The sequence below is a fragment of the Urocitellus parryii genome, chromosome 6 (assembly GCF_045843805.1).
Source record: "Urocitellus parryii isolate mUroPar1 chromosome 6, mUroPar1.hap1, whole genome shotgun sequence".
NCBI classification, from domain to species: domain Eukaryota; kingdom Metazoa; phylum Chordata; class Mammalia; order Rodentia; family Sciuridae; genus Urocitellus; species Urocitellus parryii.
In genome coordinates this window covers 174478427-174604749 of record NC_135536.1, presented here as the reverse complement: position 1 = coordinate 174604749, position 126323 = coordinate 174478427, and the positions used below count along the sequence as shown (strand labels likewise).

Here is a 126323-nt window from a genome sequence, read left to right as displayed (position 1 = left end):
GCAACCAAAGCTCAACCCTGGGGCTGGGAGTGAGCTCAGTGGTAGACAGCTTGCCTAGCAAGATTGAGGCCCTGGGTTGGATTTCCTGCACAATGATAGCAGTAACAACAAGCTTGATCCCATGAGGAAATGCTGGGAAATAATAGTTATTCTACCTGGGAAGGGAGCTGAGAGTCACTAATAGAGGACTGCTCCCCAGGCCCTTAACTCCTACCTACTCTCAGCCTCCTGGGAACCCCTGCAACTGAGGCTTTTTGCGGTTTCCAGAAATATAAGCCCTCAGGCATAGTGATGCAAAAATGTCAGCAGAAAGCCCAGTCCACTCTAAGGGATAGGAGCACATGCCACACCCTCTGATGTCAAAGTCTGGAGGAGGACTGTCCAGGCTGGTATGCTACCCTAAAACATCCTCAGGGGTCTAGGCTCTATCCAACTTGTCATTTTCCTCAGGGTCTAAATTGGCAGCTAGAGCTCCAGCCTTCACACACACTTTCTAGGCAGCAAGGCAGAGGAAGAGATGAGAAATGAGGGCAAAGAGCCTATACCAGTTGTCTCTTAAGAAAGGTTCCTGGAGAGCTGTGGATGTGGCTCAGTGGTAGGGCACTTAGCTAGCATGAGTGAAGCTCTGAGTTCAATCCCTAGTACAAAAAAAAAAAAAATCCTGGAATCTTCTATAACATACTTAAACTTATAACCATAATTATCAGAACTTAATGATGGGGTCATGTTTTGCTGCAAAAAGGGATTGGAAAATGTAGCTTTCATTCTAGGAGGTTATGCTCTCATGAAATAATTTTATTTCCTGCTGGGTGTGATGGCCCACACCTGTAATCCCAGTGATTTGGGAGGCTGAGGCAGGGGGATTGAAAGCTCAAGGCTAGCCTCAGCAATTTAGTGATACCTAGTCTCAAAATTAAAAAAAAAAAGGTTGGGGGTGTAGCTCAGTGGTAGAGCTCTCTGGGTTCAGTCCCCAGTAACACACACACACACACACACACACACACACACACACACACACACCTCTTCCGTTTCTCTAGAAGGAGAAACGTGGATATGAAGATGACAAGCAGTCACTGCCATCGACTAAAAGGGAAGGAATGCAGATAGAGTGCAAATTGCTAAGAGCCTATGTCAGAATATACCATAATGGGGACAGATATGTGACAAAAATTAAGGGCCCACGTAGGGGACTAAGGAGGCAGTTGTATTCCAGACCACAGGAGAAGGTTGAAACAGAATGCTGAAGCTCAGTGCCAAGCAGGCCGTTTTGGCCTCAGATTGGAGCATCTTACTTGCCTTTCCTAGCCACCATCCGGGGGAGGATTCCATGCAGTTTTCCCTCAGAACAAGTAACATAAAAAGTATTCCCATGTGTTTTGTGTAATTGTCAGACTTAATTTTTTAAGAGCAGTGCCATGGTTTGAATGTGTTCTCCAAAGTTCGTGTGTTGAATTAGTCCTCAATCCCATAGTGTTGAGAGGTGGGACTTAAGAGTCAATTTGGCCATGAAGGTTCTGCACTCACGCGTGGAGGAGAGGGGTGAGTTCTCATGAGACTTTGCTCCTGATACAGATGATACAGATACTCCACCCCTCCCCACACAGTGCTCGGTTCCCCTTCTGCCTTCTGCCATGGGATGATGCACCAAGAAGGCCCTGGCCAGATGAGGGACCCTCAGCCTTGGTCTTCTCAGCTTTTAGAACCATAAGAAATAAATCTATGTTCTTTACATTTACCCAGTCTCAGGTATTCTGTTACAGCAGCAGAAAGGGAGTAAATAGTTTCAAGTACACAGAAAAATGAGTGGAAATTACAGTTCTAAAATAGCCCTTCATTTGCCCCCGATTTCCATTATTATTAACATCTTGTGTTAGTGTGGTGTGTTTGTGACAACTGACGAACCAGTGTTGACATACTACTAAAGTTCATATTTTACAATAGGGTTCACTCTTTACGTCCTATATTTTGTATGGGTTTGGACAGCTGTATGATGATATGTAAGCACCATGGTAATATCATACAGAAAGGTTTCACAGCCCTCCAAATGCCCTGTGTTTCACCCATCCATTCCTCCCTCCGTTTCTCCACACTCCTGGCAACCCTTAATCTCATTACAGCCTACATGGTGTTACTTTTTAAGAATGTCATATAGTTGGAATCTACAGCAAATGACCTTTTAAATTTGGTTCCTTTTACCTAGCAACATGCATTTAAAATTTATCCATCTCTTTTCATAACTCATTTCTTTTTAACACTGAATAAAATTCCATTATATGGATGTATCCATTTGCCTATGAAAGGAAATCTTTTTTCTTTCTTTTTGCTGTTACATCTCAGTCCTTTTTTTTTTTTTAATATTTATTTTTTAGTTCTCGGCGGACACAACATCTTTGTTGGTATGTGGTGCTGAGGATCGAACCCGGGCCGCACGCATGCCAGGCGAGCGCACTACCACTTGAGCCACATCCCCAGCCCCTCGCTTTTTTTTTTTAATTGTTGAGTTTTGAGAGTACTTTGTATATTTTGGATATTAGTCTTCCATCGGTTATGTTTTGCGAATGTTTTCTCCAAACTTGGGGCTTCTTTTCATTTTTTAAACAATGCACTTTGCAGAGCAGAGTTTTCAATTTTAATGAAGTCCAGTTTACCTTTTTTTTGAGACAGGGTCTTGCTTTGTTGCCCAGGCTGGCCTCTAATTCCTGGATATAAGTGATCCTTTTGATTCAGGTTAACTTTTTCTTTTCTTTTTTTTGGTACCAAGGGTTGAATCAGAGGATGCTTACGGACTGAGCCACATCCCAAGCCCTTTTTTATTTTTGAGAAAAGATCTGCTAAATTGCTTAAGGACTCACTAAGTTGCTGAGGCTAGCATTGGAATCCTCCTGCCTCAGCCTCCAGAGTCTCTGGAATCACATGTGTGTGCCATCGCATCCAGTTCAGGTTAACTTTTTCTTTCATGGATCATGCTTTTGGTGTTGTATCTATACCCATATTTTTGTTTGTTTTTCCTGAAACCAGAGGAATAACTCAGTGTTGGCTGAAGGAGTAGGAGGACAGGAGCTGACTCCTTAGCCTTGTCCCTACAGTCACAGGCTCCAACTCCTGAGATCATGTCTCAGTCAGCTATTGCTATAACAATTCTACATAACAAAGCAACCATAGAATTCAAATGCATATGATAATAAGCATTTCATTCTTGTCCACTTGTCCACAGGTCAGCTGGGGTTCCGCTGATCTGGGCTGGGCTCAGCTAAGTTTAGTGGCCCCCTGCAGGCGGAGTCCCACCCTGTTCCAAATGTCACTCATCTTCCTTAGGCCATGTTCTTTTTAGGGCAAAAGGTTGGAGCACCCCAGGCCCGCAAACATATTTCAAGCCTCTAACATCCCATTGGCCAAAACAAGTCTCATGGCCAAGCTCGCCATCCATGGGGCAGGATGTGTACTCCTCCCATGGATTCCCCAACAGGAATCCCGTGTACCTCCAATCAGGAGGGCAAATTCCCATTGCAAGACCATGGGTTTTGCTTTTGGATACCTGTCAGGATGGCCTTAGGCCTGAGCCTAAGCAACTCCGTTTTAAAAACTCCAGTTTGAAACCTGCAAGTCTCACCAGGTGCGCCTAACGGAGCCCTCCAGTGTGGTCCTCAGGCACCAACAAGTCACTTCTCCCAACCCTGATAAACTCGGAGTGAAGCCCCTGGCAGGCTGTCCTCACCAGATAAGAGGGAAAGGTGAGAAGATCAGGGTGTAAATGACGTCACTGAGAGACCCGGGGCAGCTGATAAGGATTGAAAGAGGAGTCAGAAGCCCCCAAATTTGGTATAAATAATAGAGCAAATGAACAGACATTCAGCCAGTGACAGTAATGCCCTCACGCTGAGAGCCTGAGGACCTGGACTGAAGTCACCACACCTTTCATCATTTGCTGACCCTCTGCGCTGTTCTCACTGCCCTCAAACTCCGCAGCCACTTCTTGACCCTGGTGAGAGCGGCAGCTTCTCCCTAGGACCGCCTCCCCAGCCACTCATCACCTCCACCCCAGGAGAAGCCTGCCTTGGTTCCTGACCTGATCACCGACGTCTGAGTGGGCATCTGCTGAACCGAGAGCCTAAGGCTTGAGACTTCTGATCTGACACTTGAGCTTAGCACGCAGAGGGAATGTCTGTCGTGAGCCTGTCATGATTAAGCGTTTGCAGTGCTTAGAATCAATCTAGAATTGTTTGCTGTGAATTGATGATGTCTGTTGCAGTGTCCAGCATTGAGCATTGTCATTTTCTTGATTAAGAACGTAGAGTGAAATTGTATTGAGTGATCTGAGTGAATAAAGCATTGACTAGGACAGAAGCGCGTGGACATCTTTATTTCTCCCCTTGGACTGCATAAGTCACACCTTTTGTTCCTCACGACAATACCCAAGCCACCACCCAAACCAAAAAGCAAGAGAGAAATGAAATGACCAACTAGGCAGGTTATGATATTATGCTGTGTTTATTTTGGGTTTCTTCCATGGTTCCTGGCTCATGACTCCCTCCATAAGGTGGACCATAAAAACGGAACTTTCTCTAAGGTGGGTCCCAGAAACTAATCTTCCCTTGCCTTTTTGTCTAAGAGGTAGCCGTACAGAAATTCTCTGACCTCCTCTTGTTCTGCAGTAGGTGATAAGACCCCTCCTTACTGCAGCTGGGTCCTGCCCCAAACCCTGGAGGAAGGACAGCCACAGAGAGAGGCAGGAAAAAAAATCTGAATACTTAGACCTTGCTGGGTTCCCCACCCAGTCTGTCAGCAAAATGCCTATGCAATAAAGCGCTCATAAAACCCCCAAAGGACAGGGTTCACAGAGCTCCTGGGCAGCTGAACACTTGGAGATTTCCAGAGGGTGGCAGGTCCGGACAGGACATGGACATGTCATGCATCTTCCCCCACACCTCACCCTCTGCACCATTTCCTGTGTATCCTATATAATGTCCTTTATGATAAACCATTAAAACCTAAGTGCTTCCCTGAGTTCTCTGAGCCACTTGAATCAATGTATTGAACCCAAGGAGGGGTTTGTGAGAACCCCAACTTGTGACAGTGGGTCAGAAACACAGATGAAACAGCTGAGGTTGTGACTGACAGCTGAGGTCAGATGTCAGGGGCAGTGTTGGGGACTAGACCCTCAACCTGTGGGATCTGATGCTTTCTAAGTGAATAGTGCTATAAACCGAATTGGATTAGAGGTCACCCCTTCGTGTCCATTATGGTAGAACTGTTTCCTGGATGGTAGGGGGAAATCCCACACCTTTTAGAGTCACAGAAATCTGTGTTGATTGTGGTGTGAAAACAGGAAAAACAGACACTTTGGACACTTTTGATTTTTTTCCTAGACATATATAAGTTAAAACATGTTGGGGCTGGGGATGTGGCTCAAGCAGTAGCGCGCTGGCCTGGCATGCGAGGGGCTCTGGGTTCGTTCCTCAGCACCACATAAAATAAAGATGTTGTGTCCACCAAAAACTGAAAAATAAATAGGAAAAAATTCTCTCTCTCTCTCTCTCTCTCTCTCTTCTTTCTCAAAAAAAAAAAAACACGTCTAGGAAAAAACCCAAAGTGCTTGTTTTAGCTAGCTTAACTCTCCACTGTTTTTCTTATACCCAGTCTTTTTTTTTTTTTGGTACCAGGGATTGAACCCAGGGGTACTTAACCACTGCACTGAGCCACATCCTAGCCTATTTTTATTTGTTATTTTGAGACGGTCTCGCTAATTTGATGAGGCTGGCTTTGACCTTGTGATCCTCCTGAACCCCTGGGATAACAGGCATGTGCCACCACTCCCACCCTTTATACCTAGTTTCTAAGGTTAGTACCGCTGACAGGTGCACGGTAGATTCAACAGATATAGATTTCTGTGTGACCCTGGGGGTTTGTGTTAGTTAGCTTTCCATTCCTGTGACAGTATACCTGAGAAAATCATCTTAAAACAGGGCAAGAGTTATCTTGGCTCATAGTTTCAGAGGTTTCAGTTCATGGTCACTTGGCCCTGTCACTTTAGTCCTGTGGGAGGCAGAACATCACGGTGGAAGCACAGGACAAAAGAAACTGTGCTGTACATGATCAGGAAGCAGAGAGAGGGAGGAGACAGAGAAGCTGGGATTTCCATATACCTTTCAAGGTCATGCACCCAAAGGCCGACTTCCTCCAACTTGGCCGGCCCTCCTAACATTTCTGCCACCTTTCTGTAGCCTGGTAAGCTATGAATCCATAAATGGATAAATCCATTCATGAGATCAGAGTCCTTGTGATTCTGTCACCCCTCTCCTAATGTTCTGACCCTGAATATTGTTGCTTTATACACCAAACCTTCAACATATCACCTTATGAGGGACCAAACCATACCAGGGTGCTGAGATACAGATCCTTCAGGGGATGCAATAATATTGAAAAGTGTCATCGCACCCTATCCCATTATCTACGTCTTCTTATCTTTCCCCCATGTCCAAAGCTAACTGCCATGCCGGGCACTGTGGCGCACGCCTATAACTTCAGGGGCTCGGGAGGTTGAGGCAGGAAGATCCCGAGTTCCAGCCTCAGCAAAAATGAGTCATTAAGCAACTCAGTGAGACCCTGTCTCTAAATAAAATACAAAATAGGGCTGGGGATGTGGCTCAGTGGTCAAGTGCTCCTGAGTTCAAACCTTGGTAACCTCCCCCCACCCAAAAAACCAAAAAAGCTAACTGTCAGAAAGGTTCAGTTTTTCACCTGTGGGAAGCACCCCCTGCTTTCTTGTCTCCTCTGCTTCCTGTTAAGTCTCCCTCCCCGGCCCATCGAGAGCTTTCCAAGCACGGTACGAGGTACCTCTCAGCTGCCCCATTTCTAGACTCCAGGATTCCTGCAACAATGAATACCATCTTAACAATCACGATGGCCATGTGGCCATAGGAGCTGCCAGGGCTTCAGGTAGCACCCACCCTGGGGGAGATCTAGACCAACTAGCTCAGCTAGAAACATGGCTTGGCAGGACAGTCAGATCATGAGAAATCATTCCTAGCATCTGGCAGTACCTGGTCCTGGGAGGCAACACTCATCCAGCATCTGGATGCCAGTGTGATAGGCAGAATAACGGCCCCTCCAGGATGTTCATGACCTAACCCCCAGAGACAGTGACAAGGTTACCTTACTTACACAGCAAAAGGGACTTTCCACATACGATTAAGGATCTTGAGATGGAAAAAGTGTTCTGTATTTTTTGGGCAAGTCCAGTGTAATTCCAGGGATCCTTACACGCTGAAGAGGGAAACAGGAGACTCAGAATTGGTATAGGGGAAGCGATGATGGAAACAGAGTTCAGAATGATGTACAGAGGCAACCATGAGCCAAGGCAGGTGTGGCCTCTTGAAGCCAGAAAAGACAAGGAAACAATTTTTCCCCTGGGTCCTCCAGAAGGAAGGCAGCCCTGACAACCCATTTCAAACTCTGATTTCTGGAACCATAAGACAATAAATTTGCATTGTTTGAAGTCACCATACTTGTTACAGCAGCAATAAGAAACTAATACAGCCAGCAATTGTTTTAGGGCAGTTGGAAAACTTTGAGCATTGAATGTCACTTTTCTTTACACTTCTGCTCTCTAGGAATGTCCTTCCGCCTGCAGCAAGAAGGCAAATAGGTATTCTGGAACTGGAAGGACAGGAGGGCAGAACTTCCAGTAAAGGCCTTGGCATTCATATCTTTTATTCAATAGCTTTTATTTAAATACTTATTTTATAATTTTAAACATTTCTAAATCACAGCTGTAATTGGAATTCAATCATCCCAGGCAATAGAAATATCAACTTGGGAGACTCCTGAGAATGGCACAGTGTGGATTGGTAGAGTAAAAAAGAGACTGTCCAGTCCACCCATCCACTTGGCAGATGAGGAGACTGTGGCTGCAGCGAGGGTGGGTGTCTGGGAATGGGAAGGATGAATGGGCTCCAGTGGCTGGTGTTGGAGACACCTCCTGGGCACCTCCTGGCCCCAGCCTGGTCCTGCCCATCAAGGCTGTTGTTGGTACTGGCTCTCGGTGGCCGTGTAGAAATCATCCAGCACACTCTGGATATATTCGAAGGTGGGCCGCTCTTCCGGGCGGTTTTTCCAGCAGCGGGTCATGATGTTGTAGAGCTCCTCGGGGCAGTGCTCGGGTCGAGGCATCCGGTACCCGTGCTCCAGCGCCCTGATCACCTCTGGGTTTGACATTCCTGGGAAGGAGCCAGGGAATTAGAAAGGGAGGGATTGGGAAGTGGGAGCCCAGGGTGGACAGATACTGTGGCCACCCCAACAACCACGGCTCCCCATCTCCCCTTGCAGGCTGAGCCCCTCCCACTGAGAAAGCCAGACGCTCCCTTTGCCAGCTTTCCTTGTGGCTAGGGCCTGGGACCCAGGAAAGGACAAGGGGAGCTGAGGGGGACGTCCGTTGGTAATTTCCAGGAGATGTTCTCCTTCCTGATTGAGTGAGGCAAGGCACACACCCCTTCCTTTCTTCCTTTGGACACTGGGAGATGACGCAATACTTGGAGCTGTAGCAACGAACTTACCCACATGGGGAATACCATCAACTAACTCAGCGTCCTGACAGCTGTTCGGCTGCTGAACTAACTGGCCACCATGGCCTGACTTCTTTCAATGGGGAATAATGACTTGCCTCTTGTTTCAGAAACACTTTGTCTACTATTTTTGTTATTTGCTGCCTAATGCATTCAAATGGATACAGGGCTCTGTAACCCATTGCCTGGATAACTAGTGTTCTCACAAAACAAAAGTCAAATGACCAGATTCAAGGTCATCTTATGAGTGGGACGATTTCCTTGTTCAATTTAGGTTTACATTAGTTACATATTAGAACAACTGTTAAATGCCTGTGATTCCCTGATTTTATTTATTTTTTTTGGTCCTGGGGATTGAACCCAGGTGTACTTTATCATTGCTACATCCTCAGCCCTTTTTATTTTTTAATTTTGAGGCAGGATCTTGGTGAGTTGCTGAGGCTGGCCTCAAACTTGCAATCCCCCTGCCTCAGCCTCTGGAGCTGCTGGGGTTACAAGTGTGCGCCACTGTACCTGGCTTCCAATTTTATACTCTCAATCTTGAACTTTAAACTCATGGATTCGAGGGTTCCCTTAGACATCTTTACTTGAATGTCTATATGTCACCTCCAATTTAACAAGGCTAAAACAACTCTTGAATTTCTACTGTTCCATTAAAGCCAGGATAATCATTCTCTATTCTCCTTCCCTGACCTCTCCATCGGCAAGTTATCTTTTCTTCTTTTGAAAAGTAGCATCACTCCATTAGTTTGTCTTAGTTGATGGGGATAGGATTTAAATTCAGTGCTGTATGTGTGAAAAGTCAGGGACTCTTTATATCCATCTTGATCCTCCCCAGTGTTCTAGTTACAGACACCCCAAGTATTCCCCGAGTCCCAGGCAATCTACATGCATCTACATTCAATCTACATGCAATCTACTTGGTATACATCTTTGTATACCGAGTGTTGGGCACTTTCCTTAGGCAGGGGGATATATTGATCCATTTGACAAGTCATTACTAAGCCCACTATAGGTCAAGCACAGAGGTGGGCACTGGAGTCACTGGTAAGGAATACAGCCAGGGGCTGGGATTGTGGCTTAATGGTAGAGCACTTGCCTAGCATGTGCAGGGCCCTGGGTTCAATCCTCAGCACCACATAAAAATAAATGAATGGAATAAAGGTATTGTGTCCAACTACAACTAAAAAAATTATATATATATATTTTTAAATTATATATATATTTTTTATATATATTTATATATATTATATATAAATATTATATATATTTATATATATATTTTATATATAATTATATATATATATTTATATATAATTATATATATATATATATATATATATATTTTTTTTTTTTAAAGGAGTACAGCCACGATTTCTGGCCTTATGGTCTTAGAATCTGATGGAGAAAATATTAAGCAAATACCTGGTTATCAATTAGGATGGACGCCATGGATGAATATAGCATAGAATATTATGAAAGGAAATCACAGGGGAGACATGCTATACTTTAGATGACTGGGGGGAGGGACAGCAGGAAGCTGGAGAGGGAGGCAGAGGCCAGATCATGTGGCGCCTGGCCAGGTGAGGCGTTAGGAGGGTTTGTATTAATTATAATGGAGACCGTTAAAGAATTAGGGATGGAGAAGGCACGAGATCTGATTTGCAGTTTAGAGAAATCTTTTTGGTCGCAGTTGAAGAACAGTCTATAAGCGAGAGAGGGGAGAAACAGCAGGACAGATTGGGAGGCCACGGTGGTGAGCAAGGTGACATGGCCTGGGAGCAGGTAAGGCTGTTAGAGGTGGGCAAACGTGGGACGTGTTTCTGGTTGAATGGCCAGGACCCTGTGACTGCTTGGATATGATAAGGGGTGAGAGAGGAGAGGGCCGAGGAAGCCCCTAGACTGTAAGCTTAGGAAATTGGGCAGATGGTGGTGCTTTAGCAGAGATGGGAAAGGCAAGGGAAGGTGGAGGGTAAGGATCAAGGACTGGGAATGAATATGCCAGTGAGATGGACCCGGTGCCTGGCCAGGTCCCAAGCCGATGCCCCCTTCCCTACCTGGGTAAGGGATCCGGCCATAGGTGACAATTTCCATCAGTAGGATTCCAAAGGACCAGACGTCTGACTTGATGGTGAAGGAGCCGAAGTTGATGGCCTCAGGAGCTGTCCACTTGATGGGGAACTTGGCCCCTGCAGGGGTGGACAGAGCAGAGTCAGGGGCCTCTGGAGAGCAGTTGGGGCTGAGTCTCTGCTAGGGCGAGGGAACAAATAGGACAGGGCAATAGCTGCTCCCCGCAGGGCTGTGGAAGCAGGGGACATCCATCTGCAGGACAGATGGCAGAGGAGAGTGGACACCTTGTTGATTCAAATGATATCCCAGTGAACTATAGCTCAGAAGAATGGAGTCCTAGAGGGCACAGAGTGTGGGGACAGAGACTTCAAGGGGCCTTGGTCCCCTCAGCCCTGGAAATGGGGGAGGGGAGGACATTGGCTCAAGTCTCTGAGGTCACAGGGTATCTCCTCCCTGCTCCCCACTTCCTTCCACCTGCCCTGGGAGGGGCTCAGTCAGCCTTTTGTTAGCGTTTCTCTTAACTAAGTTAGGTGTGGTGACACGGATGGTAGGATGCAGATGCTTCTGACTCAGGATGAGCTTACACCCTGATAAAGCCATCGTGAAGGTGAAAATCCCATAATAAAAGTGCATTGAATCCACCCCACCTCCTGACCCTCTTAGCTCAGTCGTGTGGGCACACGGCAGAGGCTCGGTTGTTCCCCGGGCTCAGTGGCTCAGTGCCGCAGCCCAGCGTGGTGAGAGAGGGCCCTACTGCATATCACTAGTCTGGAGAAGAGATCAGAATTCAAAGCATGCTTCTGCTGGATGTGGATTGCTTTTGCCCCATTGCAAAGTTGAAAAATCATAAGTTGAACCATCACAAATTGGGAGCCATCTGCATGTTCTTTGGATCTGATGAGACCAGCATTTTGACTGAGGATTGGAGTGCCCTTGGGGCTGGGACTGTAGCTCAGTGGTGGAGCACTTGCCTCGCACGGAGGAGGCACTGGTTTCAATCTTCAGCATCACATAAAAAGTAAATAAATCAAATAAAGGTATTGTGTCCATCTACTACTAAAAAAATATTAAAAAAAAAAGAAAAAAAGAAACTGCTCTGTGTGTGTGTGTTTCTCCTTCCCTTTCTTCCTTTAGATTTAGAGAGTTTTTATTTCCTGCTTATCCTCTCCTGGTTTAGAAATTACACATTCTACTTTTCTTTTTTTAAAAATAAAATTTAACTTTTTAATTTTATTTTTTATTTTTTAGTATTGGAGTGCTTAACCACTGAGCAAAATCCCCAGCCTTTTCTTTTTTTTTTTTTTTTTTATTTTGAGACAGGGTCTCACTAAAGTTACTGAGGCTGGCTTTGGACTGGCCATCCTCTTGCCTCAGCCTCCAGATCTGCTGGGATTACAGGTGTGTGTCACCACGCTTGACTGGTTTAAACATTTTTATTAAGTCATAACAAACATAAGATTAAAGCGTACAAACTCTAAGGTACAACTTGATGCATTTATATGTATATAAATGCATTTTTACATATAATGCATATTTATACATAAATGCATTTCACTTATATATATAAATATTATTATAACAATATTATTATACATACATATAATAAATACACACATTTGTAATCACCATCAGATTAGGGTATAGAACTCTTTAAGCATTAGAAGGCTCCCCTGCTCCTTCCTAATCACTACTTCCCTACTCCAGGTAGCCGCTATTCTGACCTCTGTTACTAGAAATGAATTTTGCCTGTTTTTTTCTTTAACAGTTTTTTTTTTTTTTTTTTTTTTTTGTACCTGGGATAGAACCCAGGGGCGCTTAACCACTGAGCCACATCCCCATCCCTTTCTTATATTTCATTTAGTAACAAGATCTTGCTGAGTTGCTTAGGGCCTCACTAAGTTGCTGAGGCTGGCTTTGAACTCATGATCCTCCTGCCTTAGCCTCCTAAACCATTTCTTTAACAGCTTTATTGACATACAATTCGCAGACACAGCCTCCATGCATTTAAAATATACAGCTTAATAACTTTTAGAATATTCACTTTTAGAATATTTTCATCACACTTCCCCTGAAATTCCATAATACTCATTCCTCATTTTTTCCCAACTCTCCACCCCAGCCCTAGGCAGCCACAAAGTCACTTTCTGTGTTTATGACTGCACCTGTTCTGGACATTTCATATGAGATGCATCTGTGTGCCTGGCTTTCACTTAATATGTTGTTTCCAAGGTTCACCTATATCGCAGCATCTTTCAATCCTTCATTCCACTGTATGGTCAAATAACATTCCATTGAATGAACGGGCCACATTTTGTTTATCTGCTAATCAGTTGATCAACATTAATTAAGGCTGTTTCCATTTTTGGCAACTATGATAATGCTGCTATGAACTTTATTATGAGTTTCTTTTTATTTATTTATTTTTTATTTCGTATGGACAGAAGCATTCAGCATCAACACTTTTTTGGGGGGTCTGATTTATTTCAATTTGATATCGTTCTGTAAGAATCATCCATTTGGTTGCCCATGGTGTTGGAATGTGCTTTGCATTGCTGCCTGGTATTATATTATATTATGTGAATATTTCACAACTTATGTGTCCATCCTACTGTTCATGGACATTGGGAGACTTCCTTTTTGTCTATTGTGCACAAAGTTGCCTTTTGTTTGGTTTGGTTTGGTTTGGTACCAGGGATTGAACCCAGGGGTGCTTTCCCACTGAGCCACATCCTCAGTCCTTTTTTAATATTTTATCCAGAGACAGGATCTCTTTATGTTTTCTTAGGGCCTTGCTAATTTGCTGGGGCTGGCTTTGAATTAGGAGTTCTCTTGCCTCAGCCTCCCAAGCTGCTGGGATTATAGGCATGCACCACTATACCCAGCCAGCAAGTTGCTCTTAACCCTGAACTTCAACATGCACTTGCCTCACTAAGTCTAGAACTGATCAGTGCTTCTCAATCTGCTCTGAAATTTCCCTCTCGAAGTCACTGGGAGAGATTCAAGTCCAAGACCTCACCAGCTTCGTAACACAGAGGTAATATTGGGTATATGGACATTTGCCCCTTGCCGTCACTCTCGCAGGCATCTCCTCTTGGCACTCACAGCCCATCCGAGAGGGCACGTGGGGCTGCAGGTGGCATTCCCTACCTTCCCGAGCCGTGTACTCGTTGTCCTCGATGATCCGTGCCAGGCCAAAGTCAGCAATCTTACACACCAGGGATGCAGAGACCAGGATGTTGGCGGCTCGGAGGTCCCGATGGATGTAGTTTCTCTGCTCGATGAAGGCCATGCCTTCTGCAATCTGCATCCAAAATGGAGACACTCTCACCCTTGGATCTGGCCCAGCCCAAGAGGTTCTCCCCCCTAAACCAGAGCAGGGGGGAAGGACTAACCAAGTGGGAGAAAAGTGAAGAACATCTGAGCCAGCACCCCCCTCTTGTCAGAAGGGTTCTGGGCTCAGACTGGCATTTCTCTGCATATCCACCCAGGCTGGGGGATGCTTAAGGCCTGCTCAATTTGGGGGATTTCTCTAGAATCACAAAACTTCCAGAGAGCATTTGAAATGTCCTCAAGGAAAAAGCAATGCGATGATTTCTCCAGGAGAAGATTCATTTATTCATTCAACAACAATCTACGGAGTGTCTTATGGGTGCCAGACGGTAAGTTGGGCAAAGCTCCTGAGGATGGTGATAAGTACCAGAAGGGACAGAGAAGACAGGGTCACAGGACAGGAAGTATTGAGGGCTTGTTGGGTGGTCAGGAAAGTTGGTTGGAGGAGGTGAATTTTTAGCAAAGATCAGAATGATGACAATAAAAAAAAAGTGTGTCAAATAAGAATATTCCAGGCAGAAATACCAGGTGCAAAGGCCTGGAGGCAGGGATGAGCTGGGTGTTGGTGGAACAGTGGAAGAGCACAGAGGCCAGGGAGGATGAGCCGAAGATTGGGAGAACTGAAGTTGAAAGGAGACCACCAGTTTCGAACAGCCTTTAGTCCAGGAGAGGAAGTTGGATTTTATTCTGATGGCGAAGGGAGATATTAGACTTTGAGCAGCAGTGTGCATGATTTTTTTCATTTTTTTAAATTGGTGTATTATAGTTGTGGATAATGACAGGATCTGTTGTTACATATTGGCACATGCACACAATGTTACAATATAATTTGGCCAATATAGTTGCATGATTTGACACACATTTTTTTTTTGTGTGTGTGTGTGTCATAGATTGAACCCAGGGGCACTTAACCACTGAGCCACATCCTCAGCCCTTTCAAATTTCATTTTGAGACAGGGTCTCGCTAAATTGTTTAGGGCCTCACTAAATTGCTGAAGCTGGCTTTGAACTCGCCATCCTCCTGCCTTTGCCTCCTGAGCACTGGGATTACAGGCCTGCACCACCGCACCCACCTTGATGCAGATTTTTAGACTGTTGTAGCTGCCCAGCGAATAACAGACCATGTGGAGGGTGCATTCACGGTAGGTGCCCAGGAAGCCTCTGATAGACACACGTTTGTGTCTTAAAGACATTTTTCCTCTAAGAGTTTGGATAGAAAATACTTAAGATTAATCCTCAGATACCCAGGAAATAACACAGTTTACAAACTGGCCTCTGGTCCCTTCAAGCTGGGAATCACCATGATCCCTGTTTTACAGAGGGGACACCCAGTAGGAAAATACTGAATGTCAGCCTCAAACCCAGGTTAAAGAATCCTAATCTACTGCCCCTAAAATACACTGCCTCTAAATAACCCTAGAAAACCGGAGCTCTGGAGGGCTGCATGAGTACAATTCGATGAGGCCCTTTGGGAAGGTAGAGGGCGAAGGGTTTGACCAGACAGACCAAGGCCAGGCCAGGGGCTCAAGGGCTGAGGTGAGCGGGTGGTGCACCTGCACGACATGGACAGCAGGGGGCACCCGAGGCAGCGGGAACTGAGGTCTGGATTTGGGAACAAAAACTTGAGGGTTTCTGATTTTCTTTGGAGTGGGAGGTGTGGGGAATGGGGAGTGGGGGAATTTCTAAGAAGACGAACCATCAGCAAGAGTTATTAGGCTAATGGCAGGTATTAGGCGGGCTCAGAGTCCTCCTCATTGACTCCACCTGACCTTTTGGTCTAGTACTTTCTATGGTGCAGTCAAAAGGCTGGTAGTCTCCATTTTTTAGTACCCACTGGCTGACATCACTTCATTCTTCTGCCTCACTTTTCTATAAAGGGAGACAATAACAGTACCTGCCTCCAGGAGGTCATGTGAAGGTTAATTCTCTAAGCCTACATTCAAGGGCTTAGGATCGTGTCTGCCAGACTCTTCTCTTTGACCATGGCTATCCATGCTCCCAGTTCTCAGAGAGGTTAAGCACCTTGCTCAAAGCTGCACAGGCAGAGGTGGGATCAAGGGGATCAATGCAAAACCCTAAGCCCATTTGCTTACAGATCATTTCTTCGAGGCACTGGCATTGGGTTTGCTTCCAAGAGCATCAGGGAGTCACAGAATTGGAGCTGGACCAATTGGAAAGGATATGCTAGCCTGGGGCTCTTCAAGCTGAATCCTAGGATACCTCCAGGTTGTCTGGGGATCAGGGGAGGAGAGAAGGGCCACGTATGAGGCTCCTCCCTGCTTGCTTCCACCAGAGCAGCGCTTTTTTGCCTTATAATTTTATATATTTAACTACTGTATAGAACTTCATTTGACTACGCTGGGTGCAGTGGCGCACACCTGTAATCCCAGCCACTCAGGAAGCTGAGGCAGGAGGATCACAGATTTAGAGCCAACCTCAGGAACTTAGTGAGGTCCTAAGCAATTTAGCAAGACCCTGTCTCTAAAGAAAAAATTAAAAGGGCTGGGGATGTGGCTCAGCGGTAAAGTGCCCCTGGGTTCCATCCCTGGTACCAAACCAAACCAAACGAAAACTTCATTCCACTAACAGAGCTGTGGCTAAACAATGTTATCAAACTTGGCAACCACCGTTGTGGTCCAATTCCCTTATGGGACAAAGGAAAAACTGAGACCCAGAGTTGTTCCTAGTTCAACAGCCAGTTGTAATGGGACGGGGCACCCTCCTGCTGCAGCGTCTGCTTCTCTAGGTCTGGAGGTAAAAACCAGGTCCCCAGGAAGGCTCTTTCCTGTCCCTGGGCTCAGAGTCACCTCTGCTTCTGGAAGTACTGAGGCCTAGAACCTCTTTCCCCACTTTGCTTTGTTTTCCCATCTGTGAAACGGGGAGAGTAGCTTTTGTCAGTCTGTGCCCTACCCAGCAAGGTTTCTGCTACTTGATGGTTATAATTTAGCAACAGACCAACTATTGTTTCCCAGATGTTAAGGGCATCCCAGTGAAAATACCAGGCCTTGATTTCCATATACCCTTGGTTTCCAGGCTCTGAAAACAGAGCCTTTTGTTAGACCTTGTCAGTGCACTTGGGGTCCTTGATATTTGCATATGCAAATGAGTTCTGCCCTGGGAAGTCTCCAGAAAGCCCAGCCCCAGGTCCAGCTGCTCCTTTGTTTCCCCTTTGGGTGTTTGTTTCCTCTGTCTAGAACACCCTGCCCTTCCTCTGCCTCGGTAGAACTTGTCTTTCACAACAGCCTCCAGGCTGCTTCCTCTGGGAAGCCCTCTCTGATTGCTCCTGGACCAGGCTGACTGCTTGGCTGTGCAATCCCCCAGCCCCTTGTCCTCCTGGTTTTCCCACAGATAGCAAAGACCATGGGACAAGGTAGAAGTGACAAACACCCAGGCTGGGGAAGATGCACACATACCTTTATTTTGTTTATTTATTTTTATGTGGTGCTGAGGATCGGACCCAGTGCCTTCCACCTGCGAGGTGAGCACTCTACCACTGAGCCACAACCCCAGCCCCTGAAGGTGGATTGTTTTTTTTATACTGGGCAGTTAATAACTATTACTTTTTTTTTTTTTTGTATCAGGGATTGAACTCAGGGGTGCTTAAGCACTGAGCCAAATCTCCAGCCTTTTAAAAAATATATTTTATTTAGAGCCAGGGTCTCACTGAGTTGCTTAGGGCCTTACAAAGTTGTTGAGGCTGGCTTTGAATTTGAGATCCTCCTGCCCCAGCCTCCTGAGCCACTGGGATTACAGGGGCGCGCCACCACAGTTGCTAACCATTGCGTTTTGTTCACGCTCTGATCACAGTATGTGTTCAATAACTACTTATTGAATCAATAACTGTATTCCTGTCCCTTTCCTCACAGCCTCACCATGAAGCTCTTACCTGGGCTGAGAAGTCGATGAGTTTTGGCAAGGGCTGCTTGCTGCCTTCTCCACTTTTCAAAAAGTCCAGCAGGCTTCCTGCATTGGGGAGGGAAGAGGGACATTTACTATTCTTACTATTTAGTGGATGGTTAAAATATTTTTATTGCAATGGATTTTTTTTTTTTTTTTTTTTTTTGGTGGAGCTACCAGGGATTGAACTCAGGGGCACTCAATCCCTGAGCCACCTCCCCAGCCCTATTTTGAATTTTATTTAGACACAAGGTCTCACTGAGTTGCTTAGCGCCTCGCTTTAGCTGAGGCTGGCTTTGAACTCACAATCCTCCTGCCTCAGCCTCCTGAGCCACTGGGATTATAGACGTGAGCTACCACGCCCGTTTTTTTTTTTTTTTTTTTTTTTAACTGGGACTCACTGTGTTGCCCAGACTGGTTTGGAATTCCTGGGCTAAGTGCTCTTCCTGCCCCAGCCTCTTGAGCAGCTGGGACTAGAGATGCTCATCACCATGTCTGGCCACAGCCATGGGCTTATGTATTTATTTGCGGTACTTGCGATTGAACCCAGGGTCTTGCACACCTGGGCAGGCGCCCTACCCCTGAGCCCCAGCCTCAGCCGGAGCATGGATTTTATAAACGCACTTGCTTACCACGCCTCTCCTTTGAGGACTAGAACCTGAGTTTTTCTGAAAGGACTTTCTGGTTGCCAGAGGGGCCCTCTGGTTGAGACGACCCTCGGAGCCTGGGCACCTGGGGTCGAGTTTGATAAACAAACTGGCATAATTGAATATTTAGAAAGTGGAGTTTTGTGATTTCAAAGCACAAACAGGTTGTGTAAAACGTTTCTGTTGGGCTGGGGCTGGGGCTCAAGTGGTAGTGCGCTTGCCTGGCATGCATGAGGCACTGGGTTTGATCCTTGGCACCACATAAAAAGTAAAATAAAGATATTGTGTCCACCTAAAACTAAAAAATAAATATTAAAAAAAATTAAAAAAAAGTTTTTGTTGATCCTCAAATGGGCAGGGATGGAAAATGGTCAGGAAATGGCGACCTAAGAAACAGCCCTGGGAAATGCTGAATTGTCACAAGGTGGGGTGGCCTCCAGCTGGTTTTGTTCTGCTCTTTTCTGCACAGCACCGGGGGCCCAGCGACAGGGGCTGAGGAAGAAAGGAGTCACCCTGGTCTCTGAGGCCCCCCGGTGAGCCCACCAGGGACCCACGTGCCTCTCGCCTCATTGCTCAGGGAATTCCGGCCACATCCCTCTCCCGGTGGCCCAGGTTCTCCCTTTCCCAAGGTGACCCCATGATCCAGGAGGGCTGGCTGGCTGGTGCCCGCTGGGTGCTTGTTGTCAGGACTCCTGGCCAGACGTGCGGCCACCTTCGCCTCTGCGGTTCCCAGAATGGGCGGCAGCTGGCAGCCCCGCCCCCGGCCCCAGCAGGCGCACCTTTGGCCATGAACTCCGTGACGATGAAGATGGGCTCCTGGGTGACCACCGCGTGCAGCTTCACCAGCTTGTCATGCTGCAGCGTCTTCATCAGGTTGGCCTCGGCCAGGAAGGCCTCCACCGACATACTCCCCGGCTTCATCGTCTTCACTGCCACCTTGGTGTGCTTGTTGTAGGTGGCTGAAGGGGGACACGGAGCAGGGAAGGTGGTTGGAACCCACAGGCCTTCCCTCATCCTGGGTAGACCAACTGCAGACCAGCCTCCTCCAGAAAGTCTTTCCTGCCCTCCCAGCCCTTAGACAGGGAGGGAGGGCACAGCTTTGGGCTCAGACAGGTATGGGCTAGAAGGCTGGTTTGCTGCTTCCCTGCTGTGTGTACTGGAGCAAGTCACTTAACCTCTCTGAGCTATGGTTTCCTCATCTGCAAAGTGGAAATGATAACCATTCTTTCTGAGGGTCTGTCACAAGGTTAAAAAATGATCCTCAAACACCACTTAAATTACCACACCCCGCCATACATCTCACCTCAATCTTAACACTGTTCTTGAAATAAACTGCAGACTCATTATGCACCTGATGTGGCGGGCCCACCTCTCCAGCCTCGTCCTCTACCACACTTACTCTGGCTGCCTATACATGAATCACCCCGAGTGCCACTCAGTCCCTTGGGCACCGCCCCTATCCCACCCCAGGGACTCAGACCCTGCTTGTTGACTTCCTGATCGCTTTGGTCTCCTCTAGGCCTTGGCTTCAGGAAGCTCTAGCGCAGATCTGGGGCCTCCTAGAGGGAGGTCTGGGGCCGCTCTACTCTGATCCGTCCCACGTTCCTCTCCGTATTTCCCTTTTGCCTCATTCTTCTGATTCAGTGCCTGGAATACGCTCAATCAATGTTCTTGAAGTGTGTGGCTCTTCCGCTCACAGCACCCGGAGGAACCGATGGCCTCTCCACGGCTGTCTGCACCCCTGCGGTGGAGAATCCGCACAGTGGGGCGCACGGGGCGCACGGGGCGCTGGGCCAAAAGTCGGCCCACAGTGGGGCGGAAGGTGCCTTTCCGCGCACACAATGTCTGCCGAGCTGCTGGGCACAGGACAGGGGCTCAGAACAGCTTGTCCTTGGTGCCAGCCCTGAGCTCACCTGGAAGGTCCAAGCTCGGTTCCCCACTGTTCCCCTTCACCATCCCCAGGGCCTCTGGGTCCGTGAACCCAAATGGCAGACCGTCTCCACCAGGGGACTCCTCATCTAGGACTCCCACTTCCCTGAGGGAAGCTTCCGATCCCAGCAGGCTGGACGTCAGAGGCAGACCAGCGCGTGGACCGTGTGGACCGCAGGGGCATTTGGTTCGCTATCAGAGGAATCCCCCTGATGACTCTTGTTCAAATCCCGGTCCCTGGGCGGGGGAGTTCCTGGAAGCCGTACTGTCCCCTCTGGCCCTCCCTCTGGAGCTGTGGTCTCTGGGTCCTTACCCATCCAGACTTCCCCGAACTGCCCAGCGCCCAGCTTCTTCTCCAGCTGGAGGGACTCCCGAGGGATCTCCCAGGCGTCTTTCTCCCACGGCTTCTGGGGCTTGGGGGACACACAGGGCACTGACAGCTTCTGGCAGAGCCCGTCCTTCCCCTCTGGAATAGAGTCCCCCGGTCAGTCGAGGACAGCAAGCTCCGAGCCTGCAGTAGCTTCCCCTCAGAGCCCTCCTGGCAGTGTTCTGGCCGATGTCCCACCTGCCTGTCACCAACAGGGATGTCCCCCAGAGAGCAGAGCAGGGCAGGATGCCACTTTTACACCTCTCCCACCCGCTTGCCCAACACGCCCAAGGCTTCAGGAGAATCCAAAGCAACCTTTTGTCTGGGGAGGGTCAGAAAGTGCACCCAGAGGTTGGGATTCCGGGGACAGGCCCATCGTGGTGGGACGTCTGAAGGCTGGGGGTGCAGCTCAGAGGCAGAGCATCTGCCCAGCGTGAGTGAGGCCCAGACTTCCACCCCCAGCCCCACAAAGCAAAACTAATAAAACAGAAGTGTTGCGGGCGCGGTGGTGCACGCCTGTCATCCCAGCAGCTCAGGAGGCTGAGGCAGGAGGATCTCCAGTTCAAAGCCAGCCTCAGCAAAAGCGAGGAGCTAAGCAACTCAGTGAGACCCTGTCTCTAAATAAAATACAAAATAGGGCTGGGGCTCAGTGGTCGAGGTCCCTGGGTTCCATCCCCAGTACCCCTTCCCCCAAAAAAGACCACAAAGATGTTGAAAACTAAAGACCAAGGGGTGTGGGCTCTGCAGGGTAGCCTGTGGCCCGAGGCCTGACTCACTCTTATAGTGGGCCACCAGATCCTGCAGGTTGCTGAAGGTGCTCCTCGGGGAAATGTAGAAGCCCCCATTGTCCAGGGTCCGGATCTTATAGTGCTTCACCGTGTCTCCTTGGTGGGGCTCGTAGTCTCGCACCGACAGAGAGTAGCTCCCTGCGATGGCCAGAGAGAAACCCCTCAGGACGGCACCTCCGGGACCTGCCATCTCCAGTCTGCACCCGACACCTCCGAAAAGCTGCTACTGACTCCACCCTGGCACCCGGGCAGGAGCACAAGAGGGCAGAGTGGGCTGTGGCATCATGCTTCCGGGTTCTCACCCTGGTTCTGCCATGTCCAGCCGTGACACTTTGGGCACGAGGAGACTGTATCGACTCTCTGTGCCTCAGTTTCCTCAGTTGTGAAATGGGAACACACCTCCCTCCCTCATCGCACTGCCTGGCCATCAAAAGAAGTGATGCTTGTAAAGTACTCAGAACAAACACTCCATAAATGGTCCCTGTCATCATCACCCTCAGTATTTATGGTATTTATGTACCACTTACATCAATCTATGAAACAAAAAGTCAAGGCGTGCCGGGTACAGTAGTGCACCCCAGGAAACCCAGCAGCTCGGGAGGCTGAGGCAGGAGGATCGTGAGTTCAAAGCCAGTCTCAGCAACTTAGCAAGACCATAAGCAACTCAGTGAGACCCTAACTCTAAATAAAATATTAAAAAGGCTAAGGAGTGTGGCTCGGTGGTTAAGTGCCACTGGATTCAATCCCTGGTACCAAAAAACAAAAAACAACAAGCCAGACTATGCAGAAACAAACAGATAAAAGGACAAATCACACAGAAGATCCGATTACTGACATGTGACCACATGGTGGCAGGCTAGGCTGAGCAGGGGTCCCCAAGATGTTCATACCTGGAACCTGGGAACGGGCCACCTTACATGGTATAGGGGACTTTACACTCAGGATCTGGAGCAAGGGCCATTATCCTGGACTATCCAGGGAGCCCCAGGGTAAACACAGGTCCCGAGCAGGGGACGCTGAGAAGGTCAAGGTCAGCAGCAGGAGGTGTAAAGGTGGAAATAACGGGTTGGAGAGACGTCAGGAAGGGCCAAGAACCAGGGAATGCTGATGGCTTCCAGAGCCAGGCAGGGAGAGCCTCCAGGAGGGACCAGCCTGCTGACGCCGTGTCCTGAATCCAGTGAGGTCAGACTTCTGACCCTGGGAACTGTAACAAGTTTACGAGGGTCTGAGCCACTGAGTCTGTAACAGCAACATGGGAACCTGCTGCACTGTGATCACCTGGACCAGAAACACACAAGTCTCGGAGTCCATGACCACAGTCTGCCATCTGCGAGCTGGTGCCCTCGTCTTCCACCTTCCTCATAGGATTGGGGGAAGTTTGTTTTGGATCGATCTTTACTTTTGGAGGTGTTGGGGATCGAAACCAGTGCCTTGTGCATGCTAAGGCAGGCACCTGCCACTGAGCCCAGCCCAGCTAAACTGTTGAATGACTAACTGCTGACCGTACATGCCGGGAGCTGTTCTAAGTGCCCTGTACAAATAAACGATGAATGAAAAGGAATAATATGTATTATAATGAATTATAATTATATTAATGACATTATTTACAATCATGAATAACCCCAGGAGGTAGAGGTTTTATAATATTACCAGCCTTGATTTATAGATGAAGAGATTGGGGCCCAGAGGGGTGAAGTAACTCCCCTAAAGCCACACAGCTGGTAAGTGGCATGGCTAGGATTCAAACCCAAGCAACTGGCTCCCTCTTAGTCACTCTGTCCCAGTCCAGATGAGGCTGGCTTGACTCATGCCCCACAGGGTGGGAAGAATCCCCAAAGCCAGCAGAATGGTATTCAGGGGCCTCCTGCTGCAAAGTTTTGTTATGGTGGCTCAGCTGTCATGCCCCTGCCATGGAGGCTGTGAGGGCTGGACAAGGGTTGCGCTCCTGCCCCCACTGGCCTGTGAGACTCTGTTTGATTGCTCTGTCCCTGACTGCAGCATGGACCAGCCCAGTCCCCAAGCTGTCCTGGGCACACCAGAGAGGAGAGCTGCTGGGCGACAGGAAGCCTGGTCTTTCTTTTGGTCTCTGTTCATTTCCCCCTGGGGCCTCGAAAGGGGCTTATTGGGTGGGAGACAATAAACAATCTCTGACCTGAAACACTGACCGTGAGTGACACTGTCCGAGTCACAGTTGGCCACAATGATGCTTTGATCAATGTTCCCAGAAGGGTTTGCTTTAGGGTCCCGTGAGGTCCCACTTTCTACAACTTGCTTGGTTTATGTGAATCAGCAGCACGGAAACCACACTACAGAGGCTTAACGTAAAGTCGCCCATCCCCCAGGGAAAGTAGCCTGTGAGGCCAGGTTGTCACACAAGGTTTTCAGGCATTGTTCCCGCCCTCCCATCACCACTGAGCAAGATGTCGCCTTCAGGGTACAGGGACTTCAGGAGGCTGCTCCAGGCAACAGAACCTCCAAACATCTCCTCCCAGGAGCATTTCAGGCAGAGTCCAGAGGAGGCCCGCTTGGGTCTTCCCACGGCCTCACCCTACCCGGTTTCCTTATAGAGGGAGAAATTAGGCTTCTGGACGAGGTATATGGTGATTTACAAAATAATAATAAAAGCCAAGTTGGGCACAAAGGCACACGCCTGTAATCCCAGCAACCCGGGAGGCTGAGGCAGGAGGATTGGAAGTTCAAAGCCAGCCTCAGCAACTTAGCAAGGCCCTAAATAACCTAGTGAGACCTTGTCTCTAAGAAATATAAAAAGGGCTGAGGACAGAGCTCCGTGGTGAAGCACCTCTGGGTTCAATCCCTGGCACAAATAAATAAATTAACAAATAAAAGCTAGTAGCAGGATGTGATCGTTCACACCTATACTCCCAGTCTGTCGGGAGGGTGAGGCAGGAGGATCTCAAGTTCAAGACCAGCCAGGACAACCTAGAGGAATGTCTCAAAATGAAAATTAGAGAGGGCTGGGGTGTGGCTCAGGGTAGAGGCCCCTGGGTTCTTCCAGGTACAGGGGGGAATACAAGCTAGCGAAGACCAGTTTCCAGGTGTTGGCTGGATGGATCTGGAGCGTGTTGGCTGGATGGATCCGGAGCCACACGGCTGCCTCCCGAGCTGAGCTGGGGGCCTGGCCTCCTGGGCCAACCGGGCACAGAGCTTGGACCTGCCGGGTTCAGAGCGGCAGAGGGCAGGAGAGAACCGGCTGCCTGGCCACCTGGGTGGGTCGCTCCACCCTCCACGGAGCGCGCTCGGAGGGTGGGGTGGAGGCATCGCGCCTGAAGCACGGGACAAGGTGGGGAGGGCTGGCGTCACCTTTTGTGGTCTCGCTGTCCCGGATCATGAAGGAGCCCAGCACGTTCCCGGGAGCCAGGAGGTGGCGCTCTGCGTCCTTCCGGCTGATGCCCTTGAAGAACCACCTGAGGGAAAGGGAGGTGGTGAGCGGGGCGCGGTCTGTCCAGCTCACGCAGAGCCCCGGGGGCCCGCGGGGCTCAGTGGAGGACCACGGGGAGGCTGCAGGCTGGCTTCCTGCAGCATCATTTGACTCTGAGATTTTGGAGAAAACAATCACCTTTTGATGTCCAAACAGATGTTTTGCCAGAGGCAAATCCAGATTGCTGAGATTGAAGCCTAGGGGACTTGGGGGAGGGACTTCAAAAAATAAAGCCGTGTTACAAATGCAAAATGGTCTTTCCAGGGCCACTCAGTCGGAAAGACCGGGAGATGGATAGGAGGACCCAAATAGGGACAACTGTCCTAGCCAGCTGTGGACAAGCATCTTAATTTTGCAATTTCACAAGCACAGGTGACCCCGGGAGGCTCCCTCTCAGGGCCCCGGGGTCTGTGGAGTGAGGGCTTGAACCGCCCTGGCTTTCCTGCCAATCTTCCTCTGCATTCCTGAAAATACAGTTGGTATGAATCCCTAGGCTTGAACGTGAGATTGAAAAGAATTTTATAATTGGGATCATATCCTAGGAACTTTTCTTCATTCTTCCTGAATATTTGGAACGTTGGGTAGAAAAGTTCAAGTAGCCCCAGTTGAATCCATCCCCACCCTCACAGGGATGATAGGAAAAGCCGCGCACAGTGGCGCAGGCCTGTAATCCCAGCAACGTGGGAGGCTGAGGGAGGAGGAGAGTGAGTTCAAAGCCAGCCCCAGCAATTTAGCCAGGCCCTAAGCAACTCAGTGAGACCCTGTCTCTAAATAAAATGCAAAATAGGGCTGGGGATGTGGCTCAGTGGTTAGGCACCCTGGTTCAATCCCCGGTACCAAAAGAAAAAGAAAAAAAAAAGCCTCAGAACAGATGTCAGGTGGCCTTGGCCCTGCCACAAACCCTGTGTGACTTTAAGCCAGTTGTTTTCCTTCTCTGGGCCACTGTTTCCTCTGTTATCAGCCGGGGAGAAAGATAGCTAGTATTCATTGAGTTCTTCTTATCCACCCAACAACTCTATGGAATTATCACCTTTCTTATTCTGATTTTATAGGTGAGGAAACTAAAAAACAGAGGGGCAGGCAACTTGTCTGGGGTCTCAAAACTTGGAAATTGTAGAGGGGGTGTTCAAATCCCAGCAGTCTAACTCGAGAGCACAGTGCCAGCGCTTATCCTTGCAGGGAAGGTGCACGATGCACAGGTGAATAACCAAAGAAATGAGATCAGTTTTCTGCTAGCAGGAGGTGTTCTGTGGGGGTAAAACAGGCTCACAGGAGTGAGAGTTGCAGAGCGGACCAGCCTTAGATGGGTGGCCAGCCAAAGGCTCCCTGAGATCTGAAGGGTGGGAAGCCAGCCCAGCCAGGAGCCTGGGGAGAGCGTGCCAACAGGAGACAGTGTGTGCAAAGGGCCTGAGGCCATCGCACTCCCTTCTGGAAGCAAGAAATGGGATACTTACTCCTCCGTCTCCAGGGAATTCACGCGGGCCACATAGTTGCTTGGGATGTAGCCCTCTTTCCTGGTGGCCAGAGATCGCGCCCTCCACCACTCCCCAGCCCTGAGGGACAAGAAAGACGGGGGGAGTCAGGGAGCAGAGGGACCTTTCTCCAGGCCCTTCAGGTCACCCCAACTTGGCCTAGAGAGTCCCCCAGCCCCAGGAGGTCAATCCGATGAAGAGGGCTGAGCCAAGATTGTCCTGAGCAACACAACGCCATATGGACTCAGTCCCCACTGAGCGCGAGGCTCAAGCCTGTCCCTGACCTGTGGACTGGGTCTTTGCCCTGCTCGCCCTCACTGGCCCTGTAGCTGGCCCAAGGCAGGGCCTGGTGCCCATGGGGACTCACAGGGGCTCTGCTGGGCCCAGAGGGTGTGGCTGAGCAAGCCCTGCTCCCCCATGGGCCCAGCACTGGCTGGTGCTCTCCCCACAGCTGAAGGGGATGGAGCCAGGGAACTCAGAGACCTCTGCCTGCTCCCCTCTGCCTGGGCTGTGCCATTGCTAGGTCCCCTTTATAGTGGCCCCCATCGGGGTGACAGCCACCCCTTCTGTCTCCTCTGTTGGGACCACAGCCATCTACTCCTGAGCCAGCCTATCGGGCCTTCCCTGAAGACAAGGGTCGAATGCAGTACTGAGGTGGGCGAGCTGGGCACAGGGTGGGCACTCACTCCTCCAGGACCACCATCTGGTCCCCCTTCTGGAAGCTGAGGTCTTCACGGTGAATGGCCTCGTAATCGTACAGGGCGACCACAACAGTGTCCTCAGAGCCTGCTGGAGGGAGAGGCGCAGGAAGGTGAGGCGCGGGGGTCCGGCCCCGGCCCTGGACCGCGGCTCTGCTGTCCCAGCAGGAGCAGGCTCCTGCCACGCGGCAGGGTTCCGGGGTGGAGAGGGAACAGTGTTTTGCTCGTGTCCCTGGACAGTGTGACAGGAGCGCCAGGGCCTGGGCCAGAGTCTTAGGGCGCTTCAGGGGGTGTTCCAGGATGTTTTTGACCTCTGGGATTTTTGACTCAAACTGGACTGAGAACTTGACCTAACCCTCTCCATAGCACCCCACTCCACTGACCCTGGTTGCCAGATACTCACCCTCCACAAACCCTGGGGGGTTGCCATTGTAGTTAGGCCCCTGGAAGGAAGAAGAGAGAGAGGAAAATGAATCTGAGAATGTGCAAGAAGCCATGAAAGTTGTGTGTTTTAAAGAGGCTGGGTGTAGCTCAGGGGTACGGCACTTGCCTAGAATGCATGGGGCCCTGGGTTCCATCCCCAGCTCCACAGGGGGGAAAAATGGATACCCATCCTATCCTGAGTCCTATGTGTTATGGGAGGAGGCCCAGAGAGGTCAGAGAACATGCCCAAGACCACACAGCACATCAGAGGCAGAGTCAACACAAAGAATCAGGTTTTTTGAGTTTAGGGCCTCTGCTTTGGACATACTTGGGTTGACACTTCCTCTCCATGTACATGAGGGAAGTTGGTCCAGATCAGTGTTTTCCAATGTTTGAAGAAATTGTAGGTCCACAAATATTTCCCATGAACAAAAGACTCCATTATGTGTGTGAAAAAAAATCCAAGTGTCCGTTCAAAGGGGATCTGCCGCTCAGATGGTGGTGCTTTAAGCATCTCTTAGAAGAGGAAGGTCAAGATTCATAGAACTTGACCTCAGAGACACATCATTGGATTAAAAAAAAAGCTAGTTCTACAGAATGATAAGTACAATACATATCCTCAATATTTTCCATGGCCTCACACTAGACCTGTGAGTGTAAATTTATGCTAAAAGTTTTGCAAGGGTCCACTCCACACTGACAACCTCGGATTCCTCTGGGGGCTGGGGCATTTCAAGCGGGGTGGGGGGGAGCATGGGGCAGTGGGTGCTGTGGCTCTAGCTGTCATCTGTGATTCTCTGTTTTCAAGGAGAGTATATTTGTCTGTCACATGTGTCATTAAACATTCGATTGAAGAAATTAGGGAACACTGTGGAAGACACGATTTTGAGGAGGGTGGAGATTCACAAAGTTCATTACAAACATTCCCCACGGCTCTGAGAAGACCTGCAGGGAAGGGCCCGTTTCTCCCTGTGTGTCCCAAACTGGTTTGACCTGGGAACCCACACGGCCCCCTGTAGCGGAGGAACAAGGAACCGCTGATAACTACCGTCCTTAAATCTGATGTTCAGAGAGGACCACCAGACACTGGCGGGAGAAACCCTTTGCTTTTTGCTGGTGACAACTCAGAGGGTCTCTGAGAACCTGGGAATTGGAAGCCTTCAGCCCAGAAATGGCCCAGCGCCACACAGGTTAGAAGAGGAGCAGACCCTGGGGTGCCTTCGGGTTTGTGATCTGCGGTCGTTCAGGGCATCACTAGCATCAGAAGCTCATATCATCTCAGGCTGTGTTAATAGAGGTCAAAGGTCAAAGAGAGAGGAGACTTCCATGAGTCTCCCTTTTCTAGAATCAATCCTGTTGGAGGCATCTTGCTGAGGAAGGGCAGCAGGATGGGGAGAGGCCAGGAACTCGTGTCCTGAAGGGATTTGGAAGCCACGGCTGGTTGTTTTCAATTTCTATGGGCTGTCCAGGGGCAAAGGCTAAGGTTTGGGATCAAGAAGTAAGGGTTCGGCTGGGGCTGGGGCTCAGTGGTAGAGCCCTTGCCTCACACGCATGAGGCCCTGGGTTCTATCCTCAGCGTCCCATAAAAATAAAGATATTGTGTCCGTCTACAACTAAAAAAAATATTAAAATAAAAAAAAGAAGAAGTAAGGGTTAATGGGAGCTGGGCGTGGTGGCGCACACCTGTAATCCCAGCAGCTCAGGAGGCTGAGGCAGGAGGATCACGAGTTCAAAGCCAGCCTCAGCAACTTAGTGAAGCGCTAAGCAACTCAGTGAGACCCTTCTCTAAATAAAATACAAAAAAAGGGCTGGGGATGTGGCTCAGTGGTCGAGTGTCCCTGAGTTTAATCCCTGGTAAACCCCCCCCCCAAAGAAGTAAGGGTTATGGGGTAACAGGCCTCCGTTCAATGTGAGGAAGAACTGCCTGAGGGGCCACCCAGGAGGGCCCCCCACCTAGCTGGGCTTCCAGCTGCTGCCGAGTCCCCAGCCAACCTCAGCTGAGGACAGATAGAGGGTCACTGAGCGGAGAGAACCCCAGGTCTGGGGTTAGAAAGACGTGGCTGAACGTTTCCCTGCTGCTTGGCCCTCTCGAGCCATTGAACTTCTTTGAGCCTTGGTCACCCTGGCTGTGACACGGCCTAACTGCTGTCTCCGGGCTTTCCGTGAAGAATCACGACATGGAGGCCGCTTACCTGAGCGCCCAGGCCCTGGCAGGTGCTCAACGAACAGGAACAATTAGATTATCACACCCATGACCCCTGCCGCGAGCCCAGCCACTGCCATCACAGCGTTAGTGTCTCACCACCGCTACGACTCTAATGACCCTTTTCACCACCATCGCGGTCACCACTAGTATGGCTGCCACCGCTGTCCATCAACCGCACTGTCACCACCATGAGGAGCATCCCCTTCTTTAGCATGGCTTCACCTAGGAACCTACTCGGTGCAGACCAGTCCTGCCCCACCCCTAGGGGAGGCCCTAGGTGAGCTGGCTGATCTCTGCGCCCAGCTGTAATGGGCAGGTACCGATGGTCACCTACAGCAGGCCTGTTGTGAGAACTCAGCGCGTTAATTCTGTAAAGCGCACAGGACAGCCTGGTCCACCGAGACTGGACAGCAGGGAGTAGGCACCCCCTGCCAGCTTGGCTGCGCCTCTTATTCACCGTTGTGCCTGCTACTGCCACTGCTGCCACTGCTGCTGCCGCACGCCCACCACCAGGCGTACTACGACTGCTACTGTATTCTTGCATGACACAGATGCTACGGTGACTGCCGCCACCACCGCTGCTCTAGGACTGGTCTGGTGGGGGTCACTGCTTTGCAGCCTCCAGGCTGGTGCGCCTCGGCTGGTTGTTGGAGTCACGCTGGTGGGCAAGGTGCTCTGCAGGACAGGGAGGGACGTCCTTGCCTGGGAAGTATCCGGAGAGGTATTCTGGAGAGCATGGGCACCGCCGATGGCTAGGCAGTGCCACCCCGTCCCCACCACACCCTGCACAGCCTGGGGAAGAGATGCTGTCGGGCCCCCGCCACTACTCACCAACTTGATCGGGGTCGTGGGATCTGGCATGTACACAGGGCTCTGCACGTTGGTGCTGGACTCAGACTTGGAGGCCTTGCCTCTATTCCGGAGGAACTTGGACTTCATGCACCCCATCCTGCAGGCAGAAGGGAGCCCGGGTTGTCCAGAGCCCAGCAGGGGAGTCTGCTGATGCTGCCTGACCTGGTCGAGGACCAGCAGGCTGTGGAGTGGACTCAGAGGATAAGTCAGGGGGACAATGGGAACACCACCGTGCCGGGCAGCGGGGCGGGCAGTGGGTGGCGGGCGCTGCGGCTCCTGGTCAGCGCGCCCAAGCTGACCCTCGGCACCTGGCTTCACTCACACCCACCTGTCACTCTCCTGTGACCCAAGCCAGTCTCAGCTCTTCGCCAGCAAAATGGGGATAACAATAAAATCTGCTGGCAGGGGGTGGGAAGGACACGAAGACACACGGACAGAGAAACAGCAGCCTTGGACTGAGGGACTAGAGTCAAGTAAAACTGGACCATTATTGTGCAATAAATCACAAAGGTGAGGTCACATAACGTGGCCCCAATGATCCAGCTAAGCAGTAACCAAGGGATCATATCCCTGTGTCATTCTCTATTTGGTTTAGGACCCTCCCTCCCGCCTTCTCCCTCCCTGGCTCCTCTCCTCCCTCTCTCTCTCTCTCTCTGTCTCTGTCTCTCTCTCTCTGACTTAATTTTTCATTCATTCATTTACTCAATAAACATTTACTGAGTACTTTTCTAAGCCCTAAACAAATTGGGCAAATCCACATTCTTATGGAACTCAACTGAAGAACAGGAGACACAGTTAATAAACAAGTCAACAGTGAAAATAACACCATATTTAGTTGGTGGAATGAGAAGTAAAAAGAGAGCATGTCAGAGGGAACAACTGGACAGGGTCCTGTAGACAGTGTGGTCAGGGAAGGCCCCTCTTAGGAGGTGATATTGGACCTGGGGTCGGAATGACCCAGGAGCTAGTCATATGACACTCTTAGGGAATAGTGTTCCAGGCAGAGAGAATAGCAAGCAAGTGCAAAGGCCCTGGGGCTGGAATGTGTTTGGAAGAAGGCGGCTGTGAAAGCAGGTCAGTGCAGCTACATCTCCAGGGCAGGGGAAAGGAGGCTCCGTGACAAGGCTGCCACATCTTCGGGTGGCCATGAGGAGTTTGGATTTTATTCAAAGGAAGGTGGGAAATGATGGCAGGTTTCTGGCAGGACAACTCTGGGGTACAATTTTTGCTTCAAATCTTCCCACTGATTGCTGGGTGAAGTATGGACTGGAGGGAGCCCCGTCGAAGACTGTGGTGGTCGACCAGCCCCGAGATGATGGCAGCGTGGTGCAGGGGGTGGCTTTAAAAGGGGTAGGAAGTGGAAGGATTTAGGGAATGTTTTAGAAGTAGAGCTCACAGAAAATCTTTGCCCCCTGCATCTCAGATACAGCATTAATCTCCAGGATATAAAGAACTCAAAAAACTTAACCCCCCAAAAACAAAGATCCCAATCGAAAAATGGGCAAAGGAACCAAACAGACACTTCACAGAAGAAGACATATGATCAGTCAACAAATATATTTTAAAAATGTTCAACATCAATAGCAATTACAGAAATGCAACTTAAAACCACAAATTAAAACTACAGAGATTTCATCTCACTCCAATTAGAATGGCAATTATCAAGAATACAAGCAAGAACAAATATTGGCGAGGATGTGGGGGAAAGGTTCACTCTCACATTGCTGGTGGGACTGCAAGTTGGTGCAACTACTTTGGAAAGCAGTATGGAGATTCCTCAGGAAACTTGGAGCGGAACCCCCATTTGACTCAGTCTCCCCACTCCTCGGTCTATATCCAAAGGACTTAAAAACAGCATACTACAGTGACATAGCCACATCAGGTGTTTATAGCAGCTCAATTCAAAATAGCTAAGCTAGGGAACTAACCTACAGCCCCTTCAACAGATGAATGGATAAAGAAAATGTGGTACATGTACACAATGGAATATCACTCAGCCTTCAAGAAGAATGAAATTATGGCATTTGCTGGTAAATGGATGGAGCTGGAGACTATGTTAAGTGAAATAAACTAATCCCCCAAAACCAAAGGTCGAATGTTCTCTGAGATGCGATGCTAACACACTGGCGGGGCGGGTAAGAAGTCCACAGGATTAGACAAAGGGGAGTGAAGGGAAGGGAGGGGGGATGGGAGTAGGAAAGACAGTGGAATGAACCAGACCTAACGTTCCTAGGGTCATATAGGAACACATGACCAGGGCAACTCCACAGCAAGTACAACCACCAGAATGGGAAGTTACACTCCATGTGTGTATGCTATGTCCAAAGACATTTCACTGTCATGTATAACTAAAAAGAACAAATCAAAAATTTTTAAAAAGAAGTAGAGCTCACAGACTTTGCTGCCGTGTTAATTTAAGGATGCTCAAAGAAAACACATTTGCCTGACTGGATTCAAAACTTACTGTAACAGTGGAGGGGCATTTCATTATTTTTTTCTCAAAATGGGTGCGCGTATCTGCTGAGAAGCCAGCCTAGGAGAACCATAAGAGGAAGCTCTGCTTTCCCCATCTCTGCAAAACGGCAATGTCTTCTAAAGCAGCTAGAACTCGGTTGTCTATATCTTGTTAAAGTAAACACGGGTGCTGGGCGCGGTGGTGCAGGCCTGTAATCCCAGTGGCTCAGGAGGCTGAGGCAGGAGGATCGCCAGTTCAAAGCCAGCCTCAGCAACGTCGAGGCACCAATCAACTCAGTGAGACCCTGTCTCTAAATAAAATCCAAAATAGGGCTGGGGATGTGTCAGGATGTGATTTCTTTCTTTCTTTTTAAAAATATAACATCTGCTCATTTAAAAAAATACTTATGCAGTGCTGAGGATCAAACCCAGTGATGGAGTCCCCCTGGGATCAATCCCTGGTACCAGAAAAAAAAAATTTTAAAAACACATGTTTGTAGCTTAAGAAAGAAAAATATCTGAATGTCCACACCTAGGGAAATCACTGTAAAAAAATAAATAAATAAAAAGGAAAGATCCCTCTTTATTTCCCAGGATTTGTCTGGTGGGAAGTGGGAACGGTTTACCACTTAAGAGACATGAGCAGTTTTGGCTTCGTTTGGTGAATCAAAAACGAACACATTCTGATTCCCGGAATGCTGGATCACTAATTTGAAAAATTATCCCAATTAATCACCATTTTATAAGGTACCTGAGTGCACTTAGAACGGAAACCAACCTCTCTGTTTGATTTGTGACAAATAGGCATTGCAGTCCTGGGAGATGAAATAACATTCTTGTGTGGTTTATCACGGCATAAAATCATATCACATTTATTTCATCTGTTTTCCTCGACCTCAGGGGATTCTGGGAAGAGCACTGCTGTGTGACGCGGGGCCGGCTCCTCCCCCTCTCTGAGCGCCCACTGATCTGCCTCTGTGACATCAAGAGTCCAACCCACACATAACGAAAGCTTAACCCATGTCATTTTAGGGTACAGATTTACATAGTCATGATGGCCACAGGGTCCTGAGGGATGGTCTCTCTGAAGGGCTGGTTTTCATCCACACCAAGGCCAACTCGGAGAAGGATGGTGGTTTCGGGGCTCAGGGGCTGGTGAGCACTGAATTGAGAAACCTTGGAAAGTCCCCACGCACAGTGGCACTAGAGACGCTTGCTCACCACGACCCCGTCTGCTGGCAGCCACCCACCGTGGCTTTGTGGGAGCTCGAAGCACACACAGCTCTCGGCTCCTCTGGCCCAGAGACTCCCAGGGGCTGAGGCACATCGGGCTGATTTTTGTAAAAAAGTGATATGATGCCAGGAGACAGATCTGTGTAAAATGTGACCGTCCCCCGAACCAGGAGAAACACGTCCACTGCCTGGTGTTCGGTGGGCATCAGAAACGTCCATTACCACGTCCCCCAGAAAAGCAGCGTGAGTCTCGTTTAGAATTCAGTGCTCCCCAGAGCCGTTCCTTTATGTAGGTCTGTATGTATTTATTCATGTATTAATTTTTGTGGCACTGGGGACTGAACCCCAGGAGACTCTACCATGAGATACATCCCAGCCCTTTTTATTTTGAAACAGGGTCTCGCTAAGTGGCCCAGGCTGACCTTGAACTTGGGAACCTCCTGCCTCCATCTCCCAAGGTAGGATTACAGGCGTGTGCCACTGTACCTGGCTTTTACATTTTTTATTCTCTCTTTATTTTTTGCCACATTGGGGGTTGAACCCAGGGCCTCACACATGCTATAGGCAAGTGCTGTCCCACTGAGCTACAGCCATATTTTTAAAAGTAAAAAGAAACAAGTTAGTTCATCTAAAAATGTATTTATTTTACACAATGTCTAAAATTTATTAGCATGCAATAAATTTAAAAATTATCAACGAGATATTTTATGTTGCTGTGGGTCTCACTATGTTGTCCAGGCTGGCCTTGAACCACCAGGCTCAAGCAATCCTCCTGCTTCAGCCTCCTGAGTAGCTGCAATTACAGGCCTATCACACTGACCCACATTCTTCTTTTGCACAAAGTGTTTTTTTTGGGGGGGTGGGGGGGTAAATAGGGATTGAACCCAGAGGCACTCTACCACGGAGCCAGCTCTTATTATTCTTTGTTTTTGAGACAGGGTCTCACAAAGTTTCTGAGGCTGGCCTCAAACTCACCATCCTCCTGCCTCAGCCTCCTGAGCCACAGGGATTACAGGCATGCACGACCTGGCCCAGTTTTGTACTGTCTTTAAATCCTAGTTCGAGTGTTACATTCGGTTATGCATTGGTACTTTTTAGGTGCTCTGTCACCATGGTCGGCTCAGGTCCGAGGTGGTGCAGGTACGGGCCATTCCCATCATTGCTGCACAGTCAGGGCTGACCTCCCTCTCATCTGGGTCCCTGAGTGCTGAGCTCAGCTTCCGCCTGGCACTGGCACACAGGGAACCAATACACGCCCAGAGCACCGTGCCCTTTGCAATGGATAGTAAAAGTGTCAGGATGTGATTTCTTTCTTTCTTTTTAAAAATATAACATCTGCTCATTTAAAAAAATACTTATGCAGTGCTGAGGATCAAACCCAGTGCCTCACATGTGCTAGGCGAACGCTTCACCACTGAGCCACGACCCCAGTCCCCTGCCAGGATGTGATTTCTGTTGGGAAGAAAAGAGTGGATACACGGCGCTACACTCCAAAGCCACGTGTGAAGAAGCTGTTAGCAGAGTCAGAAAATAGAATGGTGGTCACCGGGGGCTAGGCCTGGGGCAGCGGGAGGGGGATGAGATGAGATGAAAACTTGCGGGGGTGGATGATGGCGATGTTTGCACAACGTTGTGAATCCACTTAATGCCACAGAAGGTACCTTTAAAATGGTTTAGATGATAAATTTTATATTATATGTTTTTTAACCACAATAAAAAAGGGTGGGTCCTGGAGATGTAGCTCAGTGGTAGAGCACTGGCCCAGCATGCACGAGGCTCTGGGTTCAAGCCCCAGTACAGAGGGGGGGCCTATAATAGACACTATAATAGGGAGTGGCAAAGATATGCATGCTGTTAGTACACTCATGCACATGGCCAAAGTTGTTAATATACTTATTAGGTGATAAATACAATCTGCAAAACATATAATATAAACTCTTTGATAACATGAATATATGTGTATATTAGCATGTTAATAGAAAAAAAAACAATCTGGGGTTTTGAAGAACAGGGAGGTTTTGAATAGATAAAGATCTGGGGAAAGTCAAGAATGTGCAAAAAATAAAAAAACAACTTCCAAAAGGGATTTGAAAAAGCTTAAAATATTAACCCATATACAGAGCAATTCAAGACTCAAAGGAAACCAAGATGGTAGCACACGCCTGTAATCCCAGCAGCTGGGGAGGCTGAGACAGGAGGATCTCGAATTCAAAACCAGCCTCTGCAAAATCGAGGTTCCAAGCAATTCAGTGAGACCCTGTCTCTACTGTCTCTAAATAAAATGTAAAGTAGGGCTGGGGATGTGGCTCATTGGTTAAGTGCCCCTGGGTTCAACCCCTGGTATTAAAGGAAGGAAAAAAAAAAAAAACAAACTCAAAGGAACAATCATTGAACCGGAATCCTACACTTATCTCAGAGTTCCTTAGTAGCCAAGAAAAAAAAAAAATGGAACTCTCTGTATCATCACCTTAAGATCCTGGAAGCGCAGGAACTTAGCAGAACAAATATCTTTTGAGCACTAAATTCAAAAGAACATTTATCATGTCATGCTCACATAAAGGCCATTAAAGGGGAGACGGACACTCTCTCCCAGTGTGATTTGGCAGCAGAGTCTAATACTTGCTGACGAGGATTTCCCCAGCATATGCCATTGACATTCAGGGGGGTCTGGGAACCATGGAAGGGGCGGGGTGGGGAGAGGATGATGGAAGAGGTTCACGCAGCTCAGGACCTCTGGCAGGGTGCCTTGTGACAGAAGAGCTTAGAAATGTCATAGAGCCTGGCCCCGGGGTGTGGCCATGTGAAACCAGCAGTGTCTACCTCCCGAGGGAGATTAGAAATGCAGAGCTCAGGCCCCACCTCCCAAACAGAGTGTCCCCCTCAGTCCCCAGTGACCTATGTGCACATTCTGGCTGGGAACGACGGCCTAGTGAGCATCTTTGGCTCTGCGTCCTCATCGTTCGCACTGGGGATTGAACCCAGGGGCACTCAGCCACTGAGCCACATCCCCAGCCCTTTTTATATTTTATTTAGAGACAGGGCCTCACTAAGTTGCTGAGGCTGGCTCCAAACCTGTGATCCTCCTGCCTCAGCCTCCCGAGCTGCTGGGATTAAAGGTGAATTTGGCATTCATCCCTCTCCTAATAGTGCCTGGATTTTTCTCTGGGAAAACAACCTTCTCCTTCTCAGGATAGGAGATGTGGCGGGACTAACCCCACTCTGGTCTTTAGGATCAGAGAACCCTGTATCCCCTGGCCTTAGCAATTGATCTACAGACAAATCTGTGATCCTTACGGAGGCATTCAGAGTCTACCCTGGGCATTTTGCTGAAAAATTAGGAAAAAGGCAGTCTTTGTAAATCATGATGTAGGAACTTGGGGCTCTTGGGAATCATCTTGATATCATGAAGAGAGAAGTTGCTTTAAAGTGAAACAACTACAGAGGACAACAGAACTGAGGGACAGAGACAGTGATTCCTGATGGTAAGCTTGAGCACCTGGATACAGCTATACCTGAAGGTTATAAACCCCAGGATTTTTCTTCTTCATGAGCAAATTAAATTCTCATTTTTGCCTAAACCCATTTGATTCGGGTTTCTGCCACATGCACTCAAATAGTCTTCACTGATTCTTGCCTCTTCCTGGGTTACATGCTAGATTAAACCAACCAGGAGTGAAGCCTAGAAGATGTATGGTGCTGCTGCAAATTCTTTTTGCATGATAAAATTTGATACCCATCAAGATAGTGGAATGGAGGCTGAACCAGGTGTGGATCATGGTTCTGCCACCAACTGACTGAGAGACCTTGGTCCCATCACTTCTTCTCCGGAGCCTCAGTTTTAAAAAGAAAGGAGGCATTTGTTCCTCAGGCTTGGCCTGAGGTTGTGTGCGACAAGGGTGGTGAGAAACCTTTAAAACCTCCCCATGCACACGTGTCTCTCCCCGTGTGGTTCCTGACCAAGCTCTCAGAGCAGAAGCAGTCCCTGGCCCCACACTAGCCCAGAACCATGGACGCCTGGCTCAGACACTTCCTCAGGCCACTGCCCACCCTGGAACCCCAAACCTGCTCCTGTCCCTCAGTTTCTGCAGGCCCTGTGTGGAAGGGAAATGAGAAGAGTCGGCCTGCTTGCCCTGGCTGCTTCCCACGGTCACCACGCAGGGTGGGAGGCCTCTCCCGCACTCAGAGCTGAGCCCAGGGAGGAAAGGCCAGGGACCACCCGGGCACCCCCGGAGTGGACCGGAGATGGCTCTCTGGGAGTGTCTGTGCACAGCAGAGGTCTGCAAAGGCTGCGGGTGTGAAGCCCCGGAGATGTCCCTTCTCTGTCAAAAGCTCACTGGGCGGCCTTAGACAAGTCTCAATTTTTCTCTGGGCCTCAGTTTCTCCTAATGGGGCCTGAGAAGATGGACCAGTAGTTCTCCAAAAGGGACGGCTGCAGTTCTTTCCTGCACGATCTCTGCTCTCCCTTCCTTCCTCCCTGTCTCCCTCGACCCCTGCAGTAGTCTGCTAGAGGCCATGACTGCTCCGGCCAGTCAGAGTTGATGCCATAGAAGCAGAAATGGGCACAGGACTGAATCCTGGTCAAGAAGCGTCAGCCTGAGCCTTTTGGCTAGAAAACAGGTGTGTAGCAGCTAAATAGAGTCCAAAATAGATAAATCCAGATTCCCAAGCTCGGACCTAGCTCTGCTTGAAGCTGATACCTCGTGGACTTTCTAATGACCTCCCTCTTCTGCTTGAGCCAGTTTGAGTTGGAGTTTTTGTTTCCTTTAACACCAAAGAATACTGTCCAGGAAAGAGGACATTCTGACAAGGAATTGCAATCCACACTCAAGTGTAAATGACTGATGGAAAGACTTCTCTGTTAGCAGTTTTGATAGAAGAGAAACTAAGATGATACTAGACCCATAGAGTGGGCGAGCATGGGTGGAACAGGGACCCCATGGAACTGACGAAGTAGGGCCTACAAAGCACCTGGCCGATCATAGGCCCTCCATATTCCTTGGTGGAGTGGATGGATGGTGTTCTGCTCTCCACGGGCTTCACCGCACGTGACTGAAGTCAGAGGAGCAGAACTGCGAACCCAGATCCCAGACAGGAAAAGGTCTCCCTGCTGCTGAGCAAGAGGGTCTCCCAGCTGGTCAGTGACAGGTGGCACTGGTCCTCGGCTCTGCTGCATTCCCCATTCACTGGGGTCAGCCCAGAGGCGGCAGGCCATGAGGGAAGAGGCCAATGAGGAACCCAAACAGAAAGCTCAGGAAGGTGACAGATGAGGAACTTCCTTTTCTCGGAACAGTGCGGTCATGGGGGCAGGGAGGGACATCTTCCCCAAACAGGGACCAATTCCTTGAGCTTCAAGGTGCTGCCCCTGGGGCTCCTATTTCTCAGATTCTCTGTCTCTCAAATGAGCCATCCTTGTCCCCAAGTGACTGTGTCCCTAATGGACACTCGGGGGCCACCCCTGGCCTCTCATCTGTGCCCCTCTCTGAGAGAGCTCAAGAGCTTGATTGGCAGACGGGAAGGGACCTGGGAGGTCACTGTCTTCATCCCACGGGTGGAGAAGCCACCCTAGACAAGGGCTGGTGTTGGGCCCTGGGTCACACCAAGGCAAGGGACAGACGACACTCAGAAGGATTCGAGGTCATGGTCATTCACTTGGTCCGGCCAGAGTGTTGGCTTCTGAGAGGCCCGTGTTCCACCCTCCTGCTGGAACCACAGACTGAATTCCTAGCATGCTCCACGGTGCCCTTGGCCTTGGGCCGCTTGCTGAAGCCCAGAATCCCAGGGCCACCGTGGGCCTCCCTGGGATCATTTTATTTCTAAGGTAGGCAGGGGCGAGGCACTTTGGGAAATCGAGGATGAGATCTGAAGTCAGGGCCCGCTTTGGATTCTCATTCTGCCTCTTCCAAAGAAGCCGGCCACTCAACACTTGAGTCCGCCCCCAGCCTCTTCTGCTCCAGGCCTCCCAGGCTCCCTTCCCACTCCGTGAAAGCCCCGCCCCGTCCAGGTGGGGAGACCTCAGGGCCTGAGCTTCCCTCACCTGCAGACCCGCCTCCTGCTGGGTACCGGGCCTCTCCATCTCTCCCCGTCCACCCCACCCTGCTCGTCAACTCACCAACTGCGCTTCCCTCTGGGGGTCATGGCAACCTGCTGCTTTCTGGAACGTTCTTCACCCAGAAAGCCTCCTGCACTTCATCCGGGTCTCTTCAAAGATCTTGGCTTCTCAGAGAGGCCCTCCCCCATGGCACTGGCTAAAACACAAACCCTTGCCCCAACCTCCTAGGTCCCACAGTCTTCAAGGCTGTGACCACCCCTTCCCAGGGCGACCCCAAGGGAGCAGAGAGCTCAGTGGGTCGACAGCCCCAACGCTGTGCTTTGAAGGCCTCTCGGGCCCCATGGGCTGCTCCCAGTCAGTGCCAGATGTGGCAGGGAGACACAGGCCCGGGAGACCTCCTTCCTTAGGACTGCACAGGGGACCCGCTTCTCTCCTCCTTTGTTAGGGGTCAGACCCGCCTGGCCATCTCAGGGATCCTCTGGTCCCTCCTGGTTTCTCCCCACAGGCGTCTCTGCTGTCAAATTGCCTGCACATTTACTCCTGTGGAGCTGCTTCGCCACAGACTTAACAATAGCCCACCCGTGGACCTCATGACGCACGTCGTCCCCCAGAATGAAGGCGCGGCGAGGACCCTGTTCTCTTCGGTGCTGCTCCCCCGCACGAAAAACTGGGACACAGTATGTGCTCAGTGAAACTCCTGTTGAATAGCTGAATGAAGTTGCTGTCAGCTTCCCCGATGCCCCAGATTTCCCATCTACCTGAAAATTATGAGTGTGGTTTAAAGCAGGAAGGGTAATCTGTGTTTGCTCACTCCTGCTTGGGGCCTGGAGGGGAGTGCCCCCGTCAGAGAGGACACAGTGGCCTGCTGGCCCCAGGGGCGACTTTTCACTCCTCCTGCCTGGCTGCTCCAAGTTCAGCTGCCCCTCCCCCCCCAATCCCCACCAATAGGGTCCTCACGGCCACAGTAACAAGTTCTGTTGCTTTTTCAGTTTTTGTTTGTTTGTTTGTTTTAAGTTGAGAGTTCCAGGCCTCAGTTTCTCTTATATTTTGGAGTGTGTCATTTTTGATTCAAAAATGACCTTTCAGGCGTGGTGCAGTGGCCCACACCTATAATCCCAGCGGCTCAGGAGGCTGAGACAAGAGAATCATGAGTTCAAAGCCAGCCTCAGCAATGGCGAGGCACTCAGCAACTCAGTGAGACCCTGCCTCTAAATAAAATACAAAACAGGGCTGGGGATGGGGCTCAGTGGTCGAGTGCCCCTGAGTTCAATCAAAAAAAAAAAAAAAAAAGATCTTTCATCACCAGGTAAATCGTACGAATGTTCATTCTTTTTGTTAAACTTTTAAGCTTTACAGATATACCTAAGGTCCCCTTGGATCGCTGCTTCTATGCATCCTCCAAGACCACCTCTCCTCCCCTTCTCTGTGGCTTCTGCCAACGTCTGGCCTCTGCGTTTATACACATGTATACGGAAGCAGGTGCCGTTGGTGCCCTGTCCGTCGACCTGGCAACCACCGTGGGACATTCTGGCTGGCCTCCAATTGCCAGCATCTATGTCTCTGCCCAAGAGGTTTCTCTGCAGCTATGGGTACTTGCTCTGCCCACAGACTTGGCAAACTAGAGAAGTGCTACAGAATCTTCATGCCTGGGGAGCAGCCTTTGGCCAAGGGCTGACAGGCACAAATGTCCCATTGCCTTCACCTCGAGCGCGCTCGGCACTGGTCCCCAGCGCCCACAGTATGACCGGCCTGATAACTCACCTTTCCTTTTACCTCCTCTTTCCCACTCTCCTGCCATGGTTTCTGGAATTGGTTCCCAGATAAACTCTTCAAATTTGGAACCTTGTCTGGGGTCTGCTTCTGAGGAAACGCAAATTAAGACCCATATTTGATTCTGAAGTGTGACTGTTGTTTCGTGGGTGTGTTAGTATAATGGGAATTGTATTGAACAACCGTATGAAGCAATCCATCTTATTCCCATGTTCCAGATGAGGAAACTGAGACTTGGAGAGTGAAGAAATCTGCCCACCGCACCACAGCTTGTCTGAGACCGAGCAGGCACTCAAATTCAGGTGGGTTTGCTGTGCTCTATTGTCCTTCGTTTCTCTGGCGGAGAGGAGGGCGAGACTCTGTGCTCTCGGTGGCATCTATATCTCCTGGGTCCAAGGGGCATGCTGGGAGTGCAGGCAGGTGACTTTAGGGGAGCACTAGGCATAAACGTCCCAGGGCAGTGCCATCCAGAGGATGCAGTGCCAAGCAGGGTGCAGCATATGTGGCCCCAGCCACTGGCCAAGGGCAAAGGCACATTTCGTCCTTGAGCGAGGGTTTCCTACATCATTACCAACTCTACTCCCAGCCTGGAGAAGTGGGTTGGGGACCAAAATGCTGTGGGGATTTGTTTAGAAAGATGGAGACCGAGAGAGATTGTACCACTAACTTGCTATTGGACTTTGGGAAAGCAACTTCCCCTCTCTGGGCTTTATATTCCTTTTCTATAAAAAGGGAAGCCTCACCTTATATTTGGAGAGCCAGGCTTGAAAACTCCAACAGCTACAAGAGTTAGCAGCCGCGTCCTGGCCAGTCCCTCAATGCCACTCCCTTCTCTTCACCCTCTGGGGCAAGGACCCCCAGAATGCAGTCTGCGAGGGATAGAGTAAGACTCATGCTTTGGGGGCTGGGACTGTCGCTCAGTGGTAGAGCATCTGCCCAACGTGCATGAGGCCATGGGTTCAATCCGCAGCACAGGGGGAAGACATTATGCATTCCACGCCCAGTAGGATGCAAGAAAAATCATAATAGTTATATTATAGTGAGAATATGGGGGAAACTGGAGCCCCTGTACATTGCTGGGAGGAACCTAAGGTGAGGGGAAACAGTTTGGCAATTCCTCAGAAAGTTAAAACATAGAATGATTATATGACCTAGCAATTCCACGCCAGGTATAAACCCAAGAAACTGAAAAGAGGCACTTAAGCCAATTCAGGCCACCACGGCACCGTAGCCCAAAGGTGGAAACAACTGAAACCTGGTGTGCAGACATCCGGAGAAACAGACTGCCGTCTATCCATACAATGAGTCACCCCTAAGTGGAAGGAAGTACCAACACTCGTTAGCATGTAAATGAACCTCGGACACATGATCCTAAATCAAAGAAGCCAGACACTGGTGCACACCTGTAATCCCAGTGATGTGGGAGTCTGAGGCAGGAGGATTGCACGTTCTAGGCCAGCCTCAGCAATTTAGCAAGGCCCTCAGCAATTTAGCGAGACCCTGTCTCAAAATAAAAAATAAAAAGGGCGGGGGATGTGGTTCCGTGGTTAAGTGCTCCTGGGTTCAATCCCCAGTACCAAAAGGAAAAAAAAAAAAAAGCCAGATACAACAGGCCACATATTGTATGATTATATTTATATGAAATGCCTGGAAGAATAATTTAATCCAGAGACAAAATGCAAATCGGTGGTGGTGGTTGCCAGGGAATGGCGGGCTGGGGAATGGGAACAGCAACTTAATGGGAGCAACCACCTTTGGAGTGTTAAAGATGTTTTGAAACTACCTGGATGGGCTGGGGATGTGGCTCAAGCGGTAGCGCGCTCGTCTGGCATGCGTGTGGCCCGGGTTCGATCCTCAGCACCACATACAAACAAAGATGTTGTGTCTGCCGAGAACTGAAAAATAAATGTTAAAAAAAAAAAAAAGCTACCTGGAGATGGTGGATGCACAACAGTGTGAATGTCATAGATGTCACTCAGTTGTTTACTTCAAAATTTTGCCTGGTGTGGTGGTGCATCCTGTAATCCCAGTGGCTCAAGAGACTGAGGCTAGAGGATCTTGAGTTCAAAGCCAGCCTCAGCAAAAGTGAGATGCTAAGCAACTCCGTGAGACCCTGTCTCTAAATAAAATATAAAATAGGACTGGGGAATGTGGCTCAGTGGCCTAGCGCCCCTGAGTTCAATCCCCGATACCCGCCCCCCCAAAAAAGTTGATTTTATAAAGCTATGTGCACATCAGCTCAATTTAAATTTTTTTAAAATTGCAAACTCCATAAGAGCACTTGTCTAGAAATAAATTATGCTGATCAAACAGAATGGTATATGGCTGTTAAAAATTCAAGGACATTTTAATGATGTGGGGAAATATTTACAATATAACACTATTTACAATAAAACACTAATGGAATGAAAATTGTCTATGCAACACTATGCCAATTATGTTAAATTAAAGGTGCACAGAAGAATATATAAAAAATACTAAAATGTTTGTAATTAAAAGATTCTTACTTTCACTAAGTACCTGCTAAGCACTGTGCACAGGAGCCAGGTGAATGGGACTCCTGGGGCAGAAGCCTCGGGGTCTGGGAGATTGGCCTTGGTCTAGAGAGAGAGGCGAGGTCAGCGCAGCTGGGTTCTTCTCTCTCCTCTGCACCAGTCTCCCTGGGCGGCCCACCCAGGGCTAAGCACTCCTCTCACAAAGGGTATGGTGACAGAGCGCCTTCTGAGTCTGCCAGCTCTCAGTGTTTTCCACAGGAGACACCTACCTACGTGCCCAAGGCCATCCATCCCCAAAGATCCCAGCGATGTTGTTTTAGTGAGCACTGGGACCACCCCATGTCCATCATCAGGGAAGGAGAAAAAATGCAGGAAGGTCCTCTGATGGCACCAGGCAGTTAGAAGAAACGAACTGGACCTCTGTTTCCCATCCTGGAGAGACCCTGACGATTTAATGACCAATCAAGGGGAAAGAAAAGGAAATTGCAGACTCTCACAGTTTATAGTACTTACGTTCAATAGTTCCCCCTTACCCACAATTTAGTTTTCTACAGTTTCAGTTACCTGCACCAACAACAATCTGAAAATATTATTTTTTTTTAAAGAGAGAGTGAGAGAGGAGAGAAAGAGAGAGAGAATTTTTTTTTTTAATATTTATTTTTTAGTTCTCGGCGGACACATCTTGGTTTGTATGTGGTGCTGAGGATCGAACCCGGGCCGCACGCATGCCAGGCGAGCGCGCTACCGCTTGAGCCACATCCCCAGCCCAATCTGAAAATATTAAATGGAAAAATTCTAGAAATAAACAATTCTTTTTTTGGTACCAAGAATTGAACCCAGGGGCACTCGACCACTGAGCCACACCCCCAGCCCTCTTTTGTATTTTATTTAGAGACAGGGTCTCACTGAGTTGCTAAGCACCTTGCCATTGAGGCTGGCTTTGAACTCACGATCCTCCTATCTCAGCCTTCTGAGCCGCTGGGATTACAAGCATGTGCCACCAGGCCTGGCTAGAAATAAACAATTCTTAACTTTCAAATGGTGTTCACGTTTGAATAGCATGATGAAATCTACACTACCTACCTCCCTGCATCCATGAGGGAAAGTGAATGATTCAATTCCTTTGTCCAGTGTATTCCTGCTATATATACTACCCACCCATTAGTCATTTCGTGTTTTTTTTTTTTTTTTTTGTACCAGGTATTGAACCCAGGGGTGCTTTACCCCTAAGCCACATCCCTAACATTTTTTATTTTTTTATTTTGAGAAGGGGTCTCACTAAGTTGCCTACAACTTTGGTAAATTGCTGAGGCTGGCTTCAAATCTGCAATCCTCCTGCTTCAGGCTCCTGAGCCAATGGGATTATAGGTGTGCACCTTGAGCCTGGCTTCTTTAGTGTTTTTTTTTTGGTTTTTTTTTTTTTTTTTTGATCAAACCCAGGGCCTTGTGCATGCAAGGCAAGCACTCTACCAACTGAGCTATATCCCCAGCCCGCTTCTTTGGTTTTGATTATTGTCAGATCAACTGTGATGGTGCCACAGTACTTGTGTTGAAGTAACTTTTTTTTTTTTTTGTACTGAAGAGTAAACCCAGGGACACTTTACCATTGAACCACATCTCCAGCCCCCTTTCTAAAGATTTTTAAATTTTGAGACAGGGTCTTGCTAAATTGCTGAGGAACTAAGTTTCTGAGACTGGCCTAGAGCTTGTGATCCTCCTGCCTCAGCCTCCTGTGTCACTGGAATTACAATCACGCACCGGGATACCTGTCAAGTAACTCTTATTTTACTTAAATGCCCCCAAAGCAGCAGAATACAGATGCTGGCAATTCAGATATGCCCAAGAGAAGTCATAAATTAATGAATCTGTAGGGTTCAGTATTATCCACTGTTCCAGGCATCTACTGAGGGTCTTGGAATGCATCCCTTGTGGATTAAGGAGCGGAGCGCTGCTGTAGGTCTCCAAAACAGAAACAACTCTATGCATTCTTCTGTGTTCCTACAGGTGCAATAAATCTTAAAGCAAAAACCAGAAGGACTGCAATCCACAGCACTGGTTGCCTCCGGGGATGGAAACAGGACTGAGGGACGCAGGGTGGGGGCTTAAATTGTATGTTTAGTGATTTTATTTTTTAAAAATACAAAGCATACAGGACAAAATGCTGACATCTGTTAATTCTGGGTGATGGATTCCTGGGGTAGTTACTGTATCACCCCCCTTTGCTTTTCTGTGTTTTAACACCATGCAACCACACCCCTGCCCACACTCCCCCAAAAAAAGGAGAAGGAAGGAAAAAAAAAACATGAAATAAGGTAACATCTCTACTGTGGTCCTTCTGTGCCAGCCAAGTGGTTCTGAAAGTGGGGTCCCTGGGCAGCATCAGCATCCCCTGCAAATGAAAATTCTCAGTGTCTTGGACCAGATCTCCTGAATCAGAATCTCTCGTGTCAGGGCTGGCATTGAGGGTTTTTTTTTTTTTTATATATATATTTTTTTAGTTGGACAGTTATTTTATTTATTCACTTATATATGGTGCTGAGAATTGAACCCAGTGCCTCACCTGTGCTAGGCAAGTGCTCTACCACGGAGCCACAACCGCAGCATGATGATGAATGAGGACCCAAGTTTGAGAACCATTGGGCCAGACCTATGAGCAATCCATGGGACAATACCCCACATACACTAAACCCGTGCTCGGAGAGCTTTTCCTTCAGTACTTAATTTGGCCTTCACAGTGACCTCAGGAAGGAGCATTCCCAATCCAAAATCTGAAACTTTTTGAGCACTGACCCGACACCATAAATGGAGAATTCCACAAATGGCCTCAGGGGACCCGATCACCATCAAAACCTGGGTGCACTCAAAATATTGTACCAATTCCCTTCAGGCTATGTGTTCATGAAACATACATGAATTTCACTTGTAGACTTGGGCCTCCTCCTCCCCCAGGGTATCTCATCCCTTATTTGCAAATAGTCAAAAATCTGGAAATATCTGAAATCCAAAACACTTCTGGATTTTCAGATAAAGGATACTCAGGCTTGTATTATTATTACCATCCCCACCAGATGGTTATGGAAACTGAGGCACAGAAAATGCAAATACCTTGCCCAGGGTCCAATAGACAATTTGCTCCGGAGTCCCCTCCCCTGCCCACTACACTGTCTCCCATACTTCACCTCGCAGATACTCGAGCTGCCTTGAAAGGAAGACAAAATAGCCCATTTTACAGGCGAGGAAATTGGAATTTAGAGAGGAGGAGAGTGACTTGCCCAAGGTCTCACAGAATTGATCGAGGAGGCAGGTTGTGGGCCTTGACCTAGAGGCCTGCTGGGGGTTGGAGGAGGAGGACTGAGCTTAGAGATCCAGCTGCAGCCCCGCCTGGGTGTGTCTCTCACGCCACGCCTGTGCCCAGCTGCCCCAGTCCCCACGCTGGCTGCCAACCCAGCATAACCCACCCCCCCTGGGAACCGTCAGGGCCTTCCCCTCGGGGCTTCTCTTTTTCTTTTTCTTTTGCAGAAGGGGAACCTGGACGGTCCAGAGAAATAGCAGCTCCAGCAAAAAGTCACTCCACAGTCCAAACTTCCCGTTTCTCTGACGATCCCAGGTTCGCAGCTAGGCGGCGGCGTTCCACCCTCACCTGGTCACCGACACTGGCCGGCGACCCCTCCTCCCAAGACCTCTCGGCCGCTCCCCTGACGTTCCCTTCTCCCCTCACTGCCCCCAGCTGCACCCCTCGAGAGCCTAGCCCGCAACCCCAGGCTCCCCGCGCCCAGCCAAGACCCAGCGGAGCTCACGGTCCAAGTGGCCCCCAGCCCCGGTCGCAGCACTCACCTGGGCGCCCGCTCCTCTTCTCGCGGGCAGCCCGGATCCTCGCAGCTCGAGCGCCCCCCCAGCTCAGCAGCTCCCGGGGCCCGGGGCACCCGAGCCCAGAAGAAGATGAGCTGACGGTGGAGATCCAGAGGCTGGGGCCACTCCGGGGGCGGCGGCTTCGGCCTCGCGGGTTCTCTTGGGCTCTCCCAGCGCTGGGCTGTCCGGTCCCACTCGCCTCTAAACCGACTCTGCGCCCCCGGGCTGGAACCAAGAACCCGGTGGCGCCCACAGGCCATCTGGAAGCCTTAGCCGCGCCCTGAGCGATGCAAACCCCGCCCCCAAAGTGTCCTGCCACCACCCTCTAAGATTAACCCCAGCCCAGGGACCACAACCAGTTCCCCAAGGTTCCTAACCTGCCTCCTGCTCCCAGCGTCCTTATCTCACCTCCAGTGATCTTTTTAAAAACCCCACCCATCGGAGACTTCTAACTGCCCCCAAGGACGTTAACCCCGTCCCTGGGGGACCCTAAGCGCCGCAGACCCCGAACCCAACTCCCACCCTCCTCTTTCCCAGTTTCCAACGCTTCCCCTTTTATATATTCCCTTCCCCGGATTTTCCAAACCCAGCCTCCAGTGATTTCTAACCCGCTGGTCCAAGAACCCCAGGACCCGGTCTCCTCCTCCTAAAATCCTAATCCTGCCCCCCCCCAAAGGATTTTTTTGCTTTCACATCTACATCTGAAGGATTTTTAACTGCCCCTTTCCCCAAAGATTCTAATCCAGCCAACCAAGAATCCTAGCCCCTGTCTTCAAAGGATTCTAACTAAGTCCAGTGCCCTGGCACACACCTGAAATCGCTACCACTGGAGAGGCTGAGGCAGGAGGATCTCAAATTTGAGGCCAGTCTGGGCGATTTAGCAAGGCCTTGTCTAAAAAATAATCCAACAAATAAAACAAAAGGACTGTGGGTGTAGGAGAGACTGTTTCAATCCCTGGTCTGAAAACAACACAAACACCAACCAACCAAACAAAAGCCCCCCAAACTAACCCTGTTCTCAAGATTTATAACCCTAACCTCGAGGACTTTTTTGGGGGGTGAGGTGGGGGGCATGGGCATTGAACCCAGGGACGCTTAACAACTAAGCAACATCTCCAGCTTTTTTATTTTTTATTATTTTTTTTTAGACAGGGTCTCCATAGATTGCTCAGTGGCTGGCTAAGTCGCTGAGGCTGGCCTTGAATTCACCATCCTCCTGCCGCAGCCCCCCACCCCCACCCCCAGCTGCTGGGATTACAGGCCTTCCTCCCAGCCCAGGTTACTGACCTGGGGACTCTAATTGCTCCTGGCTGATTCTCCAATTCCTTCTGTTCCAAGAGTTTTATTGAATCTCCAGGATTCTAACCCTCACCACCCCCAAATCTCAACCTGGCCCAGCTGTAGGGATTCTGACCTCTCCTGTTGAAGGATTCCTAGCCTCTCTTCCTCTACGGCCTCCTCACTGTTAGAGGAGTCTAACTGCCCCACTCCCAAATTTTCTGTTCTGTTTCGCGCATTCCAATCCCTCCCTTCTCACCTGGCCCCTCCCCCACTGTGTGGTTAGCAGCCCCTCCCCCCTCGGAGCGCTATTCAAATGCCATGCAAAGTCCTGCCCACAGGGACCTCCTGGGGTCCTCCTGGCCAAGGTTCGGGACAACTCAAGGACTTCCCAAATTGACCGGGGAGAGAGGGCTTGACTGCAGGTGCCGGAATCCCCAAGGGGATTAGATGTGCCCAGCTCCCGGAAAGATAAGGACTGTGTCACCCATGGAACACACCTCCCAAGCCTACAGGAGTCCTCCCGCGTCTGTCTCTGTGTTTCCACTGCTGTCGGCCCACCCAGGTCACCACGGTCTCTCCTTCATGCGCTGAAGATGCGTCCATTCGGTGCTGGGCTCTGCTCCGGAGGCTGGTCTGCAGGGCTTCTCAGACTCAGGTCCGTGGACATTTGGCTGCATAATTCATTATCGGGACCGTCCTGAGCGGAGTGGGATGTTTAATAGCTCTCCTGGGCTGTGCTCACCAGGAGCCAGTAGCACCCCTTTCCCCATTTGTGACAACCAAAGACGTATCCATACATGCCAAATGTCCCCTGAGTTGGCAGAACCATGCAAAAGAAAGACAAGCCCTTTTATGAGTTCCGTAAATGAGCTTGACTATATGTACAGGTACATTATATATGTGTGTATGTATGCATAGAGGCCCTTTTAAAAATAGGCAATGTTGTGAATGTGTGTTCAGTTTACTTGAGTGGGACTTACTCAACTTGTTCTTCTCACTCGTCACAGTTGCTGATATGTAGCCAGCTGTGGATGGGACCTCGGTGGAGTCCTCGTTTACACTCTCCCCATTTTTTTTCCTTCATTTTCTGGGTCACGGACACCCAGACTGCACACCATGTCTAATTACTGTAAATGATGCCACAGGGACATTCTCACACGCATCCCCTGAGGGACTCAGGTGAGAATTTTGCAAAGACTTGTTCCCAAAGCTCCTATCAACTTTATTGTAGCAGAATTCTTTTCCTGTTTTTGTTTTGTTTTTCCTTTTGTACCAGGGATTGAACCCAGAGGCACTCTACCACGGAGCCCCATCCCCATCCCTTTTTATTTTTTATTTGAGACAGAGTCTCCGTAAGTTGCTTAGGGCCTTGCTAAGTTGCTGAGACTGGTTTTCTGGTCTTCCTGCCTCAGCTTCCTGAGTCACTAGGATTACAGGCGTGTGCTACTGTGCCTGACCAGCATAATTAAATTTTTTTTTGTAGTTGTATATGGACAGAATGCCGTTATTTTATTTCACGTTTTTAATGTGGTGCTAAGGATCAAACCCAGTGCCTCACATAGGTGAGGCAGGCGCTCTGCCACTGAGCTATAGCCCCAGCCCTAGCATAATTTTTATAAATAAAAAGTACCATAATAAATATTCAGCTTGATGAGTTTTGACAAATATATACCTCTGTAACTAATCACCACCCCAGTCAAGATATAGAACATTTCCATTATCCAGAAACAGTCCCTTACAGTCTATTACAGTCAACTTGTCCCACCCTTAGGTGGCCTGAGGTAACAGGGCATTGATTGGCCTTTTTGTCATTATAGATTAACCTTGTCCTGTCTAGAATTTTACATAAAAGCATTCCTACGTATTTATTTAATATTTATCTTCTTTCACTTGCTTTTGAGGTTTTCTAAATTGTCTCACTTTCCACTAGTTTGTTCCTTTTCAGGGCTGAGTAGTATTCCATTGTATAGATGTGCCACTGTCAGTTTATTCATTTACTTGTTGATGGGCCTTTGGGTTGTCTTTGGTTTTTGTTGTGTAAATAAAGCTGCTATGTATAAGTCTTTGTATGGATGTATTTTTATTTCTATTGAGTAAATACTTAGAATTGTTGGATCATAGAGTAAGTGTATGTTAATAAAATTCATAATAAAATCCATAACTAATGTGCAAGTTTATAATAAACTGTGCATGTTTAACTTCACAATAGACTGTTTTCAAAGAGGTTATATCACTCTGTGTTTCCATTAGCAATGTGTGATTTCCAGTTGTTCCACACCCTTGCCAACATTTGATATTGTCATTCCTTTCTAAAAATTTTTTTTCTAGTTGTAGATGGACACAACACCTTTATTTCATTTATTTAAATCTATGTGGTGCTGAGGGTGGAACCCAGTGCCTCACATGTGCCAGGTGAGCGCTCTACCACTGAGCCACAACCCCAGCCCCTGTTATTCTTTTTAATGAAAAAAAATTTCTCTTCTAACTTTGATATTTGCTTCAAAGGACATTTGTATGATTATGGATTTTATTCTAAAACACTGGTCTTTGGAGTGACAAACATTTTTTTCTATTCATTCATTCATTTCTTGTCCTAGGATATATAGCTGGTCACAGAGGTGGAGCTCAACACTGCATCCTGAGTCAGACTGGAGTTCACACCTTGGCTTGCCATCTGCCACCTGGATGATAGTGTGCAACCCAGGTCACCTCTCCGAGCTTGTTGCTTCATCTGTCAGAGGGAATAAAATCAATGCTTACCCTAGAAGGTCATTGCAAAAATCCAATGTAAGTGAAAAGTGCTTAAGCACAGTATGTGTAGCCAATTTCCTTTTGTTGTTGTTTGTTTGTTTTGTTGGCAGAGAACTCAGGAGCACTTAACCACTGAACCACATCCCCAGCCATTTATTTCTTTATTTGGTATTTTTATTTAGGGGCAGAGTCTCATTAAGTGGCTTATGGCCTCACTAAGTACCTGAGGCTGGCTTTGAGTTGTCCTGCCTCAGCCTCAGGAGCCGCTGCGATGACAGGGAAGTGCCACGTGCCTGGCTAGATAGGCAGTGTCTTCAGTGGAACCTCTGACTATGTCATTAAGTTTTATACTGCTGCTTGGACGTTGACTCCAGCACACTTTGGAAGTCACCTCTGGTGCAACCTGCCTTGTTCCAAAGAAGAAATAGATATTTTTTTAAAGTATTTTCCTTCAGATAATGGATCCTTTTGACCAGGGATACAAAGAACCCTGGAATGACTTTAGCTGGGCCTGAAGTCAGGTGATCTCAGTGGGTCCCAGGGCAGGACTCTCGTCCCCCTTCCCCGCATTTGCAGCCTGAGCATGGCATTTGGTGACTCTGATTCTCTCAGTCAACAAACATTTATCGAGCACCTTCTGAGTCTGGGTGTCTGAATGGTGTCGGGGAAACAGAGGACGAGGCAGCCGCCATCCCTGGCCCCGGGGGGTTTCACCTTCACGCTGGGCATTAAACCTGTGCTTCCAAGAATAAGGGCAGGTTAGAACTGTGACAGTGCCATCGAGGGGTGGGGATCCATACAGGAGCTTTGAGGGGTCGGCAGGGGAAGGTAGGGAGGGCTTCCTGGAGGAGGCAGCATCTGCGCAGATACCAGAGGATGAACAGGAGCCGGCGAGGCAGAGAACCAAGGCAAAGGAGCCTTGGTGGTTGGCGCCCATCTCCGATGGCCTCTCAGTGTTCACTCGGCCGGGCACTCGGCCCCTCCTACTCTGAGTCCAGTGAGTCGGGGCCACCTGCCTGGTTTCCGCAGTTCGGGATGGTGGAAAACAGGGAGCCTGGCTGCTGAGGCTGGTTCCTAAGAGACACTGTGACTCTCTCCCCGTCACTCCCTCTGTGAGGACACTCAGCAGTTTGAGGAGGATGTGACAGGAGGTGAGGCCTCCTTCCAAGGACCAGCACTGACCCTCCAGCCCTCAGCCACGTGTGTGGCCACCTGGAAATGGATCCTCCGGTCAAGCTTTGAAAGGACCAAAGCCTAGGCTGACGTCCTGGCCGGGCCCCAAGGAAGACCCGAGCCAGATCCCCAGTGACAGCTGCACCCAGGTTCCTGGAGTACACAACGGGGAAGTGCTACATGCTTACTGGTTTAAGCTGTTACATTTTGGGGTGACTTTGTGCCATGTGGACAACTAATTCAAGATGCAAAGGCCTCAAGGTGGGAGGGGGCCTTGTAGGTCTCAAGAACCCTCAGAGACCTGGGGCGAGGTCCACGAGGCTGGCCAGGTCACTCAGGCCCTTGTTGTCCTCTGTAAGGAGTGTGGATTTGATTCTAAGATTCATGGGAAGCCACTGGATGGCGATGGACGGGGAGTTGGCCTGGCCGGCCTTATATTCAATTTTTCTTTTTTTTTGGTAGCAGGGATTGAACTCAGGGGCGCTTGACCACTGAGCCACATCCCCAGCCCTATTTCATATTTTATTTAGAGACAGGGTCTCACTGAGTTGCTGAGGGCCTGGCTGAATGGCTGCAGCTGGCTTTGAACTCCAGATCCTCCTGCCTCAGCCTCCCAAGCCACTAAGATTACAGGCGTGGGCCACCGTGCCTGGCTTACAGTCAAATGCTGGTGGAGTCCCTACTATGGGCCACACTCTACTCCTAATGCTAAGGAAATAATAGCGAATTAGAAGTTGCTTTTGCTAAAAGCACTGACTCTTCCTTTGGGCCTGTAGATGCCCAATGGGGAACTAAAAGCAGGATAAAGCTGATTTCATTTTGAATCTGTCTTCAGATTCCTGCTCAGCTCTGTGTGCAGGCAGGTTAGTCATTTGAGGACTGTTCATTTAAAAACTGGTAACACAAGGTGTATTAGGCTTCTATTTACCTAATCTACCTCATCCTCCTTCAAGACTGGTGACACCAAGGGGCATTTGACACCAGCTTCTCGTGTCCTGTTCCAGACCCCAGAGTGGTGCTTACGAGTCTGTAGTCACTGCCCGACGGCTTCCAGAAACAGCCGTCCAGAAGAGCAGCCCACCCGAGACTGCCCTCCTGGGCAGGAGCCGTCATTTCCTGGGAACCCAAGGCCCTTCCAGCATCACAGGTCACACGCAGAAACATCCCGAGCAGCAAACAGACGTTGTCCCCTCGAGTGGCGAGGACCGCGCTGGAACCACTGAGATGGTGACCGCACTGAGATGGTGACCCACCAGATCTCAGTTTGACCAAGACTGTTGAATCCCGGACACCCCCCCCACCCTGCCACCCCCGAGTTTTCCTCTGTTTAAACCCAACGCTCGGGGCAGGACCTGCAGCCTGGGCTGAGACAATCTCCCGTGGCCTCCCCACAAGGCCACGCAGGTTCAAGTTCCTCTCCAGTTTTCACTGTTATTTTTTCCATTTGGATTTTGGAGTGAGTGGCGACATCTGATTTGTTAGGACCCCTGCCTGGAGTCAGACTCCGGCTAAGGACTTTAGTAACAAAGAAAAACTGATTTAAAAAATTAATTTTTTTGTGCTCTTAGAATTTATACTCTGTAAAGGAAGACGGATAATAAACAGATACTGAGAATACATCTTTTTTTTTTTCTTTCTTTGGTACTAGGGACTGAACCCAGGGGTGTTTAACCTCTGAGCCATATCCGCAGCACCCCTTTTATTTGTTTATTTATTTTTAAAATTTAGAGACAGAGTCTCACTGAGTTGCTCAGGCCCTGGCTAAGTTGCTGAGGTGGGCTTTGAACCTGCGATCCTCCTGCCTCAGACTCCTGAGCCGCTGGGATGACAGGCCTGTGCCACTGTGCTTAGCTCTGAGAGCACATCCTATACAAGGGATGACATGGGTGACAGCAGGACAAAGGAAGGCAAAGGGCAGAGGCAGCATGTCGGGAGAGGAGGGTGCTGTGACCTGAGGCAGGGTGGTCAGGGAGGAGGCAGACCTGCTGACTCGGGGAAATGCATCATGTGATCATCTGGGGGTGGGAGGCCTGTCCCAAGGAGAAGGAACAGTGATAGCAAAGGTCCTGAAAGGCAATGGCAGTGCTGTTACAGCATGCCAGGGACCAGGGTGGCTGGGAGGCAGGGTGATGGAGGTGGCACGGTAGAGGTAGTGGCCTGGATGGTGAGGCACCCACGTCTTAGTGTCCCTGTTAAACTTTGATCGACACGAGAGGGAGTTTGGGAGGATTCTGAGCAGAGCAGTGAGCCAAATGGGCGGAAATTACATTTTCATAACTTGAAATGAAGCACAGAGGTAATCGTACGAGCCTAAAAGACAGAAACAACACAGCAGTGAGTCTTTTGGCTCGAGGTTAGGCAAGGCTTCTTAGATAATGCACAAGTAACAAAAGGGACATTTTAACAGAATCTGCTGGGCTGCTGGGTGGAGAATGGATTAGAGGGCAGGAGGGCAACAGGGAGTCCGGAGAGGGGGCCAAGGCAGTCACCAAGGGCGGGATGATGGGGCAAGAGTAGTGGCTACTGGTAATAAAAAGAGCTCAGAAAGGGCTGGGGACATAGCACTTGCCTCGCATGCCCAAGGCCCTGGGTTCAACCCCCAGCACCACACACACACACACACACACAAAAAAAATAAATAAATAAATAAAAAAGAGAGAAAAGAAAAAGAAAGCTTAGAAAAAGAAGAGATCATTGTAGCGCTGCTCTTACTAGATTGAACAAAGTGGTGCAGTGGCACATGCCTGTCAACCCAGCCACTCAGGAGGCTGAGGTAAGAGGATTGCAAGCCTGAGGCCAGCCTCAGCAATTCAGTGAAACCCTGTCTCAAAACAAAAAGTAAAAAATCTGGAGATGTAGCTTTAGTGGCAGAGCAGCCCTGGGTTCAATCCCTAGTAGCAGGGTGAAAAAAAAAAAATGGTTGGACAACCAAAATGTCCATTATTTAGAGATGGGGAAAATAAATGTTAATACAATAGTGGAATACTAAGCAGTTGTCTAAATGCAAAATCCAATTGTATTTTTTTTTCTTTTCTTCCTTTTTTTTTTTTTTTGGTACTGGGGATTGAACTCGGGGCCTTGTGCATGCAAGGCAAGCACTTACCAACTGAGCTATATCCTCACCCCAAAACCGACTGTATTTCTAGGTACTAGTAATAAACAATCTGAAACCGAAGTAAGGAAAATTCCATTTCTGTAAACAATAAAATACTCAGATCTAGGGATATAACTCAGTAGCTTAGTGGTAGAGAACTTGCCTAGCATGTGTGGGGCCTGGGTTTGATCCCCAGTACTGAAAAAAAAAAAAAAACCAGAATAAGATCAGGATAAATTTACAAAAGAAGTAACTCTGAAAGTTACAAAACATTCTTGAGATAAATTGATGGTTTAGCCAGGTGTGGTGGCACATGCCTGTAATCCTGTGGCTTGGGAGGCTGAGGCAGGAGGATCGTGAGTTCAAAGCCAGTCTCAGCAAAAGCGAGGCACTAAGCAACTCAGTGAGACCCTGTCTCTGAATAAAATACAAAATAGGGCTGGGGATGCATCTCAGTAGCCAAGTGCCCCAAAATTCAATTCCCATTTTCAAAAAAAAAAAAAAAAAGAAAAGAAATTTATGGCTTAAGTAATATCATCCCATGAGACTGGAAAGATGTCCAGTGTTCATGGATTGGAAAATTTGAGATTGTTAAAATGACAATACTCTCCAGATCTTTTTTTTTTTTTTTTGGTTGTGTGGGGTATGGACCTACACTCTCACACATGCTAGGCAAGTGCTCTACCACTGAATTACTACTGAGCTACATCCCCGTCCTCCCCGTCCCCATTTTTTCAGAGAGTCTCATAATTTGCTGAGAATTTTGAACTTGGAATTTTCCACTTTAGCCTCTTAGCCTCTGACTCACTGGGATTACAAGTGTGTGCCACCACACCGAGCTGACTCCCTAAATTGATGAACACTATTCCTAACAAAATCCCAGTTGTAACTGGACATGGTGGTGCATGCCTCTATTCCATTGACTTGAGAGGCTGAGGTAGGTGGATCACCAGTTCCAGATCAGCCTCAGCAATGTATCAAGGTCCTAAGCAACTTCTGAAACCCTGTCTCAAAATAAAATATAAAAATGGCTGGGGATGTAGCTCAGTAGTAAAGCACATAGATCTTAAAAATTTATATGGAAATGCAAGGAATCCAGAACAGCTTATAGTTTTGAAAAAACAGGGTTGGAGGACTCTCTCATACTTTCCAGTTTCAAAACTTACTACAAACTACCTTAAACCAAATATTGTGGCATTAGCATAAGGATAACAATGTTTGTCTGATGGAAGAGAATTGAGAGTTGACAAGTCAACCATTACATTTACATCCAGTTGATTTTCCACAAAAATGCTGAGACAATTCCACAATTGAGCTAGAACAGCTGGATATCCACATGCAAAGGAATGGAGTTGGACCCCTACCTCACACCACACACTAAACATAACTTGAAATGGATCATAAAGGTAAATATGTGAACTAATACTCTGAGGAAAAAACAGCAGTGAATCTTTATGATCTTGGGTTAGTCAAAGACTTCTTAGTTGTGATACAAGCAACAAATGGACAAGTAAATAAATTAGACTTCATCAAAATTAAAAACTTTTGTTTAGCACACGATACTGTAAGGAAAATGAAATGACCACCCACACAATGGGAGAAAGTATTTGCAAATCATAGTTCTGATATGGGATTTGGATCCTGAATATATACATAATATGTACAACTCAATAAAAATAAGACACTATATTTGAAAGTGGGCAGGAGGTCTGAAATGCCTACTATCACAAGTCCTGAGAAAATGCCAATTAAAATCACAATAAAATGCCACTTCACATCTGTTAGAATGGCTATAATTAAAAAAGACAAGTAATAACAAGAGTTGTGAGACCATGGAGAGATTAGAACCCTCATACACTGCTGGTGGGAATGTAAAAGGTGTAACAGCTTTGAAAAGCAGTCTGGCAGTTCTTCAAAAGCTTACTGGGCACCATAGTGCAGGCCTGTAATCCCAGTGGCTCAGGAGTCTGAGACAGGTGGATTGCAAGTTCAAGGCCAGCCTCAGCAAATTAGAGAGACCCCTAAGCAACTTAATGATGCCCTGTCTCAAAATAAAAACATAAACAAAAGGGCTGGGGATGGGGTGCAGTGGTAAAGCACCTCTGAGCTCAATCCCCAGTTCCAAAAAAAAAGGTAAGAAGCACAGGTGCATGCTCCAATATGGATAAACTGTGAAAACATGTATATAAAATGTCCAAAATAGACAAATCCACAGAAACAGAAAGCAGATCTGGAGCCCGGCTCAGTGGCCCACACCTGTAACAGGGCTGGGGATGCGGCTCAGTGGTTAATCCTGAGGTCAGTCCCTGGTGGAAAGAGAAACAGATACAGGTTACATTGAACTAGTAACTGCTAAGGGTACACAGTGGGCTTTCCGGGGCTGTGTGAAAATATAATAAAATCTTTCATGGTGACGGTTGCATATCTCTGTGAATGTTCCCAAAGCCATTGCTTTGTAAAACAAGCATATTGTACGGTATGTAAATTATAATTCAATAAAAGCATTTTTTTAAAAAATGAGGAAGTTCCTTGTGTACTAACCAGGAACAAGGGCCAAGATAAATGGGTAAAGGGGGAGAAACAAGGTGCACAATGGTTTCTATTGTGTCTTCTGCTTGTGCAGAACAAGAGAACAGACACAGGGGATTTTTTTTAGCAAATGCCTGGGCTGAGTCAGGAGGGACACACGCATGGAATGGTCCCAAGGGCACGGCAGGGAGGAGACTGCCTGGTATATTCTTCCTACTCTTGAATTGTGAACCACTTCAACATATTAGTTATTCGAGTAAAATAAAGAGCTTTTAAAGAAAGAAAAGCAGAATCAGATTTCATGAACAAGGTAGAACTGAAGCCTGGCAGAGGATGAACAGTTCAGGAAGGTGTTCCGAGCGTGAACTTGACAGTGGGGCAGGGTGGTGCAGCTGTACAGCCAGAGGGGTAGAGGCTGGACTCCCTGCCTCTCATCAGCAGGGACTTTGGGCGAGTCCTCTCTGCCTGTTTCCTCACCTGCTAAGCAGAGTAGCAGTACCTGCCTCACCAGGTCACCTTGGCTTACATTGTCTCATTTATCTGTTATAAATGGGGGTGACCTATGGTCACACTGCTAGGAGGGGGCTGGGATTCAAAACCATGGGGCCTGTGCTTCTGGTGTGCCTCCAACAGCTGCTGGTAACACTACACAAAATGCAGTGTGTCTGTGTGCGCGCGTGTGTGTGTGCGCGCGTGTGTGTGCGTGCATGCGTGTGAGTGTGTGCACGGGAGAGAGACTCTGACTGGGGGACTGGAGGCAGGCTGAGGGAAGGCGGGAGCCAGGGGACAATGCAGCCTTCATTCTGCAGTGGGTCAGAGGCTGGCTGTTTCCAAAATAGATTTTCCTAGCATTTGCATTCCACATTTTAAATTTCTTGAGACCACTGTTGATTATCCTATATTCAAAACCAGCTGGGGAGTGGGGGAGAGCGCAGTAATCATGACTTCCCATCGCGAGCATTTCCCCTTTTATTTGCAAAGCAGCTGGGTGTTCATTTCACAGCTACAGTCTCCCAGGCAGGAGGTCACTGCCGCCCTCCTTTTCCCAAGAAGGACAAATTAAAACCCCACATCCAAAAAGGTTAGCTTCGAGAAACCTCTCATGGCTCCCAGCAAGTTCCTGATCCCCCTTTCTAGAAAGTTCCTGCATCCTCTAGTTTTCTCTGGCCCCCACTCTGCCTTATGGTTCTCCAGAGAACTTGTCACCAGCAGGTGTGTGATACACACGCACATGTTTTACCTGTTGTCTGTCTGACCCCTCTATGTGTCTGCAAGTTCCACGGAGGTAGAGCTGCACGCCCATTGTGCAGGTGGAGAAGCTGAGGCTCAAGGTTTATGAACGGAGAGTGAACGCTGGTGCTGGCACTCAAACTTTCCATTCACGCTGCTATTTATTAAGAGCCATTTCTGCCATAGCCTAGGGGTACAGACATAGAGAAGATGGTCTTGGCCCTCAAGCAACTTTCAACCCAATCCTGAAGCAGACACAGTGGAAAATGCTGGGGGTGGGGAGACCCCATGGGGTCGTAGGAGCAAGGAGCAGGACGCTGAGCCCAGCCTGGGATGCATCCAGGAAGACTCCCTCCCGAGGAGGGTAATGTCTACGGGTTGAGTCTTGAAGGATCCCAGTGGACCATGAGGGTAAAGGGCACTGCAGACAGAGGGACAGCCGAGAGGCTGCAGGAGGAAGGGCTAGGCCTGTTAGAGGAACCACCAACACCCCGTGTCCCAGGCCCAGACTCACTTGGGAGGGCGAGGAGAGAAGGGGCAGCCACGGAAGAGGAGCTGGGCATCTCACGTGGTGACTGGCCTGGGGTGTCTCTAAAGCTCACCACGCCCAGTCACCATCCTAGGGGCAGCCGTGCCCTGCTCAGGAGTAGGGCACACTAGGGACAGATGGGGACTGTGGGGCGGCCTGTGAAATTGTTTTTCTGCCCCCAGCTGTGTGGCCACCTCCAGCTGACAGGTCCACCCCAGGGGTTGGGGGATGGTCCAGTTTCACAACAGCCCCTCCCCTTGCCCAGTGTCCCCAGAGGCCAAGAAAAGAGGAAGCACTTTGCGGACTTCCTCCTGGGTCATTGCACCCAGGCCAGGCTGGTCCTTTCAGGAGGGGCAAAGGCAGACCTGCCCAAAGCACTCCACCAAAAATGGGGCCTAGGCACGGCCACTCCCCCCACCCAGTGGTGCTCAGGCCTGGGAGCTGGAGAGTGAGTTCAAGTCCCCACCCCTAACTTGCTGCATGCTCCTGAACAAGGCCCTCTCTTCTCTGAGACACACACCTGGAAGAAGAGCACACAGTATATTCCTTTAAAATGATGGTTTCGTATTGACCTACACATGTATGAAAATGCATAGAGAAAGGTCTGGAAGCTCCCAACCCACCAGAAACAGAGGTGATCCCTGAAGAGGAAAGGGACTTTGGAATCAGGGAGGGAGTTGACTTTATATATATATATTTTCCTCCATAACGTACAAGGCTTTTGCTTTTTTGTGTGTGCAATTAAAATAATAAACGAGGGAAATGATATATGTGGTTATGGAGAGTTTTTTTTTTTCTCCAAACATTTTATTATGAAAAATTTCTAAACATACAGGAAAATTGAAAGACTTTGGCAACAAAATTCACCACCTACATTCTACCATTAGCGTTTCACTTGCTTTATCACGTGTCTGTCCATCAATTCATTTTCTTTTTTTTTTTTTTAATGCTGGGGATGGAACCCGGAGCCTTATGCATGCTATGCAAGTGCTGTATTACTGGGCTACCCAAACCAGTTCATTCTTTTTTTTTTTTTTTTAATGCATTTCCAAGCAAATTATTTCATCACATGTTACTTGCAACAAAGTGCACAAGATTAAGTGCTCATTTGCTGAGTTGTTACAAATGCATATGCATCTGTAGAATTTAAATCCCATTAGGATATGTATTTCCATCATTCCAGAAAGTTCTCTCTTGCCCTACAGTGTATTTAAACTGCCAGCATCCTATGAGTCAGCACACAGCACCGGGCCAGGTATATAGTAAGTGCTCAGCAAATGTTGAAGGAAAAAGTGGATCTAGGAATGAACCAGCATGTGACTTGCTCTCCCGAAGACAGGATCATATCCTTTTCTCTGGCATTCCCACAGAATTGGTACACAGTCTGTGCATAATCAAGACTTGTTGGGTGTATTAGTCATGTTGTTGTGTAACAAATTGCCCCAAATCTAGCACTGAAAACAATATACATGTTTATTTTCACCCAGTTTCTGTGGGTTAGAGCTCAGTGGTTCTAGCTCAGGGTCTCTTGAGAGGCTTCATTCAAGATGTCAGCCTGGTGTGCTGTCACCTGAAGGCTCAACTGGGCCTAGACAACCAGTTTCAAGTTGACTCTGTCACAAGGCTGATGGCAGGAGGCCCCAGTCCCTCCCTATCTGAAGCTCTCCATAGGGCTGTTCATACGTGGCGTTGGCTGTCTCCAGAGTGAGCAATCCAGGAGAATAAGGGGAAACATCACAAGGGTTACAGGTCAACCTCTTCCATGTGGGAAGGGGCTATGTGAGAGCTGAACACCAGGGGGTGAGACTCATTGGGGGCCATCATGGAGGAGATGCTCACTGTGAACACGCATTCAAATCCCCCCATGCCAGGTGCTGGGCTGAGCTCCAGGGAGGGCGGGAATGGGTCAGATTTGCACGTGCCTCTGTATGTGCCAGTGTGGGAGGTCAGATATGGAAGCCAATGGTACCTGCAGAGCTCAATAAATACCACACTGGTGATTCTTAAAATCTGCTTTGCTGTCATGCATATTCATGGCACAATGTTTAAGACACATCATGAAAAGAAAGTCTCCTTCCCTCTACAGCAGCACACTTCCCAGCTCAGAGGCAACAACCGCAGCACGCTTTGTGTATCCTTCCATATCTAGTTCTTGTCAGGCAAGGCATCTGTTGTCTATTTAAGCAAGACACACTATCCGAATGTATTGTTCTATACCTTGCCTTATTCTGTCTTGGAAATAATTCCATATCAGTATAGAGAGAGCTGCCTCATTCTTATGACTGCCTGGTATTCTATTGTCTGCAGAAACCCTGATTTATCTAACAAGTCCCCTAACACTGAGCATTTGCTTTATTTCTAATCTCTTTGTTATTAGAGACGGAGCTGCTGGTTTGTATATCCTTTTCCAAGCACGAGGGTATAAATGTAGGAGAAATTCCTGGCAGTGGAGTTGTAGCAAAGGGCTCATGCATTTAAAGTACCAGTAGACAGTAACTCAGGAGGCTGAGGCAGGCGGATCTTGAGTTCAAGTCCTGCCTGGGAAACTTCGAAAGACCCTGACTCAATATAGAAACAAAAAAGGGTCAGGGACCTAGTTCAGTGACAAAGCACTCCTAAGTTCAATTCTCAGTATCAAAAATAAGATAAAATAATAAATGAAATACTGGTAGATATTGCTTAATGGGGTTTATACCAACTTATCCTCTCACTTAAAATGTGAATGGGGCGGGGCACAGTGATGCACACCTGTAATTCCAGCCTCTGGGGAGGCTGAGGCAGAAGGATCACGAGTTCAAAACCAGCCTCAGCAACCGCAAGGTGCTAGCAACTCAGTGAGACCCTGTCTCTAAATAAAATACAAAATAGGGCTGGGGATGTGGCTCAATGATTGAGTGTCCCTGAGCTCAGTCCTTGGTACACTCCCTCCCACAAAACAACAACAACAACAAAATAGAAAAAATGTGAGTGGATGCCTGTGTCCTCACACCAGTACCCATAAAACAAGTCATCAAACTTTCTGAACTTTTGCTAGATTGAAAGATGAATAGTGTAGTGTTGATTTGTACTCTTTTTTTTCCAAGTGAGGTTGACTACCTTGTCATGTTTTAGAGTCACTTATATTTTCTTTTCTGTAAACTGTACAAATAATCTATCTAGTTCTCTACTGGGCTGTGGGTATTTATTATTTACTTGTAGGTCCTCTTCATAATCCAAGGCACAGTCATTTTGTTTGCACAATGAACTTCAGAAACTATTTGACTTATTTATGTACATTTTTGGTACCAGGGATTGAACCCAGGGTTGCTTAACCACGGAGCCATATCCCTAACCCTTTTTTAGATTTTATTTAGATACAGGATCTTGCTAAGTTGCTTAGGTCCTTGCAAAACTGCTCATGCTGGCCTTGAACTTGTGATCCCCTTGCTTCAGCCTCCTGAGCCACTGGATTACTGGGATTCCCGACACACTGAGAAATGTGTCACCCTGCTCCTGACTATTTTATTTATTTATTCTTGGAACAGGGGGCTTTTAGACACAAATGAGAAGGTCCTGCAGGTCATATAAGTGCCTGCACACCACTGCAGGGCTGTCCAAGGGCTGAGGGAGCCCAGGAGGCCATGCAGAGCCCTAGAAGATGGTGCCAGAACCTGGGGGAAAGAGGGCAGGGGATGCAAGAGGTGAGGGGGAAGGGCGGGGACACAGAGGCAGTTACTGGGTTCTGAATCAGATGCCCCAGAAGACTATAGACTCCCCACTGCAGGGAGCAGGCCAGAGAGGCTGGCCTGGCTTTAAGATCCCTTTGCCCTCAGCTGACACAGCTGAGGATAGAAGAGTCTGAAGTGAGAGAACCCACCCTCAGGGCTGTCAATCTCTGGTGGTTTAGGTCTGATCTGATGGTTGTTGCATCTGGACGCCCTGAGTAACATCATTCACGCTGAGAGAAACGTAATCTCCTGGCGTGTACATCCCAAGAGGCCAGTGTGGAAGTGCTAAGTAAATGTCTCCTTCCCCTCTCCCTCCTTAAGCCCTGCCCACTCACCTTGTCCCTCACTTCTCATACCCCATGCTGCTCCAGCAATAAAAATGGTTACATTTACTGAGCACTGAGTGTACCTTTACATGGATTATCTTCTTCAAGCCCCACAACATTCTGTGAGATCTAAGAGGATGATGTCATGGTTATCCCCATTTAGAAACCCAAACCCAGAGACAGGGGCTTACTCAAGGTCAGTACCTAGCAGATGATGACGCTGGGATTCAAAACCTTTCAGTCTAGCTGGGTGACCCATGCCTGTAATCCCTAGGGACTATGGAGGCTGAAGCAGGAGGGTCTGTTGTTGAAAAGTCTGAGGCCAGTCTCAAATTAAAAAAAAAAAAAAAAAAAAAAAAAAAAAAGGACTGGGGTTATAGCTCAGTGATAGAGTAAAGTTCCCCTGGGTTCCATTCCCAGTACCCAAACCATTCAGTCTGACCTTCACTGTACTAGTCCTAGCTGGTTACCAGTCTTGGACCATGCCACCACGTCCCTTCACGTTCCCCTACCTCTGCCCATGCTGGGTCCTGCCCTGGAGGGCTCTCCTTTCCATGATCCACCCAGAACCTTATTTGCTCTTCAAGAACTTGTTCATATTACTCCCTCTTCAAAACCTTTTCCAGATTCCCCAGAGAGAGCTGGTTGCTTCCTCTCTGACTTTCCAGTTGAGAACTTTGTGCTGTGGTTAGCTGGGGACCCCAGCCGACGGTGAGGAATTGTGCTGTATCTCCATCTAGTGTCTAGCACCAAGCCTGGCGTAGCGCGAGTGCTCTCTAGATGTCGGGAGACTGAATGGCAGGGTCCCAGCTGGGGAGGACTGTTAGGAGTCTCTAGTTAGAAGCTGGAGAGAGCAGGAAATTGCAGAGCTGTCAATTGGGAGAGCCTCCATTTAGGGGGCAGCTGGAGACCATTTCACCCACCTCACCACTTGCCCTTGGTCAGAACTGTCCCCAGGGAACCAGCGGAGGGGAAGTTCCAAACTTGCACTACCCCCTAGAGGTCCCTGGGAACCCACTGTGCTGCCTGTAAGGGGTTTTCCCCTCTTGCAATGCCAGGGACTGAACCAAGATAGGAAATGACCCTGGCAGGGTATCTGGATAAACAGGAGGAAGTGTGGTCAGAGTTGCTATGCTCAGGGCCTGGGCCACCCTAGCTGGTGCTTTTGGACCTCTGAAACCCAGGAGTTACATGGTTTTAGTAAGACAATAGTTCCGGGGTGGATGGGGACTTTCTTGGGGTGTGAGGGAAATTGCCTCATCCCCAAAGCTGTGGTGTAAGACAGGCCCAGGGCTCTCGGCAGCTGTTACTGGGCCTCGACCAGGAATAGGAGATTTTTGAGTTGGATTATCTTGCAAAGCCCCCAAGAGAGACACCTATCTCTGGTCCCTGCCCCTACCCAATCAACTTCTCCCTTTAAGGATGCCTCACTCAACACCTTACTAAGGCTCCTGGAACTTTGGGTCCCCAGGCCTCAGCCTATGACCACCATATCCCAAGACTGGGAGACGGGTAGGAGAGAAGCTCGGAGCATGTGCTCTGGGGTTAGCCTCTGGGAGTCCAAACTTGGCTCACTCACTTCACCTCTTGGAGTTCCAGTTCCCTCATCCTTAAGATGAGGGTAAAGACATTTGACATCAAATTAAATTCTTAAACTTGTCAAATGAGAGAAACTTGATGTCTATTGAACAAATTCATTCCACAGAAGCCACCACAGACCAGTTGTTCTCACAGTGTGGTCCCTGGACCATCAGCATCACCTGAGTACTTGTTAGAAGTGCAAATGAATGGACCCCCCCTCCCTTCTCTATTGACTCTGGGGGTGGGGCTCAGCACTCTGTTTTAGAAGCCCTCCAGGAGACCCTGATGAGTGCTAAAGTTTGAGAACCAATACCCCAGAAAAACCTAACAGATGGGCAACACACAGGGAGAAGATTTGTGGAACATCAACATCCAACAAGGGACAGATACCTAAAATTTGTAAGCTACTCTTGCTAATCAACAGGAAAAACACAGGAAGCCCAACAGAAAATGAGCAAAACATATGAACCAGCAATTCATGGAAGGGGAAGCACCAATGCCCAACAAGTATAGGAGGAGAGTCTAAATCTCAGGATTAACAGAGAAATGCGAGTTAAAATAAGGAGGAGCAGCTGGAGAAATAACTCAGTGGAGAGTGTTTGCCTGGCATGTATGAGATCCCGGGTTCAATCCCCAGCGCTACAAAACAAAACAAATCACCAAAACAACAACAACAAAATAACCAATGAAGAAATGCCACTTTTTTTTTTTTTTTTTGTCAAATGAAAGAAACTTGATGTCTTGATGAAACTTTTTTTGTCAAATGAAAGAAACCACTGAGCCACATCCCCAGCCCTTTTTTGTGTTTTATTTAGAGACAGGGTCTCACTGAGTTGCTTAGGGCCTCACTAAGTTGCTGAGGCTAGCTTTGAACTAGCAATCCTCCTGCCTCAGCCTCCCGAGCCACTGGGATTAGTGGCATGCGCCACTGCACCCAGCAGGAAAGCCATCTTATACTCAGACTGGTAGGCAACAATTATAAAGTCAGTGTAAAATCTGATGGATGCATGGGGTAACAGCATCATTCACATGCCGCTGGTGGGGCCATTCTGGAAGAATTTAGTGAAATTTAAAATGTATACGCTTTTTGATCTAGTAATTCCACTCTTGGGGATGGAACCCAAAGACATTTTCACATAGGCCCATAATGAGGTCAAGTACAAAGCTGTTCATCACAGCATTATTGGAAGCAAGCTGAGTATCCCTCACTGGGGAAACAGATAAATAAAAGAGTGGATGCTCAGCTCAGAACATTTTGCAGCAGTTGGATGCAATAAGCTAGATTTTCCTACAGCAACGTGGGTAGAGCTTAACAACATTATGGAATCAAAAAAGAAAGCAACAGAATGGAGGCCTTATGCAATACCACTTAGGTCTAGAAACACACACACGCGTTGTGTATTCTATGAACAGAGACATTTTAGCATGTAGGGGCGGGTGCTCATGGGGAGAAGTGGGTGGAAGGGGAATAAAACAAAATAAGACATCAGGAAGTTTCTCCAATGGACCAGTGATGATGGGATAATCATTTCCCACAAGCTGAGTATGAATCATGGAACCTTCTGGATCCGAGGATCTAACAATAATATTACTTAAAAATCGATAATAGTATGTACCTCAGTAAGTATCACATGTCCAGCCACTAAAGGCTTTGTAAAGTTTGACAAATGTATTTGAGCTTCTCTAGGGGAGTCTCTGGCCTTCTCTCAAGCCTCCCAGCCTTTACTGAGGCTGTGCAGAGCGTTACCCTTATCTTGACTTCTCTAGGAGAGAAATTGATTTCTTTGACTTTCCCAGGCCCCAGGATGGTTGTTCACAGGGTTTTGGCTGTTCCCTGGTCTGGGGTTTAGGCACAGAGCCAGGGTGTTAAGAGCGTTGTTAAAGGAGACTCCTCCCCCACCAAACTGAGCTCCCTGACAGTCTTCTTAACATCTCACCCACCTCAGTTCCCGCCCTATCTCTCCAAGGCCAGACACGTAAACTGACACAAAAAGTGTTCCATGTGGAAGGGAACAGCCTTTACTAAGTGCCTACCATGTGCTAGGCCCAGCACTAGGGTCTTGACCTTCACCATCCTCTTGAAAATTGTTAGGGCTGAAATGATTACAGAGATGAGGAATGGGAGGTCACAGCTAAAGAGGATCAGGAGAATCCCTCACTTTTTTTGGCTCTTTTTCCCAGTCAGTAAAATTGGGCAAACAGAGGTCTCTGAGTTCTGGATTTCTGGATTTCTTTTTCTTTTCTTTCTTTCTTTTTTTGGGGTGGTGGTGGTGGTGGTGGTGGTGGTGGTGGTGGTGCCGGGTAGTGAACGGGATAGTCTTTTCTCAGTCGGCCAGCAGGTGGAGCTACTCTTCATCCCTCAGCCTCCAGAAAGCTGCGGGGATTCGAAGTCCCCAGAAGGGAAGGGTGTCCTGGAGCCGCGCTCCCAGGGAACAGTGGGACAAAACAGGGCCGCTGCCCATCCTCTGGGTTTGGCAGACGCGCCTGCCGAACCCTGGGAGACCCTCTGGTGCTTTAGGGCCCCGCTTCGCACGCCCCCTGCAGGAAGCTATCGGTACTGCAGGATGCTGAGCCCCGAGGGCAGGGATGGAAACCTGTGACCAGGGTGTGACTAGGGGTCCCCGGGATGGGGTTCCACATGAAAAAGTGAGGGAGATTCAGGGGCTGGCTGTGGGGTCACCCCTTGCACTCCCTCTTCATGGGCGGAAGTTACAGGTAGTTGTCTTCAGCTGCATCGCCTCCATCCCTGGACTCATCTTCCTCATCATCGTCATCGTCGTCGTCTGGGGCCAGAGCCTCGATGTCGTGAGTGATGTCGGTCAGCAGCCGGTGGAAGGCCTGCGCCTCGGGCCGCTGGGCTGCACCATCGTAGCTGCGCACAGCGGAAGCTGACGTGGAGCTCATACTGCGCTTGATGCGGCCGAAGCTGTCGGTGAGGATGCCGCCCTCACGGATGCCCACACCCTCCAGGAAGCCCTCAAAGTAACCGATGTCCTGGTCCGGGATGAAGGGCCGCATCCCTGCAGGCCGCGGGGTACAGTGATTTCCGAAGTTCAGCTGCTTCCCCCTCCCACAGAGGCCGCTCCCTCCCTGGAAATCTAAGTTGAAATCCCTGAGCTGCCAATCACTGTGTGGCTTGGCCCGCAGTCCTTAACTCTGGGCAGATAATGATGAGAAGCTCAGCACAGAGTCAATGCTTAATATATTGTTAACTTGCTTAATATATTGTTCTTATGATTGCTATATCCCACATATTAGCTACATGACTTTAATTAAATAATTACTCTGAACCTCACTTTCTGCACCTGTAAAATGGGGACAAATAGTATATACTTCCCAGAACTGGGGGCTTTCAACCAAATATTTGGCACATGGTAACCTGTTAGCTTTTCAGTATTAGTATTCCTATTGTTATAGTCATCCTTACCAGCTGTATGACCTTGGACAAGTTTTGTAGTCCCTCTAAGATAAAATGGCTGTACCAGGGTCCTGTTTTTCTTATAAGCCATTTCCTGGCTGTGTTTCAAAGCCCTTCCCTTCTCTGCACCTCAGTCTCCTTGTCTACCCTATAGTCTCAAGATCTTGGTCTGAAGGATAAGGAGGAAATACTCCAAGGCGGTTTTGGATTGCTGACATCAAGGGCCAAATAGGAGACTTAGCCAAAGCCTGGGAGGGTCAGGGGCTCACCTAGGAGGAGGAACTTGCGACGGTCTCCGTAGAGCTTCAGCAGGCCGGCACAGTAGTCCTGGATGGGCAGGCCCAGACGGTACTCCCGCAGCAGCAGTGCAAACTGCTGGATCTCAGGGGGCCCCAGCTTACTCCGCAACTGCGGACGACACCCCTGCAGATCAGTCCCAGAGAGCAACCCCACCCAACCCCTGCCTGACAGAACCAGAGCCCTCTCTATGAGCCCCCCTCCAAAAACTCTTTCATGACCTTCTCAGGGGACACCAGTCCTGATGCAAGAATGGGATTTCGATTCAAGTTGCCTGAGTCCAAATCCTAGCTCCCTGGGTGACCTCTATGATCTTGGGGAGGTCCCAACCTCCAACTCTTGCCTTCCGCCTCTGCAACTGAGGATGACGGTGGCCCCTCTCTTGGTGCTGGAGTAGTGTCTGGCAAACAGCCAGTGAATGCTGGCAGGCTGACGTGCGCCAAGGCCGTTCACAAGCTGGCCTCAGTTTACTCTTCATCTCGGTCCCTGACCTCCAAGTCCCCTGCTTTGCCATGTCCAGCAGGATTGTGCACGATCCCCGAAATGCACCTATGTGTATCTACTTCCCTCTCCCATGTCACTCTAAGATAAAATGGCCCAGGCCCGTGCTGTTCCCTGCTGCCCCAGCTCACCGTGATCATGTAATCTTGTAACTGCTCCAGGCTCAGGCCACTGTGGTCACTGCCACTGCAGTGGGAACCGTGGAAAGAAGGAGTGGACGTGCCGCTGTAACATGCTTCAAATGTGTCCTGGGAGCCGTTGCTGTAGGGACAGGAGGAAAGGGGCCTTCACTTGCCACTCACTGGCTCTTCTCCCCGGGGTGCACTTCAGGTGCGTGGGGTCAGCCATCACTACTATGGGCCTAAGGCCTCATCCTAGACCCCATTTTGGCTTCCAAGGCACTGCATGATCTGACTCTGGGACCTCTCCAGCCTTGTCCCTCACTGTGTTCCCTCTTGCTCTCTAATACTCCCAGAGGTCCTTGCACAAGCTCTTCCCTTTGTCCGGATACCTCTCTTCCATTTCCTTTTGCTCAAGTTCTTATTTTTTGGGGGGGAGAGGGGGATACTGAGGATTGAACCCAGAGGTGCTCTGACCCTGAGCTATATCCCCCAGCCCTTTTAAAATATTTTATTCTGAGATAAAGTTGTGCTAAGTTGCTAAGTCTGGCCTCGAATTTTGGGATCCTCCTGACTCAGTCTCCTGAGCTGCTGGGATTACAGGCATGGACCACAGTGCCTGGCTCAAGCTAACTTTTATTCATACTTTGATTCCAAATATTGCCTCCTCAGGAAGGCCTTCCATGATCCCCTTCAAAACCAGGTTAGACCTTTTCCAGATGTAGCCCTTTCCAGATCCTCCAACAACATTCCCACTGACCACCGCCTCCCCCACACCCTCTGCAGTGGCCACATGACCTTTCGCCTGCTCATCAACACACAAAGCTCCACTCTGTTTGGAAGGCTTGCGCTTGCTCTCCCCTCTGCATGGAACAGCCTGCCTCACCCTCCAGGTCTTGGTTCTGGTGTTGTCAGCTCCATGAGGCCTTCCTGCTTCCCTGGATGAGTGTGGTCCTCTCAGTCCCTCCTGCCTGGCTTCTCCTCAGGGCTTAGTACCATTAATGCTCATTAATGCTAGGTTGACAATTTGGCAGGAGCAGGGGCTTTGATTTTCTTCTTTTTGAGTACCTACTGTGTGCTAGGCATGGCTCTTGCCCTCTGTCTTTTCCTGCTGTATCTCCAGCACGCAGGACAGTGCTTGGCATGTAGAAGGTGCTAACTGTGGTTTAATAAAATATCAACCCTCGTCTCTAAATTGTTCTGGAACCACCTTGCATTATTACCTCCAGAGAAGCAGGACAGCTTCCTGGGAGAGGGTGTGGACTCCTGGTTCATCTCCCAGGCTACCACTTACTGGGTGCTTCACGCTTGGAAAGCTAAACTTTCCCTTTTCCTCAGTTTTCTTTTTTTAATTTTACTATTTATTTTTTAGTTCTCGGCGGACACAACATCTTTGTTTGTATGTGGTGCTGAGGATCGAACCCGGGCCGCACGCACACCAGGTGAGCACGCTACTGCTTGAGCCACATCCCCAGCCCTTCCTCAGTTTTCTCCATCTGTAAAGTGGGAGGATGGAAATTGGTGTCCTTGAGGAATGAGAACAATTCTTATTTGTAAGGTATTTAGAATCATGGACTCTATGGAATAAGTAAATAGTAGCAGCTATAATGTTGCTATATAGCCACTAAAAAAATAATGAAGTGCATTATAGAGAGCATTTGGCACATAGTAAGCTCAAAAAATGTTAGGCATTACCATGATTTTTGTCTCTGTAGCAGAATCAGGTTGTTGATGGACTAGCCTAGGGGTACAGAATCTTAAGAAGGCAAATCTATTGCCACTAAAAAGGAAGAACAAGAAAAGAGAAAAAAGGAGGGCTCATATTACCGGCAAGCACTGCTACTTACCAACCCAAAGCCCTCAGTAACATGGCCAGGGCAACCAGCTGACATGGATTTGCCCAGGACGTTCTTTTACCACGGAAAATCCCATATCCTGGGAGACCCCTCGTTCTCGAGCAAACTGGGACGGTCGGTCACCCAAAACAGACCCCTGGGCAGTGTTCCCAACTGAAATGTCTTTAAATCCTCCATGTTCCAGTCTTGCTTGCAGATAATGTAATGACCATGTGACCAATCAGATGACTAATAAGATGGAAGCAGAAGTTGCTGAGTGGGAATCCAGCAGGACTTTTTATAGAGGCCTCTAGCATGCTACTGTGATGGCTGGAGCTCCAACCACTATCCTGATCCATGAAGTGACCCGAGGATGGAAGCAAGCACTAAGGAGGGTGTGGCAGGAAAAGAGAAGCCTGGGTCCCTGAAAGACGCTGAGGCCCTGAACTCCTGCTCTATTTTATGTAAAACACAAGGAAAAAAAAAGTTCTATCTTCTTTCAGCTACTCTTCTTTTTAGGGTTTTAAATTATACAGACCCCAAACTAAAGTAAAGTAAAATTATTTTTGGCTTTAGCTGTGATTTTTGACCCTGCAGGCCACCATGTCTGGATAGCTGGGAGAGAACGGCAGACCTACGTGGACCCCATCTGGGCTCTGTGTCCCCTGGATGCTATAAACTCACCGGAGCCCAGGGCTCATACCACCTCCCCTCACAGTGCCTTGCATCTCCACCCAAATTAAGGCTGGGTCATATTCTCCTACCCTCTCATGAAGAGTGACCTCATTTGTGCAGGGGTGGGGAGGCAAGAGGGAAGTCCCCAACAAGGAGGGTACCTACAAGGAGCTGCAGCAGCTGAAGTCCGCGTCGTAGGCATAAGTCCCATCTGTCCGGCAGCTGTCACCTGGACCGAACACAGAGGCACTGTCAGAGTGGCAAAGTGGCACCAGGATCCCTGGCTCCCCTGGGCAACTCTCCTCCCCAATCATGGTCAATAGCACCCTCCTGCCTGCCCACCAGGGGCCTAGGGAAGAGCAGGGGAAGGGACAGTGTGGGTGGTGGTTGTAAACTGTGTGTTTGAGGCAAGACAAGAATGATCTTATGAGGGGAAAAGAAGGCAACACCGTCAGAGGAAAACAGCACTATTTACAGAGAACGTGCCTCTTCCCAGCATGCTGTCCCATCCTCCAGGTATTGTCCCTAGCCTCTGGGCTGAGCTCAGTCCATGTCACTCCTCAGGTGAGGCTGGCTCCTCATTAACGCTCTCACAGCACTGTCTGGCTACACATTTATTTGTGCAGTTATTTGATTACTGTCAGGCTGCCTCAGCCACAAAGCTTCGAGAAGACGAGGCCACCTCTGGTTTTGCCCATCAGTGTATCCACGTCACTGGATCTGACGTGGTAAGCACTCAAGAATATTGGTTGAATCTGTTGAACGATCTCATTCACTTGACTTTCATCTCCCACCGGTGGGAGGGCCTTCTAAAGAAAAGAACTGGTGCCCTGCTGCAGGAGCTACACAAACAGGTTCTACACTGCTGGGGGCTGTGATTGGGGTTCATTTAGTGGCCCTGGGAAGTGAGGTTTGCAAATAGAAGCTTTTGAATCCAACAAATCTGGGTTTGAATCCTGACACTGACACCAACTACATACCCTACCATAGGAAATAGTCAATTTACTATTGACTCTTCCGGGCCTCAGTGTCCTCATCTGTCAAACTGCAATCACAAGGCCCCAAGGGTTCTTACATCCCTTCAAAGAGTCCCACTTGATCATCTGTGATGGACCTGTCCCGTGCGAGGCCAAGAGGGCAGATAAGTTGCTACGAGGATTGAATAAGATCTGACACCTGAATATCAACTTGATAGTCGGTGATCAATAAATGCCTCTGTTAATCTCATTCTCATTTCAGCCCTCGACTGTATCCAAGGTCCCATCCGCAAATATTGGTTTTGACCTAGGAGCCAAGTGAGACTGGAAGGTTCAGAAAGGCAGTTCATATGCTTGGATTTTGGTAAAGTATCCAAAACAAAAAGAGAAAAGTTCAAATGTGAGGAGCTCAATCTGAACTGGGCATCCTGAACATCTTTGATTGAACCAGGTTTGAGGTCATCATGAAGATCAACAATTTATTTTACCTACCTATTAGGGGGACATTTTGGCAGAGATTAGAATCCCTAAAGGCCTTCACTAGCCTTGAGTCCTGGGCCATCCTTCCTCCCCTACCTCTGAGGATGCTGCACCGAAGGGGAGGCCAGGGACCCCGGTACTCACTGCGGCTGCAGAGCCACGGCCGGTCAGGTGTGGACGTGTAGTGGTAACCAGCCCGGTCCACACACTCGATGCTCTGGTCTCCATAGATGATCTGGAAGACCTGACAGATGAGCGCACAGGACTCCTCGGCGGCATCCTGGTCCAGGGAGGAAGAGCAGAGCTCAGGCCCTCCCCACCACCAGGAAGCCTGCCGCCTCCTCAAACGCCATGGGCAGGCTCCGAGGCACACGCCTGTGGGCCCCTTTAAATCAATGTCAGAGATGTCTCCCATCAAAATTATATGGCCACTCTCTGGGTTTCATGACTTCTTTATAGAATCCAGAGAACTCTGTCTTCTCTGCCATGAAAAATGTACTCCAATTTATGAGACTCCTGAAACTTATCAAAAAGAACTGTAATCTGCCAGGCAGAGTGGAACATGCTGGTTATCCCAGCAAATCAGGAGAATTGCAGGTTCAAGGCCAGCCTGGGCAACTTAGTGAGACCCTCAGCAACTTAGTAAGACCCTATCTCAAATAATAATAATAATAATAATAATAATAATAATAATAATAATAATAACAATAATAGACCATGCTTGTAGCTCTGTGATAAACTTCCCCTGGACTCAGTACTCAGTACTGAAATAATAATAATAGATTAAACTCCAATTTAACTTAATACAGGTACAAAAGTTGAGATCCAGAGAGAAGGAGGCACTACTATTAAAAGTATGAAGATGCAGGGCGCAGTGGCACACACCTGTAATCCCAGGGACTCGGGAGGCTGAGACAGGAGGATCTCAAGTTCAAAGCCAGCCTCAGCAACAAGTGAAGCACTAAGCAACTCAGTGAGACACTGTCTCTAAATAAACTGCAAAATAGGGCTAGGGATGTGGTTCAGTGGTTAAGTCCCCCAGAGCTCAAACCCTGGTATATATAAAAAAAAAAGTATGAAGATTTTAACCTCAACATAGTTACTACTACTGGATGCCATTTTTAGATATGAGCTTCCCATTATTCAGTGTGAAAATCAAAGTAGGATGAATACATAAACTTCATTCTCTGCTTGAAGGAAGGAGTTCAAATTCTTGGGTAAAACTGCACATTCTTTGAAGAAGAATTCACATCTTTATGTGTTTAAGCAGAGACACAAAAGAAAGCATTAATTAATGAAAACAGAATATTTTCTTGCAGCTATTATCTATTTTGTGTCTCTAAAAAGTCCAAGGTGTAAATTCAACTGTAACTCAGGATAGGCATTCGGGGGTTATGAGGAATTACTAATCATTAAACCAGGACTGATCCTTACAATGACCCTACATAGGGACAGAGCAGAGAGGATCCTTATTTTATAGTTAAGATGCTAAGACTTAGAGGGGTTCAGTGATTTGCCTGGGCTCAGAGAGCAGGTCTGTGGCATTAGATAAAACTGGCAGCACGCGTGGCTTTTGACTCTAACTCCTTTACCTTCCTGGGCACCACGATGCCTCAGAAAGGAGCCCAGAGCCTCAGACAACCTGGAGAGCAACTCTTATATTTATATACTCATTCCACAAGTTCTCATTTCATCTTATTATGTGGCAAGCTCTAGGCCAGGCTCTCTACCCTAAGATCCCCACAGGCCGGTGGGGTAGACAGTGAACACTGTCACCTCTGTGTGGAATCTGATTTCCAGGCCCATCCCTCTGCCAACTCCTTCCTCTTCCTTGCCCTTCAGTTTGAAAAGCACAAACTCACTTTCCCCTCTCCCAATGCGATCTGCTTATTTCCTTCCTAGTCCCCACGCAAGGTATAATGTAAGATGCATTAATTTATTCATTCAACCAATTGGTATTTAATGTGCACTTATTATGTGCCAGGCATGGTTCTAGGTGCCAGGGGTACCACAGAGAGCCACCCAGAACACACAGGTCTCTTACACTCTACAAGGAGGTCAGTCTGGCTAGAGTGGAATAAAGTGTGGAGGTGGCAGGAGTAAAAAAAGGTGAGGCCAGAGAGGGGCTGGGGGTCATGGCTGGAGCTTGGATGCCCTTATAAGCAATTGTAAGGATGCTGGCTTTTACTCTGAGTGAAAGAAGGAGCCACTGGAAGATTCAGAGCAGTGATATGATGTGACTTCTGTGTTAACAGGACTGCTCTGATTCTGTAGGGGAACAGACTATAAGAAAGGGCTGAGCCAGCAAAGGGATGACATCATGATTCCAGTGACAGAAGATGGCATGTGGGCCTGAGTGGGGACAATGGAAGATGCAGAAGTGGGTTTTGGCCATATTTGAAAAATAGGGTCAATAGGATTTATTGACAAAGCACATAGGGTGTGGGTGTGTGCGAAAGGGAGTGGAGGGAGGGAGAGAAAGAGAAGCCAAGGACCATGGTAAGGTTTCTGCCTGAGCAACAGAAGGATGAAGCTGCCAGTCACCAAGACAGGGAGGTCAAGGAGCCTCAGGTTTGGGGGAGGAGATCCAAAGCTCAGGTTTGGATGCATTAGGCTTGAGATGGTCATTAGACCTTGGAATGGAGAGACTGAATAAAATTTGGTGACAGATGAAATTACGGGAGTCCCAGTGTTTTAAAAGTCACGAGACCAGGTGGGCGTGATGGTGCATGCCTGCAATCCCAGCTACTTGGGAGTCGGAGGCAGAGGATGGCAAGTTCAAGGCCAACTTTGGCAACTTAGCAGAAACTGTCTTAAAATAAAAGTTAAAAGGGCTGGGGTTGTGGCTCAGGGGTAGAGCGCTTGCCTAGCATACATGAGGCAATGGGTTGGATCCTCAGCACCACATAAAGTAAAGTAAAAATAAAGACATTGTGTCCACCTTTAAAAAAAAGTTAAAAAAAGAAAAGAAAACTGGAGAGGCAGTCTGTGGTGGAGCTCTTGAACACCATGTGTGAGGCCCGGGGTTTAACTCCCAGTACTGCCAACATACGGACATACACACATGCTGTGGGACTACAGATCACCTAGAAATGAGTGTAGCCAAGGGATGAAGATCCAGGATAATGCTTGAGGCACTCTAACTTTCAGAGGTTGCAGAGAAGAGGAACCAGCTCTGGAGAAGGAGCCAGGGAGGCCGAGGAAAACCAGAATGTGTAGAGCTAGACCCAAGTGAGTGCCTCAAGGGGAGGGAATCTTGTTGTGTGTAGATTCCTATATTATTTGCCACTAAATATTGCCTTGAAATTTAAATGCTAATGCCATCTCCCGTCTGCCTAGGTCTGGCACTCCCCTCGTGCTGGTCTTAGTGTCCTGGAGATTGTGACTGTGGTGGTGCTGACATGGAACGTACTGTAGCAGAAGCTGGGCTTGAGGAGGGGGTTACTCTCAAGTGTATTGGCCATTTTGTTTTCGTCCCATGGTGGGACCCAGGGAGATGTGTCCCAGAAGGCATAGGGTGGGAGTCATGGGCACACCTAAGTCCTGGGTGGGGCTGAAGGAAGGAAAAGGCAGACCCCAGGATCTGGTGAAAGGGGCGGGGTGGGCGGGTACCGTGTTCCCCAGGAAGGGTACTAGATGTCCTCGGGCTCACCCTGTTAGCCACAGCCAGGATGACAAGGTTGCAGTAGGCGTCGGGGCTGGGGTCCTGAGGGTCCAGCGGGTTGGGACCTGGGTGGCGCCGCTCCCAGCTGCCCCCACCGCTGCCCGCCTGCCTCCGCTCCCAGCTGCCGCCGGGCTTGCCCGCGCCGCCGCCGCCGCCCGTGTGTCGCCGCTCCCAGCTGCCGCTGAACGTCTGCCGCCGCTCCCAGCTGCCGGACGCCCGCGGCCCTGCGCGCTGGCGCTCCAGGCTGCCTCCGCCGCCGCCCCCCGCCCGAGCCTCGGCGCTCGCGCCCCCGCCCCACGCCATCCGCCAGTCCAGGCTGCAGATGGTGTGGCGCCGCTCCGCGGTGCCCACCCGCCGCTTCTCGGGCGCTGCGCCCGGCGGGCCCGGGTCACGCCCCGCACCACCGGGGCTAGCGTCCACGCCGGCCGGCACCGGGTCCACGCCCAGACCTAGGAGAAGCCGGGGGCGGTCAGCTGCAGAAGATCGCAGCCAAGGGGCCCCTCCCGAGGCCACCTGGAGGACCTCTCCAGCCGCTCTGGAGTCGGGTGCCCCTGGCCCAAGGCCCGCCCTGACCACCCGCTGTGCAGCTCTTCTCCACCTCACTCAGCGGCCTGACTCCTCCCTGGTTTTGACTCCACCCCCGGCCTCGGGGTGGTGGCCCAGCCGCTCCTACCCTCCTCACCCCACCCTAATGCCCTGGCCTCTGATCTGCTCTCTGACTTGAGGGTGGTGGTCAAGTTTACCCTGCCTCTATGCTATGTCCTTAATTCTGACCACGTCCCAGTTTTAACGCCGCCTCCGCCCCCTGCGACCTGAGTTCCGAGTTCTCGGGTCTCCTCAACCCCGCCCTGGCCCCGCCCTAGTGGTCGGACACTAGCCGGGCACCCTGCGCGTGGCCCCGCCCTCAGGCCTGGAGGCTCCCCTAACCCGTGGGTCAGATCTAGCGGTCACCCTGCCCTTCTTCACTCGCTTTAACTTAGGGCCCTTCCCTGGCCTCAGGTTTCCTACTTCTCCATCCTTCCACTGCTCCACCCCTTGCCATCAGGAAAGCGGTCAGGCCCACTGTCACTCAACCTCGGGCTCAGTCTACTTGAACAGGGTCTCTTCCGCCTGCCGCTAGTCTCAGGGTATTGTGATCAGGCCTTTTCCATAACCCCCTCTCCCGGCCTCAAACCCCAGCTCTGCCGTAGGTCACGCCCATTCCCAAGACTAGAGGTTAGGCCCTTTCTCTCTCTGCTCTCCTCTCGGTCCTCCCGCTGCAGGGTCCTGCATGCTGTACCGGTCTTAAGCACTAGCAGGTGCAGCGCGTCGTCCTGTAGGTAGGAAGCGGCGGCGATCTCGTGCGTCGGAATGCGCAGAATGAGCTCCTCATTGTCGCGCCAGGTGAGCAGCAGGCAGCGGGCAGACAGGCTCAAGATGCTGTCCTGCTCCGCCGTTGTCTTCAGCGGCAGCTCCTTCAGCTGCTGCAGGGACGGTCGGATCGCCTAAGTCCCCGGAGCAGGGAGGGTGGAGAGGGAGAAGGGGCCCTGAGGGAGACCCTGCCCTTCTTCTTCCCCAGAGCCTCACCCTGGCGGTGTCCAGCAGCTGCAGGAGTTCATCCCTGCTGGAGGGGTTCAGTGAGGAAGTCACCCAGGTGAGGTGGCCCAGGAACTAGATGGGGAATGGAGTAGGAGAGGGCACAGGGAGGTCACTCTGAAGCCTTGGTGGACCCTGGCCTCCTTACTGACACAGTGAAGATAGGCTGAGATGAAAATATCTAAAATAATAATAACCCAATAATAAATTTCACTGAACCCATAATAAAAGCCAGGCACAGTTCTGAGTGCTTTATGGTTCACTCATTCATCCTCAAGAAGGATGAAACTGCACAGCAAGGCTAAAAATCCTGCCCAGAGGACACTTATCTAGCATGTATAAGGCCCTGGGTTCAAGCCCCAGCATTCTGAAAAGGGGGGCGGGGAGACAGAAAAAAAAAAAAAAAGAAAAGCCTACCCAGGTTTATACAGCTACAAGGGGCAAGACTGGACTCCACCTGCTAGAGCCCACACTCTCAAATGCTAGTTGATACCGCCTTAACACATGGTCATTTAGCTATAAGGTTTCATGAAGAAGCAAAAGTCATTACTATAGCTTTGTTTATTTGGCCGGAGAACCCAGGGGCTCTCCTATGAAACACTCTACCCCTGACTACATCCTTGGCCTCCACTGTTATAGCTTGAAAGAACTGACTCCTGTGAATTTCCTTATAGCCTGAGTGGCTGCCTCCACCTCCAGCATCATTGCCAAATAGGCCACAAATTACTTGTCCTTTTAGGATTCCTTTATAAAACTCAAATGAAAAGAAAAGAAGATGTCGAATTAGTATATCATTTTGTCCCAAAAATTATGCGCTACCTTGGCATAGCAGTGCATGCCTGCAATCCTAACTACTTAGCAGGCTGAGGCAGAAGAATCATAAATTTGAGGACAGTCTGAACAATTTAGCAAATTTTAAAATAATAAATTTTAAAATAAAATTTAAAAAGATCTGGGATGTAGCTCAATGGTAGAGCACCCCTAGACTTGATCTCCAGCACCACATAAACACAACAAAAGAAACAAAAACCATCAAAATAAAAAATAAAAAGGGCTGGGCTCTAGCTCAGTGGTAGAGTGCCCCTGGGGTCAATATCCAGTACCCTGTCCCTCAAAAAAAGAAAGAAAAATGATGCTTCAAATCAGCATATTAATTTTCATTCTGTTTTTGGTACTGGGGATTGAACCCAGGGGTGCTTAACCACTGAGCCACATCCCAGTCCTTTTTACTATTTTATTAGAGACAGGGTCTTGCTGAGTTGCTAAGTGCCTTGCTTAGTTGCTGAAGCTGGCTTTGAACTCACAATCCTCCTGTCTCAGCTTCCCAAACTGCTGGGATTTCAGGCATGCGCCACCAGTTGGACCAGGCTTCTCCATTTATTCTTTATTTTTTGTGGGGGTGTGGGTACCATGGATTGAACTCAAGGGCACTCGAGCACTGAGCCACACCCCCAGCCCTATTTTGTATTTTATTTTTAGAGACAGGGTCTCACTGAATTGCTTAGCACCTTTCTTTTGCTGAGGCTGGCTTTGAACTCGCAATCCTCCTGCTTCAGCCTCCTGAGCTGCTGGGATTACTGGTGTGCACCACCATGCCCAGCCTCCCTCTTCTTTTTATTCTCTATGAAATTTCAGTCTCCAGTTTTTAAGTAGATTTATTGGTTAGCTTTTCCCTCTGTATAGGGTTTCCAGATAACATACAGGGATGCTCCCATGGCACAATTGGTCAGTGTGCAGTATTTATATAGCATATAAAGTACAAGATGCCAGTTAAATTTGAATTTCATATCAACAGGAATTTTGTTTTTAGGTTTTTGGTATGGTTAGTATGTACAATATTTGGGACATGTTTATGCTAAAAAAGTATTCATTGCTTATCTGAAATTCAAATTTAACTAGGTGGCCTGTTTGCTAAATCTGCAACTCTATCCCTTTGCAGTCTTCCCCTAGCTAAATTAGGATCCCTTACTGCTCCTTCATGGTATCCCCGAAATAAAAATAAAGCTTCTAGGTAGTCAAGAGACCTTTGTGGCTTGCTCTTAACCTGGACACTATTAGAGCAACCACAAAGTCATTGTAGTAAAAGCTTATGGGAGAACAGAATTTTCAGGGCAGGGAACCCTCTCCTAGCCACTCTGCCCTGGGAATAGGTTAGGAGCTCATGTTGAGATGGGGACACGGGTGCTCAGTGAAAGGAGGACCCTTGCTGAGGGTGCACAGCAGAACAGAGGGGTGTGGCTAACATGGACCCAGGCCTCCTGTTTCCCATGAGCCACAGCTTCCCCTGTGTTGAGGTAGGCCTGGTCAGGAGCTGGTGTGGGGGACAGAAAAGGTCTCTCCTGACCCCAAGGCTGTTCCCACCCCTTCTCATCCCACACTCACCTTGACCTCTTTCTCCAGGTAGTCACACAGAAGGATCTGGGGGTCAATGAGGTAGTCGGGAGGATAAAGGGGCATTGAGTGCAGGGGCCGGCGGCTCACACTGGTCCGAAAGGCTGCACGACGTGCGGCCTTGGGGAACACCAGCCTTCGAATAGGGGACACAAAGCCCTGGGGGAGACAGAGGGAATAATAGTAATAATAGTGATAATGGCTTTGACAATCGCTTGCCTTGTTGGCTGTTTTATTTACATGACCAAATTTAATTCTCATAAAATCTCGGTAGAAAGGGTACCCATTTTACAGATGGAGAAACGAAGCCCAGGCAGGGAGTTAACTGGTAAAGTCACCAGCTAGTAGTGATGGAACCAATATTTCACTCCAGGCAATCCAACTCCAAAACCTCCATTCTGATCACCCAGGAAGGTATAGCCCCTGCTAGCCAGGTATAAGAAATGGGTCCAGATGGGAGCAAATACAGAAAAATAGTCTGTGTGGCCCAGTGTTAGGTGCATAGGTATTTGTTAGGCTATCCTCTGTGTTTCCTTAAAATTTAGAAATACATAAATTTAAGTCTAATTCAGAAGCACCTGTACAAAAAATGACCTAGATCAAGGTTAAAGATGTACATTCCAGGGCCCAGCACAGACTAATAAGCAAGGCACTAAGCAACTCAGTGAGACCCTGTCTCTAAATAAAATACAAAATAGGGCTGGGGATGTGGCTCAGTAGCCAAGTGCCCCTGAATTTAATCCCCTATAGCCCCCCTGCCCCCCAGAAGAAAGTCTGAGCACTTCTCTCAAGCAGCAGTTGTCATGTGTGGTTCCTGGACCAGTGGTGGCACCTGGGCACTTGAGAGAAATGCAGGCCTCCTGTCCCCACCCCACACTGGAGGCCCAGCAATTGAAATTTAGCACGCCCTCCAGGTGATTCTGATGCATGACCCAGAGTGACATCCACACCTCAGAGCAGCCATCCCTACCCTGGCTGCAATCTGTGACCACTTGGGCAGCTTCTAAAACTTCAGGTGCCCAAGCTACACCCCAAATCATGAGAATCAGAAATTCTGGAACTGGAATCCAGACATCAGGATTTGTAAAGCGTCTCTGGGTGATTTCAGTGGTGGCCCAGCTGAAACCCAGCGAGCGTGCAGAATGCACAGTGTGGTTACTTAGATTCCACAACAAGGGTGAACAAGGACAAACAAATGATGCTCAATTCAGGTGCATGTGTTCATCCACAGATTTGCTCAGTAAGCTTCATTCATGCCAGTGTGGCTGGGCCTGCACTGGTGTTTCCCCAGCCCTGCCTCCAGGGCTTGTGATAAATGACCTAAACTCCTGAGTCTCAGACTATACTGTGCTCAGGAGTTCTGATTCAGGAGATCTGGGGTGGGGCTGAGGCTGCATTTCTAACAAGGTGCCAGCAGATGTGGGTGCTAGGGTCTGTACCCCATAGCTCCAGTAGCCAGGATCTCAGCCAGTGGTCAGAGCATGGCCCCGCAGCCAGTATCACCTGGGTGGGGGATAGGGGGGTGGAGGGGGCAGTTAGAAATGCAGATTCCCAGATCTCATGCCAGCCCTGTTGGATCAGAGAGTGGGGGTCAGACCTAATGATCTGCATTTTGTCAGACTCTCCAGGTGATTCTGACACATGCCCACTCACATTCTAGAACCTGTGTCATGGAGGCTGCATGGGGTATGTGGAAGCGTTGAGAATGAGAGCAAAATATCAGGGAGAAGGCATTCCAAGCAGAGGGCGCAGCAGGTGCGAACCCCTGGGAGCTCTGACGGCTGGGTAGGAATGATCCTAGAGGAGCTGTGAGCGGTCAGTGTGTGGGTCAGGGGCCTTGAGTGCCCCCTGGAGCTGCGACTTCATCCCTCATAGGTGAATGGGGTGGGGTGGGGTGGGGTGATCCTGAATGGTCCAGCCTCATCTTACACACTCCTCCTGGCTCCCCATGCGCAGCTACCTGGCCACCTCTCAGTTCTCCCTACACTACGCTCGTTCCTGCCGTACTGTTTGCACGTGCTGTTCCTCTGCTCAAAACTCTCTTCCCCACTCCCTTTCTTTCTACCCATCACCTCTCAGCTCAAACTGACCAGTCAGTGGCCAGGACCCTGATAGTCTGCCCCCTAGAACTGCGCATGGAGCCTTTTATGCAATTTTACGTTGATCAATCCATTGCCTTTTTTTAAATTATTATTAATAGTTGTTTTCCCCCTGAGACTGTGAGTTTCAGGGAGGGAGCAGGGGCCTTATTTGACTTTGCTCACCTCTGTGTCCTCATCAGCCTCAGGCACAGTTCATGGCACACAACAGTAAATATCTATTAAAAGAATAAACAGCTGGGCGCAGGCGCATGCCAGTGATCCCAGTGGGTGGGAGGCTGAGGCAGGAGGATTGCAACTTAGCAACTTAGCAAGGCCCTAAGCACCTTAGCAAGATCTAAGGTAAAATATAAAAAGGGTTGGGGATGTGTCTCAGTGGGTAAGCACCCCTGGGTTCAACCCCTGGTACCAAAAACAAACAACAAAACAGACAACAACAACAGCACGAACCAAGACAGGACACACACGTTTGGATACCCAGAGATTCCATGGGTGTCCTTTAGAATGCCCCTGACCCAGGCTTCTTGGGGAAAGAGGGCTCTGTGCAGATGGAGGTGGCATGGGAGTTGGAATCTGAGGAGCTCCCTGAACCCCAAGAAGGTGAGATACCCAGAAAAGCAGACTAGAGGAGTTCTCAGAGTCAGGAAGGGATGAAGATGGGGTGACCCCAGGGCTGAGAGCTCGGAGCTGGACCTGGTGCAGAGGGAGGAGTGGCAGGTGTGGGTGGAACACTGCAGGGGAGCAGGTGGACTCCTGGAGGGCAGCTGCTAGCTCAGGACTGCCACCGCTGAGCCCTCCTGTCCAGGTTGGTCCGGGAGCAGGGGCATGGGTCTGCAGGAGGGAGCCACCAGGAACACCAGGGAAGCACGTGCCTGGGGAGACCTGGTCCTTGGGTGCAGGGGCGGCAGAGGCCACCACAAGGGGACAAACAGGCCAGGGAGTTGAGAGCCCAGACGTCTGGTAGAAAGGGAGGTCCTGACAAATAGGAAGGAAGGCTTCACTCAGGCCACTTGCCACCCCCACCCGTGGGCTCCTCCATCCCCGGCTTCAGGGACATTCCTTTACCCCGTGTCCCTCTCAAACTCCCACGTACCTTCTTCCCTTTCTTGACTTCATATTCCATGGTGACGGTCCCCTCTCCTCCTGCACCCTCCCGCCACCCCCCTCTGCTGCCCGCTGCTTTTGTTCTTTTCCTGCCTGGTCGGAAACTCCACCAGCGCTGCAGCTTTCCTGTCCCCCCCCTCTGCTGCGGCTGGCGCTGGAGGACACAGCCCTGGGACTCTACCCCTGAGGGGTGAAGCCCAGGCAGAAGGCCCCAGGTCTCCAGCCAGAAGGCACGCTGTTGAGGGGCTCCACAGTTGGGTGAGCCTGGAGGAGAGTCCCCCAGATTTGAAGTCCAAGTCTGGAAAATTCTAGATTCCAGTCCTGCTTCTGCACCTGTGTGTGACCTTCTCAAGCCAAGCCAGCTCCCCTTCACAGCCTGTTGCCTTCTCCCTTCAGAAATTGGGAGTAAGCCTCGCCCCTTCCCTGGGTGGAAAAAGAGTGAGAGTGCTGTGTCCTAGCAAGTTAAGGTCTAAAATAAATTGGGTTGGGGATGTGGCTCCGTGGTAAGGCACTTGCCAAGAATGCATGGGTTCAGTCCCTAGAACTGGGAAAAGAAGAAGGAGAAGAATATAAACAAATTAATCTTTGGAGACGGCTGAGTTTGAACACTGGCTTTGCCACTAGGGTTATGGCCTTGGGCAATTTCCACTTCTGCCTCAGTGTTCCCATCTATACAATGGATATAACACTAGTTTGACCTCATAAGGATTAAATGCACTTAGAAGATAATAACACATGTTAAGTGCTCAATAAATACGAACCATTGATGCTGTGAGGGTGTAACTCAGTGGCAGAGCCCTTGCCTAGCATGCATGAGACCCTGGGTTCAGTTCCCAGCACTGCTGAAATAATTAACCATTTGCTTATCTGTGGCTGGTGGACTGTTTGATTGTCTCTTAGGAGAACCTTAGGGAAGCAAGCTCCCCACGCTGAGAAGTTTCTGTATTTCACCTCACTCCTTCCTTAGCATGTTGGGTTATCAGCCTTCAGATTACACCAAGTTTAAAAACTGACGCTCAAATGCGGAGCCTGGCTCAAGAAGGTCACCTAGAGAATAAGAGGACCTGGGTCTGCTGTCTGGTTCGGACTTAAAGTTTAGTGTCTCTTGCCTGTAGAACTTATGCCCTCTTCATGCCATCCCCCAGGACACTTGGAAAGGTTCTGAGTGGCCCGTCCTCATCTGACCATGACACTAGGGTTCCTGAGGCCCAAGGTCCGAAACTGCTTTGCTGCATTTCCCAGGACAGTTTGCTCCTCAGCTTCCTTATCTCTCAGGTGGAACCATAACCCCGGAGGCCCTGTCCTACTTAGTCACAGGTGTGGCAAGGAGACACAAGGGCCGGATGAGAAAGTGATTGGAAATTGTAAGATGCAGGTGTCAGCGCATGGGACTATTTTGGAAAGGTTTTTTGTTCATTCGTTTGTTCCGCGTTGGAGATCGAACCCAGGGTCTCTCAGATGCTGGGCAAACTCACTGCCACTGAGCCACACCCCCAGCCCTGGAAGGTTTTTGGGAAGCATGGGTGCGACCATGTCAGTGTTGGTTGGAGGAAGGATCAAGACCCTCCTTCTACTGGAAAAGAAGTGGCCCAGGCTGCTTAGTCCCAGCCCTCATGGCTCTCCCTCTGGCTCCCCTACATCCTGCCAGTCACTTCCCAGCAACAGGAAATGAGATCTCCACTCCGCCTGTTAGACCAACAGGAAGAGGCCAGGATGTGCTAGCCAATCCCTGATCCTGCTCTGGACATCAAAATTGCCGCTTAACCCCTTGAACCAGTCCAGAATTACCACCTTCAGAGTGGCAGCCGGCATGAAAGTTGATCTCTTGTCTTGGTACTTCCAAGACTGGCTTTTATTTTCTTTGTTTATTTCTATGTGGTGCTGAGGATTGAACCCAGTGCCTCACACATGCTAGGTAAGCACTCTGCCACTGAGCTACAGCCCCAGCCCTCTGTGACTGGCTTCTGTAAGCCCTTTGCTCTCTGGGCCTCAGTTTCCCTGTCTATAAAATGGAACCTTATATTATTCCTGGACTAACTCCAAACAACCCCGAACTGTTGGGAATCTCAACTAGGATAAAACGTGTTTGGCCTGGCAGAGTGACACAGGCCTGTCATCCTAGTGACATGGGAGACTGAGATAGGAGGATGGTAGTTCAAGGCCAGCCTAAGCAACTTAGCAAGACCTTGTCTCAAAGTAACAAATAAAAAGGATTGGGGATGTAGTTCAGTGGTAGGGCACCTCTTTGTTTAATCCCAGTGCCACATAAAATAGATAAAAATTTTAAAAACCAGTGTTTTGAATTACCACTAGAAATAGAAAATTATCTCTGTATTCCCTGTAGTACCAGCCTGGTGCTACAAACAGATGAGGTGCTTAGTAAATGTCAGTGGAAGTGGTTGGAGACAGGTGGACCTGGGTTTGAATGTAAATGACCTTGAACAAGTGACTTCATCTCTCAGAGCCTTGGAATCCTCCTATGTCAAAAACAGGGTAATGATGCCTGCCTCCGAAGACGGCTACAGGAAGAAAATGGGAACAGAAGCACACAATGAAAACATATATTATTAAAATTAGCTTGTGAATAAAAAACGAGATGAGCCAAACAAAGTCCCCGCTTTCAAAGACTTAACGGTGGCAGATAGGATTCATCTCCAGATGATTGGCAGAGGCTGCCTGGAGAGCCTGTGTAGAGGATTATGAAAACCAGATCTGCTCCCAGCAGGAAAAAGGGATTGATTATCAATGCCTGCCATGGGCAGGAGCTGGGATGTGGCAGCAGATGTATGGTGCCTATGCCAACCGTGACCTGGTTAGAGAGACACCTAAGCACAGGACTCTCATCTAAGGCCAGCGACGTGTTCAGGGAAGGCAGAATCAGGAGCCATTCTCCAAGATCCTGGCATCCCAGCCAAGCTCTGAAGGGTGAATGGCAGGAAGGTTACACTCCAGGCAGAGGGAACAGCTTGAGCACACACATGGTGCCTGAGTTGTGATGATTCTGGCTTCAAGGAACAGACAATCCAACCAAAGGTGGCTCAGGCAAGAAGACAAATTTATTCTCTCTCAAGGCAAGGCGTCGGATAATGAATGCTTTCGGGGCTTTTTAATTCAGCTGCTCAATAATGGCATCAAAGTTCCTTATAGGTTCTACTTTGCCGAGGTTATGGTAATTCGTGCGTGGCCTGCCTGACCTGCACGTCGAAGCACTAACCCCCAGTACCTGAGGATGGACCGGTACTTGGAGATAGGCCTTCAAAGGGATGACTGAGTCAAAATGAAGCTGTTAGGGTAGGTCTGAATGCCACCCTTTTAAGAGTGTCCTTATCAAAGGAGATTTGGATGTACAAAGAGATGCCAGGGGCACTTGTGAACAGGGGAAAGACCGTAGGAGACACAGGGAGAAGAGGAGGTGGTTGGCTCTAAGCCAAGGAGAGAGGCTTAGACTTCTAACTCCAAGAACTGCAAGAAAATTGTTTTCTTGTTTGAGTCCACTTGTCTGAGAATTCTGTCGTGGCAGACCTAGCCAACGAGGACAGCTGGCAAGATGGCGGCGGCCTCCTTGGGAGCAACACAGACGTGCAGACCCTGGGGCAAGACAGAGGGTCTCACAGAGACTCTTCTTGTGTGTCTTTTTATCATGGAAGAAAACCTTTCCCAGAGACTCTTCGAAAGATTTCTCTTAGAAACCAACGGTCCAGATGCATTAGCCAGGATATATTTTGACTGTAACAAAGACCCAAATAACAGTGGCCTAAACATGATAGAAGTTTATCTGTTCTCCAAGGCACTTGAAGGCCAGCACAGGCATGGCAGCTCCAGGTGTCTGGCCCCAGTGCTTCCTTCAGTGCTGCTTTACCATCCTGTGGGGTGGTTTTTTGTTTGTTTGTTTTGTTTTGTTTTTTAATACTGGGGATTGAACTCAGGGGCACCTAACCACGTCCCTGACCCTTTTTGAAATTTTATTGAGAGACAGGGTCTTGCTGAGTTGCTTAGGGCCTCACTAAGTTGCTGAGGCTGGTTTATGAACTCGTGATCCTCCTGCCTCCCGAGCCACTGGAATTACAGGCGTGCACCACCATGCCGGGCACCCATCCTGTGTTTTTATGCCACCTGCAAGAGGGCTCTCCACAAAGCTGTATTCAGCCAGTAGAGTAACCGGACAGTAGCACGAAATTTTACTGCTTCCATCTCATTAGCCAGAACTCAGTTCCAGGGGTATCCTGGCTGCAAAGAACATTGGGAAATGTAGTCTTTTCTTCTAGGTGGCCATGTGCCTAGCAACTTTTAGTTCCTTTATAGAAAAAGGGAAACATGGCCACAGGAGACCCTGGGCAGTCTCTGCTTCACCAGCGTCAGGCCACATGTCCCTGTCTCCGCCAACCCCCACTTAAATCAATGATTCACACACTTGGATATGCATCAGAATTATCTGAGGTTTATCAATCTGTTTGTTTGACAGACTGCTGCTCTGGCTGATTCAATAGCTCTGGAGTAAGCCCGAGAATCTGCATTTCTAACAAGTTCCCTGGTGCTACTCGTTTACACTTTGAGAGCCACTGTCTTAAGCCAATCATGATTTGCCCTCTGGGGTCACGTAGGGGGTTAGAGTAAACAGGCCTTGGGTACTTGGAAGGGGGACCCTTCTAGGAAACTGAGGTTCTACCTGTGTGAAGGATGGTAAGAAAGACTGTCAGGTGGCAAACAGGGGTCTCATGGGAGCAGGAAGGAGGGTGGCTTGGAAGGCCTGTGGGCCAGGCTTGGTTAGTAGGAGATGAGGCCCGAGAGGTATTTGAAGCCCAGTCTATGAAGGTCAGCATTAGGCAAAAATGCTGACCTTTATCCTGAAGGCACTGGGAGCCATCAGTGGTTCTATGGCAAGAAACTGCAGGATCTGATTTGTGGGAGGGTTAAAGGACTGGTTCCAGAGACTTCTTCAGACCTCCTTGCAGAACCTCCAGGAGACCTTTTGAAATATTGTCCCTGATCTGTGTGTCCTTCCCCTGGTTAAAGAGATGGAAATCTGCATTTGAAATAAGCCCCCATTTCCCCAAGTGCTTCTGATGCTCTTTGAAGTTGGAGAAGGGGATTAGAATGGAAACTCTGGAAGTAGGGAACTTCTTAGAGGCAAAGTCCCATAGAAGATAAGCTCCTCTAAGGCAGGGACCATGCCTGTCCTATCTTTCTTGGTCACTCTGCCAAGAATTTTGCCCAGCACATAGGAAGTATGAACACATATTCATGGTGTTGGGAACTTCAGCCTGGGTCCTGATTTTGTCATGGAAACATTCTGTGACCTTTAACAAGTAGAAGCCCAGCCCCCATCCCTCCCCTTATCTATAAAATGAGTTTGGAGATAATCCCTAGGAAGTCTGGCCCAGAGATTCTGGTTGATTAAGGAAGATTCTATTCAATCAATAGGAAAGTCTGTCAGTGCAGTGTTCTGCCCTCTCCCAGGCAAGTGCCTGTCTTCTTAAAAGGAGCCACAGGGATTGTGGCCCAAGGTAGCCTTCTTTCTTAACCCCTTTTCCTTATCTCCTTTCTGTGGCCCAGAATAGCCAAAACAATAGAACACGAACCAGCCTGTACGGAAATGACTTTTAATATCTCATGTTGCAGCAAAATTAAAAATATACAAAAAGTTTGTGGTGTACAAAAGAGTCTCAGTACAGAAGCCCCAGCTTGGGCTCCCCTCCCCCTCCTGGGGGAAGCTCAGAAGGGCGAGTGGGAGTGGGAGGATTGGGAATGGCACAGATGTAGTAACTACGGGGTGGGCAGAGGCGGCCAGGAATAGGAAACAGTGGGCAGGGTGGGGGCTGCTGAGGGAGGGAAGGAAGAACACAGAGGAGAGAGTCACCAGGATTGTGCTGATTGACAGAGGGAAATCAGTCCCTCAGGCATGGCTAGTGGTTCCTGGAGAAAAGGTAGTGGGGATCGAGCTGGGGGTATTCTGGTGGGATCCCTTCCCACATGACCTGGGTCTGGGCCCACCCTGCCACCAATTTGCTGTGGGACCCTGGGAAGATCACCTCCTATCTGTGGAACTGCCCCTTCTGTAAAGAAAGTAGGATGCTGGATAATTAAGCCATTGATTCTCAACTTGGGGTCCCGGATCCTGCCTGAGGGTCTACGGAGACTGGAAAGGGCATCCATGAGTGCTTTTGAGAATTTCGTACTAAGCGATCCAATGGGATACAGAAATTCCGCTACCCTCAACCCCTGGAAGCTAACTTGAGGCCTCGGGAGCATTTACCCAGAGCCAGAAGCTCAGCTCGAGTTAATTTAATGTGGCAAAATGAATCCTTCATCAAGAAACGAATCCCCTGAACTGTGGGACCCTGGGGTGGAAACAGCATGGGGAAGCCTGGGAACGCTTCGGGGCCCTTCGCTATTTGATGACTGGTTTGGAAAACCGTGGGGGTCACATGAGGCCCCTTGGAGCTGGGTGGTGTAGCCCAGTGGAGAGAGGCAGGAAGAAGGTTCCATTAGGCTGGGTTAGCTTCTGGGATTGGGGTGCTGGGGAGACAGAGGGATATTCTTTGCCCACCTGGTGCTGTTCTCTTTGTCCCTGGGTACCCTCCACTCTGAGATTATTGCAGTGCCTCTGGCCCCCACCCCTGGCCTGGGGGACCCTGACAGAGAGTGTGCATAGAATACAGGCCAGGGTTGCTGAAGAGGGGCGCCCCCTCCTTGCCTCTAGAAGGTGAGATGGAAGAAGCCCCTCTTTCATCCCTTGGGGCTTTTTCTGCCCCCAGGAACTAGGCCAAGCTGGACTGGGCCTTCCTCTCCCACTCCCACAATGCCTTGCTCCAGCCCTCCTCCTCCCCTTGCCTCTGCCTGTAGCAACCCAAACCCAGGAATGTCCCACCCCCCACTCCCAACCAGAATGGCACGCTACAGTCACTACCCCACCCCTGCCCCCAGCCCAGAGTCTCAGAAACCTCTCTGGCTGGGAAGAGGGACCCAGACTGCTGCCCACAGCTGCCTGTGTGTCTTGGCACTGACTTGGTCCCTTCCATTGAGATATCACAAAGCACTTCAGGACAGACATTAACAGATCCCTCTCCCCACAAGCCCTGCCCGGAGACTGGGAAGGAGGCAGGTGCCAAGGGGGCAGTGGGTCCTGACTTTGAACCTTACTGTGCCGGGACTCTGCCCACCCCATGCAGGTCCCCCCTAACCAGGAGCCCCCACCACTGCAGAAAACTCCAGTCCCTAAGCAGCCCCCTGAGGCCCTGGAGGAACCTGTCACCCTTTCAGATGATCCTTCCCCTACTTCCCTTCCCTTACAGTGGAGAGAGCAGTTGGGTGTGCTTTGAAAGGGGTTTAGGGTTAGACTAGAGAAGCCTCAGAGGGAGCCAAGGCACCCTGATGTCACCAGAGGGGCTTCCAGACTCTGCAGGGCTCCCTGGAACCTTCTCAGAATTTGTTGCATTTTCTTCCTCCACCCCTGGGGTCAAGGACAGAACTCAGGGCCTTGGGAGTGCAGGGCAAGCGCTCTGCCACTAAGCTAAGTCCCCAAGCCCCGCACCCCCACCAACACTTTGAACCAGAGCTCTCAAACTGGTGGCCCCAGGGGCTTGGTACAGTGTTCAGTTTGACCAGCATGAGGTTTTTCAAAACCTGGAACTTTCATGCCTTCCAGCAGGGCACACCCACTATCCCATTTGCAGCAGGGGGCAGGGGAGGGAGTCTGGGGGGGTCCCTATAGTTTAGCACCTGCAGAATTTCAGTCTCCTGGGCGCTTTGCAACTGCCAGGCAAGACTTTCCCTGAACATTTGCAGACCCTACTTGGTCCTGATCTGGAGACCTGGACATTCCTGGGGCCTTGGCCTCCCAGCCCTCTGCTGTCCCTGCCCTCGTGGGTGACACACCTCCAGGAGATACAGACTGCAGAGAGCTGGCTGAGGGGAAGACGGACTGCGGGGAGACTTAGGAATGGGGCAGATGAGAAGAGGGGACCAAAAAGGACTCCCTGTTGGGGAGCCCCCTGTGGGGGAGGGTGGTGGCCTGTGTTGTTCAGCTGGGGTGACCATTACAAGGCACATCAGTGCATGGAGGTGCGACGTGGGGTGTCTGGTGCCTGGAGAGGTTTGGGGAGCAGTCATCAGCTTGTGGGGTCAGTTTAAAGTGGGAGGTCAAGAAAAGAGAGAAACAGAGGTCTGCCTTGGGAACAGGGTTTCCTGGGGTTGGCGACCCCAGTGTTCTGCTCTCTTCTGTTCCTGGCAAAATTAAGGTGGACCCAACTAACTCCCACTGCACTGACTTCCTGTGCGATCTTGAGCAAGTGCCTGGCCCTTTCTGGGGCTCAACTTCTCCTGTATAATGGGATTAGAGGGTGGTTGGCTTAGGGGACCCCAAAGCCCCCTTGAGCTGTATTTCTGGAAACTTCTCTCATTTCAAGGACTCTGGAGGGGTCCTGGGAAGGACTGAACATCCAGGATAGGGTGAAGGTCAGAGAATGGGGTACAGAGGACCCAGGGAACACAGTTCTGATGGGAAGAGAGACCAGCTGAGGTAGATTATGTCACAGAAAGGGACACAAAACAACAGCTCCAAGGAAATGAGGCCCTCCCCTCTGACTCCTCTATTGCAGTGAAACAAGGAAACAGGTCAGCAGAAAGGGGACCTCAGGAAGGGAAAGATGGGATCCTGAACTCCAGGGAGGGATGTATTTCAGGGGCTGAGCTAACGGGGAGAAGTGAGAGGTGCTCACAGTCTTCTCCTCAAGCCCTTTGACCATGACCTTGACCTTGCAGACAGAGGCCCTGAAGAGAGGTTTTGTGGGATTGGTCTGATGCGAGGGTGGAGTTCAAGCCCTGAAAATATGGCTGTGGCTTCCCCATGAACCTCAAGCCCTGCCCGGCATTGCCAGTTCATTCCTGTTCCCTGGCTCCTGGAGTCTCCTGAGCTGTAAAGGAGTAGGGTATTTTTTTTAACTTCTCCTTCTAGAATGCTGGAGATGGGCCATTCTAGCACCCTGGGAGTAAAATAATTGCCAAGGGAGACCCTCACATTGCCTCGCCGAGCCTTAGTTGTCTCATCTGAGGGTAGGCGGAGAATGGCTCTTGTAAGGATGTTGTGAGCAGAGGACGGTGTAAGGGAGACCCTGTGGGTGGAAACTCTTGGCACAATCAGCCCTGGAGAGACAGGCAGTGGGTCTTGGTCCTCATTCTCAATGCTGTGCGCAACTGGTCATGGAGTTGGATCTCCAAAAACAGTTCTGGACAGAGGACAAGGAGAATCCGTGAGCCCACCAGAACAGATCTACACCAGAACAGATCTGGGTCAGGATGGAACCCCTTATCACTCTTGCAGCTGGGTTCCTGAGGTTTCTCAGGGAAATAGGAGGAAGAAGGAAATCCATTCTTAAATGTCGGCATGAGGGATGCAGCCGCCTGTGATGCCAGGAGGGCGGGAGCCATGTATCACAGCTATGTGTGCTTGTGGGTGCAGTCTTGCCCTCGCTGCCTGTGGGGTCACCCTACACCCTGAATATGGCCCCCTCCCTACATCCTCAGTAAATCTATCATTACCCATTACCATCTGATGGTCCAGCCAGACCTGGGAGAGTAGCTGCCACTCTGGGCCTTAGTTTCCCCACTATAATCCCCAGGGAGGCTGAGCCGGCAAGGGCTAAGCACCCCCTCTAATTTGCATAGTCTGATTCTAACACCCACTGCGGCCCCACCCTGCAGCTGAGCTTCAGATATCCTCCCAGCAAACATGCCTTAGCTTAGCGGGCATGGGTGAGTGGGAAGGGGAGCCAGTCTCTGCCTAGAGGCTCTGTCTCCACTCCGTGGAGCTGCCTCCTTCTCTACTCCCAACCTTCTGCACCCCTTCCAGGACTAGAAGTGGCCCTGAATGAGTGATCCCATGAGCACCCCAGGATGTTCAGGCCAAGGGAATGGAACATAGGTCTTGGGGAGGTTGTCAGATTGAAGACAAAAATAAGTCAGCTTCCCAGACACCCTCCCCAGAGCGGCATCTGCAGGGTGGCTGAAATCCAGGATTCATGTCACATCCCCAGATCTACTTTTTTCTAGCTAAGAACCAGTTGGCAGCTGAAATGTTTCGGGGTTCTGAGGACAACTTCCTTTTAGAAAGATAACTGTAGACCAAGGTGGACAGGAGCCTAGAAGTCCCATAAGTACACCCAGAACATTCCATTTGCATTGGTTTCTAGAGCTCCCCACCCCTCACCATGGCAAGCACTAGAATCTTCCACAGCAGAGCATCAGGGGTCCAGTGTCCTTGCTTGTCATACATAATATATGACAGACTTCCTAGGACATTTCATCAGTTAAGTGTTCTTCTAGAACTTCTTCTGGACCTAAGCACATCTCTACAATAGTTCTTCTGCCAAATGAGCTAGATCCTCATCTATAATTGAACTCAGACAATGTATCCTCCTAAACATTTTATCTGCTGTGCTCAAGATCTTAGGAATGTTCTGGATGTTCATCTAGAGCAAAAAATGCCTCCTTGAAATATTTTCACCCAAGGTGTCAAACCTCATCCATAACAGAGCCCACAACGAAGTATATTTCCCAAAGAGTCCTTCTCTGGACTTGACCCTGGACTGCAGGTTCTCCTCCCCCAGATCTTCCACCCTTCCAGGTTTATGCCAGTTTGGACCCCTTGGGGTTCTTTCCATCTCTGCACTATCAGCCCACATCCCAATTCACCACCCACCCCTACTCCCTCCTTCAGCTGCCCTCTTGCCTAACTCCAGGCCTCAGACCCTCCAGGTACTATGCTGATGCCGTCCACAAGATGCTCCAAACTCACCCCCACCTCCCATGGCCTCCTCCATCCTTCTCAGTGATCCCCTCCCACCACAGAGGCAGCCCACTGCCATACCCCCAAGGCGCACTGGGCCTCGCCATGAACTCCAGACAGTGCCCTTCCTCTGGTAGGTTCACCAGGGGCGATGTGTGGACAATGCCAAGCAGGGGAGAGGGTGCGGGGCCCCCTGCAACAGGTATGGTACGTAGGCCCCATGAAAGTGGGGCAGCTCACGAGGAGTGTAGCACCAGTTGATTCCCTGGGCCCTGGTTCAGGGGAATCTAGGGAACTGGCCACAGGGCTGTAAATGGGGCCTGGGGCTGGAGTCTCCATAAGACAGCCCCCTCCCTTAAAAAGAACCCAATGATGGGGCCACTCTACCCTTGGATCAACAGATCCATGCCCCCACAGCCTGGTAGCCCTGAAATTCCTGGCTCAACACTGTAGTCGATGTGGGATCAGCCAAGTCCATCCCTTTTTGTCAGAGCAGACTGTGGCCTACACGGTTGTCTCGTACTCCAGCAGCTCTTGGGAGGTCCCCACGCTCCGGTACTGCAACCGTGGTGTGGCGGGAGAGGAGTACTCCAATGCCAGGATAGTCTTCCGGAGCCTGCGGTCAATAAAATGAGCATCCCAAGCTGGGTACTTCTTGCGAGGCAAGTCAATCCGAATGACAGGCCCCTCTGTCCGCAAGGGGCGGGCCACTGGTGTGGGAGGCAAGCCAGGCCGCACCTGGAAGACAGGCAGCGTGGGGGTCCCTGCACGCTCACCCCCCATGGAGGCCCCATCTCGCTCGGCGCCTGTAGTCCTTGGCAGGGACCGTGGGGGACTTGTGATGGCATCGGCTGGTGGGCCACAGGTCCCTGGGGTCTCAGGGCAGATGCAGCCAGGTGCCTGGGGACCCAGCATGGGTCCATTGGGGTGCAGGAGACAGTAGTAGACACACATGAAGAATATGCCCAGCGCAAAGCTGGAGGCCACCACACAGACCAGGATGAGCGAGTGGAAGTCGTTGGAGAAGTTGCGGCTGAAGTACCAGAAGCCGGTGAGCGCGGCGTTCTCCAGCAGGACGATGCAATAGTAGAGGGTCATGCGGCGGCGGCTGCGGCCCTCCTTGACATTGAACCAGCAGAAGATGTAGATGATGCCTACCACCATGTTGTAGATGATCTCCTCCCACTTGGACATGCAGAAGTCTGTCTCCCCCTGAATGACCCAGAAGGTCATGACGCACCAGTGAGCCACGATGAAGATGCCAAAGTAGAGCTTGTAGACGCTGGCGAAGAGGGCGAAGGCCAGACTGCGAGCTGCGATGGTGAACAGGTGCCACAGTACCTGGGCCACGGCGCCCTTGTAGGACAGCGGCCGCTTGTCGTCCCTCGAGTCTCGTAGCACCTTCTGGTAGGAGGCCAGCGTCCAGGCCAGGGACACGAGGGAGGCAGAGGTGGAGAGGGCTGTGGAGAGAGGGTGGGGATGGGATGGGCTGGGTTAGGGTGGGTCTGGGTTGGGGTCCGGGGAGAAGGGGAGGGTCTGGGTCAGGAGCTGGGTTCTGAGGAGGCATAAGGGAAGCGTGAGGAAGCATGAGGTCTCTGGGTGTGCAGAAGTGTGAGAGGGTTTGGGGGGAGGTCCTCAAGAACAATGATGAGGTGAGGCGGAGCAAGAGTGGCTGGGCTGGGTATTTCTGCAGGCGTGGAGCATAAAGGGGCATCCAAGTTGGGTGATTTGGGTATCTGCAGGGGTGAAGTCTAGGACTCTAGTATGGGGCTATTAGGATTCAGGGGTCTTAGTGTGGGAGGGTGGGAAATTAGGATCAGGACTCTGGGAGTGGAAGAAGAGGTAAAGAGTGGGTCATGATTAGGGCATGGGGAGCCAGGAGGGGCCATTAGAAAACATGGAGCACCAGGCTGAGTCTAGGTGTGGAGGGACACCTAGGACTCAAATCTGAGGGCTCAAGACAAGATCCCAGGTGAGGCTCCTATGCTGGGCAAGGGATCCCCAGGGGGTCTGAGTTGTGGTGACAGTGTTTTGGGACACTGAGGGTAGTTTGAGCAGGGTCTAGGTGGGGACAGCACCAGGTGCCCCAGAGAGACAGGGCTGGCAGTTTTTCTCTGATGTTGAGGGGGCTGGCCTGGAATGTTCTAGAAGGGGCAGGTGGGAGTGAAGAGGGCCTATAGAAAGACAGGAAGGGGACCAAGTCTAAGCCTTGGAGGTGTCTCCAGGACTTCTAGTGGGGGAGCAACGGACAGGTTCTCTGGAAACGAACGGCAGTTGGACCATCTGTGGGGTAGGGGAGTCCTCTGGAGATGCAGGCTGGGATCAAAACGGTTTAGGGAATGAAGGGGACAGGGGACTCCCCAGTGAATCTAAGGTATGTTGAGGGGGTGAAGGGCAGGGTCTGGTCTGCCCGGGTGATGGGGGAGGTAGGGGCAGGAGGGGGTGCCCAGGGGACCTGAGGGGTGGTGAGGGGCCAGGTCCGAGGGGGACCAGGTGTCTTGAGAGGCTTGGAGGGTGATGAGAATATAGGGCGGGCTTCCCCAAGCCCTGACCCAGCGGCCCTGAAGCGGCGCTCACGGCTTCCCGGGGCCTGGGGCGGGGCGGGGCTCACCGGGCAGCAGGTCGGGCTCGCGGCCGCCGTGCACCAGCAGGCTGAGCTGCAGCACCAGCTGTGGCGCGCTGCGCAGGAAGGTCTCCAGCAGGCGCAGCATGCTCACGTCGGCGCTCTCGAACAGCATCCGCCAGTAGAAGTGGCGCCGCAGCCGCTCCCCGCGCCAGCGGCTCTGCAGCCCCAGGTACAGGGCGCGCAGGTACCTGCGGGAGGGGACGCGGGTTCAGCTCCCCCGGCTCTTCCGCCTCTGGCTGTCCCTGCCAGGGCCCGCCCTCAAGAGCAGGGAGTCCCTACTATGCCCAGCCCCCTCCCTCAGCTGCAAAATGGTGGTGGATCACCTGGGGGGGGGGGGGGCTGTGGTTGGAGAGCACCGAATGGGCGGGCGCAGGAGCTTCAAGTCCTGACACAAGGGAAGGCCTTAATACAGGGTCATCTCCACCAATGCGGGGACCACTTTCTTTCTTTCTTGTAGTACTGGGGATTGAACACAGGGCGCTTTACCACCGAGTTCATCTTCAGCGCCCCCCCCCCCCTTTTTTTTTTTCAGTCAGGATTTGGCTAAATTGCTGAGGCTGGCCTTGAACTTGGAAGCCTCCTGTCTCAGCCTCCCTAGTACCTTGGATTACAGGGGTGCACCACCATCCCCAATCCCAATTTCTTTGAAAGACTACTGACATCTGAGAGTGCCCTAAGCTTAAAGGATACCTTCTCATCATCCCCATTTTATAGATGAGGAAAGTGGGACCCAGAGAGGCCTATCATTTGTCCAACATCACACAACTAGGAAGACCATCTCCGAGCCCTCTTTGGTCCCTCCCAGAGGAGTTGTGAGGATTAATTAAATGGATGAGAAGCTACTTTGCACACTGTAAAGTCCAGGATTCAAACCCAGGCAGCACTTTAGCCATTAGATGGCACTGCTTCTTACAGGAAACCATCAAAAGTTCAGGTGCAGCCTCTGGTACCAGCCCCCAGTTCTGCACCAGCAGCTTCCTGACCTGTTCCTGAGCTCGCCTCTGAGGGCCCAGTCCCCACATGGGGGCGCAGGGAAGTTGCTCCCTCTCTCCTGGCACTTGAGACTTTGCGGCCTCCTCTCATGCCACTTCCCTAACAAACTTCAGGGCTCCAGTTCCTCTGCAAGGCCACAGAACCCAGGGCTCCCATGCTCTCCCTCACTGCTGAGCTTTTGTATCTGCTGTTCCCTTTGCCTGATCCCCCCTCTGTTCTCCTCCCCTGCCCCAAACCTGGATAAGTCTTGCCTTTCTTCCAGAGTTCAGCTTTTAAACACAACTTCTTTTGGGAAGCGTCTGTTGACCACCCTCCACCTTTAGATGCTTCTCCTGCTTACCCGACTTCCTCACCCAGTCCTTGTGGGATACGCATCTCCCTCAGGCTGTGTTTCATGAATGGTCAGTTTGGCTTGCTAACTGCTGCAGCCTCAGTTCTTAGTACACACTAGGCACTCAATCTGTGTGGGTTGAATGAACGCATACATGTCTGACTGCGAGTGTGTCCAGCTCAACAGAACTCTGGTAATCCTGGAGCAGGCAGGGAAGGAACTCGGAACCCTGGTTCAATTTCCAATTTTAATTTACTGTGTGATCTTGAGAAGACCCTCTTTGAGCCCTAGTTAGTCCCTCCCAGAGAAGTTATGAGGATTAATTAAATGGATGAGAAGCTACTTTGTATACTGTACAGTGCCGTACCCAGGGAGGATGAATGAGACCTGTCCACACAGTTCTCTGGGTCTGATTTCCCCTCTCTTGCTCAACAGCTCCACTCCTAGCTGTTGTGACCACAGACCCTCCCCCTTTCCTAGCCCCCAAAGCTCCTTGATTCCTGGGGCAGGCAGGCTTCTGCTGAAACCATAGAGGGAAACTCCAAAAATGTGTGCCCCGAGAAACTGGCATTTGATCCTGTTGCTTGAATCTACAATTGAAGAACCAGGGATTTGGAAAGTCTATTCCCAGGTGGATGTGCTCTCATTTTGTTATCGGGATGTTGTTTGGGGACAGTGACCAGCTGTATTCCTGTTGTGCTACCAGCCTGAGACAGGACTGCGGTGCCATGGGACCAGCTTATACCCAGAGTGTCCTCCAACAGCTCTCCTCATCTTACAGCTGTGTGGCCTTCCCTGGGCCTTTGTTTCTCCTCTGCTGAGAGGATGGGCTGGACGGCTCTGGGGATCCTTTCAGAGCCAGATTCTCCCCCACAAAACGTGGCCAGGAACATCCAATTTAGGGCCCTCATCCTCATCCCCGGATCCTCCTGGCACAGATGATGCCGCAGACACACCCTCCATGTGACACATTACAGGACTGGCATCCAGAAGGGGGGAGGGCTGGTCCCTCAGCCACTGCCTTGGAAAATGCACAGGTGCTTCCCTGTGAGTCTCTGGCAGTGCTGGGATTCCTCAGCAGTTTCCAGCCCCAGCGGGACACCCACTGCCTCGTTCAGCGCTACCTGCAGCTTCGGAGATGCTCCCGGGCCGCATTGTGTTTCTTGTAAAGAGTGGAAATTTGTCTCCCTGTAGCTTCTGTTCTCTGGGCCTGGGCCTATCCTCACGTAAGGATCTTAGCAGCCAGAGTCCTTCCTTGACACAGCAAGCGCACTGTGGCCACCTGCTCTGTCCTTACCTGTTGCACGCCCCTGGGAAGGAGTAACGGTAGGAGGGGGAACAGATGTTACAAGACGCTTTGGAACCCAGACAAGAGATGATAACTGAGCCTGGGGGAGGAAGTCAGGTAACAGTTCCAGGAGGAAGAAAGATTTGATTTCAATTTTAAAGCATGGATTGGCACTGAAGGCGCCCAAGAGGTGGAAGGACATTCCAAGTGGAAGAACCAGCAGATGCACAGAGGCCTGAAGGCACCTGGCCATGTGAGGGAATGGCCAGGGTTCGCATGGGCCTGGACAGGAGGGTTTTAATGGGTAGGAGCATAAAAAGACTAGAATTGTGAAGAGCATCAAATTCTGGACCGGAGAAGTAAAGGAGTGTGTGCTCCGTGTGCAGGAGGCCCTGGTTTCCATCCTGCCGTCTCTCTCTCTCTCTCTCTCTCTCTCTCTCTCTCACACACACACACACACACACACACACACCCCAATCTGGACTGGAGTCTTCAGATTTTCTTCTGAATCTGAATTCCATCCCAGAATCAGAGGTGACGTGGCCAGCTCGGTAGCTCAAAGCTGGCTCCGAAGCTGGTTTGGAGGGGAGCCAGGAGGGGCCGGGCCTTGGTTCAGAACCGCAGCGACAGCACTGAGCTAGGGCAGGGGATACAGGAGGGGCAAAGGGCAGGCCTGAAGGTGACCAAAGGTGGGGAGCTATAAGAGGAAACCAAGATGGCCCCGGCGTTTCTAAGGGAGCCAGAACAGAGGCCGTCTTTCCCAGCCTCCACACCTGCGCCTCCTCCCCACCCCATTTCTACAGCTCTAGCTCTGAACAGGAAGGAGAGACCAGCTGGTCCAATGTGAAGGGGCCTGGGGAGTTGGGGGAGGGCGACACCCTGGACATTTCTCTCAGGCTGGAAGACCATCTGTTTCCGGGCCTGGGTCAGCATGAGGGAAGCCCGGCCCTTGGCCAGCACCCATCACTACCTGACAGGCCGCCTGCCCACCTCCCCGCCCATTCCTGCCCTCTCCTCTGCCAGCTCTGGGCGAACTGCAGACAAAGGGCTCCCCCAGCCCAAAGGGCTCCTGCCATGGGAGAAAGGTGTCCGAGCCCCAGGAACGTGGGGTCGGCAGGGAGCACAAAGAGCACGCTGCAGCCTGGGGAGGAGAGGCCTGGGTTCTGCCTCGCTCTGCCCCTTTTGGCAACGGGGCCAAACTGGCTGTTCTTTCCAGCAGGCGCTAGGTACTCGCTGCCAAGGGCCTGCGAGATGTTCATGGGCCTAGGAAAATGTTTGAGGCCTGGAAAAAAATTGGCTCTAAAACACAGGGAAAAACTGCAGAATCAAAATTAATAAATGTTTAATTAAATGTCTGCAAAACAGAACATGATGTCAGCCAGTCAACTGCAATTTGGCTTTTATCTGGTTATATATAATTTACATTTGATGTTTGATGTGGCTGCATTTTAATATGCCTGATAGAGGCAGAGCCCTCAAAGGTCTAACAACATTCCTGCCCAGGACATGCAACCTAGTTTCTCGGGCCTCAGTTTCCCCTTCTCCAGAACAGAGTTGGCAACTTGCCACCCTACCTGTGTCACGGCACTGAGCAACTAAAAGGCAAGATGACAATATGCTGGGCTTGCTGGTAGGTTTGCATCCCAGCCCTGCCCTGGACCTGCTGTGCGGCCCTGGATGGTCTCTCTCTGCTTCTCTGAGCCTTATGACCCTCCCTGTTGTAAGCACTAAATTACATGATAGATTTGAGAATGATTTTCAGGCTGTAGCAGGATGTGCACGTGGTTGGGGGAGAGGGGAACATATACTGGGTGGAGGCCTCTGCACCTCCTAACTACCAGCAGCCTCTCTTGACACCTCCCCCAGGAAGCCTACGCTATCCCACATCCCACTTGGCTATCCCACATCCCACTGGGCTTGAAAGGAAGTTGAAAGGAGTTGGTGTCACCATAAATGGGACTGAACGACTCACAGAAAAGGGCGCTGCAGCTCAAGGCAAGGAATCCAGCCTCGGGGGAGGGGGCACATCTTCCTTTCTCCAGATCTATCCCCAGTCTGCTCATCTTTCCCATGCCACCAGCTGGTGCAGGCGACTGTCATCTCTTGCCTGGACGGCCACATCAGCCTTCTCTACAGAGAAGGCTCCCTGCGTCCACCCTCCCCCCTTCTGGTCTACTCTCCACATGGCGACCAGCAGGATATTTTTAAAAGCTGTCAGATCATGTCATTCCCCTTCACAAAGCCTTCCAAGGGCCTCCTATCACACTTGGAATCAAACCTGAGCTTCTCCCCTGGGCTTTCAGGCTCTAGACCATCTGCCTTGTCCATTTCTCACTGTACCTCAAGCCACTGTCCCATTTGCCCCCCCCCCAGGTACCCTGGAGGTTTCTTGAACCTAGCCAGACTTGCTTCTGATGCAGGACCTTTGCACATGCTGCTCGCTGGACCTGGGCACCCCTTCTCCTGATCCCTCTGTGGCTGACCTCTCATCAGCTCACATGTCACCTTTTTAGGGAGGCCTCCAAGGCCTCCCATCCCACCATGGTACTGCCACCCTCACCAGATCACTCTAGTCTGTCACATTCCCTGGTCTTCTTATCTTCTCAATATTATGAGATAGGCTTATTTATCTATTTATTTATTTAGACTTTTATTTTTTATTCTAGTCTATCCCTGGGGCTCCACGAGGGCAAAGGACTTTTCTGCCTTGGCCATCGCTGTGTCCCCTGCATTAATGCATGGAATAGGCACTTAATACATTTTTGCTGAATGAATGAATAAACATGATCCTCTCCATCCTGATCCTGGAGGGCCCTGGACGTCTCTACCTGAATTTGCATAGAGCCAGGGCACCTCACAGGCTCCTCCTGTCCTCCCTGGTTCATTTCTGTCCTTCCTCCTCCAGGAAGCTCCCCTGATGCCCTGGGTCCTTGTAAGGCCTCTCTTCTCCCAGTGGTTCTCATACTTGAGTGGCCTGAGCCCATGGGAGCCCAGCACTTCAGTCAGCCCTCAAATGGGGACTTTTGCTGCCCCCCTTTTATAGATGAAGAAACAGAGGCACTCAGAAGTCCACTTTGGGTTTAACTTGCTGTCTCCCAGTCTTGTGCTAAGAGAAGCATGTTCTGGAAGGACTCGGAGGGGCTGATAAGTGGGTACAATTGGGGCTGGGAGCAAAAGGCCCCAGAGAGGAGAGCAGCCAGCAATTAGGACACGAGATCCCTCTGCTCAGGGATCCACGAGCTGCCTCTTCTGGACTCCAGGGCCTCCACCAGCAAGCAGCAGGGCCAAGACCTGGATGGGACCTCATCCATTCTCTCCAGGACCAGCTGCCTCTTGTGACCCAGGAAACTCCCAGCGTCCCCCAGAGTTTGAGGGATCTGCTCTAATAGAAGAAAGGGTGGAGGACCAGAGGGTCTCATGTTCCTGAGAAGCCAGGAAGCTTCTGGGTTCAGCATCTGGGCCAACCTGTGTCTCTCCTGTTTTTGCATCACCCTGAGTCTCTGGCCCTAGGCTGGGTTTCTGACCCACGCCTTAGTCTTCATTCAGTCAAACCTGGCCCCACCTTGGGCCTCTGATCCTGGGTCATTGTCTGTCTGTGGCTCAGATCTGCTTGTTGCGTGTGTCCCTTAAATACAGGGTCAGCATCTTTACCCATCCCTACATCACTGTGAGGCAATCATTTGTGTGTCAGTCTCATACTGAGACCCTGACTGTCCCTTAGACTATGGGCCACATTGTTCCAGTACTGAGTCCCTCTGTTAGTCTGACCCTGGGATCCTGAGTCAGCCTGTCTGTCTGTCCTCTGGATGCTGTGAGGATCTGTTTATCCATGGGGACACTGGTTCCACTTTTATAATCTGTCTTCCTGTCTGTCTTGGATCCCGGGTCTGCTTAGGAGTCTGTCTGGGGTCTTTTGGTCCCTGGGCTGCGTGGTCCATCTGCTGGCTTGCTGCTCAGCTCGTGGCTCAGTGGAACTGCTAGTTTTCCGGCCGTCTTCTCCTGCCTGCTCATCCTTTCCCTGACTCTGGGTCCTTCTCTGTCTGTCTGTGTCTCTCACATCCTCAGCTCCTCCATCTGTCAGTCTCGGTGTTTCCGAGTGTGTGTTCTCGCCCCTCCCCACACCCCCTCACAGCTCTGGGCCAAAAACAGCAGCTTCCAGCGGCTCCCCCGCTCCACTCCATCCAGGAACCAGCCTCCGGCTGGCAGGCGAGTTCTGTGGTCTCCAAGGTGGGCTACGCCCTGAAGACCACTGACGACTGAACAGGCTGGGGTCGGGAGGCAGCAGGACCCTCCCGCCAGTCAAGCCTATCACTACTCTGCAGGGGACAGTATTCAGGGGTTAATCATAATGATGACAACCCACATTTATCACATTTATTAGGTGCCAACTACAGATCAGCATGTCCGTTCATCACTGCAAGCCTTTCAGGTAGGTACGACTATCGCCCTCATTTTACAGATGAGGAAACTGAGACTCAGAAAAGGACTGGAACTTGTCTAAAGTCACACAAAAAGCTCTCCATGGCCCCTTGAGTTGGAGAAGGGACAAGGTCAGCAAGCCTCATACCCATTCCATGTCCCCATCACCCGGCTGCCCATCAAGGCTGCCTCTGTTAGAACACGGAGGGTGTGCAGCAGGGCTGCCTGGGAGGACCCCTGCTGGACATAGGGACCTAGAAGCTTCTCTTGGGATTCTATGGGTTTAGAGAAAGCTGAGGAGAAAATGACAATAGTATGAAGGAGTCAGGGGACCCAGGGGATTCTGGGGAGGTCCAGCCCACTGTGGGCCTCAGTAACAGATTCTTGCCTCCCCTGAGGAGCTCTCCTCAGGCCCCTCTCTACCCACCCAACTCTGATAACGTGCAGGCCCTGCTGCCCTGAGCCCCAGTGCTTCTCCCCCCCACTGTCACCACTCTGGCCCGAGCCAGTATACCCCAGCAGCCTGGCCTCCTGGCCTCCATCCTTGCCTCTCAGAGCTTGTCCTCTGCAGCAGCTCAGGGGTCTCGTAGACTCCTAGTCAGGCCAAGCTGCTCCCCACTACTCTTAGATAAATCTTCACCATGGCCTGAGGCCTCGTGTGGCCCTATCTTTGTCCACCCACGGACCTCATTGCCCCCTGGCTCTGCTGGACTTGTGCTTCCTGAGCACAGCAAGCCCAGCCCAGCCTCAGGGTCTCTGCCTGGCAAGGTCTCAGTGATGCCCAGCAAACCTGCTTCGTCACCTGGGCTCAGTGTCACCTCCTCAGAGAGGCTTCCCAGACCCTCCACTCTTCCAAAGTACTTCCACCCCTCTGGTCGGTTTCTGTCATGTTACCCCGTTTCCTTCATCACACAGCACAACCCAAAATGCCTTAATTTACTTGCTGACATATTTGTCGTGGGTCCTTCTCCACGAAACTAAGCTCCACGAGAGCAGGGACAAGTCTACCTTGTTCTCGGCTGTCCCTAGCACCTGCCACATCATGAAAGCTCAATGCATGTTCACTTGTTGAGTGAGTAAATGAATGAAGAGGGTGACCATGCCTCACAGGCTCTGCTTCGCCAGCTCCTGAGGACAGGCACCAAGCACAGAGGCAGGGAGCCCGCACCAGGGGCCAGGGAACCTGGGCTGGGATCCCGGCTTCTTTACCTACTGTGTGTGGTCTTGGGCCAGTTGCCTCCCTTCTCTGAACCCATCAGCCCAATATCCACCTCAAAGGGAAAACCAGAGAGTGGCAATATGCATGAAACGGCCAGCCCGGTGCTCGGCACTGGATCAGGGGAGGTTTAAAGGGTTGTTGGAATCAGAGGCCCGACCAGGAAGAAGGAGGCTTGGAGTTTTCAGTCTAGTTTCTGGTGGGGCTGAGACCCACTCCTAGGCTGGCTGTCCCTGGTGCTTACTGAATGTGTCCCCCAGACACAGAGGACCAAAGAAGACCCTGTGGGATAAGTTTACAGGGAAGGTCTCCTTTCGGGGTCTGTCTGCCCCCCAGAAAATAGCTACCATTCATTCAATACTTTCTATACCTGCTGTGCTAGAAATCCTCACTGTAGCCCTGGGAGGTTTGCGAATGAGATTCCCATTTTCCCGATGAGAAGACATGAGTCTCAGGAAAGGGAAGGTTCACTTGACTTATTTTTTGGAGCTGGGTTTGAACCCAGGGCTTCACACATGCTAAGCACATGCTCTGTCATGTTGCGCTACACCCCAACCCCGCTTGACATTTATTTTCCAAGCATTTTTGAGGACCTGCTATGTGCCGGGGACTATGGAGGACAGAGTGGGGAGCAAGACGAGCTGAGCCCATCTGTCGGGAACTCAGTCTCGTGGGGGGCCTGTGTGTTAATTAAACCATCCTGTAAATACCTAATAAGAAACACATCCCCCAGGCTCCCCACAGGCCTCAAACATGTTCCTAGGCTCCAGCAGAGCTAGGGGAGAAGGGCCTGGAGTCAGAGAAGGCTTTCTAGAGGGGGTGACCATGGTCTCACGCAGGCACATGATCTAAGCAGATGAACATGGGAGGGAAGGGAGTTTCTGGCAGAGAAACAATATGAGTAAAGGTCCTGAGGTGGGCAGGAGGGCAGCAGTAAGTGGTCAGAATGGCTGTAGCTGAAAGAAGAAAGGGGAAGGCCAGAGATGAAGTGTTGTCTGATCCCAAGATAAGGTGTCTTATCCCACGACACACGAAAATCTCAAATAGTGCATTTTAAAGGGAACAGCCCTGCACCGTGGTAGCACACGCCTGTAACCCCAACAGCTTGGGAGGCTGAGGCAGGAGGATCACAAGTTCAAAGCCAGCCTCAGCAAAGGTGAGGTGCTAAGCAACTCAGTGAGACCCTGTCTCTAAATAAAACACAAAATAGGGCTGGGGATGAGTCTCAGTTATCAGTGCCCCTGAGTTCAATCCCCGGTACACCCCCCCCACACACACACACAATAAAAGTTAAAGGAACAGACTGCAGGGGGACAGGAGTGGAGGACTGGAGAGCAGTTTCCAGGTGAGGATGGCCCGGAGAGGCTTAGCAGGCCTTGGATAGTGAGGTGCAGGGTCCAACAGCCAGAAAGCATCAGAGTCGCATCCCAAGTGAGGGCTGAGTGATTCCTATGTCACCACAGGGCAGAGGTCAAGCCGAGCCAGGCTGCGGGGACCCAGACCAGTCTGTGGGTTCTCAGGGAAACATCTGCCACCTCATCTGCAGGGTGGCCCAGACAGCTCTTGCCGGGGCTGGCCGAGACCCCCTTCCCCATCAGCTCACCCCTCAATTCTGAGCACTCCAGCAAGGATGTAAAAAAATAGGACCTTCCTGGGGTTGGCAGTGAAATGAATCATAAATGTCAGTAAAGAATGTGATTCGACACGTTTGGCTCCCGTTCTGTGCGGTGTTGGGAGCTAGGCTGTCTCCCTCCTCCTTCGCAGCCCCCTACGGAGTCACAGCACCTCTTTTCTTGCTGGACCGATGCCAAGCACTTCCCAGCCACTAATTTTAGGCTCTGGCTGAAAAGTTGAAACCCTCTCTCATCCCGCACACTTCTGTCAGCTTCCAGCCAGTGTCCCTCTGTTGCTGGGCACAGAAACAGCCAACTGCTCTCAAGCCAAGCATTTGGGACCAGGTTCTGGCCACTCACATTCCTCACTGTGTGAGTACAGCCAGCTGTCCTTCCCTCTCTGGGCCTCACTCTCCCCCTCTGTGAAATGGGTTGAGTCGGAGCAGAGACTAAAACTCGGGACCCCATGTTCTAAAATCCCAAGGCTCTTGGTTCCCTCTTTTTCTTTTCCTGATATCCTTGTGTGGAGGTGGGATGTCGTGAACTGGATTCCAGCCTCCTGGTGGCATATGAAGGCACTTGGAAGTCACAGCTGGGAGAAAGCATCACTTCTACTCGTCCCTGGCCTAACTGTGAGATTGCAGACAGAAGAGTCAGGGTCTCAAACATTAATGTGCAGAGGGGCCAAGGTGACTGCATTATTTGGGGCTTTGGGGAACTCTAGAGGCAACCCCTATCGCTCCCCTCAGAGAAAAATGGAGATTAAATGACTAAGTTTCAATATTTTTTATCAATTTTTGAAGAATAGCTGCAAATTAGGATATTTATGCAAAAAGAAAGTTCCAACTTGGAAATGTTGGCAACTAATTAAAGAAATACCGTGTGAATTTTAAAGAAATTATTATTCCTTTTTATATGTATGATAGCACTATTACATATTTTAGATGTTTTTCAAAAGTCTATCTTTTTGGAGCTATACTGAAATATTTATGCAGGCAATGATAGGATGTCTGAGATGTGCTTCAAAATAATATGAAAGGGAAGGAAACGGGGTGAGCTCCAGAACTATGCTCTCCAACACCTACATCGCCAACACTCCCAGATAGAGTTAATTTACATTTAAATTCGTTAAAATTAAATGTAGTTAAAAATTTGGTTCTTTGGTCACACTAGCCTCATTCTAAGTGCTCAAGAGCCTTGTGTGGCTAGAGACTACTGAATTGGAGAGTGCATTCTGTCACCCAGAGTCCTACTGCATGGTGCTGCCCTACATAAAACAAGCTTGGCCAGGACTCAATAACTGTTAAGTGAGGTGATGGTACACAGGGAATCATTAGCTGACTCTCTCTACTTGTGTATATGTTTACATTTTTCTCTAATAAAAATTTTCATTAAAGCTAGACATGCTGGGCACAGTGGCACGTGCCTGTAATCTCAGTGACTTGGGAGGCTGAGACTCGAGGACTACAGGTTTGAGGCCCTAAGCAACTTATCAAGACCCTGTCTCAAAATAAAGAAATAAAAAGGGCTAGGGATATAGTTGAGTGGTAGAGTTCCTGGGTTCACTTCCCAGTACTGGAAAAAAAATTTTTCATTAAAAAGTAGCTAAAAAAAACAAAACAAAAAAATCACTGTGCAGGCCAAACACACATATTTTTAGGCTGAACTTGCCCAGGTGCTACCAATTTGTTAAGCATCATGGAACCTAGCATCATAAAACCACCCGTTGGAGTCACAGTGTCTTGAGACTGTAAGGGGCTTTTCAGGTCGTCTAACGTGTCGTCCAAGCTTCAGCAGAAGTCTCTGCTACAATATCCCTGCCACAGTCGCCCGTTTCTGCCTGTGTACCTCTGCTGATGGAGTTCACCCCTTTGGAGAAGCCTGCTCTGCTGAGGGTGGCCTGAAGAGCAGCCTTTAACCTCGGGTCATCGTATGTCCACGTACTTTCTCTGAAGCCAAAGAACAAGCCTCTTCCCCAGTAGGGGGTCAGTGACTGAGGGTTATTGAGAGTTAGGTCTTTAGTGCCCCTCTCTCATCCTCTCTCTTGATACTTAGCAAGTAGGGTGGGCTGCTGCTGGGCAAATAATGATAGCAGCGTTGAATGTTTTCTGGGCTTACACCATGTGACCAGCCCTGCGAATTTACATTGACCTTAAGAGGTGGATACGTCACCATCCCCGCTTCACAGAGGAGACAGGAGCTCTGGCTGGTGGAGCAACTTGCCAGGATCACACAGCTAGCAAGTCGCGGCAACTCCATCTGCACAGGGGCCCAGTGCCCTGGCTCCTTTGCTTTCTCATCCACATCCTCGGAAAACTCAACCACAGTTCTCAAGCCGCCACCTGGACTTTAATGGAGTTGCTGAACCTCCAAAAGTGAAATGACCTCAAAGGTTCTACTGAGTTCACACCAACGTTTATTAAGCACCTACTGCATACAAGGAATTTTACTTCCTTCACCCTCAGTCACTCATGCTTATATCCTTGAGGTAACCCAACCCACAGTTGTTCCTATTACATCTTCTGCATTGCCCTGAGCCCCACCCACTGACAGTCTGGAGGGCTGAGGTGTTGGCTAACAGGTCTCAGCGCTGCAGCCGTTAACTGCAGAAGGCTCCTTCACTGCCTGAGTGCCTGCCAATCAGCCCAAAATCCAAAGGCTGCTTCAACAGCCTTCACATTCCAATGACCTGCTGTGGACCTCAGCAGAGCTAGCTGTGTGCAAGGCTGGGGAACAGAGGCTCTGTTCTGGGCCAGTTATCACCAGAGACAGAAGAAGGGACAAGGCCTCAACTCCCAGGGGCTTGTGATTGGTGGGAAAACCAGCCTGGTGGGCAGACAGGCCGATCACAACAGAATGTGAGCAGAGCTGTGGCGTGAAGAGGAATGAGTAATGGCGCCTGGGGGGCAGTCTGAGAGGAAGAACTCCGAGTGCCAACAGTGGGTACTTTATATTAACATTAAAATTTTTAAATAGTTTTCTGATTTTTTCCTTCTCCTTCTCAAAACAATACATGCTTGATTATTTTCTAAGAACACACTTCACTAGCAGAAGGTAGGATTGCCTAGTGTTTACACATATGGGCTTGGAAATATGGTTTCAAAACCTGGCTCTGCTACTTTCTTACTGGGAGGCCATTCCTTTCTGCCCCTCAGTTTCCAAATCTGTAAAATGGGCCAATAATGTTGGTATTAATTGAGCACTACTATGTGCTGAGTACTGTGCAAAACATGATCCATATATTAATTCAATAAGCCTCTGCAATGGCCATCCATGCAGAGAAAACATTATCCCCATTTCACAGATTAGGAAGCTAAAGAACAGAGAGATTAAGTGACTTGCTCAGGACCACAAAGCTCATAATGACAGAGCCAGAGTTTTGGCTCTACTGTCCTTATTCCTCATCTCCATACTTCCTATTTAACAGGAATGTGTAAAGATGAATGATTAAAGTCTTATTTAATAGTTATAACTTTTAGGATTATCTGAACTTTTAAAAAAATACTTGAATGTATTCATGTGTTCCTTGATTAATTTAAAACCAAAAGTAAAATCTTCAAGCATTGCAATAAATAATTACTAAGCAGAAATCTTAACTCCACCCTCCACTCCAAGAGATAATGAGTGGAGGGGGTCTTTCTCTAAGCCTTGTCTGTCCTTCCAGAGGTTTCAACAAGCATGTGTAGCTCTTCCATAAACAAACAGAACTGCCAAGCAATTCCCGTTTCAGATTATAAAAACAATGACTCTTGCTGGTCAAGGAAGTGGAAAATGGGGCCTTGGGAGGCAGGGGGCGGTAGTGTGCTGGTTTGTCCAGGGAGAGCTTCTTGGAAGAGGTGGCAATTGAGCTTGACCTTGAAGAATGTGCAGAATTTCACTGGGAGATGAATGGGAAGGGATGTTGCTAGAGAGGGCAGCCCCTACCCAGGGAGAAAGGCGGGGCTTGCTTTTGAAAGAGGGAGCAGCAGATCATCCTAGGGCTGGAGCAGGAGGAGATGAAAGGGCAGAGGGCAAGGGTCTCGGTGCCAGGCCAAAGCGCCTGGACTTGCCCTGGGGCAGGTGGGATCCTGGCTGGCCTGGTGCTCCAGAATGGCAGGACCAGAGCCAAGCTTGAGAACAATCACTGGGGTTTTAAGTAGCATTGGGGGTCTTGGGGGGAGGACAACCGGAGGCTGATCAAATTTCCAATGGGAGGAAATTTGGACACCCTAACAAAGGCAGGGTGGTGAGCGGAGAGGCCAGAGCAGATCCCAAATAGCCTCCCTCCCTTCCCTGGAGACCTTCGCCCCAGCTGTCAGGGTTCAAAGCCATTTCCTGGCAGTCCTCCCTCCTCCCACTCCCTAGGGCTTCTCCTGTGTGGTCTTTATAGATCAAACAGGGGACGCTGGGCCCAACTGCCGCCACTGTGTCTGTTAGGAGCAGCTCTAATGGCCTGTTGCAGCGGATGGGCAAGGGAGGAGGGCGGGTGGGGGTGCAGTGTGTCCTGCAGAGGGGTCTCCCAGGAGGTGGGTGGTGAGGCCCCAGCTGGAGCCCTGCAGAGTTAGAGCAGGGAGGAACCTACTGGAGGGTCACTACTACAAGTTCAAAGGCTGTAAACATGTTTCAGCTGCAGCACTGATTATTCAAAGCAAAATATGAGACACATGGTCAATGTATCAAAAAAGACAAACAGAGACACCTGGGTTGAAATGACGGAGAGAGGACAGTGACACACAGTTTGAAGACCACTATGGAACCCAAGCCCTGGGCTATTTTAAACATAATAATACAACTAACAAAGGCTAATCATAATTGTTGAGTACTTCTGTGTCCTGGGCACTGTGCTGAAAAATCTATACGCAGTATTTAATCTGCTACATCCTCAAGCCACGTGAAATAGGTATTATTACTAGAATGTCCACTTTACAGATGAGGAAATCAAGGCACAGTTGAATTCTGCCCAGAGTCATAGGAAGTGGCAGATGCAGGACACCGCTGATTCTAGAGAGCAGGTTCTGATCATTCATCATGTGCCCAATGGAGAAACTGAGGACCAGAGAAGGACAGAAATCCTTTAGCTCAGCTTGAAGCAGACAACTGGCCCTGTCACTCCAGTCCTGGCCTCCCTCCAGTCTAGTCTCCATTCAGTGGCCAGAGTGGACATTGCAAAGCACAAGTTAAGAACCTGTTCCTCCTCCAGACAAATTCTCCCAGCTCCCTCTTTCATGGCCTAGCTGCTGAATGAATAAATTCAGATTAATGAATGGCCACCATGTCACTCTGGCCTCAGGGGCTGCCTGTTCAGTGAATAAACCTTTGCTCCACAAGTAGAAAATCCCAGGCTGATGACACACTAATTGTGGCCAAGGGTTTCTGAACACTTAATAGTGGGACCCGCCCCTTGCTAAACCCCTGTACACATTATCTCATTAAACCCCAATGACCAAGAGGTGGATGGGTCCAATTACAGTCCCTGCTTTAGGAGGGACAAGAAATGATGTGGCTTCGTCATGGTCACCTATAGGAAGTAGTAGAGTCAGGATTTGAGCTGAGAACACTTGAATCCAGGGTCCATGCTCTGAACATTATACCAAGAATATAGCTTCCCAGAGCAGAGACCCAGAGCCCACCTGTACACCCCACGGGCCACTAACTCATCTCAGAACCTCTCTGGAGCGCAGGGCTTGTTAGCAGGCAGAGGGAGCAGGGCTGTCGCAGAGACTCGGAGAGGTGTTAAGGGAGGCCCCCAAAGCCTGAATGCCTCCCGCCTTCTCCACTTCGAGGTGCCCAGATCCTGACAGCCCAGGAGGAATCCCGGGCTAGGCCTTCTCACACTAATTGGCTTAGCAAACCATGCTTATCTGGGCAAAGCTGGGGCCCATGAGTTCAAGATTAGGGAAAGCAGGATTCATGGCTTACTGCTCCGCTGCCCACAGGGTCAGAGGAGACAGGGTTAGGACCTTAATTGGCTTAACAGCCCTCAGTGGCTTAACAGCTCAGAGGGTTGATAGAGGGGTGGGGTGGGGGGGATGAAGACGGGCTGGTGTCCAGCCCACAGCCAGAGGATCTGGCTGAAAAGATCTATTTGCTCTCCTCTCAAGAATTAAATCTGTTGTTGCACAGAGACTTTGCTCTGGGATCCCCCAACATAATCAGCGTGGGATGCCTGGGATAGAGCTGGGCTTGGTAATCGTGCAAAGCTGTGTAGGCCTCTCACTTCTTTCCCACGTACTCAGCAAGTGACCTTGGGCGAGTTTCTTGACTTCTCTGAGCCTAAACTTCCTTGTCCAATAAATAGATGTCATCAGTAGCCATCAGAGGGGAGATGTCAAGGTGAGATGAGATTGTAAGCCTGGGCCACCTCACACGGGTCCTGCGGGGTGAGTTCTCTTGTTTTATGTTTAAGATTATACAACATCTGTGGGAAAGGGACTTATCAATTGTAAAGAAGTTGCCTGAGGTTACAAGAAGTTAGGTGCACAAATGTGTTTCATTTGGTTAATATTATTTTAAAATATCTTAATTGGTAGTTGAAAATTGGGAAAGTTCACACAAAAACTCCAATTTCCCATTTCTCTGGAGAAATCAAGACTCGACAACTCTGGGGCCATGGTTTCCTCTGCACTGTCAGGGTAGCAAGGTGGGACTTCCTCTTCCAGGACGCTTCTTCCCCATAATATCCCCTTGTCTGACCCTCCTTGTGCCTTATGTCCATGTTACCTGCCTGGTTTCCCAAAGCATTTGGGCTTTTCATCCAGCATTATATAAGCTTGAAGAATTGAAAAAAAAATATCTTTAAGGTTAAATTTATTTGAGTCAGGATTGGGAGCACGGGCTTAGGAGATGAGTGGCTGGCCAGCCTCTCAGGTTTGACTCTGCAGGGCTCAGATACACACCTCCTTTCTTGTTACCCCTGTTCCTGCCACTCAGCACATCTGTGAGAACATCTCACATAGTAAGCAAACATGTTGTGCCAACATTGCTTAATTTCTAGGAAAGCCAGTCCCAGTGATTTCTCTATACCTTCTCCAGATTTCCCCCTATTCAGCCAGGTTCTTAGACATTTTAGGATCCCAAGCTTCTGAAAAGGGTCTGGAGACTTTAGCTCTGGTCATTCATTTAGACCCAGAGTCAGAATTCTCACATGATTAATGTAACCTTATATGTGGATTTTTCATTTCCATAGCCATTTCTACGAAATCTCCCCTAATTGATTGCAGAATCTGAATTCAAAGAGAACAGTCAGCTGTGGGTAATTCCTTCCCAGCTCTCTGCAGACCTCAGCCCCACTTCTCTCTTCAAGCCATCTCTGTTCTGTGCAGGGAATGAAGCACCAGCAGGTCACAAACTCATTTCAGAGCCCCTCTGGAGTAAAGGGCTTATTAGGAGGCAGAGGGAGAAATGTTGCAGCCTAGACAGAGAGGGTATTAGAGGGAAAGTCCCCAAGTCTAATGATGACCTTAAGCTGTTCTGAGCAAGTCACTTCCCAGCACCATGCTAGGGTGTTATGAGGACCAGAAAGGCACATTCTGCCTCTTGAAGTCATCCAATCTAATCTTCTCATTTCAAACATAGGGAAACTGAGGCCCAGAGGTGGGAAAAGCCTGGCCCAAGGTCACTTGCAAACCAAGATGAAGATGTAAGTCTCCTGAAAGTACCTCCTCCAATCTAGCATTTCCCCCAGAGTATACACTATTTCCTTATCTACACCCTGATGGTACAACTCCCTCTCCCTCTTTTCACATTCTTATCTCAGTACAACAGAAGACTGACTTTCTATCATCCTGGAATCTTGGAATCCCAGGCTCATAATTCTTTGAGCAGGGGGACATTTTAGTGGCAGCATTACATGGTGAATAAATTGAACTTGGGCTTTGAAAGCAGAGAATTTTGAATCCTGGCTCATCCAACCCCTTGCTGTGTGACCTTGGGCAAGGATGCCCCCTCTCTTAGCCTCTGTTCCCTCATCTGTCAAGTAAAAATTCTAATATTAACTACATGACAGAATTATTAGGAGGGATATAGGAGATACAGCAGGTAAGAAGGCAACCAGTAGGCTTGGAACAAAATGAGTACTTCATAAAATAATTGTTATAGAACCATAAGTTAGGGCTCTCATGCTAAATGAATGCTCTCATGACTAAGAGAAATGGTCCAGATGTAATCAAAGGGAAGAGCAGAGAAGCTAGAGTACACATATCCTGTCTATATTGTTACAGGCCTGATGCAGCCACAGCCAATCTTTTGTTTCCCCCAAGAGAAGCTAGGACCCTGGGTTTTAAGAATACTATACAAGCCACACAACACACTTCCAGAGCCAGATTCCACCCCATGGCCATTAGATTGCTATCCCAGCAAAGTCATCTCATCCAAACTCCCTCACTTAGGAGACAGTGGAAATAGTGGAAATAGCTCTTTTATCTAAGAAGCCATGGTGCTCCGTGAACCCTTAGCTGTTTCCAGTCACTCCCCCGAGAACACCTGCCTGTGGTCATTTTTCCCTATTTGAAGGAAACTCAGTCTATGATCGAGGAAGAAGAGACCTATTCACTTCTTGTGAGTGGATTCTGAATGGGGAGGAGGGTAGCCAGGGAGTCGTGGGGCAGCTGGCCCACTTTAGGCTGAAGGGAAAGGGGGATGAAGATTTGGCTACCAAGAATAGGAAGTTACCATTTCAGAATCTAAAAATAACTTTCACCATCTGTCCACTCGGGCACAGAATGATAAATGCAGATTAGTTCCTGGATGTAGACACGAATATTTTTATGTGTCGAGCTAATAATAATAACACCACCTTGTGTGGATAGTACTCCATCCCCTTCCCCCCCCCTCCCCAGGGGAAACTAAATGCAATATATACATTATCTTGGCAGGTATAGATGAGGAAACCAAGGCAGAGAAAGAACTGACAACACAACAAGGGTGACACAGCAAGTGAGCAGCTGGGACAAACCCTGGGAGTCCTGTTTCCAACCCTCAACTCAGAACTGAATCTTCTGAGTTAGGAAAAATGTGTTAACAAGTAGCAGAGTAAATATAACAGCAAGAATCTCCCTTTATATTTCTAGAGTGACTTTTCTTATGCTTCCCCCACATCTGTTAGAAGCAGGATAATCCATTACAGTCCCCAAATATGTCCTAGTTTTCAAGGTCCTCACGCAGACCTTGTCTCACCTGACCATCCCAACAGGTTAAAAAGGTAAGGAAAGGTAAGTTAAGCCAATGAAATGAGAAGAGTCGGGATCCTCCCTCATTTCACAGATGAGGAAACTGAGGCTCAGAGGGAGGAGGAGGTTTGCCTGTGATCACCGAGTAAGTGTACTCATCTTGGCACTGCATGGGAAGACCCAAAGTACTAGAGCAGTTTGAATTCAAGAGGAGCCCCAGGTTTAGAATTCCCCTCTCACCAATTAACTCATCACAGCAGGCACCTTCAGTCCTGGCAGAGAAGGAAGCCTGGAAGTGAGCAGCTTGCACAAAGCCTCAGTTTTGCCTTACTGTCCTAGGATTAAAGGGCAGCCAATGACCATTTAATGTCAGATGCAAGATTCCAGATCTTGTTGGCCCTTTTGGAGGTGGAGGGCACTGAGGGAGTCCTTAGGAAGCAGAAGAAGGCAGAAAGCTTCCTCTCTGAGTCCAGCACATCCTTTCCCAAAAAGCCCAAGAAGTTTAGGCAGGATGGTCATTTAGCTGCCTCAAATCCTGTCTCTCCTGAGAGGTTGGGAAGGGGCTGCAATTCCAAATTGAGCTTCTTTGAGAACAAGAAAGGACTTCTGAGATCTTTCCTAACTCTGGGCTCAGCACTGGGACAAAGAGGAGGGGTCAGGGCTGGAGGCAGCCCTGTGGCCCTGTTCCAAGACTCAGTATCCTCAGGAGCCCTGGTCCTCCTCACTCACACGCCCCTGAAGATCTTTTTCTCTCCCTTCTTGCCCCATCCCCTCCTCCTGCAATGGGCAGATCTGAGGGGATGACTCGGGTTGGACAAGGTCAGGGGGGCAGAGGTCAGGAGCAGCGGACTGAGAAGAAATGGGAGCTGCAATGGGGTGGGGCGGGGCAGAGGTCGGGACAAGAAGGGGACCTGGAAAGGTCAGAGCAGGGTTGGGGCGGCAGGCAGCTCCTTGTCCCCACACTCCTCAGACTTAACTCCCTCCACCTGCTCTTGTCCTACCTCCAGACCTGGCCGAGCTGCAGGAGGTGGACGAGGGTCTGCAGCAGCCAGACGCAGAGGCGGCAGCAGCGGCGGCGGTAGGCGCTGGCCGAGGAGGGCGCGGGCCGGGGGCTCAGCTCGGGGCTGCCTTCCTTGGTCCTGAAGGCGACGGCGCTGTCCTTGGTGCTGATGGCGGCTCCTCCGGTGCCGCTGTCCTTGGTGCTGGCGGCAGGTCCCGGGGCCCCCGCGGGCTCGGAGTAGTCGTAGACGAACCAGCGGAAACTGAGCAGCTGCACGACCAGCGAGGGCAGGAGCACGAACAGCAACGTGAGGCCGAAGTAGGTGCGCTGACCCTGCAGGTAGTAGGAGGCCGCCAGCCACAGGTCGGTGGCGCCGTCGGAGAAGAACACGAGCAGCGCGCACAGCACCCAGCAGCAGTCCCGCAGCTCGTAGCGCGGCCCCGGGCCTCCCGCCCCGACCACCCCGGGGCCCCCGGCCACCGCCGCCGCCTCCCCGCGCCCGCCCGTACTGCCGCGGGCGCCTCCGGCCGCCCCCTCCGGCCCCGGGCCGGCCGCGGCCGCCGCTCCATCCGACTTCGCGGCCATGTTGGCGGAGCAGGAGGCGGGGAGCGACTTCCGGGCGGCGGAGGGGGTGGGGTGCGGAGCGGGGAGGACCCTGTGCGGGCGGCTCCCGCCTCCTCCTCTTCCTCCTCCTCCTCTTCCTCCTCCTCCTCCCTCTACTTCAATTATTCATTCTTCTTGGCGCCGCACCGCCTTTCCCCCATCCGCCCAGGCTGTGGCCGGATGGGGACAGCCCCCTTGGGAAGGGACACGGAGCAAGGGGGTGGGGAGAGCATCCCAGGTCACCCTTCCTCTGACTCCTAGGAGCCGCGGGGCTCCAACCGCAAGCTTCTCTCTCTCTCTCGCCTCCCCTGGACTCCACTTCCTTCTGTATTGGCCCCCTCCCGGTCCTCTCCTCTTCATTTCTCTCCTGGGTCTGCAGGGTTTGGGGGGTCAGGGTCTGGGAATGAAGGGGCTGAGGGAACAGCAGCTTGGGCGCCCCGCCCCCCACAGCCCTTTAGCAATCACTCCATGCTAACGAGCCACTTCCTAGTTTCCTGAGTGTTCACTTATTGTTCCATCCTTTCCTTTGATCTTGAGAGGTCCCTTTTCTTATTGTCTTCCTTTTGAAGCTGAGAAAACTGCAGCTCTGAGAGTTGCCGTCTCTTCCTCACTCTCCTTTTCCCTCCCTCGGGGACTGCTTTCATATGGCCACAGCCCTAATAGAGGAGGAGGAGGGACGAGGGCAACACGCAGAGGGAAAGGCGAGGGAGGGGACATCAGGGGAAGGAAAGAGAAAGTGCTGGGGTCCAGGGTTGGAGGGCACGTTTTCCAGCAAGTCTGGACCAGGGATCCAGGAGGGTGCAAAGATGGGAAAGATGAGGTTGGAGAGTTCTGAGGGATGAGGTCCTGAAGGGCCCATAGGCAGCTTTATCCAGCAGGCACTGGGGAAACCGCTGCAGGGTTCCAACAGGCAAATGATGTGGTCGTGTCAGGATTTAAAAAGAAGACCCATCAGCCAAAGTAGAGGATTGATTACAGCCAACTGTCCTGGGTCTGGAGAGATTTTCATAGTGATCAGAGAAGAGGTGGGGTCCCTCCCATGTCTTGTTTATCCCAACCCCCCATCCCTCCCTCCCCATCTCTCCCACCTAGCTTTGATTGAACATCCTAGGGCATTTATTATACAAACCCATATCCTAGTCTCTCTTTGCCAGGTACTGTTCTAAGCACTGTACAACTACTAACTCATTTTCTTTCCACAATTTATGAATTGTAATTTATTACATTCTCCCTTCCTAACACAAATGAAGAAAGAAGTGAATTTGCTCAAAGTCACACAGAAAGTACTAGAGTCAAATTCAAGCCCATTGTTCAGCTCCAGAATAAGCTTTGCTATTTCTCAAGGGAAGGAGTAGAGAAGGAGGAAAAGAGGGAGGAGGGTGTGGGATGTGGGGGTGGAAGGACCACCCTGCCTCAGAGTGGCAGGGAAGGGAAGATGAAAGGCGACAGCTGCCCTGGGTCAGGAAGAAGTAGTCCTCTGCAGTCCTGCAGCCTGGCGTTGCATTTGTCTCTGGAGACTGTTTTGGTCTTGATAATACTTAGGTTGGGGTACCAGCTGTTGCCCAAAGCTAAAAACAGAGAGGGAAGAGTTAGGGGTTAAGGGAACTTTCCAGGCTGGATTCAAGGCTGACAGCCGTGTTTACACTAGTTGGGGTGTTTGTTGGTTGGGCTGGAAGATCTGAATTCCAATGTGGCTTAGAAAGAACCATCTCTGCCTTTTTTGTCTCCTACAATACTCGACTGGGAAGCTTGTTGGAGAGTTTCAATCTTTTATAGCTGCCCTCCTGAGCTAAAAGTTTTTTAAAAAATATTTATTTTTTAGGTGTAGATGGACACAACACAATGCCTTTATTTTTTTATGTGATGCTGAGGATCGAACCTGGGTCCCGCCGGTGATAGGCGATCGGTCTACCGCTGAGCCACAATCCCAGCCCCAAGCTAAAAGTTTTAAGCCACCTAACTAGCCCCTGACTGGCCGAATGGCACACCTACAAGTTCTAATGATGAAACCACCCCAGTTCATACCCTGTGAAACCAAAACCCCTCTGTAACTGATGGCCATTTTCACATCCAGAAAATGAGTCCCCATGGCCCCCAAGTCCAAGAAGAACAGTAAACAGCTTCCCTGAATCTGTTGAGGTCTGTACCTCTACCTCCCATGCCTCCCTGTATCCCAGGATCAGCCTATTCAAACAGGCAATATAAGATAGGTTTTTAGGTCTGATACTCTGAAGCCAGAAAATGTGGTTTTGAAACCTGTCTGGTCATGGCTCCATGACTGGGAGCAAGTTGCTGAATTTCTCTTAGTCTCACAGAAATGTAAAATGATAACTAGTGCCTTCCTCCTACGCCTGTGCTGAGGATAGTGGGAAAGATTAAATGGGGTGATTCCTCCCACAGGAAGTCCTCCTGAGTCACCCGCTGTGCCCTGCTCCCTATCCCTCATGAAGTCTCCCTGACACTTTCCTGCGGAGTTTCCATACATCTTTGTCTTTTCCTTCTTAACCTCAGCCCATTGGCAATTTATCTTTCAGTGTTTGTTTTTATATTTTATGCTCACAATTTTCTGGGAATTCCATGAGAGTTGGTATAATTAATGTATTTTCCTTTCTGCCAAATCTCCTAGTGCCCCATATGAGGGCAACATGACGGGTGCAGACCTTAACAGATTCAGGGAAGCCGTTTATTGTTCTTCTTGGACTCGGGGGCCATGGGGACTCATTTCTGGATGTGAAAATGGCCATCAGTTACAGAGGGGTTTTGGTTTATAGGGTACAACTGGGGTGGTTTCATCATTGGAAGTTGTGGGTGTGCCGTTCGGACAGTCAGGGGCTGGTTAGGTAGGGTAAAAGAGCAACTTGTTTAAAACAAGTTGTAAAACAGCAACTGTTTTACAGGAGGGCAGCTGTGAAAGGTGGAAACTCTTTGTTACTTGGAGAGATCGGAGTCCAGATGGTGAGAAATGGGTATTTCTTTTTGTGGAATTTATTGTCTCCCAGAGTTTCAGTATTTATCTCCTTCTTTCAGGGTCCATTGTGATCAGGAAAGGATATCCTGGAAGGTTAGTGCTTGGCTAGTTTCCTTTCCCTTCTCCTGAGCTTCACTGTCTCTCTGCTTTCCTTTGGAGGCTATTTTGTAGTAAACTTATTTTCCATAACTCTTCACCCAATACTGTGTGGCACTCAGTAGGTATTCTATAAAGATCATTGAATGGATTAATAAATGAGTGAGTAATTGACTCTATGAAATAAGTTTCTTTGTCCCGCCCCCTTCATTTATTGATTTATTTATTTAAGTATGGGAGACAAAACTCAGGGTTGCTGTACCACTGAGCGACATCCCTGATACTTTTTATTTTTCATTTTAAAACAGGATCTCACTCAGTTACTTAGGGTCTCACTGACTTTGAACATGTGCTCCTCCTTCCTCAGCCTCCTGAGTTGCTGGGATTAGAGGTGTGTACCACGGTGCCTGGTGTTAGTTCCCCCATTTTGTAAAGATAACTTAGTCATACAGGACAGTGACTTGCAAAGTGACTCAGCCCTTCTGAATGTCAGCGGCTGTACTAAGAACTTTACTGATAGTACCACTTGTTACCCTCAAACTGAGGGATATGGGAAAAAAAAGTCCAAGGACATTTCCCCTAAGCTTTTTTTTTTTTAAATTTTTTCATTAGTTGTTGTTGGACCTTTATTTATTTTTATGTGGTGCTGAGAATCGAACCCAGTGCCTCACACATGGTAGGCAAGTGCTCTACCACTTTTGTGGTACACAAACCATCCATTTTGGGGGTGGAAACTGACCCCAGTATAGTACTGTCACAAAGCCATTTGTCAGGAAGTAGCAAAGTTGGCATTCAGGAACTTGATGCCAGAGTTCAGGTGACTAGAAGAAATGGTAGAGAGGAAGGATTTGGGGGGCTCTGGATGGGTGTGGCCCACCTGTCAGGAGTATTAGGGGGACTCTGCCTTGGAGGGAGTGGCCCACAAGCTCAGAGATTCTGACTGGGATCTAAGGGGGCACACAGGGGCGTTCCAGTGGTGGGAGGTGGGGATTGGGCCAAGGCTCTGCTGTGGGGCTGAGCCAAATACATTGAAGAGCTGAGAGAGGCTGTGTGGCTGACACGAAGGGAGACTGTGGGCCACAGCTGGTCAGAACTGAGTAGGCCCTTAGTTCCTCATCCAGCTCCCTAAGCCCCTCTCATTTTGCAGATGGAGACACTGAGGCCCTGAGAGTTCTATATTTGTGAGCGGCAGAGGCAAATCTGGGAGTTTTCCCTAGTTGCCAAGGGCATGGTCTCTGGGCTACGTTAGGAATCACTCTTAGGAGCAGCTCTCATAGCCTTTCTTACTCACCCTGGCTTTGGGATCCTGTTGAGGGTTCAGTCCTTGCCTACTGCACCCTCTGCTTGGAATAATTACTAATAATTTCCCTTTAGTTCCTACTAAAATACTTGTACCCCTGCAAACTATGCACAAGATAATTGATATTGCATTGTTTATAATAAATTGGGAATGACCCAAGTGCCCATCAAGAGACTGGCTAAATAAGCCATGAGACTTGTGACAGTGGAATGACCTGGAACAGTGAGCACTCTCTGTCCTAATACAGAAAGGCCGTCACAGGAAAAAGAAGAGACAGAATGGGAGAAGCTTGTTGAAAAGGAGGGAATAATAATTCCTATTTTTATGTGTTTGTATATGCATAAAGAAACTTTGGAAATTTACATAAGAAAATAAGAGATTATGGGCGGACAGGGTGTGGTGACACATGCCTGTCATCCTAGTACTTAGGAGACCAAGGAAGGAGGATCCCAAGGTTGAGGCCAGGCTGGGCAAGCCATCAAAAACCTGTCTCAAGGGGCTGGGGATGTGGCTCAAGTGGTAGCAAGCTCACCTGGCATGCATGCGACCCCGGTTCAATCCTCAGCACCACATATAAACAAAGATGTTGTGTCCGCCAAAAACTAAAAAATAAAATAAAAAAAAACCTGTCTCAAAATTTATAAAAATTTTTTAAAAAGGGTTGGGGTTATAGCTCTAGGGTAGAGCACCCCTGGTTTCAATCCCCAATGCCACAAATAGGGGCTGGGGATGTGGCTCAAGCAGTAGTGCACTCACCTGGCATGCATGCGGCCCGGGTTCGATCCTCAGCACCACATACAAACAAAGATGTTGTGTCCGCCGAAAACTGAAAAATAAATATTAAGAATTCTCTCTCTCTTAAAAAAAATGCCACAAATAAAAAGAAAATACATTACTGAAGGGGGTACTAGGTGCAGGGGAGGGGGAGGGAGAGGATGGGAGAGGGACTTCATTATTTGCCTACTTATAAATATTTTTGCAATCCTGTGAATGCATTTGCCTATTAATAAAATAATAATGGAGACAGCTGCTCTTGAGCTCCTGCAGGATATTGTAATCCAGGAATGGTAATCAGTGTGGACAGATTTCCTAATTATTCAAGAGAAGTCAGAAATCTCAATTTTACTGTAGAATTTCTTGAATATGATACATTGACTCCAATTTTTATCAAACACTTTTCAGGCCAGTAAATAAGTCAGTGGGTCAGACATGGCCTGAGGGCCACCGGTTTTCAGCCCCAGCCCCATGGCTTCCTGCTCTCAGCGCTGGGGGTTTCTCAGCATCCCAGGTCTCTGTCCTTGTGCAGGCAGCTGCAGAGCTGAGCAGCTTCTCACCCTGTCCCTCTTTTGGCACCTTCCAACCCCTGACCCTTGGGGCTGTGACATTTGGGGCTTTTAACTCAAGATCTGGAAGGCAGAGAGGGGTTATGAACTCTCCGATAATTCCCTCCCCTGGGGCACGGCAGGCATCAAAGCCCAGCTGCCTCCCGCTGCCACCCATCTGTCCCTGGGAGATGGGGACAGGAGCTGGGCTGGCAGGGATGGGGGTGGGCAGGAGTTTCTGATTTGATCTGCAAATCGCTGGGCTCTGTTCAGATCCAGAATCCAAGAAGAGGCATCTAGAGACAATTGGAAAAGGAATCCGTGGCAGGGGGAACCTAGTTGGTATATGCTGAGGAAATTCCCCAGGTTACCAAATTCCAAAGCTGGAGAGGCCCGGAAGGACCATGTGGCTCAACTCCCTTGAACAGATAGGGACCAACCTCTGTGCTTCACTGCAGTATCCCAGGCCAAGGGCTTGCCACCTCTCTCCGGGTACCTGGACTGCCCCATCTCCTCACTGGACTCTCTGCAGCCCCCTCCCCACTTATGTCCACCCTCAGCCAGAGGGCCTTTTAAAAAGGGAAAGCTGATCGTGTCTGCTTAGAACCTTCTGACTGCTTCCAGCCTCACTCTGACCAAGACTTCACCTCACCTGTCATCTCTCCTGCCCTCCTCTTTGACCTCACCTCCTGCTCTTTCCTTTGCTTACTCTGTTCCAGCCACTAGGGCTATTTGCTGTTTCTTTTTATTTTTA

General features: G+C 49.7%; 3 protein-coding genes across 3 annotated transcripts; all 3 read right to left on the bottom strand.

Moving 5' to 3' along the window:
• Nucleotides 1-7840: 7840 nt before the first annotated feature.
• On the bottom strand, nucleotides 7841-48734 carry Hck (HCK proto-oncogene, Src family tyrosine kinase). Its single transcript, XM_026402074.2, has 13 exons — nucleotides 48515-48734; nucleotides 30659-30776; nucleotides 27602-27641; nucleotides 27187-27286; nucleotides 26483-26581; nucleotides 24911-25014; nucleotides 21578-21727; nucleotides 20748-20900; nucleotides 19285-19464; nucleotides 17848-17924; nucleotides 13779-13932; nucleotides 10619-10750; nucleotides 7841-8216 (listed from the first exon to the last, which is right to left on the bottom strand). Exons 2-13 carry the CDS (start codon nucleotides 30773-30775, stop codon nucleotides 8014-8016), a joined length of 1509 nt encoding a protein of 502 aa, XP_026257859.1. The 5' UTR covers nucleotide 30776; nucleotides 48515-48734; the 3' UTR covers nucleotides 7841-8013.
• An 18776-nt stretch (nucleotides 48735-67510) lies between these two features.
• Nucleotides 67511-85915, bottom strand: Ccm2l (CCM2 like scaffold protein). Its single transcript, XM_026402140.2, has 10 exons — nucleotides 85855-85915; nucleotides 82654-82821; nucleotides 80263-80346; nucleotides 79976-80159; nucleotides 78685-79145; nucleotides 75177-75312; nucleotides 73741-73804; nucleotides 71078-71207; nucleotides 70418-70556; nucleotides 67511-69750 (listed from the first exon to the last, which is right to left on the bottom strand). The coding sequence occupies exons 1-10, from the start codon at nucleotides 85882-85884 to the stop codon at nucleotides 69440-69442; spliced, it is 1707 nt and encodes a 568-aa protein (XP_026257925.1). The 5' UTR covers nucleotides 85885-85915; the 3' UTR covers nucleotides 67511-69439.
• An 11237-nt stretch (nucleotides 85916-97152) lies between these two features.
• Xkr7 (XK related 7) lies at nucleotides 97153-119865 on the bottom strand. Its single transcript, XM_026402160.2, has 3 exons — nucleotides 119282-119865; nucleotides 99260-99462; nucleotides 97153-98108 (listed from the first exon to the last, which is right to left on the bottom strand). Exons 1-3 carry the CDS (start codon nucleotides 119863-119865, stop codon nucleotides 97153-97155), a joined length of 1743 nt encoding a protein of 580 aa, XP_026257945.1.
• Between the last annotated feature and the right edge of the window lie 6458 nt (nucleotides 119866-126323).

Excerpts from the sequence above, each read along its gene's own strand:
- Hck (XM_026402074.2), bottom strand. The coding sequence starts at position 30,775 with ATGGGGTGCATGAAGTCCAAGTTCCTCCGGAATAGAGGCAAGGCCTCC. Across the intron at positions 27,642-30,658 it reads CCACGACCCCGATCAAGTTG|GGGCCTAACTACAATGGCAA; the intron begins GTGAGTAGTGGC and ends TCTTCCTTCCAG. Across the intron at positions 27,287-27,601 it reads CCCCCCAGGGTTTGTGGAGG|GCTCTGAGGACACTGTTGTG; the intron begins GTGAGTATCTGG and ends TCCCTCCAGCAG.
- Ccm2l (XM_026402140.2), bottom strand. The coding sequence starts at position 85,884 with ATGGAATATGAAGTCAAGAAAGGGAAGAAG. Across the intron at positions 82,822-85,854 it reads AAGTCAAGAAAGGGAAGAAG|GGCTTTGTGTCCCCTATTCG; the intron begins GTACGTGGGAGT and ends TGTCTCCCCCAG. Across the intron at positions 75,313-78,684 it reads TCCTGGCTGTGGCTAACAGG|GATGCCGCCGAGGAGTCCTG; the intron begins GTGAGCCCGAGG and ends TCCCTGGACCAG.
- Xkr7 (XM_026402160.2), bottom strand. The coding sequence starts at position 119,865 with ATGGCCGCGAAGTCGGATGGAGCGGCGGCCGCGGCCGGCCCGGGGCCG. Across the intron at positions 99,463-119,281 it reads CAGCTCGGCCAGGTCTGGAG|GTACCTGCGCGCCCTGTACC; the intron begins GTAGGACAAGAG and ends CCCCTCCCGCAG. Across the intron at positions 98,109-99,259 it reads CGAGCCCGACCTGCTGCCCG|CCCTCTCCACCTCTGCCTCC; the intron begins GTGAGCCCCGCC and ends CTCTCTCCACAG.